The sequence below is a fragment of the Antechinus flavipes genome, chromosome 2, assembly GCF_016432865.1.
Source record: "Antechinus flavipes isolate AdamAnt ecotype Samford, QLD, Australia chromosome 2, AdamAnt_v2, whole genome shotgun sequence".
NCBI classification, from domain to species: Eukaryota; Metazoa; Chordata; class Mammalia; order Dasyuromorphia; family Dasyuridae; genus Antechinus; species Antechinus flavipes.
Genome location: NC_067399.1, coordinates 682908078 through 683052256, shown reverse-complemented (window position 1 = coordinate 683052256; position 144179 = coordinate 682908078).

The following is a 144179-nucleotide window of genomic DNA, read 5'->3' as shown; positions in this document are numbered from 1 at the left end:
TATTAAAAAATAAAGATCATGTTTGTGTTAGATTTACTCTAAATCTGTGGAGGGCTCAGCATCATGGCTGTGCAATCTTGGCTAAGTCACTTAGCTTCTAAGTGCTCAGGGCACCTATTAAAGACTGTAAATTGTAGAATAATTACTGATTTGCTTTGCTAGAGGGAATATTTTCATTAGGTGTTATCTCTACTTTCGAAATCACAGGGTCAGAAAAAAAAATACTCATCACCCTAGGTTTTCACAAGGTTGTTGTGAGGCTTCAATGAGATCATAAATATAAAATCTTTGCAGATGTTAAATTGTCTTAGAAATGGTAATAATTATTTCTCTTATAAAGTCAATCAACAGACTTATTTAATGATTACAATGTGACAGAGTGGGCTTTTACTGAACACCGGCTGGAGTTATGTCCAGAAGCAGCTGTGGGGAAAGAACTGCCCAGTGCAGTTGAGGAGTTGCATTCAGTTGTGTTGTCTGTCTGATCACCTAAAAGCTATGTCTCAGCCTTTCTCAGCAGAATCTGAAGGCAGAGGTGGAGGAAATAAACAGGTTGGGTGAGCTTCAGAAGGAGCGATAATCCTCTGGGTTATGACTTCATAAAAGCCCAAATGCAGAGCAATTGAAAATTTCTTGTTACTAGATGTGAAATTTTTGGGAAAAAAAGGTCATGGTTGAAACAGAGAAAGAAGAGGAAAAAAACGATAGAAATAGAGACAGAGATGGGACAAAGAGAAATGGAGAAAGAGGCAGAAAAGAAAGACAAAGAAAAAGATGGGCAGAGAGCAGAGACACACAGAGACAAACACAGAGAGGCACAAGACCAGTGCCAAAACCATGAATGTTGTCTGGAATATCAAGGAGACTATGTCTTTGGCAGCCCTCCACAACGACTTTGGGCAGAGGTAGAGAACATGGACAATGGAGGAAAGAAAGGAAAATATTTCATGGGGATCTCTAAAGGTGTGCATGTTAATAATATATGAAAGCCCCAAATCCCCCAGTAATTGTCCTTTGTAGTCTATGAACTTCGAGGCAGCAGAGGATATTTCTTGAGAAATGAAAGGTTTTGGGTCAGCCTTGAACATCCCATGAAGGATCTGAGGGGCACAGGATTCTGTCCTACTTGAGGGGAGGCAAAGAAGAGACCAGAGAATGGGTGTTATTTTAAGGAAAGAAGACCCTTTCTTTTTTCACTAACCTCAGGCGAATGCCATTTTTGCGATTTTGCTCAGAGCTTTATGTGACTTCCAAGCAATTTCCCCACCAATATTTTGTCACAGAGAGAGGAAGTCTCTTTCACAAGAAACCGCAGAGTCACCTGGGAGAAATCCCACCTTCTCTTCTGTTTTTAGCACATCTCCTCTTTCAACAGATTTTTAGTTCAGGTGACCTTTGCGGCTTGACAAAATAGCTGTTAGTTCCAGAATGCTTATTTTGTGACTAGTCCTGTAGTCACAGACAGTAGAAAAAGTTGTGCCTGAGGGTTCTGCCCAGGCTCTACCATTTACCAGCTGGGAGACTTTGGGCAACAAGTCACAGCCACACAATATTTTGAGGTTTTGCAGAATCTGGGAGGTGGGTAGACCTCAGTGTTCATGCTCCCCCTGGAGCATCCCAACCTACCTCACAAGCCTTTGATGGAGCAGGTAGTCATTATCTCCCGAGGCATTTCATGGCAGTTTTCAGAATTGCTTTAGGAATCAAGACAATATTTGCTTCTTTGAAACTTTTGCCCATTGATTCAGCCTTTTGGGTCAAATGGGCAAATTTAAACCTTTCCATGGGGTGGCCCTTAAAATACTTGAATATCACATCCACCCTAAGTCTTCTCTTCAGTAGACTTCAGAATGTGAACTCAGAGGTTCATAGGACTAGAGCGAAAAGGCCCATCTGAGGCCATCCAGTTCATAGCTTCTCTTTAAAGATGGGGAAAATGAATTTAGGCCAAATATCAGGGGAGACACCCAGGCTGTCTCCATTCTATGTCTTCTGATCTTACATCATTATCTCTTCTCCCTTCTTACCAAAACTTCTGGATTCTGTCCTGATAGGTGAGCTAAGGCAAGTGGAAAGAAAAAGGATAGAAGAAGAAAGGAGAAAGATGAAGAAGTAGAGAGGAGAGAAGAGAAGAAAAGGGGAAAGGAGAGGAGGAGGGAGAAGAAGGAAGAGGAACAAAGGGGAAAGAGGGGAGAGGAGGGAAGAAAGAAAGAGGAGGAAAAGAGAGAGGTCAGGGCAGGGGAGGGAAAGGCAGAGGAGGAGAGAAAAAGAGAGAAAAGAGGAAGGAAGAGAAAGAGAAAGGAGAAGACTGAAGGCAGGAGGCAGCTGAGAACAGATTTTGAGAAATATGCAATTAAGAGGCTGGGAAGAGGGGTCACTGAGGGAGAGTGGGAAAGAACGTTTGGAGAGAGATGAGAAAAATGGGCAGAAGGCTGTTCCAGAGGAAGGGCCATCCACTTCTTTAATTTTTTTTTTTTTTTTTTTTTTTTTTTTTGCTGAGGCAATTGGAGTTAAGAGACTGAGACAAAGCTCAGGGTTATATAACTAGGAAGTATTAAGTATCTGAGGTCACATTTGAACTCAGGTCCTCCTGACTTCAGGGCTGGTGCTCTATCTACCGCACCACCTAGGTGCCTCATCCACTTTTTTAATTTTATGAGTTACTACAAGAAAACAAAAATTGTGGGTGAACCAAAGGGCAAAGGAGAGATGAAAGGTAGACATATGGAGACTGCAGCAGATGGTGATGATATCTTAAAAGCGTCAGAGTTGTAGGATCATCATGGAAAAAACAAATGAATCAGTGCTAGTATAATGTTCTCTATGCAGGACTCCAGTTATCCCTCTAGGAGAGCACAGACCCCGCTGCTGCTGAGGGGCTTCTGACCACTGGCTCCCCAGGCTCTGTTCTTTCTGATTTGGCTGCTTTTCCTGATCTGCCATTTTGGGTGATTTGGAGCTAGATGTGCCTCCGTTCAAACTCGCCCTGAGACAAAGCTTGAACTCCGAGCTCCTTCTCTAAGATGAGCACATGCGGGTTTCTTTAGAAAAGCCTTGTTCTATCTTCTGTCTCCTTCCTCCCGACTTCTTGATTATTTATCTTTGCTCGGGAGCTTTTGTTCTGAGGAACAATGAAGGTAAAGCTTGATGGTGCTGAGTAACCTTGTGGAAGGAGGATGGTTATTCACTTCAGGCTGGAACAAAGGAGCCTTATGTAATATGATGTTTATACTCGCTGAAGAATCAGGCACCCTTCTAATTATTGGATACAATAGGATGCATAATGAAATGCAAAGAACAAAGCACATTCTCAGGCTGCCAGAGTCGGAGGGGCTGCCGGGATGCTGACTTTGATCTCCAAGAGTTAAGGGCTGCATCCAGCCCAGGAATATCAGGTGGAACCAGAAGCAGCTGAGCTGAAACAATCCCCCATACCTCAGATCCATCTCTTCACAATTTTAGACTGAAAATGGAGTTAACACAAAGTATTTCATTTTTTTCAGCCCTCAAATGAGGAGATCACTCTCAGAGAGCCACCTGTCATGAGAAACATCCCTTTGGGCTGTGCTAAAGTTTTACTGCTTTTCCCATCCTGGAGCCACCAGGAAATCAATCGATCCAGGAAACAATAATGCCTATGGTCAAATAAGCAAGCCCAAGGTAACTCATGGAGTTCAATTTCAGTTTCCTATTAAAATATAGAGAGTTAGTTAGCAAACCTTTGTTGCTTGAGGTCTGGAAAACTGGAGATTAATCAGAGCTAAAGAAATTAGGTTCTCCCCACAGAAAGTCTCTCAGCGTACTAAGCTTACCTTTCGGCTGAAGGACATCAGTCCAGAACTGATTTTAAGCTTTCCAAACTGGTGAATTCTTGCTGTAATGATAACAGCAGCAATAACGATAACTGAGGATGATAAACGTGTCTATGGTTCTCTCAGGTTGGCCAAGAATTTAATTTATATTATTTTCTTTGAGGGTCACACCAACTTTGTAAGGTAAATAAATACTCTTCTTATCCCTCCTTTATGGTTGAGGAAACTAAGGCTGAGATGGGTTGAGTGACTTTTGTAGGGTCACACAGCTAATAAATAGCTGAGCAGGATTTGAACTCAGTTATTCCTGACTCCAAGACTAGTCCTCTACTTACTGTACCACTTAGTTGATTTGCTGGACCTTATATTAAATAGAGACCTTCATGGTGTTGAAATGATCATTTATGGACATTAGAATCAAGGTTACCTGAAAATGTATTTATGGAGGAAGAGTCTCTGTGACCCCATTTGGGGTTTTCTTGGCAGAGATCCTGGAGGGACTTGCCATGAGCTTCTCCAGTTCATTTTACAGATGAGGAAAACGAGGCAAACAAGGTGAAGTGACTTGCCTGGAGTCACACTGCTGGTACCTGTCTGAAGCCATATTTGGACTCAGATTCCCCCAATACCTGGTTGGATGCTCTGTGCACTGTGGGGCTCCCTAGCTGCCCCTTGGAAGGAAGACTGTCTCATTGATAACAATAGCAATGATGATTGCTAATAACAATAATAGGAAGAACAATGACTTCCTCACTTTGTCTCTGCTTGTGCCTTCCCAGACTTGAACACCCTCTCAGCTGCAATCTCTCCCTGGAATCTCCCAGTGCCTGCAGCATCCTCTCCAGTTCTCACCTGAGATTTCTCCCTTGTCCTCCCTGGGCGTTTCCAGGATTTTTCCCTCTTAGATTACCGAAGAGAAGGGGAAAGTGATTGTGGGGTGCAATAGAGGTAGGACTCTAAGTCAGAAGAACTTGCCTGTGAATCTGGACTTGGATGCTCACCAGCATATGCAAGTGATTTATTCTCTGAGACTGGGTTTTCTCAAGTGTAAGGGGACTGTACCTATATCCATCTCATAGTGTTCTTATGAGAATCAAATGGGATCATGTATGAAATGCCCTCTACTGCCTTTAAAAATGAAGAAAAATAGTCTGTGAGCGCCTCCTGAAGCACAAGGCAACTCCCACCAGGGATCACCTTGAGGGAGGCGATATTTTTGTTGCCTTCTGGGCTATGGTCCTGATTCTTCTCCCCGATTTTTCTATAGAAAATCTATAGAAAATGCTGCAGAAACATCTTCACCTTGAAAGATCTTTCCCATCCTGTCTTTTCCTCCTTGGAAACATGGGCTGCCCCTCATTTACTGGCTGCTCCCAGAACCTCCATAACAATTCTGGAGTTGAGGCTGAGAGGTTAGGCGAGTCCCTTGGTTTGGTCCAGGACCTTCCCTGCCAACTGTTTCACTCCGGACTTCTTCATGGCGTGTTGCTGCCTCAATACCCTTTCCATACCCCCTCCCATTTCCCCCTCTAGCTCTGGGAACAGTAAGCAGATCCACATTACATTCCAGGAAAGGACATAGCAATCAATGGCCTACAGCCCCGATCACTAACCCCTAACCCGGGGTCTTTCCTGTCTGAAACCCACTTCCCCAACCACAACTGGGTCGTCTTCCTTTGTTAGAATGCTAGTCCTTGAGGACTGGGATTTTCTTTCTTTGTGCATTTTTATTCCCAGGGCTTAGCACAAGATCTGACACTTTGTAAGTGTTTAATGAATGCTTTTTTTCACTTAGCAACTCATTTATTCCTTCCCTCCTATGCCTAGTCCATAAGTACATAAATCTTAGAAAGAAACAGAGGACTAATAGTGAGCTGGGCTTCGAATTTGCCAGGAGGAAGAAAGTAACTTTTGTTGCCTTTGGGGAACTGTGGATCTCCTCAAAGGACTAGAACGTCTGCCTGAATCCCAGTGCCATCTTTTTACCTCCCCCATTCGTGCCATGATGCTTTGTGGCTCTGAATCATAGTGCCACGGAACTGAAGCTGCTGGTTATGTGAATGACCACGGACAGGATGGAATGGACGCCATCAGGCAGCAACACTGTGCCAGGGAAAGAGCACCGAGGAGGCGTGGACAAAAAGCTGGCTTGCCCAGGTGCAGGATGGAGGGGTGACCAACGCGCAGCTCATGTGCCCCCTGGGATTCCCTCTGTGTCAGTAACATTTTTTAATAGCTTTTTATTTGCAAGTTATATGTATGGGTAATTTTTCAGCATTGACAATTGCCAAACCTTTTGTTTCAATTTTTCCCTCCTTCCCCCCACTCCCTCCCCCAGATGGCAGGATGACCAACACATGTTAAATATATTAAAATATAAATTAAATACAAAATCAGTCTACATGAGTGTCAGTAATATTCGATGCAGACTCTCAGCACTTGGGTGGCCGGCCTGGGGAGAACCTACAGGAAGCCGTGGCCAGGAGGTGACCAGATTGTTCTGACAAGGATGAGTTCCAGCCCGCGTTTTGGGAGGGAGTTCCCACATTGACATATTAAAGTTCATGCATAGAGACTATGCCATGTCCAATTTAGGTCATTGTTCAAAAAATTGATCCTTCCCACAGCAGGAAATCCTTAATTGACTGAGCTGTCATTACACCTCTCCTGGTCTTGCCACGGGAGGTCTCGGCATAGTAGGAAGGAGCTGGAAGCGGTGGGAGAGGTCACCCAGGTGAGGGGCCCGGGGGCTCAGCCGAGGTCATGCCCAGAGAAAGCCCCGTGTGTCCCTTGTTGGGTTGGGCCCTTCGTTTCTCTCTTACAGAGCAGGAGACTTTAAGGTCCCCTTCCCTCTATTTCTATAAAAAGGCATCTCTGGGAAGATCAGGGGGTGATTTTGTGTCTTTGACATTGTGCTCAGCCCTTGATAAATAAGATCTCATTTGTTGATGGCAAAACCCCAGCAGGGAGGTGCTGTCCTGTCTATTTTACAGTGGAGGAAGCTAAACACCTTTTCTGGTAGCAATTCCCCAAGGCTGGACAGGGCCTTAAGGCTTCTGGTGGCCAGGCCAGCCCACCCTGCATTGCATCACCTGGTGCCTCAGCGTGGTGAAGGGTTATCCAAATGAGACCAAGAGATCTGCGTGAGAAGCAAGGTGGTACAATGCAGAGACCGTCAGAGGACCTGGGTTCAAATCTTGCCCCGCTCACCTCCTAGCTGTGTGTTCTTGGACAAGTGATCGAATTTCCCTGATTCTCACTATCTCTACAGTGAGCATCTCCAAGCTGTAAGTCTGTGACTGCATATCCCAAACTATTGAGGCTCGAATTAGCTAGCGAAGAACACAGTTTGACAAAAGAAATGAGAATCTTTTGCCTGAGAAGGAGAAGCTTTGTCCCCTTCCAGGTTTCTTCCTCAATAAAACCAGTAAGATTAAATATTTATTCACTCACTGCTTTACTCTTCTCCCCAGAAGGCAAGTTAGAAAATTCCTCTTGCCTATCAGATGGCAAGCGAGCAATTTTGTTATTTATCAGAATGAAGAAAACATCCCAGTAATTTAAAAGGATGAGGGATGTGCAGAAGGGAAGGAGGCCGATTTCCCCACTCTCACGGGGGAGCCGAGACCTCCGCCGGGCATCGGACTTCAGCACCTCCCCCCCCGGAAGGACTCAGTTCTCCTTCACTTAGTGCTCCTCTGAGTCTGCTTCCATGCTGCAGAAGAAAATCAGCATTATCTTCTACCCCAGGCTCATGTTCGAACCTCCCCCTCAATGGCACGATCAATAGGAGCTGTCACTTTACTCCCTTGCCTGCATTGGATCATAGACTGTGAACTTGAAGCAACCTTACAGGCATTTAGGTAGATTGGAAATTTCTTTCCCAATCATCCAGAACCTGCTCAGACACCCGGAATGACGGGCAGCCTTTCCCCTTTGAGACAGCTCTCATTGGCAGCTCTCATTTTGTTTTTCTCTCTGACATTGGATTTGAATCTACAGCTTTGCAGCACCCATTTATTGTTGCTTTTTGTCCTACGTTTTGGGCCCAGTAGGAGCCCTCCTAGTCCCTTTCCCACATCCCAGCTCCTCACCTTGGAAGAAAGTAACTGTTTCCCCCTCTGTGTCCTTTTTTCCTAGGCTGAACATCCTTATGTTCCTTCACCCATACTAAAATGGATGGCTCCTTGAGTAGTGGGGGATATATTTGGGTCTCAAGGTAACATAAATTGAGCAATAATGATAAAATTAAAAATAATCACTTTTGGAAGATCTACTAAAGCAGAAATTAAGTATCTCACCAACGAGAGGGGCAGAGTCATCCCTTCATCTTAAAAAACAGAAGAAAAATAGCAAAGGAGAGATGTAAATGGAAACATGAATCTCTCCAAATTCCCTCTTTGGAACGATCTTTGGGAATAGTGGAATTCTAGGGAGTTCTGGATCCCTGATGCCACAGTGTGTGTGTGTAGAGGGGCCAGGAGAAGCTAGACACCAAAGGGACTGGACCTGGGTCAGATTAGAGTCTGCTGGTGGAAGCCCTGGGTCATAATAGAGGTTAATTGATTGTTGATTTTCTGGTCTTTTTTTCTCCTTAGCAGCTTTCCCAGATTTGGTGCTTTTAAGGGCATATTACTCTGCTGGCTGATTAGTTAATTAACTGACCTACGGCAAATCCCTTCCCTTTTTTGACCCTCTTTGTCATTTGTAAAATGAGCTGGCTAGACTGGGTGATCACCGAGACCTCTTCCAACTCTGATATTTTATGCTCTTAGCCCACTTAGATGGGAGAAATATGGTCCATCCAAGGATATGCAGTTGCTTGGCATCCAGGGATAGGAACAAGATGAAAACTCCCAGCCCTTTGGAAGTGTCCCAGCAAGTCCATTCCATGTCGCCCAGCTTCGATCAGTTCCATGGCTCTCCGGCAAGGGAGATGAAATCCTTCAGTTCCATTGGGGGTTTATTCTTTCTGGGAGGCATTTAAGGTATATTTCTTTAAGTGGATGGGTTCTCCCCCTACTTCTTTTGAGCCAGTTTCCTATTTCACCTTCCCTCTTCCAGGATAGGTCTCCCCAAGGGCTGATTATAGATGATGTTAACATTATCAAAAAGACAAAAATCATAAATGCCACTTTGAGCAAAGCCATGATTTGGGTTTTACGGGCAGAAATCCTTCATTTTAGCAAATCGACATATCCATAAATAAGAGGTAGGCCGGCAGCTTGGCAGGTATTGATCCAAGCTGATTTAGCAAATGGTCTCAGAAACTAATGGCTGGTCAGTTGCAATAGATTTTTGGAGAGCAGGGTGAGCCATTACAGCAAAAAAAAAAAAAAAAAAGATGAGACCCTCGCCTGGGGCAGCTTAGTCTACATACCCTAAAAAGTCAATGAGCCTTTTGCAAAGTCTGAAGTTGAAGTCAATTTTTAATCACCAGGTTCATAGTTGTGTCCTGCAGATGGTGCAGTCAGGGGTTGGTTCACATAAAAACACTCTCCCCACTTTTTTTTTCTTTTCTTTTTCTGTTGGATGGTAAAATACACTGATAATAAAAAAAAGCTACAGTGTGCAGTAATGGTCTTAACTGGACCTTGACTATCTGTCCAGAGAAGGATGCAGCCATTTCCACATCGCTTCGTGGAAAGCTGGAGAGCATGGCCGATAATGACTCGGGAACCAGTGTTATCCTTTCCAATCATGTCTCAGTCATCGCAAGGAAGATGCCAGGATCCATTTGGTTTAAAGCAGTGGGATGGGTGGGATAGACTCGGAGGCATTCGATGGCAATAAACAATCTCATAAAAATTGTCCACCACCTCTCCAAGTATTTTGCAGTCTTGATACACAGACTATCTTTAAAGCCAAATAGGAATTTTAGCGAGTGTGATTTTTTATTTTTTAAAAAGAATATGCAATAAGGTATGGATATTATGGTGTAGAGGTTGTGGAAGATTTATATTGAGAAGACTGAACACATTTCATCTGAAGCAGCCATCTGTGGTGCAAGAACTCATTTGCATATGCATCACGTAACTATAACTCAGCCCCAGACAGTTGTTAGGATAGTATATTAAAGAGCAGGAAGCAAGAATATGCTATCGATGGGCCCACAGAACAAGGTTACCTTGCCAACTGGTGCCCACATTCCAAGGTTACTTCTGTGTCTCTCCCACGGCAAATGGCAGAAGGGTTCAGTATTCTGATTTAACAATCGTCCTTGCAACAGAACAGGAGCTCCAGGAGGACAAGATCCCGAACGGGCCAGATGTGGTCATGGTTTTAGTCCATTAGAGAAAATGGGGAGCAGGCATGGATGAGGTGAAAGACTAATTTTTTTGTGATTGCTGAAATGGCACCTCCGCTCCAGACTTTGCATCCCTAATGCATCATGGTAGCGCCAATGGAGACCAGTCGTATTCCAAAATGAATGCTGATGTGAGAGCATGGTAGAGAAGCCTAGAAGTCCCAGAGGAGTGCAGCCAGGGGGGAATGAGATGCCTTCCATGGCCTTTTCCCACCAGCCTCCAGTAAACTAATCACTGGGAATTCTCATCATCTTGTAAGATCTGCCCTTCTGATTAGAGGGTAAACTATGATGAGCTCCACCATTTAGGGAGGGGGGCAGGACTAACATTTCAGATATCTCTTCATCTGCCATCTGCTGCACTCACAACTCTTTGTCTTCTCTACTGTTCCCCATTTTTGTTGCTTCTTTCTATTTTCTTTCCCCATTAGATTGTAAGTTCCTTCAGGGAAGGGGAAGTCTTTCTTTTTCTTATTTGTATCTCTAATACTTAGCTGATATATAATAAATGATTAATAAATGCTTTTTTTTTTGCTTTCTTTCTATTGGTAATAATCAAAAGATGTCCAAGAAGAAACAGGCAATATTGGGGGCAAAAAGGGCATATTCCCTTTCTGTTGAGTCTAAATAGGAAAGCATTCCAATTTAAAATCTTCCTTTTAAAAAGAGACTTGAAGAAAGCAGACCCAGCAGGAGCATCCATGCCTTCTGTTCCTGGCCCTGTAGATAGTAAATATCTGAAACCTGATGCTTTCTCATATAGGAATTTACTCAGTAGTTCAATTGTGTCTGAGTTTTGGGGACCCAATTTGTTGTTGTTGTTGTTGCTTTTTTGGCATAGATACTGAAGTGTTTTGCCATTTGCCATTTCCTTCTCTAGCTCATTTTATCGATGAGGAAGCTGAAGAAAATTGAATTTTGTAACTTACCCAAGGTCACATAGTACATGTTGGAGGCCAGATCAGAACTCATGAAGATGAGACTTCCTAAATCAAGATCTGGCCCCATTTAGACTATAGTGGCACCTTTCCATAGTCAAAGCCTTCCAACTTTACTTCATTTTACAAAGTAGGAAACCAAGGAAGAGAGGTGGAAAGTGACTTGCCTAAGATTACACAGACCATAAGGTATAATATGGACTAAGATGTGCTGTCCATGGTCAAAACTCTTCAGTACCACAGCACTTTCACAAGTCACAGATGGGAGAGCTGGCCTTTCTTAGAAGAAAACCAAGATTCTGGAAAGATTCGTTATAGCTTAAATTACAATCTTTGTTAAGAATTTACGAGTCAGAGTTTTCATCGCCATGAGATAATCAGGAGTTCTGGCTCTTAGTAATTATCGTTCCTCCATTCCCTCTAAATGTATTTATTATGAATGTGTCACCAGAGAGGAGACACTTCATGTACTCTACGTATTGTTGAACAGTTAAACTCATTAGGAACCTGAAAGCACCAAAGGGCTTCATTGAGACCAAAATGCACATTTACTTCTAATAACTGTTCTTGTTGTCAGATCAAACACAATTTTAAAACTGATTGTTTCAAGGTAGATCCAGGATAGGTGCTCACTTCCATCCTGGCACATCATTGATCACTTCGTTCCATTTGCTGTATAATGAAGTGGTCCATTTATTCCTTAAGGTTTTTTTTAAGTTTCATATGATGTATATAATTCATTAAATGATTAGAGAGTTTTCATCTCATTGCCATTCTTACTCATATGCATTGGGTTTGATAGTGACCAATCTAAGGATTCAAGTCCTTGAATTCCAAACTTTTTGAGCTTTCACTGTCTAGGTGTAAAAAATTAAGATAATAATATATTTATGTTTATTTAGTTGTAAACACTAGTGTACTAAAAGGTGGAATGTTTTGGTGCTGGACTACGAATCAGGATACAATTCATTTTCTGCCTTATATACCTACTAGCTGTGTGACACTGGCCAAATCACTTATTTCCTACTTGCCTCATTTGTAAAATTAAAGAGTTGGACTCAATGGCCTTCTGAGATCCTTACCAGAATTTGTGCTATTATGTATATAACACAAAATGGCTATAAAAAGGACAATGGAAGAATAAATGAAACACTATTTCCAAGTGAATTTTTAAAAATTGTGAACAACAAAAAAGGTTTTGCTTTCAGTAAAACAAATAAGTGAGAAGAGTACAACTGGATACAGTTCACGAGTTTCAAAAATCTTAGTTGACCTCTTTGTGATATAGCAATTTGAAGGTCTGCTTCTAAAACTGTCATTGAGAATTCTGCTCCTGAGGAAGACAGATTCTGTCTCTCTCTGTTTCTCTCTCTCTCTTTCTCTCTCTCTCTCTCGCTCTCGCTCTCACTCTCTCCCCCTTTCTCTCTCTCCCTTTCTTCTTTTCTCCCTCTTTTTTTCTTTCTCTCCCTCTCTCTTTCTCTCTCTCTCCCACTCTCTTTCTCCTTTTCTTATATTTCTCTCTCTCCTATTCCTCCATTTCTCTCTTCTCCCTTCCCCCCTTTCCTACTACCCTCTTTCCCTCTGTCTTTCTCTCCTTCTTTTCTGCCATCCCTTTTCTCTCTTCCATCCTATCCCCTTCTATTTAGTTGTTCTGGACTAGTGTGTATAAGTGCATGCACATACATATACACACTCATGATTTTTAAATTTCTCTGAGATGCCTCATTGGGTCACGACTGAGATAATTGTCAAACATGACAGGTTCCTGCAGGCATTTTCTTATATTGATCAGTTCTGTAGCAAGTATTCTCCATTCTCACTTTCCAAGAGCAAGGTTATTTAAACCTTGCTTTTAGGGTTTTTAGCAGTGTCCCTCACCCTCAGGGGGATGATTTATCTTCTTTCTAAAACCCCCCCATCAAACCCTATTCTGGGAGTCTGTGTTCCTCCCACTGTGAGTTGTAAGTGTGACTGGTACTTAGTTCCATTTAACCCATTAATTTCATTTCACTTTCAAAGAAAGTTATTTACTTTGGAGGTGGAGGTGGAGCAAAAGTTCAAAATTTCAACCCCATAACTGGGAAGCATACACTCCTATACACCACCCTGGTTTCTGGGCCATATCTAACATTATTTTTTCATATAAATACCCATTAATTTTATGTCCAAATGTAATATTGCTGCCAAATAATTCAGAGCTCAAAGATGTCCCATCTGGCTACAAACTGCAGCCCAGATTTCACTCCTGGACCACCTAGCGACTCACTCTCTTGACCTTTTGAAATTCATAGGGACACGATTCTATCCAATCTCCTTCACCTAAGAAGAGACAACAACTGTCGGGGCAGAGAACTCAGACTGGTAGGAAAAGGTCACCCATTGGCCTTAGATGAGAAGGGCCCCAAACCTCTCTGTTTTTAGGATTGTCTTTTGCCCAAGTGCTGCCAGACTGTAGGAAATCAAAGCCAAGAGAAGCGAAGAGGCTAATGAGTGCCTTTTGAATGCAAACCCAGTTATAGCTGTACAAGTATAGCTAATCAAAGATCCTCTGTCATATGATTAGCAGACTGAACCAGATATAGCCAGTCTATGCGTGTTCCAAAGCTCTCCAAGACACTCCCATTACTTATCACCTTAGCCTTTTCCACTTGGGGAATTTTCATCAGTTGGCTCATTATGCCGGCTCCTGTTACATCTCCAAAAATGTATTGGCAGTGGGTGGGTGGCGTTCCTTATCTCCTGATTCTGGGAGAGGATGATATGGCAGGCTGGACTTCTCTCCCTCTCAGCTTCCTTGCTGGATATCCTCTGTCTCCACAATATGGTTGTCTGATCCATAACTGATAGTCCAGGATGAGAAATGACAGCTGGTACCAAGGAGGAAGAGTATGGGTATGAGTGGGAATGATACCAGACAAGGGCCATATACCGATATTTTCTTGCTGACCACATCCAGTCCTGACGTCTCTAAGAAATGGGACTAACTCAGCCTTTGATTAAGACCTACTATGTGTGTGGGTGACTTTTTGGTACTGCACAAGGGAAATGGACCAGATATTGACTCCTTCAGGTGTTTCTAGAGGAGGGGGGAGGGAGGAAGAAGCTCTGATGACCTGGGCACCACAAGCAGCCAAACAGATGTCTATAAAATGATTCCCTGTCACTCTCTGCCCAACATCACATGCATATCCTGATACCTCTCTCCACTCTGGTTTACCCCATCTGGCATCGCTTATGAATGGGGTAACGGGATTGTGTTTGATTATATGACTATAGGGCCTGTCATTCTGAGAAGCCCTATAAGATTATTGTGGACCTTTTCATGCATTTCCTGGGGTTTGTATTTCTTATTTTGAAGGTAACAAAAGCTTATACAGCCTTTCTTAAATATCTCCAATGACAAAAAGCGCACTCCCTCCCTCCTTCCTTCCATCCCTCTAACCATCCATCCATTCATCCATCCATTCATTCACCCATCCATCTATCTATCCATTCATCCATCCATCCATCCATCTATGCATCTATCCATCTATCCATCCATCCATCCATCTATGCATCTATCCATCTATCCATCCATCCATCCATCCACCCATCCATTCCATCCATCCATAACTTTTGTAGAGAGTTTGGATCTATAGTTCTGCTCATTTGGCATTCTTGCAGCTTCTATTCAATGATGCTATTTTTGACTTCTCTATTTTCATGGCATACCCCTTTAGTAGAATGTAGTTCCTTGAGTGCGGCCTTTATTTGGGGAATGATGGAAAGATTTGGCCGAGGTCTGTCTGTCCACAGTGGCTCTCCCATTTCTAAAGTGATTCTAAAGTAAAGAAATCTAAAGTGATTTCTAAAGTGAAATCAGCCTGAGGCCTGTGAATCATGGCCTGGAGAAGAGAAAGTAACACTGAGAAAAGCAAGTGGTATACCCGTGTGCATCTCTTTGTTGTAACTACACTGAAAACATGACTTTTGCTGTCAGAGTTTTTCCTCTTTCCTGCCACAAATAGAAAGAAACATTGTTGGTCCTATGGAAATCATCATTGGTGTTGAGCCAGTAAAGATGCCCATTGGATATGAGCCTTCTGCTGAAGGCAGCCCTCAGGCGCTTACCAAATGTGGCTTAGAGACATCTCCAAGTAGCAAAGCTAAAGGGATCTTGAAACTACAGGTTTGAGTTTGTCACTAAATTTAGAGTCTTGACTTGAAAGTTCAAGTCTAAAACTGTCAGATTAATTCTCTCATCAAACACGACACCTCAATCAGCTCCTTTTGGACTGGGGGGAGCCAAAGCTCACCTGTGGGCACCAAGATTGCCAAGAGTTCTGATGACAATCCCCTTGTGGGCTTTGGCGCTTGAGCCAAGGGATGCTTCCACCTGGGTTTGTTCCCATCAGCTGGGTCTCCTGTCTAAATATACCCCCTCCCAAGGGTCCTCTCATCAGCATCCATAAGCATGTGCTATCTATAAAAACTGAGAATTTATAGTGAGGAATAAAAAATAGAACTGCGCTTTTAGGCAGAAGCAAAGACAAATGAATGATTTGGGAAATAGAGGAACAGGATTCAAATCCTACCACTATTGCTGCTTAATGCTGACACTATCCAAGCACAGAATTCACTGAGGCAGCCAAGGAAAGCCAGATGACTTTGGTTTTGCTTCTGTTTGGAATGACAGTCCTTAAAAAAGGAGGAGCCAAGGACCAAGCGCTCTTCTAAGGGCATATACCCAATGACAATGGGTTCTTGAGATGTGACAAAGCAGCTCACCTTAAATTTTGCTTCTCTTTTCTAGAAACTGGATCTTTGAGGACTGAACGGGAAAATATGAAATTGGTGAAGAGCAAAGTGATGACCAAAGTTATTATGGAAATAGAGAAACGAGAGGTCATGGATGAAGGCAACAGAGAAAGGCTTTCCCGGGATCTTTAGGAAGGTGATTGCTCTCGGAGAAGATGAGAAGCTCCCAAGACTGGGGGTGGGGGGAACAGAAAGAAGTGCTCAATTTTCAAAAAGGGTTTTTGTATAAGGGTTGCCAATTCTAGTCCACTAAGTGCCTTTTTTTGATTTCCAAAACATTCTAAAAGGCCTTATTAAAAGGATAATAAGTAAATATCTCAAAAAAGGAATTAGATCCCCAGCTTTCAGCTTGTTCTAACTTCAATCCATCATCTACTCACTTTCCAAAATGGTTTTCCTTAAATAATTCAGGCCATGTCACTCTTTTTCTCAAGACTCTTCAGTGACTCCCTATTACCTCTAGAAGTAGATAAATTAAAAAAAAAATTCACCTTCACATTTAAAGCTTTTCATTATCGAGTCTCAGATTGGTTTCCTATTTCTCCACTTGGTCCACAATCACACTGACCCCTCTGCTGGTCTTAGCTTGGGATTCTCTTTTTTGTCCTCATGACTTTGCACACAGGCTGCCTCTTCATGCCTAGAATGTGCTCCTTTGTCATCTCTTCCTTTATTTTCTTCAAGTGTGAGTTCAAGTATCACCTTTTAAAGGAAGCTTTTACTAATTGATAGAATCCCCTTCACTTTAAGCTGACATTTAAAAGTGCATAACTCCTACCTTTTGATTCTACTCTGGGGGAAAACAAGTCAAATCTGAGCTCCCTTACATATGGCAGCCTTCAGATACCTGGCAGACAGCGCCCATTCCCCCAACTCCTAGAGCAAGTCTTTGCTTCTCTAGAACATCCTCAGTTCTTTCAAAGTCCTTTCATGTGAAATGGCCTTTTGAAAAGGAGCAGAGCAGATCAAAGTGGGGAGGGTGGGGTTATTTTAGAGAGATGATTCTGTTTCTCTGGGGAAAAGTCCTACACCTACATTAATATGGAAGCTTGTTGAAGGCAGGGCTGGCTCATTTTTCACTTGCAGTCCCAGCACTTGCCTCAATATCTCAATGATAGCAAAGACTTAAGCATTTGATTGATAGATGCAAAAAAGATCTAGGAAACAAATATAGGGAATCATGATGGAAAGAACATGTGAATAAAGATCACCAAAGGGATAAAATGGGTAAAGTGTCCTTATGGTATATTCTCCAGTCATAACTAGGGAAAAAGGAGGAATAGATGAGAAGCTCATGACATATCACAAGCCTAACAAGGAAATAAGAGAGAGCTGATCTTCTGGGTCTTGTCTCATTTGATGAGAAGGAACTAGTTATTTAAAAAGGACCGACTGAATGTGTCAGAAGGGATCAATTCCTTTTCCTTAGAACTGGTAAAAGAGGAGGAGGAGAAGAAATCTTGACATACTCCTGAGAGATGGGTGACATATCAACTATTTCAGAGAAAAGCAGACTTGAATAATTGAACTCAGTAACTCAGTGCTTGAAAGGCCTGTGAATATGAATCACTTTGGGGGGAGTTCCCTATTTGAAAAGAACTAGGAAAAACTGCAGTCATTTGGCAAAAGTTAGACTAACACCTTTGTGATGATGTACCACTCTGAGATAAATGGCCTCAATAGAAGAGGTCACGTCATTAAACCATTTTAAAATAATGAGATCTGATACTTTTCACAAATAAGACTGAGGGAAGAAAACTTAATCAGAGGATGGACATCTATATCACATGCTATAGAGGGGTAATTTTGAGTAAATAAAATTAACATGATTTTTTGGTACAAAGTCAGTGTAGCTTAGAATAAGCAGGGAGAATACTGGTTGGAAAAATCTCTGCATCAAATATTTTTGATAATAGTCTGACATTCAGGATGTATAGTAATTAACACAAATTTATGACCATGAGCTATTTTTAATGGACAAAGGTTTATTGGATATGAACCACCAGTTTTCAAAATTTGCAAATATTAATAGCTGCATAAAAATTACTCCAAATTATGCATAATGGGAGAAATGTATATTAGAATAACTTTGAGACTTCAACTTATATCAAGCAAATTATAGAAGGTGACAAGAAATAGAAATAATCAATACTGGATAGAAATTGAAAAGATCGGAATACTGGTATATTTTCTCCAGAGCTATGAATTTGTCTAGCCATTCTGGAAAGCAATTTGTAATTATGAGAAAAAAATGACTAAAATGTCTCAACCCTTTTACTGAGATCCAATTGCTCACCATATGTGACTTAGCAAAATAAATGATGGAAAGAAAGGTTCTCTCTGCACCAAAATATTGACAGCGGTAGCACTTTTTGTAGAAGCAAAGTGCTAGAAACAAAGTTGATATCCATCCATTACAGATTGGTTAAACAAATTGGAGTTCATGATTATAATGGGATATCGCTGTTCTGAGAGAAATGATGAACATGAGGGTAGCACAAGGAAGACTTAATGTGAACTGATAAGATAAACAGAACCAGGAAGGAATATACACAATGACTACACCAGTATAAACAGATAGAAACATCCCCTCCTCTCCAAAAAATAAAAAAAAATTCATTTCTATGTAATTGAAGTGACTAAGCATGGCCCTAGAGAAAAGGTGAGAAAATTCATCTCTTTCTTTCTTCTCTCTTTTTCCAAAGGAGTGGATTATTGGTATGGAATATCACATATTCAATTCAATATTGTTAATACATTGATTAGTTTTTAAAAACTTGTTTTGTCTTCTTTCTGTTTAAATATTTGTTCCAAGAGATGTCTTGGTGGCTAGGAAATAGAGAAAGGGTATTTTTCAGAATCAGAGTTGTTCTAAGAATAACAGTTAACAATGAAAATAAGATTAAAATCAACACAGATTCACCAACACAACAACAATGTATGAGACGTGAGTTTGCATTTGTTGGACTATGAAGAGAATGGATAAAAAAATTGTGCTAGCTATAGAAGGGATTGACTCCTCTGGGACACATTTCCAGCTGCCTCTGGGTTCTGGAAGGAACTACAATGAAATTCAACAAAGCATCATGTCAACACATCCCTCTTTTATTCAGTTCCCAGTAGCGAGAGTGTGAGCATATGTCCATTTGAGTGTCTACATGCAGGCAATTTAATTAGGCGAGTCCCAAGGAATTCACTGTGTGATGTGAAATGTTTTGTTGATGATCTCCTTGGTCCTCATTATGTCATGGGGCCATGCAGAGGCAGCTTGGCTAAATAAAGGCAGATCTCATTCTTCTAATAAAGAGTTAGGTGATTTCAGTGAGCTCCTTCCCTGCTCTTCTACTCAGTTTCCTACCATGTGAATGGAGAAGGTGGTACCGGGTGCTTTGTGAAGTTCCTTGGAGTTCTAACATCCCATGACTCTGTGGTAGAAGTCAGCCAATCAAAATGGGAAGAACTCATCTTTGGACTGGTGCCCCTGCATCCTGCTTCCTCTGGGACACTCAGTTACTTTTGTCCTTCACGCTTGGAGAAAACCAAAATGATATCACCATGTCAAAGTGCTCAGCTACAGATATGTGAGAGGGCAGAAGTTTAGTTCAGAAAATGGTTTAGAAAGTGTTTTCCCCATCCTTTATTTAAATGTGTCTGACAACTCAGGCTTTTGATTTCTATAAGCAGAGGGGAAACTTTGACAATTGTTTGAGAGGAAAGCAAACTAATTGTACAAAAGCCTGTCTTAAATGGAACTCCATATGCCAGGCGAGTGCAATTCTGGTGGTCACCATACGCTATATGTTCTGGGCACAAAGTCTCTTTAGAAGAGGAAAAAAACATGTCTCGTTCCTGTCCTCCACCTTCTGGTTGGACATGTATAAGTACAACAAAGACAGAAGCACTGGGATGGTGTGCTATGAAATGCTTGTGGTCACTTGGGTGAAAAAGAAACTTAAAGATTCAGAGAAAGAGAAAAGGAAATGTGCTAATGAAAAGAAATGGTCCTAAGAAAGAAAGGAGTTTTCTAGAGGAATTGGCCATGGGATTCATTTTCAAAATCACAAAGGAACTGAGGAGTTTTTGGCTCAAAAATATAATGGTTCAGTGATCCTCTATTGAGTGAAAATAATAACAGCCAACAGGAGTGTATAATATACATGTACTTTTCTAAGTAAGACGCTTAGGTTTGTGGAATTGTGTTTGATCTTTATTTGATTCAGATGAAAGTGAAGTGCATGGGATACTCTGCCCTTACTCCCTGCCTACATATTCTTCACATTTTGTATCTAATATACAGTAGAGTTTTTTCCTCCCCTTCTTTTCTTTTCCAGCAAAGTCCCTCATTCAAGCTATTTCCTTCTAAGACCATTAAAACACACAAATTTGTATATATTTTTGCATTTTGCTTTATTTTTGTTCTTTGATACCAGCATTCTCTTTTCTAAATATTTATTCATTTATAATCCTTTTAAAAATTATTAATTCCTGGACACCCTCTTGTTGAAATCTTTACAAACTCTTAAGTCATTAGAGTTGATAGAGATAATAATTATCTAATTTAGCATGGTTCAGTAGGATTGATCTAATCCTACAAGGAGATGTTATGGGCCAGAAGAAATAAGGTACTAAGTAGAACTAATTGATACAATACTTGTGTTCACACCTTTACTCATTGGAGTTCACACATTTGGGAGATTTCAGGGTTTAGTATGAGATATCCAAATTCACACCCCCCCCTTGAAGCTCTTAGGGCCAGAGAGCACTATGGAAGAAAACCCATAATCCCACTCTCTGATATAGAAGAAGAAAGCAGAGGCCCAGTTAAGAGAATTCAGCTGAATTACATGAAGAGGGAAGCGTCAAGTCGGAAGAAGCCACGAGTCGGAGTTGAGCTAGAGCCAGGGGAGAATTACTTCGGAAGGCAAGAGAGATAGATTCATCTTTGTGCTGGCTGAAGGCTGAAGGGGGAGCAGAGGCAAAGGACAAAGCTGCAGGAGCTCTCAGAACCGAGCAGAAAGATAGGCCTCTAAGAATCTAGCTATCCGGGCCCAAGGAAAGAGACAAGACCTGGAAGGAGAAATAAACATTTGCATTTTTACTTGCAACTGGCTGTATTTGGGGTAATTATTGATCTGAACTGATACTAAGGCTGCCTCCAGAAAACCTCTCCCGAGAAACCCGCTTACTCCCAGAGAGAACTATTATATTTTAAAGAAGAAAAACACCAGCATTTGAAGTTCATTTCCCCAAGAAAATTATGATTAGCTTTGATGGGTAGATCATGTTTTTGGACAGTTAAACTTTTATGTCACATTTCATTGTTGTTGTTGTAATAGTTATTGTTGTCCTTTTTCTTGTTGTTTTTGTTGTTACTGTTGTTCTTCTTGTTCTTTTTCTTTTTGTGGACTAGAATTGTGGTTTTACAGGTTCCGGGAACATCGAGAAAAAATACAAATATTCCCTGTAAATATGCTGCTCAACTGCTGCTTTACTTAGAGCACTGAGAGCTTAAGAAATTTGCCTAGAGTTATAGAGCCAGTATGTCTTCTTGACTCTCAGATTGTTCTCTTCCCATGAAGTCACAGTCTCTTTGATACCCAGTTATTGAAAGTGATTTCTGTTGGACAGAGCACTACTTTCTGGAGGTGGAGGGGGATCTTCAAAGGTCTCATTGAAGGAAGTGGCAAAGGTGAGGAAAAAGGAGTATATTCCATGCACGGAACACAGCTTGTGCAAAGGTCCAGAAGATGGATGGGACAATTTAGCATAAGGAATAGTGAATCAGACAACTGGAATCATCAGCAGACTCTTAGAGAGTGCTCTAACTATCTTAGATCATTTGCCATGTTATCAATTGACAAGTATCCATTCATTGGGATTTTGTGTCTTCAGTTGCTCCAGGTGACACATATGAGACAGGAGTGAGACAATCCTGACCCAGAGGAGATTATCTTTTATGGGGAAACTGAATGGGATACTGGGAAGGGCTCCTGGTTGAGGGAGTCACAGGACACTGAGTGGAGTCCAAAGGCAGGAGGTGACCAGGACTTTTCTTTTTTAAAAATTAATTTATTTTTATTTTGAACTGAGTAAAAAATAAATAAAAACTTAGTAAAAGAAGCATTTTCACATATGTGATGTAGAACACTTGGAAAGGATATTATACAAATCTGGGTATCTTCCTATTTACTTGCCATTTTAGAAAGTAGATGATATGTTCAGTGAATTTTTTCCAAACTATCCTGCTGGTCTTAATTTTTTTCTGAACTTATTTCTAGTCTCCTCTGTGTTCATTTGCAAAGGTTCGATAACTCACTTCTTTTTCCTTTGCTTCATTTTTTTCTTTTCCTTTTTACCTTTTCTTTTGTTTTAAGTCAGCTTCATCACCCATCTCTAACTCCACCCTGCACTGATGAAGAAACAGGAACACGAAGGCTTGCAACAAGTAGCATTTTCGAGCAAACAAGTACCCACCAAAATGTGGCTGCTATCATCTTTCTTCTATCACCTGGGTGCCCTGAGCCTGAGCACGGGGTGGGTCTCACTATCGCCAGTTAGCTTCTAGATGATGTTTTATGGAGTTTGTGGGTCACCTCCTCTAGCTGCCCACTGCATTTTTTGTGATAATCACATCTAGTGGCATTTTCTGGTTTTTGCCCGAGTTGGTATAGGGGGGGGCAGGCTCCCAACTCATTAGGCAGCCACCTTGCTGCAAGATTCTCCCATGTTCTGTCCAGTGACAATAGTTAAATTGATATAATTGTTGAGGTTGACCAGTAGGGATGGCCAACATGGTCTGGAGTAGGCTAGATACAGCTATTTGTGGCAGGAACACCCAAGCACATATAGTGAGTTTGCCCCATCTCACCCCCAACCCCAACAAGGAGTTCATTGTCTCAATATCAGATATCCACAACTTGGAACTTAGACTACTTTCTTTACCCACTAAATGTGCATCTTTCCTCCATCACCCATTTTCATCTTGTCTAGGTTCCACAGCCTTCACTGCCATTGAGTGGTTCCCAGTCCATTCAGAGTCCAATAAAAGCCAAAAGTCTACAGTAAAAATGATTGGGTCATCTCAATAGGTAATGCGTTCTCCATTGCTGAAGTCCTTTAAATCTAACTTGGATGACCTTATATCAGGGCCACTATGGTATGGATTCATTTCAGGGTTTAGAACGTACCTGAGAGCCTTTGAGATTCCTTCTAGCAATTTGAGCTGATCCATCACCAGACTAGGCGTAAGTCTACTGATGAGTTCCCTTTCAACCTCAAGAAAGTTATTACAGATCTCAAGGCCACAGTGTCCTCAGCTGTAAAATGTCCCATCTTGATTTATCATTTGGTGACTTTCAAAGTTGATGATCTTGGAGATGGATATTGACTCTAAAGACAAGGATGACCTTTCTTTCTGGTCACTGGCAGGTTTCTAGGAACTTCAGAAGCAAACAGAAGCATTTCCCCCTGTGTTCTTTTCTTGGACAGTCTCAGTTTCCCCAGATTGTCTCTACAATGTGTTTTGACTCTTCTAACTCTGCTGTTCAGTTCTTCCATGGGAACTCCAATTTCTGCTCTTGAGGAGTGTACTCTGTGATGGCTACATGGCTGCATTCATTACCCATCTCCCTGGTAACCCCCTCACTCCTAGGCTGATTGTATGGAAAAGGTTTCCCTTTTTCCTTCCATCTCCTTTTCCAGGAGGAAGGATTTACTCTCAGTGGCAAGTGACCTCAGTAATATCTTGACTCTTCTCACCCTGGTTCATCAGCAGCGTGACTCTGGTTTCAATCTCTTTTGCAAATGGAACGCTCTGCCTCTCCATTAACTGTTTTGTGTGCTCTATAAATAATAGAAGAACTCAAACTCTGGGCTGGCTGGCCCACTTAACCCTCTTCCAAACTCCACAGACTGTCTTGTTCTCCAATCAGTTTGTTTTGTTCCAATTCAGAGATCCTTTAATTGGAATGTTAATCTTTGATGTGGAATTGTGTCAATGAGTTTTTAAATGCAAAGACTAACATTAGAGTTCCTGATCTTTCCCCTAGCCAACTGTTACCTCTTATTACCGGTGATACCTCCTTAAAAATAAGGATATAGGAGATCTGAACAGGGGGCAGTGAGAAGGTGCTGGAATTTGAAGTTCAAGCACCTAAGGTCAAATTTCTCTCTTGTACCAGCTGGGTCTTTTTTGTTTGATCAATATTTATTAAGTTCTGCCTGCGCTCAAAAGTCTGTTCTGGAAGCTGGGGATACAAAGACAAAGGATAAAAAAAGATTCTTTAGGTCTCATCTGTATATAAAAAAGAGGCTTTAGCCTCATGATCTCTAAAAGCCCTTTCAGTTATAATGCTCTATGCTTGTAGTACTAGAAAGTAACCTAATTCCTTCATTATATTAATAAGGATCCTGACCTTGCCACTCAATCAGTCACCATGCATCTATTAAGCATCTATTATGTGCTCGGCAGTAGGTCTTGGGGCAATGAAGCAAATCCATTTAAACATCTCCACTGAGCTTTAAATATAAAAATTATTCTTGTCTTTAAAGACAAATGTGAAGGTTTTCCCTACAATTTTAAGATATTCGGGATCTCTCTCAAAGAGAATGTCTTTGTCCCTCACCAAGCCCGAGGAATCGGGTCCACATCATAGTACAAGACATTTTGAGAGGATGTGCTTGATACCCAAAGAACACCAGGGCTCCAAAGCCCTTCCCACCCATTAATGCATTTGATTCTCACCATAGCCCAGTGAGAGGTACTAAGGGTGTTATTAATAATAACTGAAGCTTTGCAAGGAATTTTACATACACTTTCTCACTGCTGTCTTGCAGCAGCCCCGAGAGGTAAGAACTTCAGGGGGATTATTAGTTTCACTTTATGAGGGAGAAAGTGAGCTCAGAGACATGAAGCCATTTGTGCATCGACATACATGGTGCTGAGGGCGGGATTGGAATCGGGTTGCTTTTTGGCTTTTGGCTCAGATTTCTTTGCATTCTACCAAGCTTCCTTTAAAACCCTAGAAAGGTGGAAGCCGCTCTTTATTTTATTTGTTTGCACCTGGAATAGATCATCCACTACTGCGCTTTCAGAAAAGATAACAGATTTAGACACAAATGGTGATTCTCCAGAGTCCCGGTCCTTGCTATCTGTCTCTACCCAAGAGGGAAACGATACTCTTTCCCCAAACTGTCGGAAGTATCGCTTGGTTGATTCCTCTCATTCCTGTCTGAACATCAATCTGCTGAACTCCTTTCAGATTCTTTGAAAATGGACTCGATAAAGCCCCCGAATTCCCCGTCGCTGCTCTCCTTCCTCAGGCCTTCTCAGCATTTCATGAGTGACACGATGCACAATGGATTCAAGAAGAGGTGCATCCTCAGTGTGAGTTATTGTTCCTGGCCCCAGGCCAGTCCCAGAGCCTAGGAGCCGCCTCCAACATGGTCTGCTGTTCTCATCGCCGGTTCGACAAAAGCTATGATGGGGAGCTGGGACACGGACTTTTCCCTATTGTTTTCTCCAACATTAGCTGCACTGTTGGTACTCCCAGGACATGCATTCCTGCCTTTTAATAGCTCTCCTTTATGGGAACTCTGGGGAACCACAATTACACCGGTTTTAAAACACTCCCCAAACCAGGCTGGTCTCACATGAATAAAGTTAGCTGGGAAAACAACCAAAACAAAAAACCAAATGAAGGAACACTAACAGCAATATTTCTGGTAATGTGAGATTTATAAGGGACCTTTATAAGCCATTGTTATCAGTCTGATAATAAGAATTCATTGTCTGTTTTTTTTCCTTCTGTGTTTAATAAATTCAATCCTTTCCCATAAGCCCACCCAGCCCCGATCTTCCATAGCCCATTTTAGCCCAGGAAGGTGTCTGATTCCTCCTCCCATTCTAAGGCTGCCTGCAGGGAAACCAATTATGGGATATCCAAGACTTCTGAGCAAAGGATCACGGGAAGAAACAGCTAGCAAGGTCTTTGGAAGACATCAAGCACACGCCCTTCATTTTATGGAGGAGAAGGGAACTGTCTCGGCCAAAGCTCACAGCTAACAAAGGAGCAAAGGCAAGGTTTCATCTATTTCTTCGGACTCCAAATCTCAGGCCCTTTCCCCTAGGCTTTACTGCCTGCCTCCCATTCAGCTTCGCACCCAGCCATGCATGGTCCTTGCTGGCAACCCCTGCCTTTCCCCACCTCTGGAGAGTGGCAGGTGCAGACAGAGACGCTCAGTCATTCACAGGAGACGAACCCAGGGAAGGAGCAGCCAGAGCATCCATGGCCATCAAGGACTATGCACAAAGGGGTGACTTGTGGGTCCAAAGGAGATGAGATGGTGGCAGCCGGCACCACAGACCCAGATTCCACTTAAATCCATTACTGAGACACAGCCGGCCTTGGGCCAACCCACAAGCTCTTACTAGAAGACTCTATTTTATTCCAAAGGAATAAAAGAGATTGGGACGACTCATAAAGCAGCATTGAATACATCCAAGCACCTACTATGTGTCAGGCACCGGGTTAGGAGCTTGGGATGCAACTATTCCAAAAGGCTGTCCCCGACCTATGGAAGCTCGCAGTCTTTGGGGGGGGGATGTAGATTTGCCGATAAATGAACACAGGATACATTGGAAGGAAGCACAGTGGGTAGCACGACACTCTGGAGTTAGGACGACCTGAGTTTGGATCCAGTTTCAGATGCGTACTAGTTGTATGTCATTTAACATCTGTCTCCCTCAATCTATCCCACCATAAAACAGGTATTATCACCGCACTTACCTCCTGGGGTTCCAATGAGGAAGAAGAACAGGAGGGACAGAGTTCAAGGGCATGGAGGCAGTGAATGGTCTATTGTTTATGAGGAGCAGCAAGTAGCCCGGCTCAGCCGGTGCGGGGAGGGGGTGAGGGAGGGGAGTGCCACGTAATTGCCTTAAAAAGCTGGGCTGGAGCCTGATTATGAAGGGGTTTAAATGTCAGGGATGCTGATGTTTCATGCTAGAGGCAACAGCTGGAGACAAGGAAGGGAAGCGAGCGTGGGACTGACGCAGGTGGCAGCTACGTGTGGGTGGCTGGGGAGAAAGAGACTGGATGTGGAGACAAAGCGAGAAGGCGCTTCCAGTGGTTCTGTCCGGAGGTAATCGAGGCCTGAGCCAGACCATTTGTGAGGAGACAGAAGGCAGACTCTGAGGGGCTGCGGTGATAGGAGGTGATGAGGAACTGGACAGGACACGTAAGCAAGAGGGAAGAGCAGGGGATGATGTCAGAGCTGTGAACTGGGACTGGGGGATGTGCGTGTCCTTGATGGAAACTGAGAAATTCGGGGAAGTCCTTTTTTGAGGAGATAGAGCCCCCTTTTCGACAGCTTAACTCTGCAATGCCTGGGGGACACCCAGGGCAGCCATCCCTAGGCATGGAGCTGCTGAATGGGCACAGGGGCGCAAGCACACCTGGCTCTCACTTTGGAGCTACCTATACCAAGATGGCAGGTGATCCAATGGAAACAGAAAGGTTTAGAGGAAAGAAGTGTCTCGGGTCCTGCCTTTGACGAGTCCACACTCGGCTAGCAGAGGAGTCGGCTGATTAGGAAAGCCAGCTGAGCTGGAGAGATCGGGGAGCGATCAAAGGGGCAGGGAGAAGCCAGTGGTCGGGAGGAGGTGCTGAGGGAAGGTGGCAAAGGCTGCTGGGAAGAGCAGTGAGAACTGGAGGTGAGAACAGAGTGAGCATTCGGGAAGAGAAAACGGCTGAGAAAGTTCTTACCATTGGGCAGGGGATGCAGCTCAAAGAGCAAAGAGACATCAGTACATGGGGGTGGGGGGTAGTTATGGTATTTTGGGTGGGAAGTTCAAGGGAATGTGAATGTAGCCAGAGAGGAGGCCCCCATCCCAGGACAAATGACAGCACTGATTCCACTGGGATGGCAGGGCTCAGGTGGGGGAAGGCTGGGGTACAGCGGAAGGGGAGCAGAAGTGGTGGCGGCCTGGCTGCCAGTGAGAACACGCCCAAGGACTGATGTAAGACATGGCTGTGTCTGGGCCTGGATGTAGTGGTCAGGATGGGAGGGGCCCAAGGACAGGAAGTCCGGGATTGAAGAGCTAAGGGTTCTAGGACCTGGCCAGGAGGCTGGGCATTGGGAAGGGGGGGCCCAGAAAAGGACATAGTCAGGATCTAGATCGTTTCTCTGCTGAGAAGCTTCCATGACTCCGTTTGGCCTTCAGGATCAATTACAGAGTGCTTTTGGCTGTTGTTAAAGCCCTTTCCAATCTGGCTTCAGCCACAATACTCAGGCTGTTCACACATTACCTTCCCTCCCTCCTTCCTTTCTTTCCTCCCTCCCTCCTTCCTTTCTTTCCTCCTTCCCTCCCTTCCTTCCTTCCTTCCTTCCTTCCTTCCTTCCTTCCTTCCTTCCTTCCTTCCTTCCTTCCTTCCTTCCTTCCTTCCTTCCTTCCTTCCTTCTTTCTTTCTCTCTCTCCTCTCTCTCTCTCTCTCTTTCTCTCTCTCTCTCTCTCTCTCTCTCTCTCTCCCTCCCTCCCTCCCTCCCTCCTTCCCTCCCTTCTTTCCTTCATTTCTTCCTTCCTCCCTCCCTCCCTCCCTTTCTTTTCTTCATTCCTTCCTTCCTTCCCTTCCTTTCTCCACCCCACCCAGTAATCTGATGAAAATTTTTCCCTGTCATTTTGACAGACAGAAACTTAATGTGGTTCTCTTCCCTGCAGTATTTTTGTTTAGAAAAGATGCCTAGAAATGGATCACAGCGTTTTCCAATGTAGTAACTGCCTATTGAGAGGCTTCCAGACCCTGTGGTCAGAGCATGATGGGAGTCACGAAAGCCCTCCTAATTGCATTTTCTCATTCCACCTAAAGCACATGAGCATAAACTTTTCTTCTTCTAGTTCAACTCAGTTCAGTATCCTGTTATTTCATGGCTACTCTGGGTCCTGCTAGGAGCCTGGTGGTGCAGTGGTTGAGTGGGTAGATACAGAGTTCCAATCTGACTTCAGACATTTACTAACTGTGGGACTCGGGAAAGTCATTTTAACCTGTTTGCCTCAATTTCCTCACCTGTAAATGAACTGGAGAAGGAAATGGCAAGATGCTCCAGCATCCCTGCCAATAAAGTTCCAAATGAGGCTTACAAAGAGTAACTGAAAAATGACTGAACACCGACACTCCGAGTCTCCCTGATTTTATTCCATGATGCATGGGAAGAGCCATGGCCTTTGAGTGGAAGGCTTAAGCTGAACTCTGCTGCCGTCCTCAGGCTGTGTCACTGTGGAAATGGTTTTTATTTCACAATGTGCATTTAAGGTTTATTTCAAACCTTGTCAAACCTTCTTCAGGTCCTGGGATACAGGGCATCCTCCCTTTGTTCTCTCTCTCTCTCTCTCTCTCTCTCTCTCTCTCTCTCTCTCTCTCTCTCTCTCTCTCTCTCTCTCTCTCTCTCTCTTTCTCTCTCTTTCTCTCTCTCCTCTATTTCTGTCTCTCTGTCTCTCCATTGCCATTCCGCTGCCCATTCTTGAAGGCTTTTCATGGGCATCCTGTTGCAGACAGTTCTGCCCTTCTCATATGAATTACAAAGGTTCCTTCCCCCAAATTAGCCTTTGTCTCCTGTGTCTGGATGAAAGATGATGACATTAAGCAGAGATGTTTCTCTAAGTTGTTGAGTAGTTCGTTTTCAAGGAACTTAGAAAGCCAAGTATTATGTAAAGGAAAAACTGCCACGAGGATCAGGTCTTTTTTTCTTTGCCCTGATTATTATTAAAATCCAGACCTGGTCCTTCCCCAAGGAGAACACCAAAGTCTTAATAAACAGGAAACTGAAGTACACTCCCCCAGGAAATAATTTGCGGAATCCGCAGTCTCCCACCAAACCAACGTATCGATGACCACTCTCATATAAACCCTTTTGGGAGGATACATGTCAGAGCAGAGGCTTTCAAGAGAAAAGAAACCATTTTTTCATTTTTACTAATAAATCAGGGGAATTTTCTTTTTGAGAGCCAAGGACATTTCCTGAGAGGCCCTGAGGACTAATCCTCCATAGCTATAAAAGCATAGCTATAGGGAGAGCACTGCACCCAGCCATGTCAGTTACTCTTTTGAGGGAAACTGAGGGAAGCTTTCTATATCCTTCCTCCCTGGGCTGGGCTGGGGTCTGGTTTCTATGGAAACAGGTTCATTAGCTTGACAGACAGGCTCAGGGAAGTTTTCCAACAGTCATGATTTTAAAGCCTTTTCTTCCCCATCTTTCCTTTCAGATCTCTGTTTCCATAGAAACAAGAGGACCCTCTCCATAAGAGTTTCCAAGGCTGTGGAAAGGGGGCACATGTGTTCAGAGCCCTTAGGACCAAGTGACTCCTCCATGAGGGGGTCCAGTGTAGACAAGATGAGCGTGAGATGGAATCTGCAGCCAGTTCAGTGCCAATGACCAATTCAGTGACTACAGAGATCTTTCTGTTTTTGACTGTGATAACTTAAGCCTTTGGCAATAAAGCCAAAGAGGAAGAATGAGATGTTTGGAGAAATTTTTCCCTCCTCTGGTACACGAAGCCGTCCCGATCCCCAAACCCTTGCTAAAGGGACACTTAGAAATAGCCGTTGCCTTTGGTTTCCTGCAAACCTCTGCTCCCCATTCTTTAACAGCCCCTTGTGAAAGAACATGCTCTAAGATTCTCTTCACATCCACAAATCCCTCCTGCCATTTTTACAAAATATGCGCTCTATGTCATGGATATAATTTTAAAAAGGAAGCTGAATATTAAATTCAAAGATTTAATGTTCCTAAGGGGCTCAACAATGTGCAAATCCCAGGCCAGCCCTGTGTCTAGGTAGAACATGCAGCTATCCATAAGGCAGGATTTGAGGGGCCCCAAGGCAGCTCTTGCCAAAAGTCATCCTCTTCACTAGTCTGAAATTCAGTTCTTCGAAAATTATTCCTTTGGACTCAGATTGCGTTTCCAGTCATCCTCGGCAAAAATGCAAAGATTTCTGGGAGTGCTGACATACTGAGTGGTAATCAGTAAGTAACTAATGGCTGTTCTAGAGCTGGTTCCCTGAATGCCTGATGTTCCCTTCGATTCCATGACCCTGAGACATGCTTATGGACAGACAGATGTTGCAGAGATGTCTGGTGGCCTGGTGGGGTGGGGATGGGGAGCACGGAAGGGGGAAAGGTGTTGCAGGGGAATGTGCGATCTAAACAACCTGGGGGCAGACCCAAAGACTTCCAGCGTTCAAAGTGATCTAGGAAGGGTCAACATCTGCCCAACTGGCTAGGTTTCCTTCCACTCCACATGCCTCAGTTTTCTAGACTGGCAGTTGGGTGAGATGAAAGCCATAGAAAGCAAAAGAAGGTGGTCAGTGTGAGGCTGTGTGCACCAATGGAAAGAACCCAAGACCTCAAGTTGGAACACTTGTCTCTGAATTCATCCTGTGATGGGGCTCAGTGATTTTGGGCCTCAGTTTCCTTATGTGGTTGAGTTGAAGGACCTGAGGTTTCCTCTCCCATCTGTGGCTCTGGAGGTGACAAAGATGTCTGACTTGGTGACCAAAGGCCCAACACACACCTTCTCTTTGAAACTTCCTATGTGTGATTTCATGAAGATACTCCAGAGAGCCTCAATGGACCCTTCCATTGAATAGGGCTCATACTTGCTTTACTTTTTGGCTGCTAAGAGAGATGTGATGAATGCTTTCAAAACCCTAAATGCACATTAGAAATACAAGTTGTAATATTTATGATTTTTCAGTTGTTTTAGGCTGAGCAGGTCAAAGAATTTATCAACTGGTTAATCAAATTTGAGTCACCTCGGTTCTATTCAAAATTTCTCCAAGTGCCTCCATGGCTTCTATTTGTAGTTTGATATTCATGTTTCAAGGCAGTTAGGTGGTGTAATGGAGTACTGGACTTGGAACCAACAAGTGTTCCCATTCTGCCTCAGACTCACTTAACTGTTTGACTATGGATACATCTCTTACCCTCTCCCAGGCTCAATTGTCTCATCTGTAAAATAGAGAAAACCTACTTCTCTTCCTCACAAGGTCACTGAGATGACCAACTGAAATGATGTAAAGTGCTTTCAAACCTCCAAGCCCTCTAGACATGTTTAAATGTTGTTGTATTCTGTATTATTTTGTATATGTTCCTCTTCCAAAAATACACGAATCCAAGAAAAGGCAAAAGAATCAACATTCGCACCCAAAATTCCTCAATTTTAAAAGAACTGGTGTGTACATCCTAGCAATTATGGGATTTTAAAAACTAGCAGAGGGGTGACCGGACTCAGTCATGTGATATTTCAAACCTGATCGTGACAAAGCCTTATTTTGTCATCTCTGATGTGACGTTCAAGCTCTGATGTGCTTTTTCATGATCAATTGGTAAAATCTGAGCCCAGAATTTATTTGTAGGGTTCGATGTTCTTTAGTTACCTGATGGGACTTGTCCTGCTGTGCTAGGAGTTTCAGGGTTTTGAATAGAAGTCTCTCAAATCTCAGAAGTCTGAGAAGAGCATTAAATTATACAATTTCAACCAATCAACTGCTAAACAATTAAGTGCCTGTTATTTTTTAGGAACTGTTCTAAAAACAGGTAAAAATCGGTTGCCATCTCAAGGAGGTTACAATCTAGGAGGGAGGCAACATGTAAATAAATATATACAAATGTTATATTCAGGAAATAATTAACAGAGGGAAAGTACTGGAGTTAAGAAGGGTTGGGGAAGGTTTTCTGTGAAATGTGAGATGTTATTTGGGACTTGAAAGGGATGTAGGGAGGTCAATAGTCAGAGAGGAGGAGGGAGAGCACTCCAGGAATAAACAGCCAGAGAAAATGCCCAGAGTTGAGCGATGGAGCTTCTTGTTGATGAAACAGCTAGGAGGTCAGTGTCATTGAATTGAAAAGTATGTGTCAGGGAATAAAGTCTAAGAAGATTGGAAAGATAAAAAGGTGCAAGGTTATAAAGGGCTTTGAATGCCAAACGAGCATTTTGGGTTTGATCCAGAAGACGACAGGGAGTCGCTGGATTTCGCTGAGTCGGGGCACATATGGGACGGGTGATTTAGGAAAATCACTGTAGTGGTCCAATGGGGAATAGACTGTCCTGTGGAGACACTTGAGGTGGGCAGACCAACTATGGAAATAATCCAGGTATGAAGTGATGAGAGTCTGCACTGGAGTGGGGGGCAAGTATCAGAGGAGAGAATGAGGGGCAATTTCTAGCATATCGTGAAGGTAAAATCGGCAGGCTCCATTCATTTCAATACTACTCTTTTTCTGGGCATGATCTTGCAGGAGTTCAAACTGCCCTCTGCCTGCCTAGGTTTCCCCTTCCCTCTCACCAGCCCCAAGATGGTGATTTCCATTCCCTTCCAATCCAGATTCCATTTTGACACCTGCCTCTCAATTCAGCATTTACACATTAAGCACCTGCTACTTGCCAGGTACTGGTGCTGGGACAGAATGACTAAAGTCCAACTTTTTTTTTTTTTTTTTTGGAGTAAGGGATAGAGATAGGAAGCTACAACAAGGGCAGATATAAGTGAATCCAAGAAGGACAAAGGAAAAACTGAGCAACAAGCTCAAGAAAAGTTTTATCAGATGGCTACTTACTAATCTTTGTCTAACACCTCCTTCAACTTGTCCCAAGAGGGAGAAGTAAAAAAACTCTTGAGTTTTAATCTTCTTGAGTCACAGACCCCTCTAGGAGGCTGGTAAAGCCTCTTCTCTGAACTGATAGCAATTTATATTATACTATTATATTTATATTATTCTAATGATTACTTATGAGCCACCTTTCACTTTCTATTTCTCTTCAAACCCAAAGCCTGGTAAGATCACTCATCTCTGAAGGGCATGGCTGACTGATGAGATTGCTCCTAGCCCTCAAGGTACATCCTCATCAATTTTGGGCTGGATCTCACCCAACTAGGAAATCTAATTTCTGTTTAAAGTATCAACAGAATCTAGTTTGGGTAAGCTCTTACCTGGGCAAAGGAGCCCCTGTCCTTGTATTACTCTGTTTGAGTTTAGGGTAGCAGAGCTCATGAAGGAGAAAATCAATCTGAGTGGTCCAAGTGCAAATGGATGTCCCCTATCCAGAGCCTCATGTTCAAGTCCCCTCACCAAGAGGAGCTGAATCTTCTCTACCATGTCCTCATTAAATAGCCACCAATCAGAGCTGATTCTCACTTGTTAGGGGAATTCTGGTTCAGAAGAAATTTCAAACATTTTAGACTTTCTCTTTGCTTGTTTGGTTACCGAGCAAAATCATTGATGATCAATTTATTGGTTGCCAGCTAGACATATTAATAAATTGATTATTAATTGCCCAGAAACTCTCTCTCTTGGAATTTTTATTTGTTTCAGAACGTTTTCTTAAATTTATAGAATAAAATATATGGGATTAAAAAGGAAAACAGGATAAAATGGTTTTCAAAATGTTACAAATAACAACAATCAATCAGAGCCAAGGTTCAGAATCCTAATTTCTGTAGCAGGCAACAGAATTGTTATTTCTCTCCTTTCCCATCTTGAGCTCTTATGGCAGAGTGATAAAGTAGAAGGATTGATTCATTTGGAATTTTGAGGGCCTGGTTCAAATTCCACCCCAATTGCTTAATATCGGAATCATTTTGATAAATCTTTTAAACTTCCTGGGCCTCAGTTTACTTACATGCAAAAATTTCAAGTCTAAATCCGTGTTCCCTTGACTGTCAAAGACTGGATATCTGGCAGCTTCAATGACAATGAAGCGCCCAAAAGCAGTTGACTTGCTGACATAGATAGACTCTTTGGGATTCTTCATCAATTCAATGATTAACTCCGTCATGATTAATGGATTAAAAGCTATCATTCCCTGGTCCAAAAAGGGCCCAGAAAGCCTCGTGAGGATCAATTAAATGAGAAGCCCACAAAATAAGAAATTATGTTTTGAACAAGGCTTATGGTGTCATAGAATATTAATAACAATAATAATAGGTTACATTTATATCTCAGTTAGGATGTGTCAAGCATTGTGCTAAGTGCTTAACAATGATATCAGGAGATAAATGCAGTTATTATCCTGATTTTATAGATGAGCAAACTGAGGCAGACAAAGGTTAAGTGCTTTTCCCAGAATCACACAGCTCATAAGTAAGTATCTGGGGCCAGATTTTAACTTGGGTCTATCCCAGCTCCAGTTCTGGGCAAATCATTAGAGGGGACCACAGAAATCATATAGGCTCATCCTTGGTTTCGTAGTTAAGGAAATTTAGGGCTGAGGGGGAGAGGAGTTAGCTGAGGTTACAGAGAGTTAGTGACAGTCGCAGATCTGGGTCTCTCCACTCCCACTTCAGGTCCATTTGTCTTGCTCCATAGTCAACCGCTATTTTACTTCTCTTCCATCAGAAAGAATAAATATAAGGTGGCGGTTATGTCTTGCTAAGGCAATGACAAGAAGATTTGACTTTTCTCCACACTTCGGCTGATTTGTGTAGGAGAAGAGGAAATGTCTGAACCAATGTAATGGCATTCAATGATGTCTTTTTAAAGGACCTTGTCTTTTGATCTAGATTTTCTTTCCTCTCCACTTGCTGAAATTTGCTGAAAAACATTGTTTCTCTTCCAATGTTCTAATTTTTAAGAGGAGATTTCTGGCCAAAATGTTAGGCGGGATGACATCAGTCATCCTCCAGTCAGCCAGTCATCAGTAGCTATTAATTGTTGGGTGAATGTGGAAGTCCAGTGGGCACAATAGGAACCAATGCCAGGGTGTCGGCTCCATGAAAACAAGACAAGGCAAGGTTATGAGCATTTATTGGGCCACTGCTATATGTCAGGCTACCAAAGATCCATGTACAGTGCCTGCCCTCCCAAGGTTTGCACTCTAATAGGGAAGACAGCACAGAAAAGAGATATGGAAAAGGGGAGGAAAGGGATGGCCAGTCTTTACCATTCTCCAAAATGAAGGCCTATGGAGGAAGTCACCACTGGGCAAAGGCATGGAGGAGAGATGTTGAATCCAATAGGAGAAACAGCAGGGGAAGATTGATGTTCCAGGGTCCAGAGACTCCAGGTGCTGAGAGAGCTTTCAGGGTGAGACTACAGCTAAGACAGGAGCTTTAAGTCTGAAAAATCAGAAACAGTCAAGAGGGGTATGTCAGATAGTAATGCACCCGGTTCTTTCTACCTCAATTATACCCAGAAATTCTGGCTCTTGTTTGATAGCCATTTCAATTTTACATAGGGCTCTAGTTCTCCATTTCCTGTATGCATACAGGGTAGGACAATATTTTAATCTTCTTTTTTACAGCAATGGAAACTGAGGAAAAATTGAATCAAGAGGTTTTAGAAGTGGAAGGGAACTTAGATATTTTTAAAGTCCACGTCCCTTGCCCTTTTTTGCTAGAGGGGGAAATGGAGAACTAGAGATGTGATTTAAACTTTGGTCTTTAAATGCCAAATTTGCTCCCCCCTTCTCCCTTTTTCATTTACCATGCAAAGATACTAAAGTCAGCCTACAGATTCCACAGATGAATGAACCAAATGCACATTAATTTCTTCCTTGACACTAAGATCAATAGTGGATATATTCATCAAGTAAACTTAGCAAACCCTTAGATTTGCCTTGCAAGTGGTTTTCGGCATTCACATCTGTTTCAGCCTTGCACAGTTTGCAGGGATCCTTCCCACATTTACCAAAACAATGCTTTGCTTTTCCCCATGGATCCATCCCTTACCAATTCCCATTCCATAAGTATAAAAGAATATTTATTCATGAAATATTTAACATTCACTCATATTCTCTCCCTCCCTCCCTCCTTCTCTCCCTTCCCCCCCTCTCTGTCTGTCTTTGTCTCTTTTCTTTCTGTATCTCTCTTTATCCTTACCTTTGATTTCCTTTCCTTTCTCTACCTAAAGAATGGTGTGGAGGATAGATAAGATTATTTAATTGCTGTGAACCTCAGTTTTTTCCTCTGTAAAATGGCTAGACTCTGTGAATCACAGGGATACGATGGGTCAACTGCTTGGTAAATCACATAGCTCTGTGATCAATCACACAGCACTCTTGTAATTATCATCACTAAATGGCCCATGAAAGGTATACATGGAAAAGCAGAGTGTTACGGTGTACACTGAATGCAAAAGTACATGGATTTATTTCGGTGATTTCAATGATTCAGTTTTGGCAGTTGCCCTCCCTGGAATCACACTGATGTGTTTTGAGCCCTAGGCCGTGAGACCAATGTACATGTGCAACTATATTATATTTCAGCTGGACAGTCTCTTTCCATGGAAAATGGCCTTATTTACTCACATCTTTGAGACGCCTCAAGGGGCAGGTTCATTTTCTTGCACGTTGTCCCCACAAATTCTATTGCTCTGAATTCTTTGTAGACGAGTCCTCTGGGAATTGCAGCGCCTTCCACCACAGGCCTCCTTATTTTCTTTTCAGAGTCTGACAGCTTCTTTCCCTTCTCCTCAGGTATTCTTTGGCTCTCCTTAACCCGTCAAATGGCTGTCAGGAATTAGCACCAGGCAAAAGAGCCACAGAGAGAATCCAATGGTTTTTCAAGTTTTACATGCTCCAGGATGAATTACTTTTCACACATTGTAACCCAGGATGTGGGATTTTAAAATATTGTTCAAAAGGACATTTCAAAATGCATTAGTCACTGAAACCACCTTGGGTTTTCCTGCCATTCCTAAGAGCGTTTGAACCCTCTACTTCTATCCCACTTAATTTAAGTGGATTTTGGAAAAAGAAGGAAAAGTCTGTCTTAAAGGCTTAGCTTCCAAGATTGATTGTGAGCCCCTCCCTTCACAGATTTAGAGGGTCTGCCTCTCCAAACCCTCCTCCCACTTCCTCCCTCCTCCCCCCAAAATCCTTGGTTTTCACACTTCAGTTAGTACTTTGTTTTATTTTCATTTCCTGGGTAATATTTAAATATAAAAATAATATTACTTGGAGTGATAGTGATAGATGAGATGTTTCTTGAGGGCAGGGATAATTTCTTTTTTTAAATCATCATTATATCCTCAGCACCCAGCTCCGTGACTAGTACGGAGCAGATGCTTAATACATGCTTGTTCATTGATTGATTTCATCTCCACAGCGCTCCACTGATTCAATTTGTGTGATTAGTGATGATCCAGAATCCTTTTTCTTGCTCTCCAAACACAACCTTTTCCCTGGTTTGTTATCCTTTATAGAGAGATTTCAATAGTCTTATTGAGCTATTATTTCATCAATGTGTCCATTCCCTCTCCTGGTTCAGGTTGCATCCCCTCATGGCCTGTGCATCTTGGGTGACTCTTGTGCATGTATTCCTATGCATCCTCATGGAAGATCTGACAAATATTCCGGTTCTCTCAACAATCTCCCCCTCTGTTTTCTCCCTCTGGCTACATGGCTCATGCACTTTATCTAACAAAATATTATTATTGTTGTTAATAGTAATAATAATGATAATAATAGCTAACACACATATATCACTTTCAGGTTTACAGAATACTTTGCTTATTTGATCCTCACCTGGAGGTATTATTGTTATTCTCATTTTACAGATGAAGAGAATAAGCAGAGAAAGATTAGTGCCTTGCCCCAGGTTACACAGCTAGTAAACATCTAAGCTAGGATTCTAATTAATGCTGCCCTAATTCCAATGAATATAAAGTGCTCTACAAAATGTAAATACTATATTTACATGAGATACAATTATTATTATGTCCATTTATACTAAATCATCATTTGTGTGTTGGTATTAATAATAATTTCACTTTTTCTCTCTCAGCAACATGCTCACACACATGTTCATGTATGTATACACGCACAACTCACATGCTCACACACAAGAAACATTATGTTTACATGAGATACTATTATTATGTCCATTTATGCTAAATCAGTGCTCTACAAAATGTAAATACTATATTTACATGAGATACAATTATTATTATGTCCATTTATACTAAATCATCATTTGTGTATTGCTATCAATAATAATTTCACTTTTTCTCTCTCCGCAACCTGCTCACACACATATTCATGTATGCATACATGCACAATTCACATGCTCACATACATAAGAAACATTATGTTTACATGAGATACTCTTATTATGTCCATTTATACTAAATTATCACTTGTGCATTGTTATTAATAATAATTTCACTTTTGCTCACTACACAATATGCTCATATATACAAATATGTTCATCTATGTATACATGCACACACTCACATACTCACATAAATAAGAAATCTGGAAAGCCAGTGTGGGAAAAGAGCTGACTTTGCAGCCAGGAACAGCTGGGTCTAAATTTTATCTCTGACACTTGCTGGCTAGAGGATCCTTATTACCCTTTACTGCTAGAGGAAATATTCTCCCTTAGAGTTCTCCAGGAATGATCCCCTTCCCTGCCCTCCTCATTCTTCTTCCTAAGGAAAGCCTAAAGATCTATTTTCCTTCTTAGAGAATCCCTTTAGATAAACATTTCATGGTTTACTACAATGACTTCTTGCCTGCCTGAACACTAGGAGATGGGGATTCCAGTCTTGTTTCAGACCAGTCTCCAGCTCTTTTTTTTTTTTTTTTTTTGGTTAGGTCCCAGTTTCTATATTTGTGAAATAAAGGAGCTGGATAAAATCATTTTTTTGTGTTTCCTTCTAGCTTAACAACTATATTTCCTGAAGCGATATCCACATTTCCTGAGAGGCAAATGTTGCCATCTTCAAACAGCCTCGCGTTCACGTTTTTGAGGGTCTTTAGAATCTGAAAATCAGATTCCAAATGAATATGTTTGCTCCCCAAACCTGTATATGCTAAAATGAATTCATCTTTTAAACCTTAAAAAGGGTTGAGGCATAGTCTGCTTGTCATATTATCCTCGGCTTAAGGAACTATAGAAACTAGAATTAAGTTCTCTAACAACCTAGTCAATATATTATTCTCCAGTTGGCTTGCATTTATTTCCTTTTGTCACTTCTGAAGTCATATTGAATAAAATATTATAAAGTGCTTCCATTGGGCCAGTTACTATTCTAAGAGCTGGTGGTACAAAGGAAAAATAAAACAGCCCTTACCCTTGAGGACTTTATATGCTATTGGAGAAGGGTAGCTATGATGATACAAAGATATTAGAAGTGATGGAAGCAAAAGAGAAAAAAAAAGTTCTGTAAATATATATAAAGAGGGAGAAATCACTTTGTTAATCAAGGGCCTGCAAAGCGGGATTCATGGAGGTTTTAGGGTCCTGAATTCTCCAACCAAGGGAACTCTGAATCTCCTTTCTTTACTCCTAACCAAAGGGCAGGGTAATTGGACCAAAAAAGGAGGCAGAAAATTTCTTGTGATTATTTAAGTGGTTTAGTAATCATAATAGATTACTTACATAGGGGCTGTTTAGGGCCACCTGACAGACAATTCATTGGATCTCAGATTCCCCCCCCCCATACAATCTGGGGTGGCAGCCAGACTATTTAGTGGATCTTCACAAAGACCCCCCAAAATCCCATGGTAATAATAGAGATCAACCAAAAAGAGGAGGAGTTGCAAAGTGTCATTACATATGTCATTGGGCATTTACATTGTATTTAGCAATTTTGGCAGAATGCCAACACCCTCTGGTGAGTGTTTAGAAACCAAAGTTATGTTGTGGATATAGTAAAGGTTGTATTTTGGTTATATCTTGCTATATTCCGTACTTAAGTATTATAGCTTTATTATGGTTTTCAATCTAATGGGCACCTCCAAAAGCCATGTGCTGGTCAGTTTGACTAAGTTTTCAGATACACACACAGTTATTTGCTAGGCACAGTGTCCTGGGAACAGCTTTCTCTTCCCCACTTTGGAATGGCTTTCACGCCAATACGAAGGCTTTCACCACTCAGGACCCCACAGAGATAGAGGTACCTGAATGAATCTTGGACAAAGGAAAGGATTCTGAAATTGGGAGATGATGAAGGCTTGTGCTCCAAGAATAAGGGAAAACTTATGAAAATGCAATGGAATTTGGGGTAAACACAGACTATCAGAAGAGCAATGATGCAAAAGTTATTTCATAAGACTTTAAATTCCAGGCTGAGAAGTTTGTCTTTTTGTTTTCTAAAAGGAACAGTAAGAGAATGGTTTTGAACAAGGGAGTGACATGAGAGAATTTGTGTTTCAGAAAAATGATTTTGGCAGCTGTTTGAGGGATTAGAGAGAGAGGAGAAATTAGAGGCAAAGAGACTTATTAGGAGCTATTGAAATAATACAGGAGTGAGGAGATGAATTTGAACTTAGGTGATGAATTGTGAAGAGAGAAAAGGGAAGAAATAAGAGGAATGGTGTGGACATTAGTTACTGATTTGATAGTAGGGTGTAGTGAGGTAGAAGAGGCAAAAGTGTCTTCAATGTTTTGAATGTGTATGACTAGGAGCTGAGTAGTGATCACAACAGGAAGACAGAACATTAGAGGAGGAGCACTTTTCCTAGGTATACGCAGAAGATGAATTCCATTTGGAACTGGGTTTGGGATTTAGCTGAAAATATCAAATTGGCAGTTGGATATGGGTCTGGGGCTCAAGAAAGAGACGAACATATAGATACAGGGAACAGGCAGCATGGAAAAACTAATCGAATCCATGGGAAATGATAAGATCATCAAGGTGAGAATAGAAAGAACAAAGAGAAGTTCAAGCCCATCATTTAATGGTTTATTTATACAGCTTATTACAATTGAGTTATTAGCAAAGGAAAAATATTCAGAACAAATGTAGTACACTAATAACCCAGAAGACAAAGGAGGAAACAATATCTGGATGAAAGAATTTCAAGATATCCAGAAATCAAATAGAGTGATGGATGAAAAGAACCATTTGATGAAACAATTAGTAAATCTGTGCAAAAATTAGAGCACTTTCCCTGGAGTAGTAGGGACAGAAGTCTAATCCAGGGTGAGTGATAGTAAGTGGTGGTCAAGCAGCTGAGACATTGAGCACAGTCAATTCTTTTTAGGAATCAGGAGAATTCAGTCATTTTCCTCATTATATTTTCATGCCAGTTGCCTCCTTTAATAACCCCTTTTAATGGGTTTTTGCATTAAAAAGACATACTCAGAGCGAGCATATGTTCAAAATGCATTCCACTGATATGGTTTCCCCAAGAAGACTTGTAAAAGTCAGCCTGAGGGGGAAAAATATTTGTAGGGAAATTTGGAAAATGATACAGTTATGATCCAGGGAAATGCAAACCTATTGGATCCACTTACATATTCCATAGACAGCTCCCAGTGCTGAAAAAGAATATTTAATTCTGAACAGCATATGAAGATGAACAGATCCTCCTCTTCAGGCATTCCTTTTTGACTTTGAAATGGATTGTATGAAAGGTCTTTTCTTATCCACTCCATCCACCTTTGTAGTCCCTCTCCCCTTGTAGAATGTTAATTCTTTGTAGGAAGGAACTTTTTTTCTTTCTTTCTTTTTTTTTTTTTTTTTGGCTGTGTATACTCAATGTTTAGCACAGTGCCTTGCACATAATAGGGACTTAATCAATGTTTGTTGTGGAGTGTGCCTTCCAAGTTCCTTTCATTCCCTATTCTTGCCTAGAAGCAGTTCAGAATATGCCAGAAAAGTAAGAAGAGGAAAGAGAAGTGATCTAGGGTGAAAAGTTTATCCTAAGTATTTCTACCATTAGCTAATCCATATTTTGATTATTAAGATCTGGTTAAGTTTGATAAAGTAGAGTGAACAAGGTTGTACAGTGGGAACCTGGGGGGGGGTCTCGATTAAAGTTCTGCTGGAAAATCTGGGTCAAATCTTTTGATTTCTCAGAAGTCTAGTTTCTGTCATATAAAATAGGGTAATAGTACTTGTCTGCTTGGGTTTATAGAATTATTCTTGTAACTCTGTCACTAATTGGCCAGTTGGCCCTTGTTTCCTCTTCATAATCTTTGGTTTCCTCATTTAGAAAATGAATGTGGGAATCGGAAACTGAAATCCAAGATCCAAGTTTTTTCCCTATCATATTTTCCAGATTATTATATGAAGGGCTTAGAGCTTTTGGAAAACAATCTGCTCCTATAGCTCTCATTTCTATGACATTCTAAGATTGACCAAAAACTGTTTTCATAATAGCCTCTGACATAAGTGTGGTGATTCCCACTTTATAGATAAAGGAATTAAAACTGTAAAAGGTGGAATTGATTTGGTCAGTGTCATCTTATTATCTGAGGCAAGTTTTGTATTCAAGTTTCTTGAGCCCAGATCCAGTGCTCTAACCTCTACCTCATGCTGCTTCTTATCTCAAAACTAGAGTAATCTAGATACTGCCAGCCAAGTTGCCTTAACAGTGGAGTGAGGAGAGGGAAACACTAATCAAATTTTACTCTTGCATATGCATTTGCATGTTTATAAGCCAGAGTTAATTGTCATAACTGAATTTCTAAGTGAAACCATAAAACATTCATATATGTATATAGACCATGGAAGATAAATTAGACCAAAAATATCAAATACTTCAGAGATGAGCTTAATTTTTTTTTATTTATAAGATTACTGTGTTTTTGAGAAGAGTCAAAATGTAACAAATGATTCATTTGTTGTATCTGCTTTTTAAATTTAGCCAACAAAACAATCTTACTTCCTCTCATTGTGATTCTTATTCTTTTTATATGCTAAGTATAAGTGGGGGCAGTGAAACAGAACTCAGCTTCTCCAAAGGGAAAGAATCCCTCAGAAAATTCATTCCTTCAGTCTTAGTCGAGGTGTCTGAGTCAACAGAAAGCAAGGCTGAGGATGATAATGCTCAGGACCACACAGAGTATTCTCGCCAGCTGCTGGTGGAGGAATCCAACTCTTTGAACCTAAATCTTTTTCTTTAATTTTTAGTAATTTTTTTAAATTTTCAAAATACATGCAAAGATGCTTTCAATATTCATCCTTGCAAAAGCTTGTCTTCCAAAATTTTCTCCCTCTCTCCTCCCCACCCCCTCCCTTAAATAGCAAGTAATCCAATATACTTTAAACATGTACAACTCTTCTAAACATATTTCCACACTTATCGTGCTGCACAAGAAAAATCAGATCAACCATTCTGATGGATATGGCTGTTCTCAACAATGAGCTGATTCAAGTCAGTTCCAATGATCTTGTGATGATCTGAGCCATCTACACCCAGAGAGAAGACTATGGGAACTGAATGTGGATCACAACATAACATTTTCACTGCTTTTATTGTTGTTTGCTTGAATTTTATTTTCCTTTTATTGTGCAACATGATAATTGTATAAATATATATGCCTATATTGGATTTACATATATTTTGCAATGTTTAACATATATTGCATCATTTGCCATCTAGCATAGAGGGCAAGGGTATGGGGAGAAATTGGAATCTAAGGTTTTGCAAGGGTCAGTGGTGAAAACTTATCCTGGCATATGTTTTGAAAATAAAAAGCTTCAATAAAATAACAATAAAACATAAAAAATCAGATGAAAAGGAAAAATGAGAAAGAAAAAAAGCAAGCAAACAACAACAAAAAAGGTGAAAATATTATGTTGTGATCTACATTCAGTCTCCACAGTACTCTTTTTGGATACATCTGGCTCTCTCCATTACAGATATATTAGAACTGGCCTGAATTTCTTCAGTGTTGAAAAGAGCCAAGTCCTAAACGTGAACTTAAAGATACATCTTCCATTCCTGTACATTGTTGATTTTCTGAATTCCCGATTCTCTAATCCAGCAATCCTCAGAATGTAGTCCAAAGAATTGTTGGGGTCTCTGAAACCCTTTCAGAGGGTCTACAAGTTCAAAATCATTTTTTATTTCTAATATAGTAAATAGCAATAAATATAACCCATGTGAACAAAACTTTTGAACAGATCCTCGATAGTTTTTTTTTTAAACAACATGAAGATAATTGAGAACAAAAGTTTGAGAACCACTATGTCTAATCCATGAGATTCTTACAATCGGATTTTATCAGCAACTGGCCCATTGTCACGTTGCTTCATTTTTTATTGGTGCCTCACAGTTTCTCTGCTTGTGTATAGAACTTGGACCTTATCACTTTTGTATTTCCTCTAGTCTCATTCTATTTTTCATGCAAATGTCAAGTATTTAGGTTCTGAAGATCCGCATGCTTTTCAAAATCCTCCCCTTCTTCTTGTTGGTCTCTCGGCTAGATTCCATTAACTTCAGAGGAGGTGTTGATGCACTGTTTTCCTCAAAGCCAAGCATGATGGCACTCACACAACGTTTTCTTACTATGGTAGGGAAGTCTATCTAAAAGCATTTCTCAATCTCCTTGAGACTATATTACTAATTACCTTTGACGTCTTTGTCTTGGCGGTGTGCCACTCTATAGGAACAGGGTAGAGTTGGCTAATGATGCTTGAAACATATTAGGCGAAGGGGGCTGAACAACATCTGATCACAAGCAATCTTTTAGACTGGAATTCTGCCTTGCCTTCTCTCAACTCAAGGTGACTTTCCCAAGAATACTGATTTCCTTCCATAAGCCTATAGATGACACAAAGCTTGGTAGAACCCACGGAATGGGAGGCCCAGCTATGAACTATAACCAGTCATCTGTTCCTGGGCAAAACTTTGCCCAGGTCTTATATCCCAAAGAGATCTTAAAGGAGGGAAAGGATCCACATGGGCAGAAATGTTTGTGGCTGCCCTCTTTGTAGTGGCAAGAATCTGAAACTGAGTGGATGCCCATCAGTTGGGGAATGGCTGAGTAAGTTATGGTATATGGATGTTAGGGAATATTATTGTTCTGTAAGAAACGATCAGCAGGATGGTTTCAGAAAGGCCTGGAGAGACTTATATGAGCTGATGCTGAGTGGAATGACAGAATCCAGGATATCATTATACATGGCAACAACAAGATTATAAGATGATCAATTCTGAGACATAATTCTTTTCAATAGTGAGATGATTCAGACCAGTTCCATTGGTTTAGTGAAGAAGAGGGCCATCTGTATCCCGAGAGAAGACTGTGGGAACTGTGTGGATCACAACATAGCATTTTCACTTTTTTTGTTGCTGTTTGCTTGCATTTTATTTCTTTCTCATTTTTTTCCTCATTTGATTTGATTTTTCTTGCGCAGCAAGATAATTGTGTAAATATGTATACATATATTGGATTTAACACATATTTCTACCATGTTTGACATATATTGGATTACTGACATCTGGAAGAGGGGGTGGGGGGAAAGGAGGGAAAATGGAATATAAGGTTTTGCAAGGGTCAATGTTGAAAAATTATCCTTGCTCATGTTTTGAAAATTAAAAAAAAATTCAATTAAAAAAAAGATTTTGCCCATATACTTTTGAGATGGCAGATGCCTCAGAGATGACCTAGCTAGTTTAGACAGTCAGCATGGCATAGGAGAACCAAATAGAGCTCATTTCTAAACTTCTCTCAGACACACACTTACTGTCTGATACAAGGCCAAATGAACGCTGGAGACAAGTTACTGAAAAAAAGTTTAAAATACTCTCAGAGAATGAACTTTTGTCAGAACGAACTAATCCTAAAATACTATACTGAAATGACATTGCATCAAGGTAAACTCATTAGAAGAGATGTACCAGGGCCAGAACAACATGTGACAGTGCAAAGAACACTGGGCCTCAAACACATAGAGCTATTCCATCCTCCATCTCATACCTAATACCTATCTGACTTCGGGTTGATCACCAATCTATTTAGATTCTTCAATTGTAGAATAAGTAGAGCAGACTAGAATGCAAGAAGAATGCAATTAAAAAAATCCCTTTTAAAATTTTAGCTGTGAAATTTATGACATTAATTATCTCTCATCCTATAATACTACAACATGTCTATAGCTCCTTCTTTGGGGTTCTTATCCATATTGCCTCGTTAGTCCTCCATAGTGAGCCATATGATCTCCTTGGGGTTATTCCATAGCTATCTGGACATTAAATTTGTCTCAATGCAGTACGCTTATAGTATTTTTATCACATTGTGCTCTTGCTACCTGACCTCCTGGTTGGTCATGCATCCTGGACGTGATCTTCTGTACTACTTCTTGTCCACAAATCATCTTTAAGCTTGTTATTCACTCTATTATATGTCATTATAAGTCATTCTATTGTCTTTAGGATTATTTGATAATTCTAATTTCATCTAATATAATCTACCTATGAATTATAACCATTCAATGTGATCAGAATCGACATTGGATATTATATTGAATAGTATTCCAATATAATTAGGTAGAGATGGGCCACTGGAAATATTATGAAATTCAATAAAAATGATCTGCTCTGAACTCGTGTGATTTCTTACAGTATTTACTTTTGGGAATAAATCATTGTCAATGTGCAATGTCCTTCTAAGACTACTTCAGTGGGCTGCTCAACTAACAGTATGTCATAGTCTGTGAAAGGCCTTTATCCATTTTCTCTCACCTGTATAGCATTAGTCTGTTGGATTTGAAGTGGCTGAGGATGTCATCAAAGAGACCTTGAAACATCACAAGAATCATTATAATAATACAAGAGGATCTCTAGAATCTCATTATCCACAAGAAAATCTTTCTTTGATTTTGACCTTGAGCAAGACATCATCCATGACACCATTATGACTCAAGAATAAACATTCTACTGAAGATAATACCATATACATATATAACTATATAGAAAGTGTGTTCAAAACAAACACAAAATTGTATAATCTTAAATTACATCTGGGTGATGCTTTGCTATGGGATTTTTGAAATTGTATTATCCTCTGATGAGTTTTTTCCTTCTCTTTGATAACCAACTAACATTAAACACAGAAATTTAACCTTTTCTACCTCTTTAAGTAAACTACATGATTTATAAAACACTTCTGTTATATAAAATGAATCCCCAAAGTCTCTTCTTGGGTGGTCAATAATATCCTCCCCATGTGTTATCAATAATATTCTCTTGCATAAATTAATTTTACAGGGATTAGAAAGAAGATAGAGCATATGGCAGTTGTTGGTGTCTTCATTTTTACCTTTTTTATTTATATTGATAATAGTAAGGTCAGCATTTCCATTCTTTGGATGTTTTCCCATGAAAATTATCTGAAAAATCAACACCAGCTCTTTCTTCTTGCTTAGTATAAAATCAATCTTATCCTCTTTCCTTCACTCTTCTACTCTTTCTCTCCCTTAATCCCCCCTCTTTATCTTTTTTCCCTCTTCTCTTCCTCTTTTCCTTGCTCACATTTTTTATTTCCTTCTGCTAATGACCTTCTGGAATAGAATAGTCACAATGTACTAACATATGGTTTCTGAGCAACATATCACAAATACTTTGAAGTGATTAGTCATAGCATTTCTCTACTTCATCCTTTGCAATATATGTTGATAAAAACTTCAATTTTAAGAATGGCCTATTTTATTGTGCTTAGCACATTACCTAGCATATAGTAGGTGCTTAATAAATGTTTATGGATTGTGCTTTATGACAATACTTTGGTAAGATATTTGAGTATAGGGATGTACCTTTGAGTTTCTAAAGAGATTCTAGTTGAATCTCTGAAGAGAAAATGTGAGCTGCTCTCCTTTTTTAGGGCAGTTACATTATGTTTTGTTGTCGTTGTTGTGTAAGTGCCATTGGGGACAATGCCATTCCTCCAATAGTATATCAAGTTATTGATAAATGGACGATACTCTCATATAGTCAAAACTTTTGCAGTTCTTAAGAACTTTTACTCCCTTTTGTACCGCTAATTCTCAGCTACAGTTCTTATAGAAGCTAAAGTTCCTATAGTAGCCTAAAGATGGACAATCATTTTCCATTTTTGTCTGCTTCATGAGTTGTTATGTCCTTCAGTATTCATCATTTAAGAGGGAAGGAATGGTGAGAAAGAATTAGAGACACAGAGAAGTAAGAAGAGGAGGAGGAGAAGGAAAAGATTAGAAGAAAAAAGACAAAGATGAAGATGAAGATGAAAAGAAGAAGAAGAAGAGGAGGAAGAGGAGGGAGAAAGGAAAAGAAGGAGAAGAAGGAGGGAAATGAAGAAGAGGAAGAAAAGGAAGAAAAGGAGGAGAAAGAAAGGAATGAAAGGGAAAGAAAAAAGAAAGACAAATGATTTTTAATCATCAATTTAAATTGCCTCTTTTTCCATACTGAAATTTCTTGGCTTTTTCCCCCAACTCCCTGACACCCATTATTAGTTTTCCAAAAAATTATTTTTACTCTGCATATATTTTGAGCTAAGATTGAGTGTGTATTGTTTTCTCTTAGGATATAAGGGGTGAATTATCAGGTCTTATCCCAAAAAGATTTTTATAGCAGCCTTCTCTGTGGCAGCAAAAAAAAAATGGAAATTGAAGGGATGACCATCAATTGGGGAATGATTGAATAAGTTGCAGAACATGATTGTGATAGGATATTATTGTGCTATAAAGAAGTGAAAAGTAGGATAATTTCACAAAAATTTGGAAAGACTTACATGAACTGATACTGAGTGAAGAGAACAGAATCAGTAAAGCATTGTCCACAGTCACAGCTGTGGTGCAATGAAGAACTATGAATCACTTGACTGTTTTCAGCAACACAATGATCCCAAACAATTTCAAATGTATTATAAGGAAAATTGCTATTCACATCCAAGGAAAGACCTGATAGAGTCTGAATGCAAATCAAAGTATACTATTTTCACTTTCTTGATTTTTGTGTTTTTTTCCTTGTGGTCGGTTTCCTGTTTCCACACCATGATTATTATGGAAATATGTTTTTTATGATTGTGCATATAAAACAATCTATATCAAATTGCATATCACCTCAGCGAAGGGGAAGGTGAGGAGGGAAAAATCTGAATCTCAAAAATTTCAAATGAATGTTAAAATATGTCTATAGACTATAAAGGATGATGATATCTTCTTCTTGAGAATAAGAATTTTTTCCCTCCACATTTAGAGTTCTTAGACAAGCACCTGACATATGTCAAATGCTTAATAAAGGTCTGTCAAGTTAATAATGAAGATTTAGGAAAGGGAATAGGACAGCTACTTTAAAGTGTTGAAAGAGTGTCATATGAAAGCAGAATTCAATTTATTCTGCTTGGTCCCAGAGGGTGTGGAAGAAAACGGGCTCAATCTTAGGAAAGTAAATTCAAATCAATAAACATTTATTATGCTCCTGCTATGTTCCAACAACTATGTCAAACATTGAATATCTAAAGCAGGGGGTAGTCCATGCTCTCTAGGACTTACAGTCTAATGAGAGACAGCAAGCAGAGAATTATGTACAAAAAAAGACATAGACAAGGTAAATTGAACATTATCTGAGAGAAAGCAACCAAGCAACCAACTAACCAAAAAAGAAGCAAACAGAAGTGAACAAATAAAAAAATTTCTCAAGATCTAGCCAATCTAGTAGGGAGGGAGTAGAACTCCTCTTCTTGCAAGTGTCTGAGCAGAGGCTAAATAGCTATTTTATATCAGGTATATTATCCTCAGCTATATTTTATCAGCTGTACTTTAAGACAGTCTCAAATAGAGGAAGGTTGGAAGGAAGAGGTCTGCAGTGAATCTTCCTTTCCCAGAGTACTTTAATGACATCTTCTGTGCCTACCAAGGTGGTGGAATTAAAGTGCAAACCTGGGCCTTGATTTAAGTGTGAATTTAGGGCTTCACCCAATCGACTGTTTTCACTACTACTTGATCCCTGAAGCAGTCACTACAGAAGTTTTTTTCACTTTGTCAAGTTTTTCAGTTACTATTGATCCCTTCTTTATTGCCCTAATATAGTTATATCACTGACTACACCCAAAGTAGGAAGTTTTCTTCTAGGTTTTATCTTTAATTTTAATAGAAACAGAAATAGACTCATTGATTTGGGCTGAGCACTAAAGTAAATATAGTGAAGTTTATGGAATTAACCTGGCTTTTAAATGCAGAATTTTGGGCTCATATCTCGAGCCTATTGATTACATATTTAAGTGATTTTGAGTAAATCATTTTGAGAAATCAGTTTCTTCATCTGTAAAATGAGCATTTAGAATAGGTCATCTCTAAGGTTCCTAAGGTTTAATTTTTTGCTCCTGTATTGAATTAAAGGTGTTTTTTAAACATAGTAAAATACATTTTATCCAAAACTATATATTTCCTCCCATTAATTAAAATAGAATAATAATATATTTTAACTAGAGTGCATTATCACATAGTAGAATGTTCAGCCTGGGAATCGGGACTCTGGACTTGCCTCCTGGTTTCATCCCATCTCAGCTGTGGGATATTGAACCATTGGGCCATTCTTTACTTTCATAAGCCTTGATATCTTCAACTGTAAAACCGAAGCAATAAAGCTAAAAGCCTTGCCGGCTTCACAGGAAAGTTATGAGGACTAAGGATGAAAGTAGAAGTGCAAGGGCTTTGTACGCTGTGATGCGAATGTAAGGTACCATTATGAATAGTCTCCTACAAAGACAAAGAATTGGAGAGGTCCCGGTGCGAAATCTAATCTGACCTAGCCTCTCTGCCTTAGTCTAGCTCCATGCTGAAAGATGAAAGGTATAGATATGATTGTATTAGCCGTAACTCCTATTGATATTTTTATTTATGAATCCAACCTTTGCTGAAGGTCTCCTCTGATGTTCATTTTGGAGTAGAGGGGACCCTGGATTTGTGGAGTCTTTGCTTGTGGAGGGGGAGCTAGAAAGGTTTCAAAGTCAGACCTGGGGCTTCTATCTACATCTCTGATGAGCAGACCAGTTTGCCTAAAGATAAAGAAGCTCATTTCCCAGAGCTGCTCATGAGGGGAGGAATTTAATTTAGTCGCCTCCATTCATGGAGATCATTGCTGCCAGGAAGATGGATGCATTTGGAGTAAGGGAACCCGGGTTCAAATGCTAATGCTATCATGTGAGAGCTGCATGGCTTTGTACAGATTAGGTAACTTGTATGGAGCTCAGCCTCCTCATGGTTAAGATGAAGAAGTTGGATGATAACAGCAGTGAGCAGCAGGGGCAAAAACACTGATTTTAGAGTCAGAAACTTGACTTGAAATCCTGCCTTTTCTCTTTACTACTTATTTGACTTTGGGCAAGTCTCTGGCCCCAATTCCCTCATCTGTAAAATGAGAGACTTGGGTCAGATGACTGGTGAGCTTTCTTCAGTCATAAATCCGTGTTCCTGTGGTCTCCTAAGATGGGACTTGTGGTCTACAGCCGGTGAGAATGTCCTCACTGTGGAAACAAACCAGAGAACTTGTGGACTACTGAAACACAGAGAGAGGGACCGTTTTCTTATTCCATGACATCATCATGATAGTCACACATGGTAAATAATGTCCTGATTCTTTTCAAATTTTACTGATCACAGGTTCATCAGGTCATTGAAAAGCAGAGGAAGCCCTAGATGCCATTCAGTCCAGGTCCCTCATTTTAGAGATGAGGAAATTGGCTTAGAGAGGTCCAAGGATTCATCTAATGGTTGGAAGCTGGCTTTCTAGTTCTTAAATGTAAAGTTCTTTAACATGGATTTTCTTAAACTCAGTTTTTATTCTGAGACATGAAATGGAAGGTAAAATGTATGTGTGTGTGTGTGTGTGTGTGTGTGTGTGTGTTTGTGTGTATCTGAGAACTATTAAAAACCACAGAATTTTTGGGGCCCTGAGGTTGGTCAAGCATGTTCCCCCATAAAAGTATATGTCTACCATCAAAAGGGGCGAATTTTCTATGAGAGTAGAAGGATTTATTTTACCTTTAGGAAATGTAAGGAATCACTATAAAAGGGACAAATTTCTCTCTCTCTCTCTCTCTCTCTCTCTCTCTCTCTCTCCATCTGTATAGACTATTCTTTATATGAAGAATGGGGTGTACAGTAGAAACTAATAACTTCAGGAATGGTGATGATTGACAATCAAAATCAATAAAAATGTTATCGAATGACTAATATGTATCAATCACTGGGCTAACCCCTGAAAAAGTAGAACCTTTACTCAATAATTTACAATTTAACAAGGAAAGTAAGATATACTTCTATGGGTAGTGATAAAATAGTCATACATATACATTTTACATACATGCAAAGCTACATGCTGCAGAGGAAAAGGGAACCTTGAAAGGTAAGGCACTAGCAAATGAGAAAACTGGAAAAATCCTCCTGCAGAAAATAGTATTTGAACTGAGTCTTGAAAATAAAAAGCCAGAAATACTAAGAGCTGTAGATAAGGGAAGACTGATTATTCCAAGAATGGAGACAACCAATACAAATATGTCATTATGGGATATGGAATGTTCTGTGCAGGGAACAGTAAATAGGTGAATGTAACTGGACTGTAGAGTATGTGGAATGAGGTGATAGCTGAGACTGGAGACATAAAAGAGTTCCAGATTATCAGAAGCTTTAAGGGACAAACACAAATGCATTTTTAATAAATGCATTCAAGCACTGAGTGAATTTTGAGTGAAAGTGATGAAGTTGAGAAGGGTAGACCCAGATTTTAAGAAAGTGTGGAAACTGTGCAGATAGATTAAAGCTAAGGCAAGACTTGTAGTAGGGAAATCAATTAGTGGGTTCTTACAACTCCCCAGAGATTTTAGTTATGAAGGTCTGAGCGAGGATGAGGCTGTGTGAAACGAATGATGGAATGTAAGATAGAAATAAAATAATTTTTGTAGCAGACAGGATTCTCCTCCTCTTCCCTCCTTTTTCATCCTCCTCTTTTCTCCTTCTTCAGTCTCCGGTTTTTCCATTTCAGTTTAATTCAACAAATTGCAATTTATTCAAACAAAGAAGAATTAAATTCTCCTGCATAGTGAACTGTCCTAGGTTTTGAATCCACCTAATTCTTTCCTCAAGAACCTGGCCATGATTGGGGTAATATTACCTTGTATCTGCAACATGTCTGATACTGATTAGAAGCTGCTAGATGGCATGGTGTATAGAGTACCATGCTTAGTGTGAGGAAAATATGGTCAAATCCAGCCTCAGACACCAGCTGTGATCCCGAGCCAGTCACTTAAACTTTGCTTGTTTCAGTTTTCTCATCTGTAAAATGAGAACAGTATCTCAAGAGAAATAGCATGTATCAAGGGTTTTGTAGACTTTAAAGTTCTATGTAAATGTTCACTATTATTGCTAGTCCTATTGAAAGTTTTCTCAGGGGACAAACCCCGGAGAACTCAACGGCAGATTCACAAGTAAAACCACTCAATTATCTTGATTTTGCCGAGCTCATTCATGACCAGCTCTTAGCTTTCTTATTCTACTGCCTGGCACTCGACTCACCTCTCTGGCTGTCACTTAGGATCGTTTCAGACTCCAGGTCCCTCCCTACTTTGGTACGCTGTTTAAAAGTGGCTTTAGAGGAAGAGAGTCTGGTGCCCTTCTTAAGGCTTTGGTGCACCTGCTTCCTTTCTGTCCTCTCAGCAGCCCCCCCGACAGTGTCAGCATCACCATGCTTCAGTTTGACTGTCATGAGGCACCTTTCCCACAGGACAAGGGAGTTTCCTCAGTTTCCTTGGAGCCTTTCCCGTGTACACAGGTGTTCTGAGCTCTTTAGTTTTCTATTTGTCATAAAGACTCAGAAGTACCATGTCAGTGGAATATTTAAGCTCCTTTTGCTTTTCCCTTAAACCCCATTTGAAAAATCCCCTTCCTGACCAGGCTGACTTTCAATCATCTCCCTTTAGCTCAGTAAGGCTTTTGGTCCCAGACTTCCCCCATGATATCTCCTTGCCATCCCGTTTTCCATGTAGCAAATTCAATTCGCTGAGCAAAAGGCAAAACTGCCAAACGTCAGGCCTGGCCTAGGGATGGTGCCATATTTCAGCAGTATAGGACTGACCCGGAAGCTGTGTGCTTTCTCTGCACAGGACTCTGCAGCTTGGATGGCCTCAGGCCACTGGATTTTAGTGGCTAACCTACAGGCAAGAAACATGGGTAGGGACTCAATTCTCTCTCTTTTTTTTTCTAGTTAGATTAGAAAACAACAACCTAGTCTTATGTTTGTGGTAGGATCCCTTTGTTCTTCCTTTTAAATATTAATGCTCTTTCTGTGGGCTGCTCCAGGAGGTTTTGGCACAGAGGGTTCCCTACTTTTCTTTAAATCTTATTTTGTCTTTCTGAAGATCTGAGGCTATCCATCAAGGATCTACCTTTCATTTATCAAAGTGCTGAAAATCCCAGAGTCAGGAGGGGCCTTGGAGAAGGTCAATCCCAAGACTTTCCTGATAGAAAAGAAAAGGGCAGCCTTGGGGGATAAGTGATTCACTTTTAGTCACAACATTGGCAGAGCAGAGAAAGGACACAAATTTTAATGATTCCTTCTCCAATGAAGGGTCATTCAATTCAACAACCAGGGGTCAGATAGATAACATAGGATAGAGCACCAAGTCTAGAGCCAGGGAGACCTGAGTTAAATCCGGTCTCAAATACTTCCTAGTTATGTCAGCTTGGACAAGTCATTTAACCTCTGCATCTCTCTAAGCCTCAGCATTGTAGAGCAGGCACCCTTCTGCATCAGTAGAAAAAGATTTCTTAATAGGAATTACAAACAACAAAAAAAGTATGTTATCTATTTTTCTTATTATAGCTTTTTATTGACAGAACATATGCATGGGTAATTTTTCAACATTGTCCCTAGCCATCACTTCTGTTCCAACTTTTCCCTTTCCTCCTTCAACCCACTTCCCTAGATGGCAGGCAGTCTCATACATGTTAAAGCATATGTTAAATACAATATATGTGTACACATCTGTACAATTCTCTGGTTGCACAAGAGAAATAGTAAAAGAAAGGGAAAAATAACTTGGGAAGAAAAAAATGCAAGTAGTCCACATTCATTTCCCAGTCACTTTTTTTTTTTTAAAGCCCAAAGCGTACTCAGTGGGGCATGTTCGGAGTTACCCCATGAAGAAACTCAGTATTTGTGTGCTCTAGGATGGCGAAACCCCTGGGTGCTTCTGGTTGGACTCGTGGTGCTTTAGTCTCTGGGGGTGGGGTGGATAATGAATGAGTTTCCTGATGGGCTGCCGGAAGGATCATGGACTCAGTGCACTTTTAAAATTAGTGATCCCATATATAACCTATAGCAGATTTCTTGCTGTCTTGGGGAGAGGGAGGTAAGGGAGGGAGGGAGAACAAAATGTGACTTTAAAGTTCTAGGTAAATGTTCACTATTATTGCTAGTCCTTACAAAACTATCTTTACATGTAACTGGAAAAATAAATACTATTGAAATAAAATAAACCAGAAAACTCCAATCTAAAATACAATGATTAACCCCAGCGAATCTCTCTTCTTCCTGTCTGCAGACTGGGCCAGAGCCATTTGAATGTATTCCTGGGCACATTCAGGGAAGGGGAGATGCTACCCTGATGCCAGAAGAAATGGTGAGCTGTGAGCACAAGGCAGTCCTCTCCTTCATACTTATTGCTTTGTCCCAAGGAAGATTTTTCATCGCTTCAGCTCTGCTATGTTCTGTTCCCAGCTTCTTGCAGCCTTTCAGACTTTTCCTTCATAATCTAGAAATCTCTTCATGTTGCAAGATCACTTCAGCCCCATGAGAGCACACCTCCTCAGGAGCTTCCGTCTCCGGGGCTCCTTCCTTCGATGAAAAAGCATATGGCTCTTTTCGGAGATCTTTTTAGATCTACAGTCAAGGGCATCACCTAGGCTGGCTATTTTTTATACTCTATTCTCTATACTTTTCCATCGCTCTCCCTTTCTCTCCTCTCTGTGGGTTCTTCCCCATTAAAATGTAAATTCCTTGAGAACAGGGACTGTTTTTCTTTTCCTTGCATTTATATTCCTAGCACAGCACAATACTTGGCACATTGTAAGTATTTAATAAATGCTATTAAATTGTCTTTTAATATAACCCTTCTCTCCAACTCCTGACCCTCCCCGCAAAAAATCCTCCAAAACAAAAACAAAACAACCTCCCTGCCCAATCAATGTATCCACTGACTAGTTCATTGTCTCTGAGAACCAGATTTTATAGCATGTTGGGTCTTCTGAAAAGGAGTGTGGATGAAATCTCTATTCTCCCAGACTGGTCTCTTCTTCTTTCAGGAGAAAAAGACACCATTCTTTCCTACTGCCTTTCCTGATCTCCTATTTAGATCTGCAGAGACAGAAGAAAAACACTATTACACTGAGTCCCCCAAAATGTTTCTTTCACTTGAACTGCCTAATACCCTGAGAAGATTTCAACTTGAAGCTGAACCTCAAGTTACATTAATCGATAACCTGAATTCATTTGTAAATGATCCACAAACTTATACCCCCATGTCCTCCCCATCAAATTCTGAATCCCCAGGTGCCATTTTCCAAACTTGATTCTCTATTCATCACTGCCACCTCCCTTCTTCCTATCCCCCATCTTCTCTCCAAGTCACACTGAAGCTAACTGTCCCTTACCTTTGTGCTCTTTGGAATACATGCTTCAGAGGTAATAAACTTGCTTTTATAGTCAATCTTCTTTTCCTACTCATTTCACCTTTTGCCTCTCACAGAGACCTGGTTCTCTCTTGCTGACAAAATGCTCCCATTCCAGCACTGGTTACACTCTGATAATTCCTTATGACTTAGTGGTCAAGATGAAGAAATTGAAATGCCCCCCAGTTCCTCAACCTGCTCATTCCCCATGATCTATTTATTTCCCCCCTCCTCTTAGCCACCCTCATACCCCTTAATTTTCATCTCCCACAAATGTACGTCTATGTTTCTGGGCTCTGACATTACCATACTGTTCACAAATCTGTTGTTATTACACTTTTTTTCTGTCTTCCAAGTATAAGCTCTGTTTTTTTTTTTTAATCAATACCATGTCCTCCAATCCCTCACCAGGTTTAGTTCTCTTCCATATCATAACATAGTGCACTGGCTACACTTTCCTTCCTTCCTTATCTTCAGTTCATATATACATTGTATTCTTCTCTTAAATCCCTTGGTCCCATTTCCTACTCTTTCTCTTGTCCTGCTAAATTGCACCCTTGGATTACAGTCACCATCCTTCTGCCTCCACTCCTATTTGTGTGCTGCCAAATGAATCTGGAGAAAAACGTGAAGATATGCTGGCTGAATCCACTAAAAATGTGTCACACAATCTCAAATGGGCCCTCACTGCAATGAGGCAATCTTTTTAATACTTGCTCACCTTATTCCACTCACCACAGTTTCTTTTCCAAATTAAAAAAAAATCTCTTTTCAATGTTTCCATAATCCTTCTTCCCTCACAAACTCATGTGAATATTTCACCAAAAAATTGAAAGCTTACTTCTCCTCCTTCCTCCTTTCGCATCCTTCTGCCATTATCTTTATTTTAAATTGTATCTTGTATGAAGAGGTGGTTTTCCCTGGATGACAAATCCCTCTACAGGCATCAAGCAATTCTTTTGCATTTTGTATTTTCCAGCATAATGCCCATCTGTAAGTTATCTTTAAGTTTTCCCAGTCTTCTGGCTACTTCCCTCCCAATGTGTCCATGTCCTTCCCATCCTAAAAACTAAAAGAATCTTGATCCCTTATTTGATCCATTTATCCCCTCTAGTGATCACCCCACATTTATCTTCTCTTTTATGACTAAACTCCTTTATGCCAAACAAAAGGCACTTCCACTTTTCCCCTCTACCCCTTTTCTTAGGTCATTCCATCCCAGCTTCTGACTTTATCAAATAAAACTACTTTCTCCAAAGCTACTGATGATCATTTAATTCCCATTTTAATGGACTTTTCTCAGTCCTTGTGCTTTTTCACCTTTCCGAAGCCTGTTGAAATTATTTGCCAATCACTTCTTCCTTGATATTCTCTTCTCTTTAGATTTCAATTCTCTTTTCCTTCTTGTTCCCCATTTAGTTCTCTTCCCATTCCTGATTTCCTGGATCTTTGGCCAGCTCAAGATCACTGCCATGTCCTGTAGGGCTCTTTCTGGATCTTCTCTGTATTCTCTTTTATATCATTCAGTACTCTCAACAGCTCACATATATTCCATTTTTATATCTATGCTGATGAATCCCAAATATGATTATTAACACCCTCATCTTTCTGCTGATCTCTAGCCTTGCATCTCTAATCACCTATTGCATATCTTGAACTGGACTTTTTGTAGACATCTAAATATAACACTTTCAAAATTGAATTCCCTCAAAATCCTCCCCTCTTTCTAACCAAAACTAACTTAATCTGACTTGTGAGTATACTACCATTTTTTCTTTTCAGGCCTAAACCCTATATACCATCCTCAATTCATCCTTCTTCCCAATCCCCAAATGTATTCTTTTGTTAAATCTGGTCAGCTTGACCTCTGTAACATCTCTTGAATACAGCCCATTCTCTCCTCTGACACTGATGCAGGTCCTTGTCACTACTACACAGTCTGCTCTCCCCATTATAGTCCATCTTCCACACAGCCATCAAAGTGTTTTCCCCTAAAGTTAACCTGACCATTTCAACCTGCTTCCCAACTCAGTAAAATCCCTTCCACTGTTGGGATCAAATGCAAATTACTCTGTTAGAATTTCAATCCCTTCTTTTTCTGGGGAAAAGGGATTTTTCAATCCCTTTCCTAAATTCCCAGTAGTCTTACAGTTCACACCCCTTATTATTATTATTATTATTATTTTTGGTAATCTAGTGATGTTGACTTCCTTGCTATTTCTTGCACAAGACATCTCTTAATATTGTTCACTTTTATGTGTTTTCCCTAGTGTCTGGAATTCTCTCCCTCCTGGCTTCCTCGGATTCCCTCAAGTGTCAGCTGAAACCTCACTTTCTGAGGAAGACTTCCTGGATCTTCATTAATTTTATTTATGAAATACTATTGAAGACTAAAAAGAAACCCCTATATTCACATATTACTGTACTGTGTTATATTATTAAAATACAAAAAAAAAGACATTAAAAAAGAATAACATTGGAATAATTTTAAAATATTTAATCTTTAATGGTCCAAAAACTCTCACTAAAACATTAATTTAAGTGCAAGTGTCATGATTAAATAAATATGCTTTATTATTTAAAAAGAACATAAGTTGGAAATAATCAACAGAGGAAAAGCATTAAATTTAATAATATTCTTTTTAATGTCTTTTTTGTATTTTAATAATATAACCCAGTACAGTAATATGTGAATATTACATGTAAATACATGTAACAATAGTTATCAATATTCATTTTTGTAAAACTTTGTGTTCTAAATTTTTCTCCCTCCTTCCTTTATCTCCTGCTCCCCAAGATGGCAAGCCATCTGAAATAGATTAAGTAAGTGCAATCCTTTTAAATATGTTTCCATAATTGTCATTCTGTACAAGAAAAATCAAACCAAAAGAAAAAATAAAACTTTGAGAAAAAATAAATAAAGTGAAAATAGTAAGCTTCAATCCACAATCAGTCTCTCTCTGCTTTTCCATCGCATCTATTGGAATTGCCTTGAATTACCGAATTTACAACTTATCTTGTATATGTTCTTTCACATATTAGATTGTGAGCTCCTTGAAAACAGAGACCTTCTTTTGCTTTTCTTTACATCCCCAGGGCACACACAGTCCCTGAAACATTGTAAAGATTGAACACATTTTGAACTTCAGAGGTCTGAAGACTTCTGACATTCCCACTGGCCTCAGAGGAACTTTCCTGTAACAGTGTCCGGCAGTATCTCCTCAAGGAACCAAGGACAGACTCGACGCAGATTCACAACTCCACCTTGAGAATCCCTGCTGATCACTAAGTTTTACATAAGGGAAGCATCTTGAAGTTTCAAGCTAAGAGACATTTAGGAGTTACAGGTTATGCTTTCATCACTTATGCTCTCTAATATTTGGACCACTTTCCCCTGGATTCTGTATGTATTTGTGGGAAAATCCATCAGAGACTTTGGAGAGGTGAGGATGTTTTGCACTAACTGTTTTTACTATACTAATTTATTTCTGGATTCAATTAAGTCTAGCTGACTTAATTTAACACTTAATCATGGAATTGGGAAGACACAGGCATGAGATAAAGCCTTAGATAAGTGTTACCAAGCCATTAGGTAGAACCTTAGAATCCTGATAGAGTATCATGTGGTTCCATGATTTAGAGATCTGCCTCATTAGTGCATGTGGGAGTTGGGATAGTTACTATAGATGTTTTATCTCAGAGATAACAGAGATCCAGTGGGATTAGGTATAATGTGCTCAGAAATGAATTCCAGAAAAATCACTTTACTAGATAAGAGGAGGATGGGTTGGAGTGGAGAGAGACGAGATAGGGAGACAAATTAGAAGGTCATTGCAATAGTCCAATGTTAAGGGACAGGTCAATTATCTGAGAGCCTCCATAGCTGTGGATCATAGCATCTGAAGGAATTGCAGGGCAGCCTTTGCTGACACAGGTGTTGTGGACTGGGAATGAAATAAATTGGAGGCAGGGGGAAGAGGAAAGAAGTCGGACAACACAACGACCTCTCAGTGGGGAGGTCAGAGAACAGTAACTGCCTCTCATTCTCCTTATATCATCCTCTCACATGAGGAGAGCAATTCTGCAGGTTGGAGTTGAATCACCAGCAGCCATTATCAGGTGGCTCCCATATATTCCGACAGCGCCTGTGTATTCCAACAGTCCAAGTAAAAAGCGAGGAGAATCTGTCAAAAGGTATGTCAATATGTCAACAGAGAGCACGATTAACCAAGAAATGTTTTGGACATACAAACCAATGGATCTTGACCACAGATTCTATGTAGGGGATGATTGTGAATACTTTTCACCATCAGGATAGAAGGAATCTCCTTGTTTTTTGCTTTAGTACCATCAGTTTTTAGCACAGTTTCTGGTACATAGTAGGTGCTTAACAAATACGTGATAGATTTCGTTGGGTTGGACTAGCATATGGAAGAGAATTTAAACTTGCCTTTTACTAGAGGACAGAATTAGAATTAGAACTAATCTAGAGTACAATATGTAAAAGGGGACAGATTTTTGGAATTTTGTAAAAACCAGTATTCTAAAAAACAGTTTTTTTCAAAATTAAAAGCCTTTCTTATGAATTAGTGTTTTTTTTCTCACTAGGGATAGTTAACTCAGTCAATAAGCATCTATTAATAAGCACCTATCATGTAACCAGGCACATGGTGAGAATGCAAAGAAGGGCAAAAAGACATTCCTTGTCTTTGAAGAACTCAAAAACTAATGGGGGACACAATAAACAAATATGTACAAATGAATTATATAGATGATAAATAGGAAGTAATCCACATAATTAGAATTTAGTACACTGAAATTAAGGGAAGATGGAAAAGGCTTTTTGTAGAAGTAATGATATAAGCTGGGGTTTGAAGGAACCCAGGGATGTCAGGAGATGGAGGTAAGAAGGGAAAATCCAGGGAAAATGCCTGGAGTTTAGAGATAGAGTGAATTGTTTTTGGAACAGTAAGTAGTCCAGTGTCACTGTATTGAAGAAGACAGAAAAGGTAGGTAAAGATGTAAAAAGACTGGAAAGGTAGGTGGAGAGCTATGTTGTAAAGAATTTTGTCAAACAGAATATTTTCTATTTTATCCAGAAGTGTAGAGAATCACTGGAGTTTGAGTAAGGGGAAAACATGGTTGAACCTGCAGTCTAGGAAAATCACTTTTCAGCTGAATGAATGATGGGCTAAAGTGAGGAGAAATTTGTGGCAAGCAGACCAATGATCAAGCTCTTTCATTAATCCAAATTTGAGGTGATGAGAATCTGCACGAGGGTGGTGGTATATTACAGGAGAGAAAGGAATATATTTCAGATATATTGCAATAGTAAAAGTGAAAAACCTCACAAACAGATTAAATATGGGATTTCCAAGAGATAATAAGACATTGAAGATGACAGCAAAGGTTGGATAGGTAAACCTGAGAATCATCAGCTTAGAGATGATAATTGAATCCATGGGAAATGATGAAATTTCCAAGTAAAGTGGTATGGAAAGAGAAGAGAAGATGGTTTGTGACAGTGTCTTGTGAAAGTGCCCAGAGTTAATGGGCATGGGTCTGAATGAGAATTCAGCAAAAGTGACCGAGTGGTTCAGTGGGGTAAAATAGGTAGGAAGATTCCCAAGAGAGAATAGTTTTCTGAAAACTTAGAGAGAAGAGAGAGAATCAACAATGTGAAAGGTTGCAGATAGGTCAAGAAGAGTATTGGGGAAAGGTCTTTGGATTTTTGTAATGAAAGGACCACTGGTAACTTCAGAGAGAACAATTTTGGTCGAATAATGAGGACAGAAGAGAACGAGAAGAGATAAGGTGGAGGCACTGATTTTACATGACGTGATCAAAGAATTATCCACAAAGAGAAGAAGACATATGATGATATCAAAAGATGAAAGCAGGAGGACCAAGCGAGCATGTCTCAAGAATGGGGAGAAATTAGCATGTGTGTAGGCAGGAGGGAAGATGCCAGTAAATAAGCAGAATTTGAAGATAAGTGAGAGAGTAAGGATGACAGAAGGGGAAATGTCTTGGAGAAAATGGGATAGAATGAGATTAATTGAGTAGGCAGAAGGATTTGCCTTGGCAAGGAATCAAAGTCCAGTGGTTCCCTACCCTTGTGAGACAGATGTGAAGGAGGAAATAGAGACAAAAACATTCAGGGAATATAAGATGAGAAAAAGGGGAAAAGAGGAAGGTCACAGCAAATGGTCTCAACATTTTCCGTAAAATATAAAATCAGGTTCTCAGTTGAAAGTGTGGGGAGAGGAAGAGCCAGGGGAAGTTGGATGAACATGTTTGGAAGAGCAACCTCAGAGAGAGAGAGAGTGAATTGATGAAGAACATTTAGAAGAATTGCCTAGCCATTGTCAGGGTTCAATTCAGGTTATATTCTATGTATTTTGGTCAGAATGGTAGTTGACTTTCCCTCCATGTGATTTTTCCCTCCACGTCAGTTTAGTAAAATGTCAGCCAGTAGCAGTAAAAGATGAGAATAATCCAAGGCTAAAGCTTGGCAGGGAATAATTATTGTCATATAAAGGGAACTGGGGACTCAAGAGAAGAGAATAGTATAGAATTGAATTGTTTAACCAAGGGATCAGAAGGGGAAATAGAGGAGAGAGTTGCTAATGCTTGGACTGATGGCCTGGGAGATAACTGACGGGTTGAAGAACTGGACCATAATGTGGACAGGCAGTAGGGCTTATTGTGGAAAGGAAGAGAGAGAGAGAGAAGTGGACAGTCAATAGATTATAGCAAGGGAAGTTTAGAGTTCTTGAGCATGGAGGCAATGCAAAGTGATGGCAAATGTGATGGCAGTGTGAGTGACAGCAAGATCAATGTATGAAAATTGAATGTCTAGTTGCTAAGGATCTTATAGGTGAAACTTTGGTTCATATTGGGCTCATTGCTCATTGGATGCTAGTATTCTATGTTACCAATCTTCACTTTGACTCAGCCATTCTCTGTAGGCTATGAACTAACCTTCAGGATTTATTACGAGTCTACCTTCTTCTGGTATTCATCTTTGAAAACATCACTTAGAAATCCAATGTCATTGAATGGATCTGGTGACCCATTAAGTCATGTTTGAAAGTAATTAAGTTTCATTTCAACAAATATAAAGATAGTGTTTAAATCGATTTTGTTTTATAAGGGTTGAAGAGAGCTCCTGTGCTAATATCTGGTTGACTGATGGGCTTCATAGAGGCTTCCATCCCATCATCTAGAATGTAATCTTGACATTCCTATTTATCAGCTACATCAGTGCAGAATGAGGTAGCAAAGACAGTTATGCTAAGATAAAATTTCCCAGCTACTGGCGACATGAGACATTCAGAAATGTGTCACATAGACTGGGGGCTCCGTCAAGTTTTGAAGAGCTTGATTTACTAAGCTAGGTAGCTTTTATTAATCATTTAAATATTGATTTAATCAGGATTGCCTTGTCTACGTGCATATGGCCAATGATGAATAGAGCCAAGGAGGGTGACAGCTCACTGTCAAGATGGGCTTGTTCTAACAGAATGTTGCACAGTGTTATGAAGGTTGTGTCAGGAAATGAGCTAGCTCGGTTGTATCATGGTCGTTCTGAGTGTCTTTAGGACCCACCAATCGTTAATAGTTTTCATTTTATCACACGCTATGGGATGGGAAAAAAGCATTCAGGAGTTGGGTTTAGTCTGGCGTAGTAGAAAAGGCTTCTTTCTGAAGAGCCGGTCTGGCGGTACATTGATCATCCACCTGAGAATAGCTGGCTCGGACAAGGGAAGGTGCGAGGGAACGAGCCAAGAGTTCAGAGAACTTGAACAGCCATGCTGTTAGGGGCCAGGGATTCTATATGACCATCTCAGCTGCTCTGACAGGAGAAGGAAATGGGAATTACCCAATACATTATCACGCACATGCACTTGCACAGTACATAGACATTGAAGCCTTGGTCCCATAGTAGTCATGGAGGAGACTAGTGTCCAACTGAATTGGTGAAGAAATAGTGAATGATTAAGCATGAATTAGAAAAAAGAGAGCTTTAGTAGGAAGAGGCCTCTGCTGAGAATACGGCCACACAGGTATTGAGAGCCAGCAACTCCCTAGCATCTCGATCAAGATCTTTTTTCCCCTATTACTTATGATTAAAAAGTAGCATCATGAGGCTTTATATTGGTGGATGACACTTTCCCCCCAAAGGAAATATTTAAAAATTCGAGTCTAATCAATCTTAGCTCTAAACACCCTCCATCTTTTATCTCTCTCAAGATCTTACTCATTCTCTGAGCTCTAGGTCTCCAGTAGTTTTTCCACTCTAGATTGTGGTGACGGATGATTTCATCAGGATTCAAAGTGCTTTTTGTCTCATAAAACACACACACACACATAAACACACACACACACACACACACACACACTTTTTGTGTGCTTCTTAAAGGTAAGGTCGCTGCCTTATTTTCTTTGTATATACCAGTGCCTAGTATAGGGTATTGTGCATGGGGAATAAACATTTGCAGAGAATTGAATGATTTTTTTTTCAAAGAAAGGCATAGAGAGCAGGAGAAAATCCCCAAATACTTCATGCTTTATTTTAGGCAATAATTTCAATCACTTTTCCAAAGAAACAATAAAGAATGTAAATCAATTAGTGTCCCTAACAGGGATTCATTCAAATATTTACATCATGAAAGACAGCACCAGGTACTGGTGAAATATAAACATGTAGATAAGTCATCCCAAGGCAGCTAGGTGGCACAGTGGATAATGCATCAGCCCTGAAGTCAGGAGAACCTGAGTTCAAATCTGATTTCAGACACTTAATACTTCCTGGCTGTGTGACTTGGGCAAGTCATTTAAATGCCTCAGCAAAAAAAAAAAGAAAAAAAAAAGCATCCCTATCCTCATTGAGGTCATTTCTGTTGTGAACATGTGTACTTTCTCAAAGATGTTGCCCATAGGTTTCTCCTTGCACCATGAGCCAGATGATTTTTCTTTGGGGAATCAATCAATCAATCAGCCAATCAATGAACTAAACAAACATTTCCTCATCCTCTTGCACTGGGTACAGGAGGCATTTACAACACTATTTCCTCAGGTTGCCAACATTCTCGAGCTCTTTCTTTTGAACTGTGAACAGTTAGACATAAGCACTGTTAGTGATCATCGTAAACATCAGATGGAAGAGATAATTCAATTAGGGAAATATCACATTTTTTTGTTAATCACTGACAGCCTTGCATGGCTGGGCTAACCTTTGTTGTGTCTGAGCCAGCCGGGGGAACAATGTGTCTCCACGATAACTGACGTGGCCTCCATCTATTGAACCCGAGTTTCATATTCTGATGAATATAATGAGTATATAATCAGATTTTAATGTTTTATTTTATAACTTTAGTTTTCTTTGTTTGTGAAGTTCTAGTTTTCACAGTATCTTGCCTGACTCCAGAGTCTTTCTGAGAATTGGAAAAATAGCCCAGTAAAGTCACAGGGCCTGAATTCAAGTCTCATCTCTCATATTTCCCATGTCTATGATGTTGCACAAGTCCCTTCCTCTCTTCAAAATGAACAATATTGTCTTCATGTGCTTTAAGCATTGTGTTAGATACACTCTGAGATCTGTTCCAATTCTGAGATGATAATCTTTTAAAAACATTTTGGTGTATTCATCCTGTGCTCTGCATTGCCTGGTACATGGCAGGCACTTAGCGCATGCTTGTGGACCTACTGATTTATACAAAGACAATATTGTTGACGTATCTCTGGCCTTCTGGAGTGGAATGGCAAAGAGGAAGGAAAAAGGATTAAACAGTGTCTAACCCTGAGAGGTAAGTGTCAGTATTATCCCCATTTTATAGATGAGGAAACTGAGGAAACAGTATAAATGATTTATTTGTCCAAGATCACAAAACTAGTATCTGATTTGTTGGATTTGAACTTGGGTTTTCCTGGTTCTTGACCCAGTGCTTTCACCACTGTTCCACCTTGGAGTCAAGAGACTTAGATTCTGATTCATCCCTTGATCTTCTGGCTCTTAGTGTATGCTTTCCTGGCCCATCTGTGAGTAAAACAGGGGCAGGAGGCAAGCTGAGCCACAGAGCTAGGAAGGGAACAGCTAGGCTTTTGCCCTGGTAATTGCTGTAATATTGCTGAGGGCATATGAGGTGAATGATGAATTTAAGTGAGTAAAATTCAATCACTGCTGGCTACGTTACACTGTGTGCTCTCTTGGATAAAACATTGACTTAGAAGTCAAGATCCATGAGCTCAATCCTTGCTCTGTCATAGACTAGCTGTGGGCTCCTGCAAGAATCCTTTCATTCTTCTCACCTTCTGATTCCTTATCCTAGAGATGGGAGACTTAAATTGAGTGACCATCAAGGTCTCATATTGCCAAGTCAATGAACTCATGATTCTAGACTTGCCCCCCAATGTAGAGTGCCCCATTGGGAGGATAAAAGAAGGGCCAGGCAACATCTACCCACAGAGAGACTGGACTTGCACCAGGACTGAGTGTCTGTGCTGGTTTCTGCCTGGATTTTGGCTCTCTATTTATTCACTCCATTCATTCAACTAAGTGGATGCATTGGATGCATAGGTACATATGCAGATGGGAATGCTGTGATATTAGGTTAGAGAGATCTGTTGGAACCCCATTGTACAAGACCTGATCTTCAATGCTGGGCAAAGGAGACTCTCTTCTATTCTCTAGGTATTTCTCTTCCCTGACTGCACCTTATACAGATCTGAGTCCAATCTATGGGCTGTTGTTGCTCAACAAGGACTTTGAGAAATTGGAAAGCAGCCAATGAATGGCAAAGAGTGGCAAAGAACCTCAAGTTCATGTCATAGAGTGATCAGATGAAGGCACTGGGCATTTTAGCCTGGCAAAGAAAGGACTAAGGGGCAAGAGGAGCAATAGCTTTCTTCCATTACTTGAAAGACTCTCATAGGAAAAGGGCATCTAACCTCTCCTGCTTAGTCACAAAATCCATGCCATTAAGAGATTAGTATGTCACAGGCACTGGTTACAGAGAAAGGTCAAAGACTACTCCTGCTGTCAACTCTAAGGCTAGTGGGGGAGACAATGTGCAAACTATGTACAAATTGCACAAACATGCATATGTAAGAATGTATATAGTCATGTATATAATATATGTATATAAAACCATGCCATTCAAATTCAATGTTATCATTGTTAATTGTGTTTACCTTCATCCTATTCTTTCCTACATTCTTCCTTTCTTTGCTCTCTCCACTCTCTTTATTACAGGTTATCTCTTTCTTTTCTTTTTAACTCTTCACGATCGTAACTCCAAGTTCAGTGTTTATTTTGTTTATGACTTTCCTCTCTGAATCTCATCTCCTTATTCCTCTTTCTTTCTCTTATTGGTCTCTCCTGTTTTCCAGTTGAGTTGAATGTATTTTATACCAAACTCTCAGTATGTATGTGAAATGTCAACTGGGTGAGCAGAGGAATCAAAGCTGGGTTGAAAGTAGAAAAATTTATTAGCAGGGAAATCAGACACTAGTTCCAAGGCCCCAAAAACAAGACACAAAGGAGCTCACAGCCTAGAAGAAGCAGGGAAGCCTGAAAACTACAAAGGAGTGGTTTAGGGAGGGCTTAGGAGAAAGAATGGATGGTTTTTCCTAGAAACAAGTAGGACACAGAAGCAGGACGTTTTACGGGAACATTGACCACAAGATTATTTGGGCCAATTTTGTGAGGAGGCACAGCTCATAAGGTCAGCCAATGAACACCAGTGTTAAGGGGCAGGTCAATTCTCCGAGAGCCTCGACAGCTGTGGATCATAACATCTTAAGCAGTTTCGGGACAGTCTTTACTGACACAGGTGTTGCGAACTGGGAATGAGATAAATTGGAGGCAGAAGGAAGAGGAGAGAGGTCAGCAATGGCTTCTCAGTCAGAGAGCAGCAACTGCTTCTCATTCTCCTTGTATCATCATCACCCTCTCACATGAGGAGATCCATTCTGGGTTGGATTTCCAGCAGCCACTGTCACGGGGCTCCCATGTATTCCAACACCAGCAAAGGCATCTGGGAGTGAGCAAGACTTCGGTTCCCTACAGATTTCTGATTGACTCTTTTTTGGCAAATGGGCATATTCTGTGTCCAATGCACTTGCCTGGCAAGGTAACTCATAAAAAACAGACACACTAATCTCAGGGGTACTTCCATGCTATGTCTCCCCATTTTCGGAAAGTTCAGATATGTTTTAAGTTCCCAAGATGCCCATGACACTTGCCCCTTTCCTGTTGGGATAGCTGTGCTAGGAGTATTACACTCTCAATGATTCATTTCCACAAAAGAGTCAGAAAACATGACTGAGATTGACCAGAGACAATGGATTTACTGTTGGCTTTGCATAGCCTTTTTGCTCTTTACCCCCTCCTACTCAGTTACATGAATGAATGGAAGAGCTCAGCAATTTTTAAATAGGGGAACCAACCCTGGAGGAGATATTTAAGGAAAGGACATTTGGAGCTGGGGCACTGCCAGGGAGAGGACCATCTTCAGAGTCAAGACTCTCAAGCACCCTTGGAGGGTCTCCTCCTGATCTTATGGTAAGAATTGTTGTTCTTTCTGGAAAAAAAGGACTAGTGGGAATATAGGCAAGGATCTTAGATTGTCTATAGAAGCCAAAAATACTATGGCCATTTGGAGGGACTGATAAGTGATCTTGGCAAGTTGGCTTTCTCTGAGAGAAGTGTAAGTTGACTGAGGACACATGAGAGGCCATCACAGGCTCTGGATGGAAATGGAAAAGCTGTGAACTGCCCAGTCATGGGTTTTTCTCATTCTGTGGGCCTCATACAAGATTTCTCCACTTTCTCACTTTCCTCTTTGATGATATGTATTCTTCAAAAATATAAATGATGCATTTATGGAAGGAGGTGAGGGCATTCTTTGTAAATTGTATCACTCTGCCATTCTAGTAAATATTTCTCATATGAGCCAGTTGTGTCCTCTGATACATTATTAAAAATTAAATATATAAGTGGAGACTCATGAAATACAGTTTTAAGAGTGGTCATCCAAAAGGTATCCTGAATCTGGAGTATGGTGATCTTGAACCTGATCTATGGCGGAACCTCTCTTTGACTTTTTCCCCCAGGGGCAGGATGCTAGTCCAAAGGGGACACTATACTAACAAATTAGAAATAAGAAGGGTTCCAAAGAATCATTAGACCCTCCTTTCTCTTGCCCAAGGGGGAAAAAGAAAATCCACTTATCTGAACTATGTGGGGCTTTTGCTTGAATCATCCCCGAATGATCTTAGTCCCCTACATTCTGGCTGTGGAAAACAGATTTCTGTGTGGGGATTCCCACATAGAATGAAAATGTGTGATGGATTTTGACTCCATGAATGTTGACATCTGTAGTGATGTCACCTTCGCCACCTCTTCCAGGGAAGCCCCTTCTGAAATAAGCTGTCTGTGTGAATTTGAGGGATGATGGTGATATTGGGTCTCCTGACCACATGCATGTCAAAGACACTTTGGCTCGGCTGATTTGCTGCTTGCATGCAGGTGAGCAAAGATGAAAGATGCATTGGACAGCTGCCAAAGGAGCCTTGATTGGCGAACATGACAATAAACAGCACCTTGGGACACAAGACAGTGATTACTAATCTACAAAGCAGCTACTCATAGAGAAAGGGAAAAACAAACTCTGCTAAATATAAAGCACAACGAGCTTTCTTCAAATGAAGAGGCAAAGGAAGGCTCTGGGGAAGAGCTGATTTTGTTCAATAAGTTTCTCTTAAGCACCTACTAAGTCTAGGGCAATGATGATGCAAAGAAAAGACAAGTAAAATGCCCTTGACAAACTTAAGCTCTACTGGGGAGGGGAGGCAGTGATACTATGCAGATGAGAGAATAAAAAGTATTTGTAAAATAATAGAAATTAATTTCAAGGAGGAGAAAGTAATAATAATTGAGGGGTGGGGGAAGAGACAAGATAGACTTCTAGTAAGGGGTAGGGTCCGCAAACTAAGCTTTGAAGGAAGCTAAGGGTTATAAAGCATTCTATTATTTAGAAGCAACTAGGTGATACAGTGAATAGCGCATTGAGCCTGGAGTCATAAAGATAATCTGTGCAATCCTGGCTAGTTCAGTTAGCCTCTTTTTGTCTTAGTCCAGTGGAGAAGGAAATGGCAAACCACATCTTTGTCAAGAAAACTCCATGGATAGTGTGGTCCACAGGGTCACAAAGATTTGGATTCAACTGAAGAACTGCAAGGATTACAAGTGGCAGAGGAGGAATATGTTCCATTAAAAGTGATGATTTTTTTTGTTTTTTATTTTTAGACATCAGACATTCCCACCTCTACCAACCCTCTAAAAACCTTCTCCCCTGCCTCTCTCTCACTCTCTCTCTCTCTCTCTCACTCTCTCTCTCTCTCTCTCTCTCTCTCTCTCACTCTCTCACTCACTCTCTCACTCACTCTCTCACTCTCTCTCTCACTCTCTCTCTCACTCTCTCTCTCACTCTCTCTCACTCTCTCTCACTCTCTCTCACTCTCTCTCACTCTCTCTCACTCTCTCACTCTCTCTCACTCTCTCTCTCACTCTCTCACTCTCTCTCTCACTCTCTCTCTCACTCTCTTTCTCTCTCTCTCTCTCACTCTCTCTCATTCTCTCTCTCTCTCTCTCTTTCTCTCTCTCTCTCTCTCTCTCTCTCTCTCTCTCTCTCTCTCTCTCTCTCTCTCTCTCTCATACACACATGCACACATACAATGTTAGATCATCAGCTGATAATCTGTTAATGATTTTCCTGAAGTACAGGTCTAACATTCCCCTCCTCTCTACCTCTAGTGGCTCCTTGTTTCCTTTGGAATACAACCTTCCATTTGCAGCCCACCTGAACTCTTTTTATCTTTTTATTCTTCTTATACCCGACCCACTCCTGCCTACACTTCAATCCAGTGATACTGGCCTCTTTGCTGTTTTTCCCACAATCCCTCTGTTGGTGATTTCTTAATTACACTGTAAATAACATTCGGAAATGCTGGAATGTTTTCTCTCTCATTTGATTATGAGATTTTCCAGGGCAGGGGCTGTCTTTTGCCTTTCTTTGTATCCTCAGTGCCTAGTACGGTACCTGGCACAAAGCTGATGCTTAATAAATGCTATTGACCATTACCCAGATGATAGTCAAAAGAAATGAACAAGTAGTTTTCAAATGAAATAATCAAAGTTATATATAGTCATAAGAAAAAAATGCTTTAAATCACTATTGATTAGATAAATGCAAACGCAAACAACTCTAAGTTACCACTCACACCTGTCAGAAAGACTAATATGGCAGAAGAGAAAAAGGACAAATGTTGGAGGGATGTGGGGAAATTCAGACACTAATGTATTACTAGCACATGGAATTGTGAACTGAGCCATCTTTTATGTTTTTTTGCAAAAATACTGGAATATTTTGTTATTTCCTTCACTAACTCATTTTGCGGATGAGGAAACTGAAGCAAATTGTGTTAATAACTTGCTTAGGGACACACAACTAACCAATAAGTTGTTGGAGGCTAGATTTGAACTCATGAAAATGGGTCTTCCTGATTGCAAGCCTAATCCTCTATCCAGTGTGCTACCTACCTTCCCTCTTGTAAACAATATTGATACAAATAATTTACCCAATTTATTTTTCTTCAAATTCTGATTTCATTGATCCATATACTAGTTTTCTAATTTCATGTAATTAAAATGGTTTATTATCATGTTTATCCCTTGTTTGGTTGTGGATTCTCTTTTTAGAAAAAGTTGAGAAAGCTGTCTCTGGACTATTTTTTAAAAATGTATATCTTTTATTTAAAACAAATGTAAAATTTAAAAAAAGGAAACACAAAAAGAAAAAAAAATATGTGTTTAGCAGAGCATAAAGGATTCAAAATATATAATAAATTTCCATTTCAAGAAAGCATATATATTAATAATAAAAGACATATTTGTAACTTTCCATATTTGTGCTTTCTTGTAAGTTTTCTTTTGTTCTTTGCTGTGCACTTTTTACTTCTTTATTTGCCCTTTCCTCCCCTTCCATCTCCCTCAAGCAGACTACAGTCAAGCATAGATATATTTGTGAATGCACACATACATATACATATATATAAACCTACCTATATACATATACACCCACATATATCTGTATAGATAAAAATATATACACATTCATACACATACATCTAAAATAATATTAATATGATTGCTATTTAACACAAATTTCTCTTTTGATTGAATCTTATAAAGTTTGACTTTGTCTAAATCAATGATTATTACCACTACTTTTTTTTTCCTGTACTATTTTTTTTTTAAATGACAAAACCTATATTTAAATAGAAACACCTTTTGGAACTGATTGTGACATATTATGAGATAATGGTTTAGTACTATGTTTATCAAAGTGCATTCTACATTTTCCAGTAGGTTTTTTTTTTTTAATAAAACTGGAAGTCCTCCCCCAAATTGTCTATATTCCTGAACATCTTGAATCCTGGAACACCAAGTATTATTACTTCTAATTTTGACCTATCCACATTCTTTCAGCTCTTTACTTTTTCCTGAGGTACTATGAAATCATTTGGACTTTTACTGCTTTTGAGGCTCCAAAGTGTTGCTTTTATTTTAGAGCTAATTTATCCCTGTATTTGTCTTGAAATCCTAAACTTTTTGATCTCTAAGGTGTATTTTGTTTCTTATCTACTTCTATAAAGAAACTCTTTGATAATTAGGTATATTACTATATCTCTAAATTTAATTTTTATTGTTATTACATCATATTGTTATTGTTAACCATAAGAAATGAATATGCCTTTAATTAGTTTTCCCTCAATATTTCTACAATCTATTTTTTTCATGGTAAATTTATTTACTTTTTAATACACATTACTTTATGAATCAAGTTGGGAAAGATTTACATTCAGACTCTTCAACTCTTTTTCTGGATGCAGATGACATTTTCTGTCCAAAGTCTATTGGGATTGCTTTGGCTCACTGAACCTCTGAGAAGAAACTTTCATCTTTCATAGATGATCATCACACATTCTTGCTGCTATTGTGTACAATGTATTCTTGGTTCTGGCTGTTTCACTCAGCATCACTTCATGTCAATTTTTCGAGGCCTTTCTAAAATCAGCTTGTTCATTATTTTTTGTAGAACTATAATATTCCATTACCTTCATATATCACAACTTGTCCAGTCATTCCCTAATTGATGGGCATCTACTTATTTTCCTATCATTTGACCACAAAGAGCTGCTACAAATATTTTTGCACAGGTGGGTCCTTTTCCCTCCTTTATTATTTTCTTAGGATACAGACCCAGTAATGGCACTGCTGAGTCAAAGAGTAGGTAGAGGTTTATAGCCCTTTGGGCATAGTTCCAGATTGCTCTCTAGAATGGGTAGATTATTTCACAACTCCACTAGCAATGCATTAGTGTCCCAGTTTTCCCATATTCCTTCCAACATTTATCATTATCTTTTCCTGCAATTTTAGCCAATTTGAGAGGTGTGAGATGATACCTCAGAGTTGTTTTCATTTGCATTTCTCTAATCAATAGTGATCCAAAATATCCTTTCTTGTAATTGTAGATGATGTTGCAATTTGTATTTGCACTTCTATATCTTGCATGTACCTTGGTGTATGAACTCCGAGGTATCTTATGAGTTTTTTATAGCTATGTTAAATGAGATTTCTCCTAATTTTTTTAGGATTTTAACTTACTTTTTATCACTATGCAAAAATGCTAGCATTTTTTTGTAGACTTATTTTATAGTCTAATATTTAGGGTTAGGATTTTTGTGGGAGCTATTTTTCAAGGCAGTGAGGTAAAACAATGGATAGAGTATGAGATCTGAAGTCAGGAAGACCTGAGTTCAAATCTCACCTTATACTTTTGTTATGTGTGTGACCTTGGGTAAGGCATTTAATCCAGCTTGCTTCTGTTTCATCATCTGAAGAAGGAAATGGCAATTTACTTTCTCTTTGCCAGGAAAACTCCAAATATGAAGAGTCAGACATACTTGAAAAATGATTGAACAACAAATACCTATAGTCTAGTAGTTTCTTTGCTTATTCTATGATGTTTTCTAAATAAATGATTATTGTCATAAAAAAAGATATTTCTACCTCTTTGTAGTGTTTGTTTCTTTAATTTTTACTGTTAACTATAATTTCTAGACTTTCTTATGTCAAATAAAAATGGAACAACATTGTTTTCCCCTCATATTTATTGTGAACACATTGACTATTTCTTCATTGCAAACAATTGTAGCTTTGAGTTTTAAATATATGATTCATCACATTAAGGTCTCTTTAGGGCTTACATGTTAAATGATTTTTTTAAACATCAAAATGCTTCTATTTTGTATATAACATAAACTATTCTGGTCCCCCATTGCTTGAAAGGCAAGTTGGATTTTCCTCCTCTCCAAGAGTTTTCGGTTATCCTTGAGAGAATTTCAAGTATATATCTAGTTTCTCTGTAAATGACTCCAGGTAACAGCAATTTTGTTCCCTCAATTGTAGGGAGGATGCCCCTGAACCCCATTTATATTAATCAAATGAGCTTTTACACAGAAATATTTATTTTAGAAAGTTTAATTCCAGATAGAAACATTTACTCCCCAACCATGTGAGGCACAATCATACTCCCTTTATACCTCAATCCCTGGAAAAGGGAAGAGGTTTAATTTCATAGCTTCATTCAGTTTTTCCATAGCCATAGTCCCAGTTCCAAATCCATATGCTTGATTCATGAGCATCATAAGTTCCCCTTGTTTCTCTCTTGGGCAGCCTGGCTGCACCATCTCCCAGTACCATAAAGTCATCAATGCTTGACCTTCCAAGTGTTGTGAAGATTACCTACAGCCCCTGAAACTGAGGGAGACACAAACCCAGAACCTAATATCCCCCCCAGGACCATTTCTTGGTGCCAGCCTATAAGAGAGAGAAAACAGAGAAACAAGGTCCTTCTTCTCTCATTATTTCAAATCACAGTACCTATGCTGTGGGTAAATTATGATCTTCACCCTCTGGATGCAGTAGGAAAGAGATACCAGAAAAAGGCAGCAGCAGAAAGAGAATGGTGACTCATGTCCGTTTTAAAGATGCAAACACCCAATCAAAGAAGGATATTCCCATTCACCTGGTAGAGGACACAGTGGCCTCCATGTTGAAAAATTTGCACATAAAGTTGCCTCCATATTGGTGAATGAGGGCATACTAATCTAATTGGAGTTACATGTGAAAAAAGAGTTTTTTTCTGTATCAGCTGACATAATCATGTAATTTCTCTTAATTGCATTCCTAATTTAGAGACATATATGGTTAAGATTCAGCTTGGTCAAGAGAATCCATTCCCAGAATGGAGGAGTACCTCTAAAAAGGCAGAGATGTAGGAGCTGGAACTTTAGTCCTCAAGTTTTAATGGATCAGAGATTCATGAAAGGAAAGACTATAAAGTCAGAATGGATAGAGAAGTGGGAGGTATTGAGGAAATTTTTCAATTTCAGGCTGAAGTTGTTAGATCTTAGCTTAAAAGTAATAAAAAGCAACTGAAAGTGTTTTAGTTTTTTGGAGCAACACATATTCAGATCTATTTTAGGGATGCTTTCTAGCAGTGTGGAGGATGTGTTGGAGAGAAGGAGATACTAAGATCAGTTGGTCTCTAAGAAGCTATTGGAAAAAATCCATGGAGAGTTTCTGAGGTTCTCAACTAGAGTAGAGACTGTGTGAATGGAAGGAAAGGAATGGATGGGGAAGATATTGCAGAGATAGCATCAGTGAAACATATGACCTGATAGCAAAAGGGACATGAAAAAAAGGGTAGAGTCAAGAATACTTTCAAACTTATAAAATTGGCTGAGTGGAAATATGATGGCAGAAGTAATGCAAAAAGAGATGTGTGAAGATGGAATTAATGTTTGGGGTGGGATATCTACATCAGGTATGAGCTTTGTTCATTCCTTTGACAATATTCCTTAAGCAGTTTCTCTCTCTCTCTCTCTCTCTCTCTCTCTCTCTCTGTGTGTGTGTGTGTGTGTGTATTATCCATATCTATATTTCTCTATATAGATCTCTGTCTTTGGGGCCAAAGAAGATAAAAAAAAATAAGACCTAATCATAGATCTCACGGAGCTTCTGTTCTTCTAGGAGAAAGGTCTTTTTTTTTTTCTTCACCCATTTAGAATCTCAAATTCCATTGATTTGGGACATGACTGCTCTGAAAGTACCCAAACATTCACATTGGGAGGGCACTATATTTAGCTATAGGAAGGCATTGATAGATTGGGGTTCATCCTGATGAAAAAGTTAAGCAGGAGACAAGGGAAATAGAAACAATGCCATATGAGGTGGCCAGATCTGGGGAGTTTTTAAATTATCAAACAAGTTTTGTAGGGGGAAGGCAAGATTTTTTTTTCTCTCTGGGTGCAAAAAGCTTTATTTGGAAGAGAAAGTAAAAATGTCTGTGCTTTTTTCCATAGGAAAGAATGAGGGGCAGTGGAAAAATGACACTTGGAAGGAGATTTGGCTTCATGATTTATTATAGAAAGTAGTAATTTTTCCAATAATTAGAGGTCTTCAAGCAAAGGTTGATCATTTGCCAGGAGTGTTGGAGGGGGAATTTTTCTTCATATGAAAATTGGGATTGATGACTCCTGGGGACTTTTTCAATTCTGTCATTCTGTGAGTGCTAGACCCCAAGAGGACAGTGGTCTAGGGCAGAGCACCAAAATATGACTCAATCTAGATTGTGACAAATTGATTAACACATAATTTGCTCAAGGAACTCTTGACAATTTCTCTTCTAAGTGAAGAGAATTTTTCTGGTAGCCTCCCCTGAGCTCCATAAGAGCTCTGCTGAGCAGGGAACATGGATATGAAGGATGGAAGGCAACCATTTCTGGGGAGGAGATGATTTGCTTGGAACAATATTGAAGGTGGTAGAGAGTATCTTTTCATTGATTTGTAAAGGTCATTGTGCCCTCAGATATGAAAGGTAGAATCATACCTCAAAAATTGACTTTCTTATCATTATCAGCAGATGGTTGCCATTTTAATGCACAGAAGAATGAACTTTTCCAGTTTCATAATATAAATCGGTCTTTGAAGAAATGCTCCCATAATTTACACTGTCAGCCAAACCTTTTGAGTAGACTGCTGCCTATTAGTCACCATGGCCCCATCCATTATTCTGCTTAATACTGTCACTCAGTGAGTTGAAACACATTTGATTAAACTCAAATGGAAGAGCAAACATTTCACTAGTCAAAAACCTCAGTTTGGAGAATGATAATATTCAGGGCACCAAAGAAAATAACCTTATATTTGTACAAATCTCTGTAGAGAAACCCCTTTGACCACAAGTCTGAATTGTTGATTGAATTATTAAATGAACTTCCGTGGATTACATATACAACTTTCTAGTCTCATTCCCGTGATGATCCCCTGCCAACAGTGCTCTTCTCAGGCCAGCCAAGCCTTCTTTCAGAGTCTGCTTTTCTCTTAAAACTTTAAGCGTTCCAGCCCACCTCTCTTTCCCAGCAATGCAAATATGAGTCAAAGAGTGAGAATAGTTTAACAAAGTTTCTTACATAATTCCAAATCATTATTTAAGATGGCTGAATCAATTCACAGCTCTAGTGGCAGTGAATTAGTATCTTTGTCTTACCCTAGTACCTTCAAAATGGAATTTTCCCTTCTTTCTAATATTGGGGCTCTGAGACAATATCTCGAAGTCATCTTAATTGACATTTATTTAATGATTACTAGTTTTTAACTTTTTTTTTCATATGACTTATGTTGATTGATGTCTCTTCTTAAAACCATTTGCTTATTTCATTAATTACTTCTTGAAGAATGGCTCTTCATAGTTTTTCATCAATTCCCTCCTTTTAAATTTTATCATATGGCACAAATTTTATCAGAGGCTTGAAAAAAGTATTTCTCTTAGTACATACTTTTGTTATGATTCTATTTTCCTTGATTTTGCTCCTGGAAAAGCTTTTAAATTTTATATATTTAAAGTTATCTCTTTTTCTTTTTATTGCCTTTGCTATTCTTCAGCTGGCTATGAATTCCTACCTAATCCATTTAGCAGTTATGAAAAATATATACTTTCCCATTCTTTTCTACTTATTTTACAACAATACCTTTTATAGTTATCAAATATCCATTTGGAATTTATAGGGGGTGCATGGTAGAAGAAGAGACAATAGAGTATAGTGAATAATGAACTGGTCTTGGAAATAGGAAGTCAAGTTCAAATCCAGATTCTGATAAATAATTGCTAGGTGATCCTTGGCAATTCTTCTAATATTTGAGTATAACAATACCTGCATCACTATGCTTTAGTGAGTCTGAGACAGTAAGTAGTATCATATCTGCCATTATGTGTCAGAGACACATCTTGAAATTATCTTCTTCTGACTCTGAGGCTTGTTTTTTAATCTGTTCATACTATATACTACATTATATGTATATCTATAGATTGATATTTATTTATATGCCTCTCATTTTTTCTCTTTATCTCTTGGTCACTCTCCTTGTCTCTTATTAAGCCCTGTGTGCCAACTGTGTTAAAGCCTTCGGGATATAAAGAAAGGGAAAAAAAACCCACCTAGCTCTTTACTCATTCCAAACAACTGCAAAAGGCATAAAATATCTGGGGACTGATCTGCCAAGATGTAGAGAAGACTCATAATTTAATTACAAAGTGTTTCTTAAACAAATAAAGAACAAGCCTAAATATTCAGTGCTCATGGCTGGGCCATGCCAATATGATAAAAATCCAATACCCCCCAAAGATAATTTACTCTTTTAATGCTATATCAATCAATTTATCAAAGCAATGCCTTATATATCTTGATATAATAATCACAAAAATCATCAGAACAACAAAATACCTAGACTATCAAGGAAATTATGGAATGAGATAGGGACAGAAGGGAAATAGCACTTTTATACATGGTTCCTGGAGAAGCATTATAAAACAGCAGTCATCAAAGCTATCTGGTTTTGCTCAAAGACCATAGCTTTTGGGATAAGAATTCATTATTTGACAAAAACTGTTGGGAAAATTAGAAATTGGTATGGCAGAAACTAGGCATGGACCAATACCTAATGCGCTATACCAAGAAACGATTGAACGATTGAAATGCATTCATGATTTAGATATAAAGAGTGATATTATTAGCAAATTAGAACAAAGGATAGTTTATATCTCAGATCTGTAAAGAAGGAAAGAATTTGTGGACAAAGAAGAACTTGAGTACATTATTGAATGTAAATTAGATGATTTTGATTATATTAAGTTAAAAAGGTTTTGTACAAAGAAAACCAATGCAGACAAAATTAAAAGACAAGGAATAAATTGGGATTTTTTTTTACATTCAAACGTTCTGATAAAGGCCTCATTTCTAAAATATATAGAGAATTGACTCAAATTTATACGAATCCAAGACATTCTCCAATTGATAAATGGTCAAAGGTACAAACAGGCAATTTTCAGATAAGAAATTAAAACCAGTCTAGTCATATGAAAAGGTGCTCTAAATCACTATTGACCAGAGAAATGCAAATTAAGACAACTCTGAAGTATCATTATATATCTTTCAGATTGGTTAAGATGATAGAAAAAGATAATGATGCATGTTGGAGGGGATGTGGGGAACCTGGGATACTAATCGATTGTTAGTGAATTATGAACTGATTCAACCATTCTGGAGAGCAGTTTTGAATTATGCCCAAAGGGCTATGAAACTGTGCATAACCCTTGATCCAGCAGTGGGTTTGTAGCCCAAAGAGATCATAAAGGAGGGAAAGAGACCCATGTGTGTAAAAATGTTTGTAGCAACCCTTTTTTGTGATGGCAAGAAACTGGAAATGGAGAGGATGCCTATCAGTTGGAGAATGGATGAATAAGTTGTGGTATATGGATGTTATGGAATATTATTGTTCAGCAGGATAATTTCAAAGTGGGCTGGAGAGACTTACGTGCTAAGTGAAATAAGCAGAATCAGGAGATCATCAAATATTTTAGCAGCAAGATTATACGATGATCAATTCTGATGGACATGGATCTTGTTAACAATGAGATGATTCAGGCAATTTTCAATGGTCTTGTGATGAAGAAAGTCATCTGTACTCAGAAAGAGGACAGTGGAAACTGAATGTGAACCACAAAACAGTATTTTCACACTTTTTCTTGTTGTTTGCTTGCATTTTGTTTTCTTTCTTGTTTTTTTTTTCTTTTTGATCTGATGTTTCTTATGCAACATGATATTTGTTGGAAATTGATGTAAAAGAATTGTGCATATTTTGCACAACATATATTGAATCACTTGTTGTGTAGGGGAGAAGATGTGGAGAAGGGAGGGAAAAAATAGAACACAAAGTTTTGTAAGGGTGAATGTTGAAAAAATTATCTATGTGTATATTTTGAAAAGAAAATTCTTTAATTAAAAAAAGCAAAGCAACAAACAAAGCAAAAACAATCTGGCTTTGGTTGAAAAAACAGAGATAGATGAATAGATTAACCTATGTAGTGGATATAAAAAAATCAGTGTTTGATGAAATGGAAAATAAATTTATTAGAAAATAGAAAAAATCCTTATTTGATAAAACTACTGGGAAAATTGGAAGAACTCTTGCAGAATTTAGGTTTAGTTGAATACTTTATACCATAATCTATAACAAATTCTAAATAGATATGAATTTTATAATTAAAGATAATGCTATCAAAAATATTGATAGAAAAACAGATTATATATCTATCCTATGTCCAGGTAGAAGATGTATTCTTAACCAAACGAGATAGAGGCAATTACAAAAGACAAAGTAAATAAGTGATTACTTGAAAGTGATTACTTCAGACAAAATTAATGTACCTAGAATAAGAAAAGAAGTGGTTGAATGGGGAAAACATTTATTTCAAATTTCCCTTATAAGAATTTGGGATCCAAGTTCTATAAATAATTTATATATTTGGTGATACAAGAGAAAAAAAATAGTCTTTGTCCTAAAGTCCCTAATGTGAGAGATAATAACCAAAGAAATATGAACAAAGCTACCAGTTATAACACAAATATGAGATAATTAACAGAACAAAAGCAATAGAATCAAGAGGGATTATGGAAAGCTTTTTGCAGAAGAATTTCAGTTGGGACTTAAAAAAGCCAGGGAGGTCAGTAATTAGAATTAAGGAGGGAGAATGCTTCTAGCATGGAGGACAGACAAAGAAAATTTCTAGAGGTGAGAGAAGAAGGGCCTTGTTTATGGGACACCAAGAGGCTTGTGACAAAAAGTGCATGGGCACATGGGAGAGTAAAATATAAGAAAACATATAAGATAGGAAGAGATGAGGTTACAAGGAATTTGAATGCAAAATAGGATATTTTGTATTTGATTCTGGAGTTTCTTGAGTGGGATGTGAAGTGCCTCGGCCAGATCTATCTTTTAATAAAATTATTTTGGTGACTGAATGGGACAGAAGGACTCCCCAGAAGCTACTGTGATAGTTTCTGGTGTGAGTTGAAGAGGGCCTGCACCACAGAGACTACAGAGTTAGAGGAAAGAAGCGGGGCATATTTGAGAAATGCTGCAAATGTGAAATCCACTATGCAATGATTTAGAGATGGAGAGATGAGGAGGGAATCTGGGATGATATCTATGTCATAAGTCTGGGGGACTGGAAGAAAAGTAGTGTCTTTTGAAGTAAGAAGGAAAATAGGAATGGGGGGGTGCCTTAGAAGAAAAGATAATGAGTTCTATTTTGAGCCTTGAGTTTAAGATGTTTATTGGAAATTTGATTTGAGATGTGTTAAAGGCACTTTGAGATACAAGACGGGGGATCAACAGAGAGGTTAGAGTATTGAAACACAGATTTGTGGATCATCAGCATTGAGATGGTAATTACACTCATGGGAGCTGACAGATCACCAAATGAAGTTTTATATAGAGAAAAGAGACTAGAATCCAGGCCAGGAGTCAGTGGGCTATATCTACTTAAAGAGCATGATCTGATTGAGAATCTAGCAAAAGAGATTGACAAAAGGCAGTCTGGTAGAAACAGAAGTAGTATCCCCCAAACCGAGAGATGGCAGAGTTGAAGAAATAGAGGATGCTCTAAGAAGTTGAGCTCAGTGCAGTGAGAAGAATGAGGATTGAGAAAAGGTCAATATATTTGGCAGTTAAGAGATCATGGGTAGCTGGAGAGAGGAATGATGATGTTGGAAGTAGGATTATAAGGAGTTACAAAGGGAGTGAGAGGAGAGAAAGTGGTAACCTTCTCAAGGAGTTTAATCACCAAAGACAGAAGTTATCCTTTGCCAGGACTAAAGGATCAAGGGACCGTTTTTCAGGACAAGCTGTGTAGTCAGCAGGAAAGGAGCCAGTAGAGAGAAAAAGATTGAAAGCAATTGAAAGAAGGGGAATAATTCTCAAGTACTTTTTTTCCTCCACAAAAAAGCATTTGGAGAAAAAACAAAGAGAAAGAAAAGTGACGAAACCCCCAGCTTGGTCGTGTGTTTTCCTTGCAAGCAAAGTGAAGATCTGATTAGCATCAGTTTGAAACAAGTAATTCTGCATGGGAGGGTTTGTTGTATTCTTTTGTGGATGACCAAGCAAAGGAGACTCGGTACTTGCTAGATTATTAGACTAGATGAAATAGATTGAACATTCTGGTAGAAACAGAAGTAGTATCCCCCAAACCGAGAGATGGCAGAGTTGAAGAAATAGAGGATGCTCTAAGAAGTTGAGCTCAGTGCAGTGAGAAGAATGAGGATTGAGAAAAGGTCAATATATTTGGCAGTTAAGAGATCATGGGTAGCTGGAGAGAGGAATGATGATGTTGGAAGTAGGATTATAAGGAGTTACAAAGGGAGTGAGAGGAGAGAAAGTGGTAACCTTCTCAAGGAGTTTAATCACCAAAGACAGAAGTTATCCTTTGCCAGGACTAAAGGATCAAGGGACCGTTTTTCAGGACAAGCTGTGTAGTCAGCAGGAAAGGAGCCAGTAGAGAGAAAAAGATTGAAAGCAATTGAAAGAAGGGGAATAATTCTCAAGTACTTTTTTTCCTCCACAAAAAAGCATTTGGAGAAAAAACAAAGAGAAAGAAAAGTGACGAAACCCCCAGCTTGGTCGTGTGTTTTCCTTGCAAGCAAAGTGAAGATCTGATTAGCATCAGTTTGAAACAAGTAATTCTGCAGGGGAGGGTTTGTTGTATTCTTTTGTGGATGACCAAGCAAAGGAGACTTGGTACTTGCTAGACTATTAGACTAGATGAAATAGATTGAACATTCAATCAAAGTCCACAAATCATCTTAAAATATCACATTTCTGTTCATCTCAACCCAAGTTGAGATGGGAATAAAATCCCTGGGAAGAATTTTCAGTATCAGTTGAGCTATAGATGGGTACCAGTTTTGCCCTTGGGTGCCTGCCCCATCTGAAACCAGTCCCATTTTTTGGGGTTTGTTTGTATAGGACCATATGGTCGCTGATCGGTCTTGCCAATCAGATGCTCTCCTTCTGGAAAACTCTTCAGTCAGACCAAGATCTTTGTTGTCCAAGTAGAAGCTGGCCATTCTCCCTTTCCAGTGGGACACTTGCACCACAATCCCTAACTTTCTGGGGAGTCGAGTAAATTCTTTGTAGCACGGCTCTCCAGAACACATCAATATCTCAGTCATGCTCATCACGGTTATTTGAAATTCAAGAGAAGCAAATTCTACTGTAAAATTTTAAAAGCATTCAATAATAAATGATACATGCTGAGCTTTTTTCTTACTTTTTAAAAGTCACATTTGAAAATCCCCAGCCAGCTAATCATTGGTGACTAGATGGAATGTAGATCTTCACTATTCCAAATGATTAATGTTGTGGGATAAATGCTTGAAGGTGGGAAACATAATGATCCCCTTGATTTAAAAATACTCATGAATTTCAGGCATGGAGTGAAAAGCACGGGTATAACTTAAGACACTAAGCCCAGAAAGAACAAGACCCATGACTCTTGTTCTTTGGAGTCGTGTCACTAGAAGGCTGTGAATCAGCTTGTTGGACGGGAGCGGGATTTCCTGGGTGCCACACTGTTGTTCTTGGCCGTGCTTTTCTACATGTCCTGCAGTTTTGTGAATGATGCAAAGTGAGACTGAGGACAAGGAGACCAATGAGAAGGCTGCTGAATGGGAGAGGCTGAACTGGGCAGTAGCTGTATGACTCGAGAGATGGAGTCCGATATGAGAGACTCCAGGGAGGGAGAAGGGACAACACCTGCCAATTGGTGAGACGTATGCCGTGTGTGAGAATGAAGATTTAAGGAGGAAGATTGTGGTACCCTTGACATCACAGGGAAATTTAGATAAGAAGTGATCTTTACACAGAAAGATCATGGTTTCGGGCTCGGGCTCCTAGAAGTCTCTGGGGTGCCCAGTTTCAAGCAACCACTTGGCTAATGGTGATGTTGGAAGAGCCCAGGAGTGAGATGGTCATTGGATATAGAAACCTACAATCATGGGAATTTTTTTCATGTGCTCCAACAGATGAACCAGGGAGACCAACGTGTCTACAAGGAGATGGTGGAAATGCAGAGTCACCCCAAGTGACCATTAAAGGAGCCCACAAGGGGATTTGATTAATGTCATAGTCTCATCTTCTATCTCCTGTCTCAGTTTGGGATCTTCTCCAAGTGAAAAGTCAGCCTCCCAGAGAGAACAGGACTCACAAAGTGTGTCCCCACAAAGGGCTTTGGGATCTGACGGCATTTCTAGAAGAGGCACCATGGCCAGAATATATAGCATCACCTTCCCCTCCCCCCAGACACACCCCTACACAAATGCACAGACAATGCAACATTTATGTGTGTGTGTGTGTGTGTGTGTGTATTTATAAAAAAAAATTCAGTCCCATTTCTGCAGAGTCAGCCAAAAGAGACTTGGCTACATAGCCAGGACAAATGTTATCGATTGCTTTAGGAAGAGCTGCTACCTGTTCATTCATTTCTGGACGATATCTGTGCATTCTGTCTTCCCAATTACTCAAGAAGTGAGCTAATCCAGCCCTCTTTGGAGGTCGCCTTTCTGTCAGGAATGGGAATGTTTTAGGTAAGAGCGATTCTTGGTCTGATTTGTTTGCTTGGCTTGATGTGTCTGAGGATACAGTGTTAAGCAGGACTCGCATTTCTGAGAGAACGTGTATGCACGTGGACACATCGGTGGGTGGTGGTGCAATGAGATAAAGATTTCCCCATTCGTGGGGCAGGGAGTGCTGCTTAATGATTTCAACATTATTAATGAAGGAGAATTAACAAGCCAGAATAATAAGAGAAATGTCATTGAAAACTACTCTGAGGTTTTAATTTCCATCTAGCGAACTGGCAAAGATGCCAAAATAGGGGAATAGTCAATGTTCTAGGGACGATGGGAGGCCAGGCACACTAATGAATTGTTGATGGAGTTGTGAATTGATCTAATGATTCTGGAAAGCAATCTGTACAGGAAAAGTCACTAAATTGTCCAGATAGTGTGACCCGGAGACTTCACTACTGGGCCTATGAGAACATCAAGCACAGAAAGAAAGGCTCCGTATTCACCGAAACATTCACAGCAGCCCTTTGTGTGGTATCAAAAATGGCAAGCAAAGGAGACAAGCACTGATTGGAAAGTAGCTAAATCCATTGTGGTACATGGATGTGATAGAAGAGAAAACGTTTGATAAGCTTCTACTTGGTACCAGACCCTGTGCTGGGCTGGAGGGTTATAAACAGGGTCATTTCTGCACTGGCAGACTGGGTCTAGAAGAGGGTGCCTGATGAGAGGCAAGGAGATAGAAGTCCTCCTTCTCTCCCTCCCTTTCTTCCTTCCTCCCTTTCTTCTTCCCTCCATCTTTTCATCCTTCCCTCCCTCTTTCACTTCCTTCTCTCCTTTCTTCCCTCCCTTCCTCTCTTCTTCCCTGTCTTCCTCTCCTTCCTTCTTTTCTTCCTTCCTGCCTTCCCCTCTCCTTGTCTGAATTGCCTCTGAATGCAAAAAGCAATTGTTGCTGATTTGATCCAGAAACCCTGAGGCTCCTTCTCTCCCAGGATGATTTGTTAGGTAATAAAGACCATTTTCTGGTTTCATTTCTTTTTTCTTATTTGTTCCTAATCATTGAATGGGTATTGCTTCTGTCAAACTGAGACCCATTAAAGACTTAGCTTATTTATTTTTTGTTTTGTTTTTGTTTAGGTCACTGGGGTTAAGTGACTTGCCCAGGATCACACAGCTAGTAAGTATGAAGTGTCTGAGGTCAGATTTGAACTCAGCTCCTCCTGACTCCATGGCTAGTGCTCTATCCATTGTGCCATCTGCCATCCCAAAGCCTTAGTGTAGAAAGGCCCAGGTTTCCCACTGCATCCAAGGCCATCTCCGGTTGTCCTGATCTGTGTGTGGCCACTGCTACCAGATGGGTCAGCATCTGACTGGTGGCCTTGCACAGTCCTCCCTGGTTTAAGCCCATCTCACATGCATGTCATGGCTTTACCCCGTTGAGGTCATGGCCATTTCAAGAATTAAGGACAAACAGCAACAATAAATGAACGAATCCAGCTGGTGAGCCGTAAGTGCAGCCTTCCAGCAGGACATCTCCCTTGTCTGTGATGAGCAGCGAGCGATCATTCCGACTATGCCGACCTGGTCAATCGATCACCAAGCATTTGTTACGTACTGAACCCGTGTCAGTCACGGTGCGATGCTCTGGAGGTTTAGAGATAAAAAACAAAATGGAATCGCCTTCAAGAAACTTATGTCCTGTCGGGGGAAGCCAACAGAAAGGCAAAGACAATCTTCTTTGTCCTTTGTATCTGAAGTGGACCAGAGACATCGTAGGACGACCTCTGGGCTTGAGTAGGAATCATAAGTGGGGCAGGGCTGCAGAAAGCCAGCAGCTTCACCTTCTCCTCCATCACCTTCAGAGTCAGGAGCACCCAACGATGGTCCTGGCAGCCGTGGGTGACCCCGGCATCTTGGACATTGGACAGAGCTGGAGAAGTTCTGCTTCGGCCACCTCTGTCGCTCCTGGAATAAGTTGTTCTCATCTATTCCATTGCTCTGGGGAGTCTTCATGTGCTTACAACAGACAGACATCATTAATTCACCAACAGGTTTAAGGTCTGTTGGTCACCTTCAGCCTGGCTTAACTTACCTGCCAAGTCTGTGTTAGTGAGTGAGGCTGTTACACAGGCATAGTTTCTTAAAGTCACAGGTAAGAGGTTTCCACCCAAGCGACACATAGTAGGTGATATATAAATGCTTTTCCCCTTCCATTCTCTCTGTTTCTCTCTGTGTCTCTGTTTCTCTCTGTGTGTCTCTGTTTCTCTCTCTGTCTCTCTCTCTCTCTCTTTCTCTCTCTCTCTCCTTCTCTGTCTGTCTGTCTCTCTCTCTCCCCTTCTCTGTCTCTCTCTCTCTCTCTCTTTGTCTCTTTAAATATTTTTGGATCTATGAGATACTGGAGGAAACTTAGGTGATATAAAAAATTAAAATATACCAATAAAATAACTTTAAAAGAAATTACTTCCCCCTCATGCGATTGAGGGCAGCTAAAAGCCATTTCCAGGGTCCAGGCCCAAACCCACCTTCCAAATGCAGATTTTGTGTCTTTATTGTGGCAGAGAGCTTTATGGAATAGATGTTTTGCCCATTTGGTGGGGGGTGAGAAGGACTGCTCACACTCGAAGTACATAGGCTCCCTTTTCTGCTTAAGAGCTGCATTTGTCAGCTTTTGGAAAGATTAGAGTGGAATGGATGGAATGATATATTTGGGAAATATCTTTTCTGGTCATCTGTAGCACAAAACACCTCAGCCTCCGTGCCCAAGAGCAGCCAAGGACATTCACGCCCAACTAACAACTAACAGACACATTTGGGGAATCAAGGCCTGGCAAGGCGGCCTGTGAGGATGCTCTGCGTCTGGCCAGTGGATTCTGCATCCCTGGGGGAAGTCCAGCTAAACTTAGAAACTTCTTCTCTCCTCCTTTCTTTCTGCACAAGGAAGCTTAGAGATAGATGCAGAGGGAACTGCCAGACTTTGTTCCCAGAGTCCAGCCTAGCCTGGTCTGAGATGGAAAGATAGATATCAAGCGCCTACTGTGTGCAGGGCACTATCCCATCGGGGTTAAGATCCAAAAACACTGGGGCTTGTGGATGTTTCCTTTCTGATGACCTTATAGAGTTATACATTTAAAACTTTAAAATGAATTAATTAGCTCAGATGCTCCTTTTCCAGTTGGGAAATCTGGGGTGAAGAGAGAAATTTACCTTGTTTTTACCGTGTGAAAGCCAGGCCATTTGGTTCCATGTCTGTAGCTACAAGGCCAGATTGAGTAGAAAATGGGGGTCTAACGATCCGCTCGTTACCGGACTTTTCCTTTTGATCCCCATTCTCTCTGTTTGCCTGCCAACTGCTAATTCCCCATTCCTCCTGCCTTTTCTTCCTTCTGCTGAAAGTCACCCTGGTACATCCCTGCCTTTCAAATCAAGGTCACAACTACTCAAATGTTAGAGAGAACATCGGGTGTCTAATGTCCGCCTGCCAGAGATCCTTGTATCTCCTTGGACTGTCGTTAATCCGGACTAGTGTAAGGCCTCAGGTCTCCCTTTAACTTCGGATTTTTCTGACTCGGCAGGGAGCAGCTTGTGGCTGGCTGGGCCGGTCCATTGTCCTGGGGCAAAGGCAGGGGGGAGGCTGCTGGGGTCCGGGCTGGAGAAGCCCCTCCTTCTGTCCTCTCCTGAATTTGCTTTCCTTTCTGGACGTTCCTTGATTTTGAGGATGACGTGCAGGCAGCAATTTCCATGTGACGTTTTTTGTTCCGGAATATAGCACTTGGTGAACTTGAAGATGCTAAATAAAGGCGAGTTGTAGTTTATCGAGACAGAGAGGGGCAGCATGGCGCGGGGGAGAGTCCGTAGCCTGCCTCTCCCAGTTATCGGCTAGCTGCAGTCCCGGGCTTGTCACTTAGACTCAGTGCTCTGTCCTCGATTGTCTGCTTCGCCATAGATCAGTTGTGATCTGTGTCCCGTGGGCCGGGATCCCTCGAGCTGAATTGATCATTGATGTCTCTGTTATTATTAAACCTCAACTGGCGTCTACTGAGCTGAACGCAAAGGAGAGAGAGATTTTGGCTTATCATAAGAATAGGTGGACGTGGACGTATGTGTCTTTGTATGGGAATAAGTGTATTATGCATATGTGAGTGTGTATGTGTGTGTATGTGTGTGTATGTGTACGTGTGTGTGTATGTGTGTGTGTGTGTATGTGTGTGTGTACGTGTGTGTGTATGTGTGTGTGTATGTGTACATGTGTGTGTGTATGTGTACGTGTACGTGTGTGTGTATGTGTGTGTGTGTGTATGTGTGTGTATGTGTACATGTGTGTGTGTGTGTGTGTGTTCCCAAATCCAGTGAGCAATCTCACTCTGGTGGGAGACTTTCTGGTGTTGAGGAGAATCCAACAAGGGTCAGCTGACCCCTGCCGGGGCACTTTGTGGAGGGGGAACGGTCGCACTGGTCACTTGGACCCCCAGTCCAGCTCCCCTTTCTTCTCTTCTTAGATCCTGGGCTCTTTTCACTCTTACTTCGTGGCTATCCCTGCTAAGGCATCCTCCCTCCTACTCACTCCCATGCCTGAAATGCATTTCTCCCGCCCAGTGCCCTCTGAAGCCCTGGTGCCCATCACTGGGTGGCTCAGGCCCGACCTGGGGCCTGGCCTTTCCTTCTATGTGCTTTCTCCCTCTTGAAATCTCTTTGCTGCTCTTTGGACTTGCTAGCACGTCACATCATTCCAGTAGGATGGAAGCTCCTCAAGGGCCAGAACTGTGTCATTTTTGTCTTTGGGTCCTCGGCACCTGCAGAGAGTACCCTTGGCATGGGGCCGGGCACGTAGCCTCACAGATAGCGCCTTGGCGTGGGCTCAGTTCTGGTGTGCCCATAAGTGCAAAGGAGCCCAGATCGAAGCAAGGAAGAAAACTAACGCACCATACGCTGAATATCTGCCTATGAGGCAGCAGGCTACAGAAGGCAGACGATTCTCTTTGGGTATCTGTAGTATAAATGACACTCTCATCTCTTGGTGACAAAGAAAATTTAGATATAATTTGGGCCAGACTGGTTTCTAACCTATGGATGGCTGGAGCTCAACAAAGGAGGTAGAGACAGATGAATTGGAAATCAAACAGAAGCTTAATCTTCGAGAGAAGAAAATGGCCTGCAAGGGATGCACACTTCCAAGGAAGGGGGTTTGTCTGCTTATGTCAGGGGTAGGGTTTGAAACATGGAACCCACAAAAAGCTAGACCCCAGCACAGACATGTTGGGTCTCGTATGAACAGTCTCCAAGGAGGGAGCATCACTGAGCCTTGGGATTGTTCAGCGAGGTGCAGAATCAAAGTTAGCATGGCGGGAACAGGAGTGAGATCCTGGTTACATGATGGTTACAGGTGCGGGGACTGTTAGCGTGCCAGGGAATCTAACGGATCCCTCTTGGTGCAGAATGTTGGCGGCCATCTCGACTCCCAGGTTGGGTCCTCGGGAAAGTAGGGAAGCGCCACCAGATTTAAATAACTATATAATCCTTACACGCATCACGTCGATTGCTAGGGAAATTATAAATCTCATGATAACGGTTGGTGAGCAACCACTTCACCTTCCTATTGTGTTGTCTCAGCATTTCTGCCCGACCAGCCGTGGAGTGTCAGTCGAGCAGCGTACTTGCCTGGGACTGTGCAGGGTGAGACAAAGTTCGGCCACTAAGTTTTTATGGGAATTTTGGACCTTCAGCTCCACAAAGAAGGGGATTGGTTGAGATATTGTCCAAGGTCACTGTCAGTTGTGTGAGTGTGGGTTATCCGGGTCCAACAGCTTCCTTGACAGTTCACAGACAGAAGTGCAGCAGGAACATCCGGCAATCCTGGGATGTTCTTGCCTTGCCATTTGTTGTCCCACCATTACTGTGCTCTGACACTTAGTGGAAACCTTAGGGGAGAGGTCAGTCTGGTCTCTGAGAGGGAGAGGACAGAACACAGCAAAAGAGCGGTGCCTCCTTGTTGCTGCCTCCCCTCCCTCCTCCTTCAGAAGGATGGCTCTGGCTCAGGGAGAAGCCTCCGGCAGCTGCCTTCTTTCCCAAGCCAGTGAGACTCTGGGCCTGAGAACCCCCTCCCCTTTCCTCCCCCAGCCATGCAGGGCTCATTCCCTCTCATTGGTTCAGTGGACCCCAAATGGCTCCAGTGAAAAATGAATATGACTGCAGGCAGGAATATTTCAGAGGAGGTTCTTTTTTTAACTTCTTGTGCTTACTGCATTTTCAATTTGCTATGAGAGGGGAAAACAGAAGCAGGTTTTATGGCTGTCACCCCTCTTCGATCACTCGTGAGCGTGTCGATGGCACTTTAGGGAACAGCGACCCGTATTTATGAGGGCGGAAATTCTGAACTTTTCGTTTCCAGTCCTTGATTTCACTAATCGCCTCCCCACCAAGGGCAACCTGGACTCGGGGTCGAAGGGCCGCCTATGCTCCTCGAAGAGCTCCATTAAAATGGACAAAGTGCCAGGGACCACAAAGACAGGCCAGAGTCTGAAGCTGAGAATGTTCTTTAAAAGAGCCTTTATCCCTCTGGAGACACATTCTGCCTCTGCCCAGGGCACAGGGGGGCGTTCCTGTTGGTTGAATGGGAATGAAGTGAATTGGTCACAACACACCATTGGATCAAAATCCCTTCTCTCGAGGATCTCCCAATCTAATCAGGAGATAACACGCAAATAGCTAGCTACAAACAAGCTATATGTAAGAGAAATCAGGGAAAAATCAATGGGGAGAAGGCACGAGAATTATGGGAGATAGGGAAGATTTTTTATAGAAGGTAAGATTATAACTGAGACTAGAAGAAAGCCAGGAAGCAGAGATGAGGAAGGAGAGGATTTCAGGTAAGGGGGACCATCTGTGACAGTGACCAGAGATGGGAAATATCTTATTGGAGGAACAGTAAGAAGGTTGGTATCACTGAAAATCCCAATCTCTCTTCCTCCTTCTCTCTCTCTCTCTCTCTCTCTCTCTCTCTCTCTCTCTCTCTCTCTCTGACTGTGTATGTGTAAGAAGACAAAGATAAGTGGAGGGGGCATTAATTAATTAATTTTTTAAAAATTAAATTTAATTAATTTAATTTTTTAAACTCTGAATGCCAAACAGCATTTTTAAAAATTTGAATTTGCCTAGAGATGCTAGGGAGCCAATGAAGTTAATTGAGTAAGAGAGGGTGATACCATCAAATCTTCCTAACTATACTTATTATCTGGTCTTTATCTCTCACCCATAATCCATAAAATCACATACTATCCCTTGAAAATATTTTTTCCCTAAATCTGGTGGTGATGAAGCTAGCAGATATCTCAACTTTGAAGCAGAAAACATTTGGGTTCAAATTCTATCTCATACCCAAGCTGGACAACTCTGGACAAGTCATGACTGTTTCATGGAGGGAATGATGACGTTTGTAACCTCTGCCTTACATGGTGCTTGAGTCTCCAATAAATTAGTGAATTCAAGGTGACTTACAACACTTTGTAAACACCAGACATTATGACTGAATTCTTTTTCTTTTTCTAATGTTTACAAGTCTTTTTTCTAATAATTTGTTCTTAAATTTAGCCAGAAACTAAAGTGAATCCTGGCCATTGATATTAATTTGCAGATTCCATCCCTTTCACTTTTAACAAAACAGAACATGTGTCTTTCTCTCTCCATGGTATCCATCCATTGGATGAATTTATTTCGCAAAGTAAAAGCCAGGCTTGCCATTACGCCCTGCCAAGAGAGAAGCCATTGAATTGATTCAAGGAAGTTTTGCCTAAATGTCTCAAAATTGAATAGTAAATCTTAATTCTCTGAAGTTCTGTACAAATGGAAAACTAATTAGAAAGTCAAATAATGGCCCAGATGAAAATCTGAGCCAGGAATCCAACGACCTCCAGAGTGCCAAGCTGGTTTCAGAGAGAAGTTCATTTTTAAAAGTAATTACTTTGATTATTTTTCCACTTCATATTTATTGGCAAACTGTGTGGATTATGGTCTCACTGAAACAAATTGCCTTATACGTATCCTGTGTTTTTCTACAACTGCTTGATAAAAGTTCTGAGTAGCTCCAACTGTCTTAAAATGGGGGTACACTACCAACACAAAATGGAGGTCTATTTGGCTCAAGACCTCACGGTGGGAAGTGATGATGTTCTGTGTCATGATTTGGTTCACCGGTAATTGATAGGTCATGCGCTTCTGCCTTTTTTTTCCCCTGAGAACCAAATAGTCCAGATCTGAAAAGAAATTTATGTGAACACGAGCTGTCTGAGGGCAGGGATTGCTTCATTTTGGCTTTTGTGTCCCCGGCCCAACAAAGTACCTCAACTCTCAAAGATGCTCAATACACACTTGTTGCTTAATTCAGAAGAAAGGACAGATGGGTTGTGTTCTGTTCCAATGGACAATGCATTAATGCAATCTTTAGGGGCTAGAATCTGCATTAGTGGGATCCCAGATCTATCAAGGTATGGATTCAGGGGAGTCATCCTACTGACGCGCCACAGTCACATGGAAGAATACTCCTGTGGCAGTCAGTCATCACCCTTTGTAGACATAAGGAAAACAACCATATCATTCATATATGTGTGTATACACACACACACACACACACACACACACACACACACACACACACACACACATGTTGCTAGTTGATGTGGAAAGAATAGAGGAGTTGGAAAAGGCAGCCATATGTGTCAGAAAAGGGATGAAGCTGCTATGCTGGGGGCACTGACTCAACCTGGAAGATAGCTGGATAGAATGGGGAACACGGTCCGGGGTGGATGACATCCCATGGCCTCTGTGAGTAAGCAGACAGGAAACTAAAGCTCAGTTGCCCCCTTTTCCTGGGGTTCTGGGGTTCCTGGTTCCTAGAATAACAATTCATCCTCTCAAATGCATTCATTGCTTTGAATGGATTTGTACTGGGGCAGCTAGGTGGCTCTGTGGATAGGACACTGCTTTTGGAGTCGGAAAACCTGAGTTCAAATCCAGTTTCAGACACTTACCACCTATGTGACCCCGTGTGCCTTGGTTTTCCTATCTGTAAAATAAGCTGGAGAAGGAAATGGCAAAACATCCCAGTATCATTGCCAAGAAAACCTTAAATGAGATCCTGGAGAGTTGGACTCGAATGAACTGATTCAACAGCAAGAGTTGTATCAATAAATTGCATATTTATGTTCTATGCAGGCATATATATATATACACACCCCCTAATTTGAGCAGGAGTTCTTGAAAGGACGTGTTTATCTGGACTCATTTTCCCATCACCGAACATAGGACCTGGTACAATGAAAAGCCTGGACAACTATTTGTTGATGCTCTTTAATGTTGAGGGCAACAACAACAATATTTGTAGTCATTGTACCTCATTCTCACCCACTTTGATCTCCCCAGTAGCACTGTGAGACATACAGATGGGATAATAGCCATTTTACAGATGAGGAGACGAAGACTGATAGAGACTTAATGCCTTGCACCCAGCCACACGATTAGTGAGGGCATTCACAGTAACCTTCCTGTCATGTAAGCAAGCTCAAGCCCCTCCTCTTCTCTGAGGCCATTGTTGGTTTCCTATTGACCAGGGCAGTGGTCTTGAAAGTGGAGTTTGATGAGCAGGGCCAGGAAATCATTGTACTTCAACAACAATACTATATGACGACCAATTCTGATGGACGTGGCCAACCTCAGCAATGAGATGAACCAAATCAGTTCCAATGAACTGAACCAGCTACGCCCAGCGACACAACTCTGGGAGATGACTAAGAACCATTACATTGACTTCCCAATCCCTATATTTTTGCCCACCCGCATTTTGGATTTCCTCCACAGGCTAATTGTATAATATTTCAGAGTCCGACTCTTTTTGTACAGCAAAATAATGGTTTGGTCATGTAGACTTATTGTGTATCTAATTTATATTTTAATATATTTAATCTACTGATCATCCTGCCATCTGGGGGAGAGGGTGGGGGGAAGGAGGGGAAAAATTGGAACAAGAGGTTTGGCAATTGTCAATGCTGTAAAGTTACTCATACAAATAACCTGTAAATAAAAGGCTATTAAAATAAAAATAAAATGGAGTTTGAGATTTAACTCCTTGGAGACCATGGTCTTCCCCCAAAGTATACGAGATTGACCAGCTGGAAAGTGCAGGGGGTTGGCAACTGGGCAGAAACCATGGAAACAACAGCCACCCTCGACCTCATGCTGTTCCCCAGCCCTGCTATCTTTCTGTAGCTGGCAACATTCTCCTAGAGAAGGGGTTCTGGGCTTCAGGGCACTGGTTGGGGTAGCAGAGAGCGGGTCACCCTAAGTGCACTGGCTTGGAAGGGCCCATTGGAGATCTTATCACGTGATCTTTTCTCAAGCGGCCCCATCCTCCCATCCCCAGGTTGCCAGCCGTGGACGCCCCCATATCTAAGCAGTTGGTAAACATTATTCCAACCATCATGGTATTGTCTACATCAGCCCAAAGGGCCTATGTCAGTCCAGGTTTCTTCTAATTGGCCGATTGTCTCCAGGCTCATCCCTTGCTGATTCATCCACAACCATGGGATTGTTCTGAAGTTTTGTCATCTGCTCGTGGGCAGCTCGAAATGATGCTGCGGATTATAGCGCAGTGACACCGTCCGTGGAGTTTTCTTGGTGAGATCAATGGAGCCGTTTGCCATTTCTTTCTTTAGTGGATTGAGATAAGTCAACTTGCCCGGGGTCACATAGCTAGTAAGTGACTTGGGCACAACTTGAACGCAGGTCTTCCTGGCTCCCAGCCTAGTGCTCTATCCACTGAGCAACCCAGCAGCCTTTTCCCTGAAGTTCAGTTCTGACCTTGACCTTCTCTACTTCAGGTCCACTGATTTTCTACTGAATTTCTGATCAAATAATTTTACAAATCTTTACCTGATCCTCTTTCAACATCACTTTTTTGTAGATGTAAACAATCTATTCATACATAAATATACACATTTTGTTTATGAATTCTCAATATTTTTGTGTAGGGGGCGTATGATGAAAGAAGTCCGCAGGGCACAGGCTTCAAGGATGAAATAAACTCTTTTTTCCTAGAATTCAAAACTTGGCTCTGCTGCACTTATCTAATGGTCTGCGGTTCTATTCTTACCATCATTCTATATTCTGAGCAAACTGGACTGGTCGGTGTTCCCATGATTCTGTCCCATGTGACCGAGAACCGTGCAGTCAGAACAACAGAGTCCTGTCAAGTGATATTCCCTCTCATAATGAAACCTGAAATCCAAGCAATGTTGGGGTTCAATGTGAGGATGGCTTTGGGGGTGATTCTTAGAGTAAAGGAGAACTGGCTTTACTGTGTGTTGAAAGATCATAAGAAACGCCATTTCCCATTCCACTGGGTCTATTGTAGTCTCCCAAGGACACTGGCAGTCCCCAAAGGACAACTTTTTAAAGGGTAGGGACTGTCTTAGCTTTATTTATTTCTGAAATTAATGTAAAGTTGGCATTGGAGGGGGCAGAGGGCACCGGAATTTTCCCATTGAATCAATCGGAGAGAGATATGAACCAGGTATGAACAAAGTCGAGACATTTCTAGGGCATCAATCATCCCAATCCACCGTATACCCCTCTAAGGAATCAATCAATGAATCAACCAAGAACTAATGTTTGAGTCTAATGACTAGGTTCAGAAAGTCTTTGAAAGACCTTGGATGAAATAGAGAATCTGTGCACCCAAGATGTATTTGGAGTAGGTCTTCCCTGTGACTTCCCTGTGAAATAGTAAGCCAGGTCATATTCCAGGACTGCAGCGGGTGTCCCACATGGATCCCTGAAAGAAAATTGTTTTCCTCCCTCCCTCCCCCGTGTACTTCTGTGCTCTGAGGATGGGGAGGAGAGCCTCTGTGTCCTCCTCCTTTATTCAATCAGGACATGCTCCTGTGAACTTAGCCGGAATACTGAACTGCTCCTTGCCATGCTAGCCACATGTGGCTGTGGGCCCGGCATCCGGAGCGGAGGAACCCCATCCACTTTGAAGAATGGCAGCTTCAGGACTCTCCCAGAGCTAAGCAAACATCTGGAGGTCTCCAGCTAGGGGAAAGCTCGCCCGCCCGCTCCTCAGAGATTTATCTAGGAGCTCCCCGGGCTCCTGCTTTGGCTATCAATCAAGTTTTTGCTAAAGGACATGTGAACCCTTTTATGACAATATTGCTGCTTCTTGAATGTGACCCCCTCATCCCACAGGACCAGCTCTTTCCTTTGACCTTGAGGTCTACCTCCGGCTCCCCTCGGCTGGCAGCAAGTCACCCCATGTGCTACAGATGAAGCAGGGGGCTCTCTGAACTCAACATATTCAATGGGAATGGCCAGCGGAGGGTCTCTCAAGTCCGGGCCTGATTAACCAAATGCTATCAGATTTTAAATGGCAGTTTTAGCCTAATTGTATCCATTAATAATTCAGCGCTGCCTCCCACAGTAATTCAAGGAGGCTTTCTAGCTTCTTTGAACACTGCTGGCATGGGAAAATGAAGTTTTAAAGGGATGAAAATGACTTAGAATCTCTCTATCCTGATATATAATCATCTCAATTAGCTATTCCTAGATCATAAAAATTCATCCCTCAAAAACACTGCTGTTTTTTCAAATATGTATTCCATTTGTAATGTCCCAGCCCGGCCGGATCCCCAAATCCATTCTCTTCTGCGAGGTTCTCAGAGAAGATGAATCCTGTCACACGGTTCCCTCGTGCCCAGGCTCGTGCCTTCGTGCGGTGTTGGCCCAAGTCCAGCGTTTCTGCTTCAAGTCACATTGTTGCTAATGGGCCTTGAAAACAACCAAGGCAATCAAATAGCAAGCCCCCCGTGCTCCCCGTGAATGCCTTCCCCTCGCCTCGTGCAATGCTTGTTACTGAGCAGAAATTGCCACACGTGAGATCCTCATATTTTCATGTTCCTGAGAATGTTTGCAGGGCACATTTCCTCCAGCCCGATTTTTCATCTACAATTCTTGGGGGAATTGGAACCCTTTTCAGGTCTGATTATAATCAATCAAGAATTTTAGAACCTGATAGATTCCAGATAATATCGGGCACTGGGGTGCTAAAGACAATGAGAGAGATCCTGATCCACTAGGGAGGGGCCTACGCCACCCTTCCCTACATACTCTCCCTCACACGGGTACAAAATAAGCAAATGAATGCAAGGTAATTTTGGAGGGGACAGCACCCCTTGATGACTGTGAAGACTTCATCTAGAAGGGGCTTGTGATGGAACTGAAGTTTGAAGAACCGGGGATTCTGGGAGCAGAGAGGGCAAAGGATGATGCTTTGGGGGGTTGGGGGTGGCCAGTGGAAGAGCATGAAGATGGCTGATGGAAGCAGCACAATATACAAAGCATGTAAAAGCCAGTCTGGCTGCACTGCAAAGAGAGGGGAGGAAAGTGCTTTCTAAAGTCAGGAAAGGGAGGTTGAGGTAAGATTTTGAAGGGCCTTAAACCAAGTAAAAGTGTTTATATTTAATCTTAGGTGCAATAAGGAGCCAACGATGTTTACCACCAAGAATGGGGCACAGAGACAGATGAGATTACTAAAACATCTAACCTATGATGGGAAGGGGTATCAAGATAATGCTGGAAATGTCAGCTGGTATCATGGTGAGGGTGGCGTTGAATGTGAGGGAAGGGCAAACTTTTACATTTAAATCCATAACAGTAACAATAAAAATAACAGACCACATACATTTGGTAATCGCAATTTTGTGAGTCTTATTCTTTCCCTCTTTACACTTGTCCTGCCACTATTATCGTCTCTATTTCACATATAAGGAAACCGGGATTTAAAGATATTAAATGACTGGCCTAGAGACACATAACTTGTAAGCATCTAGGGAGTAGGATACGCTAAGTCTGACTCTACTGCCAGAGCTCCAGCCACTGGGCTATAGAGCTCTTCAATCTGGAATCAAGGCAGAGTTTTGAGCCCAAGAATATCGCCGTCAGAGAACTTGTCCTAGTACTCTTTCCAAAGACGTTCGCTTAGTTGGGATTTTTGTTCGGTTGAGCATTCTGCCTTCAGACTAAACGTTGTATTTAAAAGCAGGAAGCCAAGGAAGTGTCAAATAGATTTTCAGTCAAGTCAATTTTTTGAAGTGTCAAGACAAGTTGTGTGCTGTGAGCTGGATCCTGAAACAGTCACAAAGAAGGGAAGCTTCCCTAAGACTCAGAGATCTTTCTTCCTATTCCAACAAGTTGAAAGATTCTTTGAAATCTCGAGCTTTCCAACTCAGGCACAGTGAACAGGAGAACAAATGATTCCCCCCTTAAAATCGGGATGAATAGCAATTATACTTTTCTTATATTGAAGAGCCGGAGAAAGAGAGATTCTCTAACATTGCCGACACCCCAGAAACAGGCGAGGAAGAGCACCTGCCCTTCCTGAATGACAAGCTGGACTCTGGAAATCGCTGAGGGTATTTTCTCAATAATGCTCCCCAGTTCAGTATTGGGAGAGGGGAATAGCAGTGCCAACTGAAAGTCAGATTTCTATTCCTCCTGAAAGCATCTCTATGGGAACGGTATCGTGCTAGCATCCACAGAGCAGAGATCATGGGGAGCACCAACCAGTTGGATAATTTTAGCTGCAAGATGGCTCCTGCCCATAGGAGATGGCTCCTCATTGGTCTGTGGAGTCAAAAGCCTTATCAGGTTGGGAATTTCGGTTCTTCGGTACATTGTTTTTTTCTTTGGACATCCTCTAGCTTATTGATTAATTAACCCATCGATAAACATTAATTAAACTTTTACTATAAACCAGGCTCGAATTTAGGGCTACAAAGAAAGGCCAAAGTCATCCTTGCCCTCAGGATGGGGGAGAGTCTGCAACAGGCAAAAACATGGGGACATACCCAATACAGAGGGAGCAAATTGTCTACCCAGAACAGAATGCATTTACTATGGGAACTCTGGGGTGGGCTTATTGAAGAACTAGCAAGATGGCGTCTGATCAAAAGTCCTAGGATTGGATGACAAAAGATGGATCTATTGTAGGCTTACATGACCGTCTTCAAAAATGATCAGCAATTCTCTTCTGGCTCTCTTTGTTTCCAGTCCTCCAGACATGATGACCATTTACTTAATCGTGGAGGTGATCTGACCTTTTAGATCACTCCTTTAGGAACAGAATCATCATCCCCGCTTAGACTAATTATAATCAGAGAAGTGATGATGATGATATTCTGGTGTTACTAACAGAGAAATAGTAGCAATAAAGGGAAAGTCAGACGTTAGAGAGGCAGGGAAATAGAAAAACATGACATTTCACATTAAATATCAATATTTGATTTATAATATAGCATGAATATCAGATTAACCAATGCAGGGACCTAATTTTGGAACTTCCCAGAAGTCCTGGAAAAGGAACGCTATCTTTGACAACTCTTAATATTGCTTGTTGGAAATTTCCATATCTGGAGACTTAGATCTGGTTTCCTCCTAGGAAAAGGTTTGGAGCTTAGATAAAATGTTCTCCAATCAGGCATGTGGCATCTTGCCTCTGGGTAATCTGCTGAATTATTTTTTCTCTTTGGTTCACATAAGAGCTTGATATCATTGCAGAAATGAAATGATTTCTTTGGCTCTCCATGTGTCATAAATTAGAATTTTTTTAAAAAGTGTACATGTGGAGAGGTACCTTTACTGAGCTGCTGGGAAAAAAAAATGGAACAGCTTACATTTCTTGAACTCAACAGTTTGTAAAGTAGTTTAGCATCAGTTATTACACTTGCAGCTACACTTACCTACAGTCTGTTAAACTGGTTGTTTTAAATTCTTGGGCAAAAGTTCCATTTCTTTCCAGAAGGTAAAACTGAAAAAAGAGGAAGGGAGTTGAAGTGGGAAGCTCAGGTTTCAGGTTTGGGGGCTCCTGCCCAGGCGGAATCGGTACTTTGGAAAACAACAGTAACTTAGACGCCCCCAAACCATTCTTTGTCAAGATGTGCGGGGAAGTCTGAGCTCCCCAAGGCTGGATTTATGCTCATCATGACAATTGTGATCCACTTTTCAGGAGAAAAAAAAAGAGTCCTTACTTAAGAAATGCATATGTATGATCTTTGCCCCTCTAGACCAAGGCTTGCCAGGAGGAGCATCGGGCAGAAATGGCCCACTTTGGGGGGCCGCGTCTTCATGAACTTGCCAAACCCCGGAGCGAGAAGTGATGGTTGGATTCTGGGATGCTTGCTGAGTGGGTCTGTGTACAAGCCTCTCCCTCTCCCAGCTCCCCATCCAGGCTAAGTAGAGGCAGTCTAGTTTTCCTTCCTACAGCCCTTTGGGTGCTAGAAGCCAGTTCTCGTGTCTCCCTGAGGCTCCAGGCTGGACTTTCCCAGTGCCTTCCAAGTGGCACAGATGCTCTGTGGTGGACTCCTCTGGCTGTCGCCCTCCATCTCCCATGGAGATTGCACATCTGCAATGTGGTCAGAATTTTGGCTCTGAGTCAGGAAAAAAAAGTGAATTCATATCCAGCCTTGGAGAGTTATTAGCTGTTTCACCTGTTTCTTCATCTGTAAAATGGGAATAATAAGAACCCTTACCTCGCAGAGTTGTTGTGAAGCTGAAATGAGATGAAACTAGCACGGTGCCCAAAATACAACAAACGGATGTCAGCTCTTCTGATCTGAGAGACACGTGAGAGGAGCAGGGATTTGCCCACGGTCCTGTGATTTGTCTGGGACAAGGTTAGAAGGGAACACTGGGGGTCTTCCCCCAAATCCAGGGCTCTGTCCCCCATCCCCGTCTTTTCCTCAATTCTGATTTGTCAGAATTGAAGTCACAAATTAGGGAATATTTAGGGAATAAAGTGTCTGAGGAGGGGAGCCTGTGCTAGCCACGCAAGAGCGGAACACGTTTGCTGGATCGTTTCACGAGACGGCTCCTTTGTCATTGTTGGTATCAGCTCATAGGGCTAAATTTGTCTTTTTAGTTTTACTTTTTGCTAGATTCAGTTGAGTTTAAGTGTTGGTTCTAAAATACCTCCTTGGCTTTTGTGTAGTTGAAGGCAGCTCTGTTTTCTACGGCTGCCTGAGTCTGTGGGGAGTAATCTATACCTTGGTCAAGCATTGCTAGATACTTGGAGGGTCTTGAGTTCTTTGGTGGGCTAGGAATTCTCCCAGAGTGTGTGACTGTGCCAAAGGCTCCCCTCCATATTCGAGGATCTGCTCTCCCCTCCCCTCCCAAAGCACAATCCAGCTGTAACTGTGCTCTGGGTTAGAAAGTTCTCCTCCTTGGCAGACACTGCTCTAAAAGGGGAGAAGGTGTCGGTCATTAGTGGTGCTCCCTGGAGGGGCCTCAAGCCCAGATTCACTTGCAACTGGAAGTTTTTTAAAAGGAGGCCGGGCTCAATTGAATTAATTTGACAAATGTTTATTAAGAATCTACTATGCCCTGGCACTGGGAACATAAAGACATAAAGTCTGATTTCAGAGAGCTCTCCTCTAAGGGAATACAACTCTTAGAAACCTAAGTAGGAGCAAAAAAATGAAACAAGCATTTATTAAGCACCAGCTGTGTGCCCGGGACAAGTTCAGTTGACTATAAAGCAGGATACTCTTTGGGTACAGGAGAAGGGATGGCCAGGCCTGGAGATGCCAGTGATGGGCTCTGAAGGAGTCTGACCCTGTTTCTTTAGGAGAAACAGGGTTTTTTAGTGTTTGCATGTGTGTGTGTATATGTGTGTGTATGAGTGTGTGTAAACAGATTCTTGGGGGCTGCCCTGGCTGGGCACGAGGCCAGCAGAAGATGCCCCCGTGGCCACAGCAGTGAGTGCTCTCTATGGCCATTGGCCCTCTGGCCCCCAGGGCCGCCTGACGCTGCTCTGCCCAGCGAGGGAATCAGAGCCAGCGAGCTCATCCTAGGCACCAGCACGGTTTTGTAGGGGATGATCACACAAAGGACCTTCTGGACTCAGTGTCCCCATTGCCATCAGAAGGTAAAAAGTCCCTCCTTCCCGCATCCCATCTTGTCCCTCTCTGGAGCTTCCTGGAACTTTGTGCAGATGGGAAAACAGAACCCCGTTCTGAGCTCGCCCCCCTCGAGGGCCTGCAGATTTTCCTTTTGTTCTTGGCTGTAATCTCCTTGGATACAGCATGTATGTAATGAAAACATTATTTTAAATAAAAGTGTGACATGTTTAATAAAATCTGGGTTCTGTGACACCAAAAAACGGTGATGGAAGGACCATCAGGGGAGCGAAATCAGATTAGAACTGCGACTCCTGCTTCTTGTGCACTTTCAAAAGCATTTACGCAGAACTTGGCTGCCAGCAAGTGCAAGGGGGAGGGAGGGCGAGAGTCAGGAGTCCTGTTTGACAGATGAGAGAGAGGCTCAAAGGAGACCCAGGACACACTTGGCCGGGGGGAGGGAAGAGCAAGCTTCTTATCTCTGTTCTGTCCCACTCTTTGGCTTCTCTCGGGGGACGTCAGAGCAGATGAGAGATGAAAGGTGGATGACCAGCTAGATCTTGGCTGGAGGGATGGAGGGATGGATGGATGGACAGATGGATGGCTACATAAGGAGACAGAACATTTATTAAGTGCTTCCTATGTGCCAGGCAATGTGCCAAGTGCTAGGGATAAGAACAAAAGCAAGACAATTTTTGCCCTCAGATAGCTTACAATGTAATAGAGTAAAAAAAAAACACCATATGAAGGGGAGCTGGAAAATAAAGATGTGTGTGTGTGTGTGTGTGTGTGTGTGTGTGTGAGAGAGAGAGAGAGAGAGAGAGAGAGAGAGAGAGAGAGAGAGAGAGAGAGAGAGAAACAGAGACAGTGACAGAGAGACAGAGACAGAGAGAGAGAGACAGACAGACAGACACACAAAGAAACAGAGGTGATAGAGAGGCAGAGACAGAAAGAGAGATGGAGAGAAAGACAGATGGAGACAGAGACAGACAGAGACAAAGGATTCAAATGAGAATGAGGTAAAGTGTAAATTCCTGTCTATGAAAGGTAAATTGAGCTTCCCTGCACCGTGCCAGGGGAAGGAAAGGGAAGGAAAGGGCAGGATAATTTGGATACATTTAAGATAAAATCAATATTTCCAACATTGCCCAGCGGCCTGGGATCTTAAAAAGAACAATATTAGATTTACTTGCAAGAAAACCTTTCCAATTTGCCTGAGAAAGCCTCTCCTTCAGGTGCTGAATTGAGCCCATTGCAGTTTCTGAAGTTCATTATGCCCACTCAAATGGGTTCTGATTCCTGCCTTGCCCAGTCAAGCAGAGGCAGGGTTTGGTGGCAGTGGGAGATGCAGCCTGCCCAGGGAAGAGGGCTGAGCAAGGCTCTGGGGCAGGGCAGGCCGCTGGGCAAGATCCAGGGCTGTTGCAGAGCAGTACGGACCAGCTGGTGGCACTACCAGCCAGAGGCAGTGGGCATCCAGATGAGCCTGGCATAGGGGTACCACCTAAAAAGGGGATGGGCGGCCTTCCCCCTGTTAGTACCTGCCCCAAAGCATTGTTGTTCAAGTGCAGGTTGGACTAGGTGGTCGTAGGAATCTCTCCCACGTTGGAGGTCCCCAGATTCTGCAACCCTTGCCATCCCCCAGTTATCAGCTTTTTCACAGGGATGGTCAGAGAAAGACAGAAGCTCCCTTTTTCAGGGCTCCTGCAGCAGAGCCAAGAGCTCCATGGGTGGCTCCATGGAGAAAAGGGTTAGGAAAAAGCAAAGCTTTGTAGGTTTCTTCCATAGCCCATTACCGCTCCACATCTCTGGCTTGTTCTTCACTTCCAGGTTTACGCAAGTTCCAGGGCTGGCCACACATTGTGACCAGGGCACACTGCCCATCCCCATCCCTTCATCACTGAAGTTCTGATTCAACCGAGGGTCCCAGCACCCCTGTCCTGAGGGATGGAGGTTCCTTCAGAGGAGATGCCATTATGTGCTAGCCCCTCAGTCTGTCTGCCCCCTTGGCATCCCAACAGGATGCCCCAGGGCCATCTTAAACTCCATGTGTCCAAGACTGAATTCATGCCGTCTCCTCCACAAGCTCCTCCTCCTCACTGCCTTCCCAATGGCTGTCAAGGAAACCAGCATCCTCCAGCGACCCCATCTCCAGTGGTCATCCTTACCTCTCTTCCCTGCTAAATCCACCTCCTGTGGATTTTACTTTTGGACAGCTCTCAAGCATTTCCTTCTTTCTCCTCTGCCCTGGTTCAGGCCCTTACCACATGATGACCTGATGGTTGCAAGAGTCCACTGGTGATCTCTTCGCTGTGTTCCCCCTGACCCTCTCACCCAAGTCTACACACAGCCTCGTTGTGAAATTGTTCTTCCTTCGGCACAGGTCTGACCATGTCACCTTCCTCACTCCCGACTCGATACATTCTGGGGGTTCCCATTCGGCTTTTAAAGCCTTTCATAATGTGACCCATCTCAGCACTTCCAGGCTTTGTATCCCTCCTACTTGTACCTTTGGTCCATTGATGCCGACCTCCCTTTTGTTCCCCAAACAAGATGCCTTGTTTTCACTGGCTGCTCCCCGAGTCTGGTCTCTCACTCCCCATTTCTGTCATCTGGCTCACCTGACGTCCTTAAAGTCCAGCTAAAGTTCTGCCTCTCAAAGCCTTTCCTTGCCCACCACATCTCCACACCTCAGCGCCTTCCCTCTAAATGTATCTTCAGCTTACCCTGATCACATCTTGTGGGAAAAGGCAAGTTACCCAGATCAGGGACTGGTTTTTACAAGCCTTTTTGTTGCCAATTCTTAGCAGAATGCCTAGTATATAATAGGGGCTTAATAAATGCTTTTGAGTCAACATGGCTGGTTAGACTCCTTATGTGAACTAAGGTACAAAGTATATGAAGAGGAAGTCCTAGATCAATACTTCAAGGTAGAAATGTAAGATTTGGGCTTGAAATGACTTTTGGGGGAATCTCTCTTCTTTCCTTAATAGTTTACATAACTGCGTGAGTCAGAGAAAGATGTCATGGAACCAGACAAGGAGAAGGGTGAGGAAAAGGGGGAGGAGTAGCTGAGTCCATATACTCCAGTAATATAGAGGCAATCTCTAGAGACCCAGAGGGAGACCCAAAGAGGATCCATGAGAAGATGAGAAAAAATGGCCTCTGGGACGAGCAGGTGTGGATTTCTCCCAAGAAGCATCAAACACAGAGACACTGACCCCAGCTAATTGGCCAAGTTAATCACCTCTTCACAAAGCAGAAAATAGAACACTGACTCTGTGCTCCTTCAACCACATGAGAAAGTCTGCTGGCTAGTCCAAACTGTGTCTCTGTCCTCACCCCTACTCTTGTCCACCCGGCCTAAGAGCTCCCAAACTCCGCCCCCAAGTCCCACCAAGGTGAGAGAGGATGTTACCTTTTTCTCTAAAGGAAGTCAAGTCCTTCTAGGAGATGTTTAAATTGCTTATTCTTGGGCAAACTTCTAGCCTTTGGGCACCTTTTCCTCCTGAATCCCGGTCTTTTTGTCTTTTGCCATTTTCCTATCGTGGGCCTGATTAATGATGCTTTTTCCAGAGGTAAACCCTTGGGGATGAGAGTGGTTCAGTGCCGATGTAAAGGCTTGGACAGGTATGTGTATATGGCTTCGTCCTCTCATCCTTTCAGTTAAATCTCAAGTCTCAAATCCCCCTTTTGATATACTGTTTTTTCAATGAACAAGCATTTATTTTCTCTTTCCTAACTTGCCCATTCTTATTGAGAAAGGAAAAAAGAGAAAATTGGAATCTTTACACAAAAAGGCAAACTCTTTTTGACTGTCCAAAGATGCATGTCTCATTGTCCCTTGAATCCATCCCCCCCTAGTCAGGTGGCCCTTGAAGGGTGGGCAGAGAGCTCCAGTTGTGGTATCAGAGCAGCCGAGCTGGACCACAGCCTCTCTTACTGGTGCTCGGGCTGTGACTTTGGGCACCGGGACATCTTCCCTTGTCCTCCCGGGGCCTCAGTTTCCTTCTTCATGAAATAAAAGGCTTGTGGAGCTGACGGTGGGATTCACAGCCCTCGACAACTGCTTTGAGCATAATGATCCCCTCTCTTCCCACCAGGCTCCTCTAAGTTCTTCTGCTATCAGCAGCTAGCCCGGCAGCTTCCTCGCTATTTGGAACAGCTCATCTTGACCCGGGTGAGATATCCAACTGCTTGGTTGAGAGCCTTCTCCATAGATCCCATAGGTCTTAAACAGGGAAACTTCACTGAATAAAAGAGTGCTCTTTGCCTCAGAGCTCAGAGAATCTAAAAGCCAAGAGCAAATGCATGTCTTTGGTCCATCCCAGTTGATCGGCATTCTGTGTTTGAAGACTCCCCCCTTCCCATGCCCTGGCAAGAGCCCAGGCAGATCACACTATTAGGAAGACTTTTATTAACCAACCTCTTCAGCTGATCCTGAGCTGACCACTCGGATGCACAAATCATCTCTTAGGAAAGCCCTTCAAACTCCTGATGGAGCTGTCATGTCTCCCCTAAATCTTCTCTAGATAAACATCCCAATTTCCAGCCACTCATCCTGGGAGGATGCCATTCGGAGGTCTTTCACTAAAATGGCTGCTTTTTCGGTCACTTTCCAGGGAATCAGTGTCTCCCCTGAAATGGGAACATCTGAGCCTGAAACAAGAACAAGGTGCAGCTCAACTTAGGTGGACCACCGAGCAACTGGTCCTCTGCTTCCCATGTTCTTTCTCTCTTAATGAGGTCCAGTGTCCCAGTCACTGACTCTATAAAGTGGAGAGGGCTGATGGCTCTAAGTGAGGGCCCTGGATAAAGAGTACAAGGATGGGGAAGAAGGAAAAGGCTGGGAAAGTGTTTGCTTTTCTCTCTTTCTGCTTTGCCTTTTGTATTTGAGGGTATACCTTTGACTTTTAGGAAAATAAATGACAGTGCATCCAAATCAGCCTATATATCGATTTCATAGGTCTCTGATTACTTGTTCAACTTATAGGGGAGAATTCATTAACATAACATTAGCATAATAATGTGTGTTCGCTTTCCAATCTCCATTTCATTAATACATTTCAGGCCTGAGCTCCCCCAAGTCTCATGATGCTATCTAACCTGGCGCATTGGTAGGAGGGCTGGAATGAGATTGCCATCCCAGTGCCAGCTGGAGGACCTGGGCTAAGCCACATTCCCTCTGAGTCTCAGCCTTCTCACTGCCATTCTCAGTAGGGACCATGTGAGAAGAGGTTGCTCAACAATGAGACTGCAAACATGGAGGTGGAAAGGAAGGTTACCAGTCACTGAAGGATGAACAAGTACCTGCTCTGTGTTAGGCACTGGCCTGGGCACTCTGGAGGTAAGTGCAAAATATCAAGTAACCCTTCCTCTTAAGAAGCTCACAAACTAGCATGGAAGCCAGCAAGCACAGTTCATTTCACTCAGTATCAGTTCATGTAAGTCTCTCCAGGCCTTTCTGAAATCATCCTGCTGGTCATTTCTTATAGAACAATAATATTTCATAATATTCATAGACCATAACTTATTTAGCCATTCTCCAATTAATGGGCATCTACTCAGTTTCCAGTTTCTGGCCACTACAAAGAGGGCTGCCACAAACATTTTTGTATCTGTGTGTCCTTTTCCCTTTTTGATGATTTCTTTGGGATCTAAGCCCAGGAGAGACACTGCTGGATCAAAGGGTATGCACAGTTTGATAGCCCTTTGGCAATAGTTTCAAATTGTTCTGCAAAATGATTGGCTTCGTGCAGAACTCCACTAACAAAATATTAGTGTCCCAGTTTTCCCACATCCCCTCCAACATTTATCATTATCTTTTCCTGTCATGTTAGCCGATCTGAGAGGTGTGTAGTGGTACCTCAGAGTTGTCTTAATTTGCATTTCTCTGATCAATAGTGATTTAGAGCATTTTTTTTCATATGACTAGAAATGGTTTTAATTTCTTGATCAAAATTGTGTTCATATCTTTTGACTATTTATCAGTTAGAGAATGGCTTATGTGCTTATAAATTTGAGTCAGTTCTCTATGTGTTTTAGAAATGAGGTCTTTATCAGAACCCTTGGATATACAAACCCTCCTTCTTCTCCCCCCCCTCCCAGTTTTCTACTTTCCTTCTAATCTTGTCTGCATTGGTTTTGTTTGTACAAAACCTTTTTAACTTAATACAATCAAAATTATCCAGTTTACATTCCATAATGTACTCTAATTCTTTGGTTACAAATTCTTTCCTTCTTCACAGATCTGAGAAATAGAGTATCCTTCGTTTTTTGAATTTGTTTATAGTACCACTCTTTATGTCTAAATCATGGACCTATTTCAAACTTATTTTGATATAGGATGTTAGGTGTTGTTCAATGGCTGACTTCTGCCATACTACTCTATTTCTTAGCCAGTATCAAATGGTTTTGATGACCACTGATTTATAATACAGTTTTAGATCTGGTACAGCTAGGCCACTTCTTTTGCATTTTTTCATTAATTCCCTTGAAATTCTTGACCTTTTGTTCTTTCAGATGAACTTTGCTATTATTTTTTCTGGATTTATAAAGTAATTTCTTGTCAGTTTTATTAGTATGACCCTGAATAAGTAGATTAATTTAGGTAAAATTGTCATTTTTATTATATTAGCTGCCTACGCATGAGTCCTTGATATTTTTCCAATTGTTTAGAGCTGATTTTATTTGTGTGGGTAGTGTTTTATAATTGTTTTCATATAGTTCTTGATTATGTCTTGGCAGGTAGACTCTCAAATATATTATATTATCTACAGTTAAATTTTAAATTTAAATCTTTTTGTATCTCTTGCTGTTGGATGGTAGCATATAGAAATGCTGATGATTTATGTGAATTTGTTTTGTATCCTGAAGCTTTGCTAAAGTTATTGATCGTTTATAGTAGCTTTTTAGATGATTCTCTAGGATTCTCTAAGTATACCATCATATCATTTGCAAAGAGTGATACTTTTGGTTCATTATCAATCTAATTTCTTTAATTTCTCTTTCTTCTCTTATTGCTAAGCCTAACATTTCTAATACAATGTTGAATAATAATGGTGATAATGAGGAGCTATGTTTCACCTCTGATTTTATTGGGAAGGGTTCTAGTTTATTATCATTATATATGATACTTGCTAATGATTTTAGATAGATGCTACTGATAATTTGAAGGAAACCTCCATTTATTTCTAAGGTCTCTAGTGTTTTAAATAGGAATGGGTGTTGGAGTTTGTCAAATGCTTTTTCTGTATCTATTAGGCTAATGATATGATTTCTGTTAATTTGGTTATTGATATAGTAAATTATGCTAATAGTTTTTTTTAATATTGAACCAATTCTGCGTTCCTGTTATAAATTCTACTTGATCATGGTGTATTATTCTGGTGATAACTTGCTGTAATTTCTTTGCTGATATTTTATTTAAGATTTTTGCATCAATATTCATGAGGGAAATTGATCTATAATTTGCTTTCTCTGTTTTGATCCTACCTGGTTTAGGTATCAGCTCCATATCTGTGTCATAAAAAGAAATTAGTATGACTCTTCCTTTCCCTAATTTTTTTCAAATAGTTTGCATAGTATTAGAATTAAGTGTTCTTTAAATGTTTGGTAGAATTCACTTCTAAATCTATCTGGTCCTGGAGATTTTTTCTTAAGGAGTTGATTAATAACTTGTTCCATTTCTTTTTTTTTTCTAAAATGGGACAATTTAAGTAATTTATTTCTTCCTCTGTTAATCTGAGTAATCTATATTTTTCTAAGTATTCATGCATTTCATTCAGAGTATAATATTTATTGGCATATAGTTGGGCAAAATTGCTTCTAATTATCACTCTAATTTCCTCTTCATTGGTGGAAAGTTTACCCTTTTCATTTTTGATATGAGCAATTTGATTTTATCGTTCCCTTTTCTAAACAAATTAACTAAAGGTTTATTTATTTATTTATTTTTTTGCAAAAAACCAACTGTTAGTTTTGCTTATTAGTTTAATTGTTTTCTTATTTTCAATTTTATTATTCTTCCCCTTTATTCTCAGAATTTCAAATTTGGTAGTTAAATGGGGCTTTTAAATTTGTTCTTTTTCTAGTTTTTAAAGGTGCTTTTAAAGATCAATTCATTGATCTTCTCTTTCTCTATTTTTATTCAAGTAATCATCAAGACATATAAAAGTTAACTTAAGAACTTCTTTGGCTGCATCCCATAAATTTTGGGATGTTGTTTCATTATTGTCATTCTCTTGGATAAAATGATCAATTGTGTCTGTGATTTATTGTTTCACCCACTCATTCTTTAGGATTAGTTTATTTAGTTTCCAATTAATTTTGGTCTCTTTTAACCTAGCTCTTTGTTACATGTAATTTTTATTGCACCATGATCTGAAAAAGATGCATTTACTATTTCTGCATTTTTGTATTTGATTTTGAGGTTTTTATGCCCTAACACATGGTTAATTTTTGTGTAGGTTCCATGTACTTCCTTTTTGTCCCCATTCAATTTTCTCCAAAGGTCTATCATACCTAACTTTTCTAAAATTCTATTTACCTCCTTAACTTCTTTCTTATTTATTTTGTGGTTTGATTAATATAGTTCAGATAGAGCAAGATTGATATCCTCTACTAGTATAGTTTTGCTATCTATTCCTTTTTGCAGCTCTCTTAACTCTAGGAATCTGAGTACTGGCATGAGTACCAGATGTTATATCACTTGACCATATATATTTAGTAATGATCTTACTTTGTTATCTTTGATACCTTTCAGCAAAATGTAGTTTCCTACCATATCTTTTAAAATTTGATCTATTTTTGCTTTTTCTCGATCTCAGATCAGGATCACTACTCCTGCTTTCTTTTTCTTTTTTTCTTTTTACTTCAGCTGAAGCATAATAGATTCTGTTCCAGCCTTTTACTTTTACTCTGTATGTATCACTCTGCTTTAAATGTGTTTCTTTTAAACAACATATTGTAGAACTCTGACTTTTAATCCAGCCTGCTATCTGCTTCCATTTTATGAGAGAGTTCGTCCCATTTACATTCACAGTTAAAATTACTAACTCTGTATTTCCCACTCTCTTATTTCCCCACATTACACTTTTCTATTTCCTTTCCCCCTTTCCCTTTTCCCCAGTGTTTTGTTTTTGACCACCACTTCCCTCAATCTGCCCTCCCCTTTTACAACCTTTCCCCTTTTTATCCTTTTCCCCTTCTACTTCTGTTCTCTCTTCTATTAGCCTCCTGCTTTCCTTTCCCCTTTTCCCTCCTATTTTTCCACAGGGTAAGACAAGTTTCTCCGTCAAACTAAATATGTCTGATATTCTCTCTTTGAGCCAAATCTGATGAGATTAAGACTCATATCTTCCTTCTTTGCCTCAATTGTAATAGTCTCTTTTTTTTGCCTCTTTGTGTAATATAATTTATCCCATTTTATCTCCCAAAAGAAGGTTTTTCTAATTTGGAGATCTTCACTTCCTACAAAGAGCTCATCTCTCTTCCTTCTTTCCCTCAATTGTAATAGGTCTTTTTTTTTTTTTTGCCTCTTCATGTGATGTAATCTACCCCAATTTTATCTCCTAAAAGAAGGTTTTTCTAACTTGGAGTCCTCCTTCACTTCCTACAAAGAGCTAAACTAAGATCAAACAGTAGGATCATTGACTTTAAGAGTTGGAAGATATCTTTTTGTAAGCCTTGACATAGTACATAGGGAGAGCTTTTAATGTCATTGCAGGGTCTCCACTGATGTCTCCTACCATGGACAAGCCCCTCCTTACGTTGGCTGAGCTGAAAGCTTGGGTGGTTAGGGCCATAATAAAACTTCCCATAGCCCAGCATAGGATGGGCCATCAGCTGAGAACCAAATGAACACAGACTGATGATCTTCCTTAGTGACTAAAGGCTTGTGACTCCCAGCTCTATTGTGGAGTTTGCACAGCTATCTATTCTGGTCTCAAGGGGCTCTCAGAGCTTTGTGATGGACTGTTGATGGCAGGTCTAGCATGCAAGATTCTTGATTCTAAGGCTGAAACTCTTTCCTAGGAGAAGAAAGTGCTTGTTTCTAGAGTCATTCTCAGATCCCTAAACATTCTACATCCCATTCACTCTCTCTGCCCACATTTATTAAGCACCTGTTGAATGCCCGTATCTGAAAAAGCTGCTAAGGAATTTTTCAAAGGAAAGTTGTATATAAACATATATTGTCTATACATGTTCCAGTCTGAAAATGGAAAATAGGTCAATTCAAGCAAATAACCAAAAGCGAAAGAGTAAAATCAAATGCATACATGATGGACATTTTCATGGCAGGATTTCTGAAATATATTTTATCTTAGATTTCCTACAATGAAATTTAATAGTTGTATGGAAATACAAGGAAGGTTCACAATGCATTTTTGTTACAAAATTATTTTCTTTTCAGCCATTGTGGCTAGAAAAAATGCTTATAAGCTGAAGATTACTGCCCACTAAAACCCACTGGTCATCTTAAAAGGAAGTGACTATATTATGACTCTCTCATCCTTTATTGTGAAATTAATTTTTCAAAATCTATTATAAAATGTTATATTAATCCCCATTGAATTTCATCTCATCCAGTTTGGTTCATTGCCCTAGTTTGCTGATAACTTCTTATATCCAGATTCTCATCTAGTATATTAACTGTATTGTCCAACTTTGGCATTTGTAAATTAGGAAACTATGCCTTTGGTGCTTTCATCCAAGTCACTGTGGAAAATAGTGTCCAGCCCAGGGCTAACAATCATGCCTTCAATGGTTCAATAGAGACTTCTCTTCAAGCTGGCACTGATGAGTTTCTCCCATTTATTTGATAAGTCTTAAATCTCTAACCAATTAATCTGCCCACCCTATTGTCACGTCTGCTGGCATTTCCTCCAGAAAGGAAGAATAGTTTTACATCCTGAAGATATCTTATTTACAAGAATTGCCTGAAAGAGCTTGTAAACCACTTTGCTAAGATCTAGTGAAATCACTTCTTTAGTATTTGGAGCTACCAGACTTCAACAAAGAATGGGGGGCATTTGGCATGATGCCATCTTGATGAGCCTGTTCAGGCTCTTTGTGGCTACTACCAGAGAAACATATTCTCTTCCTTTAGTTCTTCATTTACCCTTCTCCCCCATCTGACCATTTTTAGGTCATTTATTTTGAAAATTACCTCAGTGCAATTTTGTTCCCGCTTTAGCTGTAGGCTCATATAAAGCAGAATAATCAAACATGCTGCCTGCCCAGCAAATCTCTTGAGTGTGGCCCAAACAAGCCTAAAATATAATGAGGAAATATTTATAAAATAAATATGAATAAAAATACAACAGAATACAGATGATGTTTGTATATAGTTTTCTAAGCTAATATGTAATCTATAGTGATCCTTATGTATACTTTAATGTCCCTATTTCCATTTGGAGTCGGGGTGGCATAGAGGATAGAGGGCTATCCCAAAGTCAGGGAGACTCATCTTCCCAAATGAAAGGAACAATAACATATCACTAGTGTCAATCTCAACTCTGTAACCTCATTTAGAGTTTCTTCACAGAAAGGCTGTAGTACTTTGCCATTTCCTTCTCTGGTTCATTTTCTAGATGAGAAACTGAGACAAACAGGGTAAAGTCACTTGGACTTGAATTTGGGAAGATGAGTGACTCATCTTGAGCTCATGATATGAAACTAATTCTTTCCTCCTTACTATCAGAGAGGCCATCAGAAATCCTCATGTCATTTTCTCACAGTGTCCAAATTGACATTTGTTTGACAATTCATCAATATAATATTTAAGAATCTTTGAGAGACAGAGACAGCAACAGAGACAAAAAGAAAGAGACAGAAAGACATGGGGCGGGGCAGAAGCAGACAGAGACAGAGAGATAGAAAGAGATATAAAAGAACTGATAGACCACAGAGATCTGAAACTTTCATTGCCATTTGTTGCTCTTCCTTTCAAACAGGTTCTCTCAGAACTTTTATATGTATGAGTTATCAAACCGGTTCTAAGCATAATTTGTCCTGCAAGTGATTTATCTGAGAAGTTGTATTTCTTTTCAAATTATTTTTATCATTTTTCCTTGCACAAATCTTTTTTTCTTTTTTACCAATTAAAATGACATGAGGATTTCTGATGGCCTCTGATAGTAGGAGGAAAGAATTAGTTTCATATCATGAGGATGAGACGAGTCACTGCTTATGAGGAGGCATTAAGGACTATGGAACGCTTGAGATGAAACTTTAGGAAGAGACAGATGGAGGGAGAAACAGGAGGATTCTCAGTTAACCGGTGCAGAAGACAGTGGCTAGAAGAGCAGTTATTTCCGATGAAGAAAGCACTTGCTGATGGTAAGGGAACCATGACTTTGGCGATTGGCTGGATCAGCCCAGACTGCTCCATGACTACTGGGCTGATCAGAGGACAGAAATCTTGCTTCTGTGTACAGAGATGCCAGAATCTGTAGCTTTGCTTCCATCCATACCTTGACATGAGGGGACGCCTCTTGGTTGCACTTGACTACTTTGCATGGACCATATTTATATTTGTTTGGCAGCGAGCTGTGCTTGCTTGAGAATAGCTTTGGTTTTGCCAAGTCTGAAGAAACAAAGGACTCTAAAAAGTCCTGTTGGATGAAAAACTGGATGGCCTTGGTTTGATTCCCCAATCTAAAAAGCTTTTGGATCCTTTGGCTTTAAGAAACCGCTCATCACTAAACATGTTAACATATTTTTCGCTCCTCAAAAAAGTTTGTCTATCTCAAAGTTCTGTTAAAATGGCCACGAGCCACAGAAATCATTGCTTTGCGAGCAGAACATGAAAACTATGTTTAACAATATCACGGTAAAGACCAAAAGAGGACTAGCTAACAGAGAAGTGGTTCGGCATGATACAGAGCTCCTTGAAGGGGCCAAGCTCAGTGAGAACTCCCCAGTTGTGAGTTGCTCTGCATACATGTGCCTCCCTCTTTAGTTTCTCCAAATGTGTGCTTGTTCTTCCCCATTGTCTATATGTGCATTGGTGAGGAACTTGGGAGAAAGATGAGAGTTTCAAGTGCCCCATCAGATGCCACATTCATGGATAATCCTGATCATGTGGGTGAATGGCAGTGCCATAGCTGAGCCACACATCCTCCCCCACATACAGTTTGACAGATGAGGTCCTTTTAGTTTTTTTTTTTTTTTTTTTTTTGATAGCAATAGGCATAAAGAGTCATAGCAAATAACCAAAACATTGGGGGGCTGGATGTGTATCATTCTTTTGTTTTGCAGTAAATTATGGGGAAAGTTGGAGTCCAAAAGACTAAGACAATTGTCCAGTTTCCTACTGTACTATTATCAGAGGGCAGTTCAGAAAAGTAGAGTCAGGAGTTACAGAGAAACCAATTTCTGTTGCACAAGTTCTTCCCCATTACAGCTGTTGAAGGGAAGCATGGTCTTTTGAGGTATTCTGTAATTCCTTTCTGGGAGGCATTATAGCTCTGGCTGGAGCTCCCATTTCCAGAGACCACCATGTCCCAGTTGGACTCGTGCCCCACTTGGAACCTTGTCTCACCAATTGCGTACGGCCCTCATGGTGTTGCGATTCTGTGATCCGGTGAATGGTCATTCACAGAGGGCAGATCTACCTCAGAGCAATGAGTCACACGAACTCAAGATGAGGGCTTTGAGTGACTTTGCTTTCTATCTCTCTCTCTCTATAGGAATCTATTTAATGCTGGAGAAAAATATTAAAGCAAGGTCAAGCAAGCAGAAGGCCAAACCTGATTGCCTGGTGAATTCTCAATCCGTGGGGGTGGATGCAGGATGTCTGTGGTTGCATGTACGCTGATAGTCAGGAATCCCAGAGTGCACTAGATGGTGTATGAGAAACATTCAGTCATGGAGTGACATGACCGAGGGGGAAAATATTAAGTCCAAGCACTCCAGCGTGGAGGCAGCCATCCCCTGAGGCATCTGACTGGTGCCTTCTTTCACCAGGGAAATGAAGTTTTAATCACCAAAAAATGGCATGTTGGCAATGAGTGAGTGAGTGATACTTTTGAAGGTGCTTATTAAATATAAAAATAATCTTTAATAACAGCAGAGATCAAGCTTGTGCCCTGGCAGGTGTGGAGAGTTAGAATAATAACAACAACTGACACTGATGAAAGGCTTCAAATGCAGGCCCGGCAATCCCTGAATCAACCATCTCAGGGCCAGCCTCCCTAAACAAGAACAGGGTCCCCATTAGCAGCCCTGGCCAGTAACTGAGTTTTGGGCTAAGAAAAGAAAACTTTGGGATGACATTGGTGCAGAAACCTTTGACTTCTGTACAGGTGAGGGAAGAAAGATAGACTACCAGGGTTAGGGGGAAGTTGAGGCTGATCTGAATTACTCCTAAGAGATATCCTCACATGCATATTACTGTTGGTTATTATTCTGTTGGTTGGTTATTCCTCCTTTGCCCCCCCTTCTTATTGGCTGGCCTCCCTGCAGGCATATCAGTGCAATACTATTCCATCAGCCTGCTCTGGTCCAGTCCCTTCTCTTCCCTTGAATTATCAACAATCTGAGGATGAACTCCATGTGATATTAGTTTACCCTCATGAGCTCATTTGGCAATGATTAACAACCCCTCCCCTTCTGGTTGTAACCTCCCCAAGACAGATCCTGAACCTCTTGCTGTCATTTTACAAGCCGCAGTCTCCATCTCCTACTGTCTGCTTCCTTCAAGCCAAATTCCCAATTTCATATTCCAAAGCTACTCACTCATTCCACTATGATCTCGGTAAAATAGGTTCCATTAGGAATCCATTTAGTTATTTTCATTTGACAACTTTTCCTTTCTTACTACTTTCAACTTCCAGCCTTCCTGAGATCTAGTTCTGTCCTGATGACATCACTTCCTTGACCACTTTTTCTTGAACTGGTTCTCTATTCACTCATGTCACCCTCCCCCCTCACACTCACTGGCTGAGGTGTGAGTTGGAATGCTGCTCATTTACCACCGCTTTTCCACGTTCTCCTACCTCTATTACTCAGCAGTCTCTGGGGAAAGTTGGAGTCCAACTATCATAGACTGACCTCCAAGAAATCCCTTTGCCTCAAAGAGTTCTGTGACTGGCTCATAGTCTTTGGTTTCTCCTAATTCCTTCCCTCAAGCTCTTGGATTCACCAGACACAGCATGCTTGACACTCCCTTAAATATCCTAACTCCCCAGTCCCTGGACTTTCTTGTGGTCCAGCCCCTGCTCCTCTCCCACCTAAGCCACATACACAGATAATCCTTCCACATAGACAGATAATCTTTCCATCACCCACAGATGGTCCCCATTCATGTTCACGAAATTGGAATGCCACCATCTGATCAGATCTTTCTCCACCTTAGTTCTCTTCCAGGCCGTCCCCTTGCATGGTCTTTACTCTCCTGCCTTCCCAATCTCCTTACTTTACTGAATCGGTTCAATTCTACTGTTCTTTTGTCTTGAATCCTTCACCCTCTTATCCTATCACGGCTCTTGCCTTATTAAGTCTCAGCCCTTCTTGAGTCTAATGCTTTCCCTGGGTAGATTATCTCCAATTGATCCTGGATATAGCTTGTTTGAGCAGAGTTGTTTGCAGAGCATTCCCTTCATTAGAATTGGAACTCCTTAAGAGTAGAGACTCTTTTGCCTTTCGTTGTTGACATTCTAAGGTATCAAAATGACAGGAAGTCTCTAGTGAAGGAGCCAAGAAATCTGTGTTTAAATTTTGGTTTAAAATTTTCATTAATGACTTGGATAAATGGATCAATGGCAGTTTTATCAAATATTCAGATGATTCCAAACTGGGCCTCCAAGCTAATGCATTGGACAACAGTCAGGACTGATAGCTTGAGAGCTCAGAAAACTAACAACTGAGTTTAAGGACCAACTTCTCATATAGCCAAAGGGAAACAGAGATAGATGATAGTATGTTTAAGAAACGATTTGGGGGCTACCTCAATGGAGTGAGATGGTGACCTCAAGGTTAACATGATGATGGCCTGCTTGAGGAGATTGCTGATGATAGTTCCTCTGTCCTGTGCCCCAGTTGGCCCTAAGTTCAGTTCTGGGCCCCACAATTAAGGAAGGACATCGATGAACATGAGTATCCACAGAAGAGTACTTAGAGTGGTGAAAAACTTGGAGTCCAGGGCATATGAGCTTTGGTGGCAGACACCGGATCTGTTTATCATGGAAGAGAAGACCCAGGAAGAGCAGGGCTGATGGCATCCTAAACTTCAGAGGCTGTTTATTTATACAAAGGTCTTCTCTTTGGCTCCATAAGGTAGAACCAGGAAACCTGGACAATGGCTTGCAAGAAACATGGAGGCTTAAAGTGAGGAGAACATTCATTCCTCAGGGGGTTGAGCTGCCTCCCTCCCCTCTTCACCTCTGGGGTCCAGAAGAGAAAAGGCCACAATTTGTCAGGCTTGTCATATGCAGGGAGCTACAGATGGCAGGCTAGCTCTTGGGGTCCCCTCCCAATTTTGAAATTCGGTGACTTTGTGAATAAAGTTTTTTTAAAATGCATTTTTAAAAGCCCAAGTGAGTGATTTCGTAGGAGGAGTGAATTCCCCAGTGAGGAAAAGAAAGTAACCAAATTGAGGCTGTGTTTTATAGGCTGCACTTGGTATCTGACAATCCTGGCTTGGATTATGGATTTAAAAAGGCAGAAATGGGGACTGTGTCAACCTCAAAGGACAGCCCTTAATTCCTGCCCTTGTTCCTGCCCCTTCTCAAATGGAATTAGCACTTCCAGTTAAAAAAAAAAAACAGAACAGAAGTGTAGTCACTTCTTTTTCCTTTCCTGCTGGAAATTAGAACAAGATTTTTTGGTAGACTTTGGTTTTCGAGGTTTGTCTTTGTCTCCCTGGAACAGAGCCTCTGTGTAAGGCACTTAAATCCTTGTGCTGACTTCCAGGCCCGTGTGATTTCAGGAAAGGCCTTTACATCTCAGCTCCTTCCTGGGATGGAACTGCCTTCTCTCTGAGGTCACCTCACTCTCTCGGATTCTGGGCTTCTCTCTTCCTTGGGATGTGTGTGCACTATCCCGGTCTCCAATGATTGGTCTCAGCGTGGATGCTTCCATCAGACCATTCCAGGTGTGAGACTGAAACTGGCCATGTTTTCATTTTGCAGACAAAGGCAAAAAGGCCGGGTCAGAGATCCAGCTTGATCCCTAGAGTGATCAAGGAAAGGTAAGATTCCTTTGCTCACTCATATGTTATTTTAAACCACACAGATAAAATAGTAACTATCTGATCTCAGCTTAATTTCAGATGATAAACTTTGTAAGAACTGACTTCACCTTCTTTCCATCCTTTGGTGTCAGAGTTTTATTTTTTTGATGACCGAGATGTTGCCGAATGCTGATAACAAACTATGGTTTTGACCTGACCAGGTCTCAGGGCAATGAAGCATGTTCTAATTTTGTTCCTGACCCCCTAGAATCAAAAAATTTCAGAGAAAGGAGGGCCCTAGTGAACAGGGAGTGGGGATTATCAAATGTTTAGCAACTACCTCAGACCTAGAGGAACCCCACCCTGTCTCCTCTCCCCCCACTCCCACCATCCCATCCCATTTTGGGTAACAGTGTGCTCTCTCCTAACCTTGAGTTAGGATATTTTTATTTGAACTTGATGTGTAATTCTAAAAGGCTGTTGCTCTCATAAAATACAAGTCACTCAGACAAGTCATACATCCTTCATATTATATAAGCGAGCTTGAGGCTGAAAGTGATTGAGTTGGGTAGGGTAAAGGGTGTTAATCTGTAGATTCTCTTCCAAGCTGATCTTATTTTGTTGCATCCATGCTTGGGAGACACTCTCCCTGGGCTTCCACCACAGCATCCTTCATTTTGGCATTTTCCCCATTCCTTATATCAAGAGCTCCCCACTAAAATAATCATTTTCTAGATTCTGGGTTTGCTTTCCATATGAACATGTTACCCTCCTTAGAGGATAGACTTGAACTGAAAAAAAGAAAAGAATAGAAAAGAAAGAACTGACTTCAGAACTATTTTCACTGGTGTCCAGTATAGGACCAAAGGATGACCATTCCAAGAAGGCATTAGGTGATCAGCACCTGGTCAGTAAGAACCACCATAGAACCGTGGGTCAGTTACCTGTCTCCCGAACTCTCCTGGGTCTTCACAGATACATAATGGTTTAGAAGTTTTTAAAAATTCTTTTTACAAAAAAATCTATTTTTTTTTTTTTTTACAAAATTTCAATCCTCTTCTTAAAGTGTCTATGACACATGGGGGAGATGAAGAGGAAATCTAGTCTGCTTATAAATGCATTGGCAATCATGCCGAGTAAGTGCTGAGCTCTTATTGACACTTGTATAAATTGGTCTCACAAAACTGGAGGCCTCAGCAGGGATGTTTTCTGGTAATGACTGGCCTGTCTAATCTACATAGAAACAGAGAAAGGATACTTGGGAGTTTTTTCCTCCCTTTGTGGGGAAACACTGGCCTAGTCCCAAGCAAAGTGCCCTGAACAAATTCAGTGCTCAATTATTGGGTATTTTTGGGGAATAAAGTTGCATTTACTATAGACTTTTGCTTACAATTAATAAGTTCCTACTGTGTGCCTGGCACACAAAACCAAAATATTCCTTGCTTTCATGGAATTTCCATTCCATTGGGAGGAGGAGAGGGATTTTGTGTATGTGGAAAGGAAGGGCAAGACCCATCAAGCGCCCATTCCTGAAAGACCATGAAGATCCTGCTTGAAGGGATTGAGGGTCTGCCTGAGCAGGAATAAGAAGGAGATCCTTCCAGGTATGGGTGATGAAGAATACCCGTGAGTGCAGATGTACCTGGGGAACCTCCAAAGGGAGGTTTGACTGGATTGTGTGCCAGAGTACATGAGTCATCAGTCTGGAGGAAGAAGTTGGAGCCCTTTTGTGAAAGGCTTCAATTGCTCCCTCCAAGAGAATGTCAACGCAGAGAAAAAGTCAGAACTTGAAGAGTGTAGACATTCCTTCCACTTGTGTAGACCGAAACTCATCCTCCTGTAAAACACTTGGCTTTGGTCCTCCTGGCCCTGGCTCAGGCCTGTTACCTTACATCACCTTTCAGAATTCTCCGCTGCCCTAAAAAGGATGAGGATTTTTTTTTAACTTTCATCAACTCAATCTCCCAGTGGTTGGGCCTCCTCTATTTTAGGGGCCCCAGGACCAGAACCCAATTTTATTTAACCACTTAATACCTGCCTTGCTTCTGCAAAGGGATTGTTACATCAAAGATGTGGCAAGAATAAATACAGTAACAAGTACATCAAAGACATAGCAAGAATAAATACAGTAACAAATACATAAAAGATGTGGCAAGAATAAATATAGTAACTGATTCCCCATACCTCAGGGCCTCCCCTCTGGGCCACCTTGGGCTGGAGGGGAAGGAGGGGCTTTGGCTCCCAGCTTAGTTTAACTCTTTCTGATCCCAGCCCAGCACTTTCCCATGGGTCCTGGTTTTACTTATGAAAATACAGAGGCAGCAAGAGATGAATATTAACTAGCATTTATACGATCCTTTAAGGTTTGCAAAGCACTTTGCATCTGTTGTTGCATTTAATCCTTCCAACAGCTCTGCAGAAGTATGGTTATGATTCACTTTTTACAGATGAAGAGAACTTAGTTGAGAAAGGAAAATAGTTTAGGTCTTTTGGTCACTGAGAGAGCTGGATTTGACTTTGGGATCCCCGCCTTCCAGCCTTGTCTAAGTTCTACTCCCCCTCCTGGCAATTTGCCCCCTTATACTCACCAGAATTGTTTAGAATGGCCCACAGTTGTGGGCTGCAAGGCTGTTGACTTTCAATGCAGCCTTTCTTTCAGCATGAAGGTCATTCGTGGTCTAGGGTCCAGGGTGAGCTGAAAAGAGGGTTCCCCATCTTAAGGAATGATTTGATGAGTGTAGCAATATACGAGAAGCATATTCAAAGCAAGCGACCCCCTCCCTTCTCTGAGTAAGGCATTTCAGTCAATCAATCATCCAATAAGCATTTATTAAGTACTTATTATTTGTCAGATACTTAGCCAAGCCCTAGGGATACAAAAGGACAGTCTATACCCTTAAGGAAAGGCTTGTTTAACAAACAAAAATATGTACAAAGAAGCTCTCTGCAGGATAAAGGGAATTAACAAAGGAATAGCACTACAATTAGAAGGGTTTGGGGATGACTTCCCATATTGGGGGGGGGGAGGGTTAACTGAGACTTTCATCTACTTAGATGACTGAAACCAAAAAAGAATACTTTTTAGAAATGATATCTACTATTTCCTTGTTAGGTTTAATGTCCAAAGTCAGAATTACTTGCTTCCAAAAGCCCTCCCTTCCTGAGAATCTTCTGATTTGGCAGCCAAGGTTCTCTGGTGAGTCTCCAGACATAATTTTTTCTGGTGTCTGGCTCACGGCCTGTTCTTGGTTTGGCACTTATGGTCCTTTGAGCTTAGGAGAGGTACTGGACCCTGGTTTCTGTGGCCATGAACTTGGAGGAGAGGATCACCTCTGAACCACCTTGGAACGCTGAAGAGGGAGCAGGGCAGGTAGAAGGAGGGAGAAGATTATAAATTGAGACCTTTTTGATGAGTAGCTTACTTCCATTTAATTACTATTGATGGAGAAATCCATACTTTTTTCTTTGCTTCTGTTCATAGTCATGAATCAGGGTCGAAAGTGTTGATCTTTTTATTTCTTCACTCGTGATGGACCTGGGTGGGGGAAGGTTTGAATTTAGAAACTGCCGTCTTTCATTCCCTAGAAGCTGCAGGTGTTAGAACCCAGTTAGCAAGAATAGCTAGCTAAAGTAAGAATCGAGCAATCACTACACAATTGTGTCAGTGTGCCAGACACTGTGATCAGCCCCAGGAAAGAGATTCAAAATGAAGCAGTCTCTGCCTTCTAGGAACCTTCATTCTATTAAAGTAGATGGCTCCGACGTATTATAGGGACATGTAGGACACAAAGCCTGAGTTTTAGTGGCTTGAAAGTGCACAAAGACTTGAAGGATAGTTCATCTATGTACAAGGAATGCCGGGGGTGAGAGGGGAATCAGGAAAACCCTTCTGCTCTCTTACTGCCTTTTCAACTTGAAACGTTTCTTTTGGTCTCCACTCTTGCCAAAGTGGCTTGGAATTGGGTTCAATGAGAATGGGATCTTAGAAGCAGTCAAATGATTCAGCAGATCAAGCACTAAGCCCCGAGTCAGGACAGACCCAATTCAAATCCCACCGCAGACATGTGCTACCCTGAGCACTCTTTCATTCATTCTGTCATTTGTTCTGAAAATGAGTCCTTTCCCCCTCCGATCTGCTTTAGATAAAATCTTGTCGGCCTACCATCAGTATTGCTTTTCAGTGAGCACATGCATTTATTTATACACATGCAGGTTGCATATGTGCATATATGTGTGGGTGTGGAACTGCTTCAAGAACTTACCCTGGCATGAGACAGAGGTAGAACCAAGGAAAGATAACCAATTGTGTAAAGGAAGATTTTTGTAGCTAAAGAACCTCAAAGTGATGAACACCAGGAAAAAGTTTCCATATACAAGGGAGCTGAGATGGCAAATGGTTCAATAAGGGCCAGACAAATGACAAACAAGAAGTATGGAAAAGAAACTGGGACAACTTCTTTCTCTCAGTGCTAGAGAGCAGATGTATCTGTACCAATATAATCAGTGGGGACCAAAACGTCCTAAGCCATTTACCCTCTCCTCCACCAATGGGCACCTCTCAGTTCTGGATCCACACGAATCTGGACCAGATTCACTGCTGGAGAACCCGTCTCTAAATAGAGAAGCAGCAGGTGATTTCTTGAAAAACTGAGCCCTTCACCCATGTTCAGATTTAGTGAGGGGCCGTTCCCGGTCCTCCTGAATCACATGGCCAGAAGCAGAAGGACAAGTCGGTTGTACACATTCCCGAGCCTCCTTCCGGAAGAAAAAACTGCCTACTGGTTACAGCTGATCAATAGCCTCCCTTTGAAGACTGCAGGTTTCACCTTTCCTCGAGGTCTTCATGTGATGAATAGATAGCTATTTGCTGGGAATATTATAAAGAGAATTCTCCATCATGTATTGTTTGAACTAAATGGCTCTGGGTCCATTTTGCCGATGAAGTCCTGCGATAATTTCATGAATTCAGGCAGAATTTTCACTTCACTTAACAAATGAGGTAGTCCTTAAAGGTCTATCATCATAGTTTGGGCCTTGATGACTCAGAGTGAATTTAGACAGCAACTGCCCCTGAGGATCCTCTCTCCTTTTTATTTCTTCACTCGTGATGGACCTGGGTGGGGGAAGGTTTGAATTTTCTTTTAATCAGGTAAGACGCCATTTTTTTTGGTTTCATTTCTTATCTAGTCTTAATCACTGAATGGGCAAACTCAGTCAAACTGAGGCCTAACAAGCCTTAACTTAACTCGAAAAGCCAAGGTTTCCCACTTGATGCAGGGTCATTTCTAGTCCTGCTGATCTATATCTTGCCACTGGAGTCAGCTGGCTCCAGAGGAGGGAGTGAGGTGGGTGACTTTGTACAGTATTTCCTCACTTAAATCCAAATCACTTGCATGTCTTGCCATTGTTTTTCTGATGTCATGGTCTTCTTTGAGAACAAAGGACAATAATGTGTATTTATGCATATACATGCACATACATACATGTATGTATGGGGATTTTTCCCTTTTCAAGCATCTCTCAGGTGTGTGTCTCCAGAGCAGCATGACATTTCTGCTTGGTAAGGAGGACTGCTGTCTCTTCCAGACCCCATTTAAACCACCTTTCTCACTCCATTGTCACCTTCTTATTTATTTCCTCTTGGTTCTTTCACCTGAACTTGAAGGAAAAAAAAATTCAGAAGTGAAAATCTGACAATAGTAACCTAGGTAGTGAAGCCAAAGGCAAGATGGTTGGTCTTTGAGTCATTCAACAATAGAACTTTTTTTTTTTTTATAAACTTGCTTTCGAATTATTCTTTTTTAAAATTTAAATTTAAATTAAAAACTTAAATTTAATTTAAAATTCTTTTTTAAAATTAAAACTTATTATTTTTCAAAACAATGGACAATTCTTCAACATTAGCCCTAATAAAACCCTGTGTTCCAATTTTCCCTCCCTTCCCCCACATCCTCCCCTAGATGGCAAGTAGTCCAATATATGTTAAATGTTTGCCTTCAAATTATTAAAGCATTAGGAAATAAAGTTCTAAAATGTATTCTTTTCTGTTTATTGCCCGGTTTTAGTGGAGGTAATGGTGGAAGTGGAGTGCCCAGGCAGTAGGACAGAGGTGTGACCAAATGGAATAGAACCAATTTCTCAGCCAGGCAGTGTCAGCAGATACTGTAGATATGAGGAAGCTCCATGCTTCACTAACCAAAAAAATCCAGGAAAATTCATTTTGCCTCCGAGATAAGAGGATTAAAGCAAAGCCACTAAAATATTTGAAAATTCCAAGATTATAGGACTATTGGTCTTTTAAAGATAAAATGGAATCCAAGCAGAAGTTGAAAATATTGGCTGCTATTTGTATTACAGAGAATAAAAAGGGATTTTGACGGCATTGCTGATTTCCTCACCTATAGTTAACTTGAGCATCTGGCATTTAGACTATAGTCAAGGACATGCACTTGGGCCTTCACATTTTTGTAGAAGAAACTACATTACATTGGTTAAGACAGAATAAGGTTTTATTTCAAATGATAGTATTGCGATATTTATGTATAGCCAAAAGGGAGTCCAATAACAGATTTTTAGCAATTCAGCTCTGATGGATGCATGGGGACCTTGCTCTTGGACATGCAAGATGATGCATAATAGAGAACCTTGCCTCTCATTCAAAGTACAAAAGTATAAAGTGGCTGGGTCCCAGTAGCCAGTTCCCAGAGGATGATTTCATTTCTATTTTTGAATGCTTGAAACTGAATGGCTGGGTGACACAAGATGGTGCTAGTGATGGACTTCATGACACTCTTCCTTGGCTCTTCCTATCTGATTTCTCCTTCTAAATTTTCTTTGCTCAGTGATTATCCATGCTTTTCCTCTCCCCATTATACAGATTCTTATTTGGACCCTCTCTTCTCTTTATGTTCTCACTTTAAGTGACTTCAAGAACCAAATTATCTTCTTAATACCTGTTACTAATATAGATAGACAAAAATGCTTACAGATATGGAAGGAAACAGAGATCATACACCTAAAATCAAATCTCTTTAAGAGGGAAATAAATGTGTATGTAAACATATATGTTTTTGTGTGATTTGATATTCACACAAGATTTCAAATAGGAGGTGTCCAAAATATGCTCTTTTTCTACTCCCGTAAAGCCAACCATATCTAAAACTTTCCATCAAGGAAACTGCTGCCCTTCAGGCCATCCAGACTAAGGCTCTTAATTCTTCATTCATTCATCAATAGCCCAGTTTTGTGACATTTGATTTCATCTCTGTCCCCTTGTCTCCATCCGCAAGACCACCACTTGATTCAGGCTTCCTTAACCCCTCTCTGGGATTATTCACTGACCTTCTACCCTCCTCTAACTAATGTTGCCTCCATAGAGCTGTCAACGGCTCCCCCCAAAGCACAGCTGTTTGTGAGGCTCTAAGAGGTCTCTGAATCACCTGCAGGTCATGTGCTCCTTCTGGTCAGCATAGCCAACCTTTTTTTTACCACCTTCCTCTAGGCTTTTTTTTGGTCTTATTGCAAGCCCCTTCCCTTCTCCCCCCACTTTAAATACTCAGTGTAGCCAACACTACTCTGCCTCCTCTCCCTTATTCCCCAGAGTTCTGATTTCTTTCCTAAAATGTTTTCCCTCATCCCCTTTACTTTTGAGAAGCTCTCACTCCCTCCAAAGTTCAACTTAGCCAATTTCTTTTAAACGAGGCCTTTCCCAGTCTTGTCAGTTGCCAGTGCCTCTTCCCCCACTGGTTTTTCCATGGATTTCCTTTTCCATATATTTGTATTTGCATCAATAGTGATTCTCTGGCCTTGTGGTTCCAGGACAAAGCTGGCCACATCATCCCTGCAGACTCCTAGGGCTTAGGGTCCCTTTCCCCAATGCTATGGACCACAATCCCATGTGATTCCCACTATTGACTGTCAGAACTCTCTGGTTCTCTTTAACCAAGTAACATCAATTAGATTTTTTTCCTTACAAAATATTCATTTGCTACCAGTTGCTCTATGTGGTTTCAACTTCCCTCTCATCATAATTGCTGTTCTCTCTCCCTTCAACCGAGATAAGCTCATCAGCAGGAACGTCATCATCATGGAGTTCTATTCAGCTTCAGCAGTTACGTCTCATAAGCACCTTAATGGTTTTTGCCCCTCTCTTGGGAGGCTGGACAGAGAATGAAAGCCCTTGTCCCAAAGCCTCCCTTGACAGAGGTCTCAAGGTCCCAACCACGGGCTGTCCCACCATCCTCATACCTTTGTCCTGGGAGCCTTCTGGCCCGGTTCCTCCTTGGCCCTTTTAAAAATGACTCTCTTGTCTTCCCCTTCTCGAGCAGGGATTGTTTCCTGTTTCTTACTTGTTCCCACCACTCAGCACGTGCTTGCCACATGCTGTCTTGTGGTTGTTCAGTTGTTTCTGTCGTGTCCGACTGACACTTTGTGACCCCATTTGGAGTTTTCTAGGATAAGAGATAGGAGATTTCTAGGCAAAGATGCACATTCTTCCCCAGTGGATCCATTTTGTCAGGCAATAGGAAATCAAGTCTCAAAGCTGGCAAGTGTTCAAAGCCAGGTTGAACTCAGATTTTTCAGACTTCAGGTCTGGTGCTTTACCCACTGAGCCTCCAATTGCCTGGCACATAGAAGGCCCTGAAATGTTTATCATTTAAGACAAATAGATGTTTATGATGAGCTAAAGCAAGCATGGAAGTCCAGATATTTCCCATAAACACCAGGGGATAACAGTCTTCTCTATATCATCTCTATCTAAGACACTGGGGTGACTTGAAGAGGTCAATGACTGTCTTGCACCACATGACTGAGAACTCCCCTGATTCTTACTGTGTCATTGCCTTTCCTACCAAATACTCAATATATCCTCAGCCCTTGGAACAAAAGGTTCAAATTTATTTTTGTTGAAACTAGCTTTTTTCCTTTTTTAGTGAGGATTTTTCAATCGCAAAAACATGTAGATGTAAGTATATTATTCACACACACATACACGTTATGCACATGTGTACACTTAGATATACATTAACATAAATGTACACACATATAAAAACATGTGCGTCATGCACTCATCCATCCTAAAAAAGTTGGAGATTTTGCAAAGGTGGCTTTGCTGTCCATCCACATCAAAAAGCCTCCCATGCTGACCTGCACTGCTCCCTGTATTACCTCTCCAAGGACAATGCAACAAGGAAATGATCTCAAAATATGAGCTAAGGAGACAGAATGTGATTCCAGCTCTTCTTCTTGTCTCTTCTTGCTGCTACAGAAAAAAATCCTCTTCTGTGGTTTTGTATTCTGCCTAAATGTTGCCCATCTTTCTGCTTTACACACACACACTCAGACACACACACACATACACACACACTCCATATCACACATACTTAACTCAAGTGGAACCATGCACAGCAAGTGGCCAGTCCCTCCTGACACTATCTTATCTGCTGAATTTATTGTGTTGAATAAGAGCTTCCAGGTCCCTTTTCAAATGTCAAGGAATGAGAAAAGTCTTGCATATTTCATAAATGTAAGGGGTCTTTTGTCTGAAAATCTTTGGTGTGTGTGTGTGTGTGTGTGTGTGTGTGTGTGTGTGTGATAAGCTGGAAGAGAAGATTTGATTTCCTTGCTGTTTGCTTCTTTAAAAGGAAAATTGGTTAAATGAACCAACCAAGAAATTTACTGTCTCCAGGGAATATGTTTTTTGCATATCACTGATACAATATAATCTATGAGAATATGAAATGTGGGCATTTGTGAAGAAACTTTTAAAAAGGCATAAATAACATCCACTATGATATGGACATAAAGATGACTTAAAGGATTGACAAAGTGGCAAGAAGGAACCGACATATCCGATGATGGATTCAGGCTTTAAAACACCTTGGAAAACTTAAATATTCAATTGACTCTAGAAAGATGAAATTTAATAGGGACAAATGAAAAGTCTTACAGGGGTTAAAAACTGTCTTACCAGCATGAAAGTCAGTTGGAGGATTGAGTAGACACTAGTTGTCTGAAAAAAGAAATGGAAGTTTTAGTAGATTGTGATTTTAGAATGACTGAATATTATGCTATGGCAACCAAGAAAATAAATGAGCCTTCAGAATGCATTAAGAGAGGCATTAGTACCCGGGAACAAGAATAGTCATAGAATTTTGGAGTTGAAAGGATCTTGGTGACCATCTAATGCTCCTAAAAATACCTAAAAAGAATCCCCACTGTGAAATGCATAAGTGGTCATCCTGCGTTCGAGTGGTGATTACCAAGAAAAGGAACATTAGCTCATAAGGCAGCCCCTTCTGCTTTTGTACAACTTGACAGGAAGTTTTTCTGGAGACAAATTTTGGCCTAAGATTTGCTCAAAGATTTCGACTCCCATAGTTGAGATTGGATCTCAGAGTGGACTTGGAAAGTGTTCTCATTCTCTTTTGACTTGGTGCTATTGGAGGGCTATCTCATGACAACCCCCCAAGTACAATTTATACCTAGGTGTCCACACACATGGCAATACGAGACCCCAGTTCCCATATAAATGTTCAAGACAACATACATATATAGGTAAAGATTTTGACTACACCCATAGAACATGAAGAAGACACAAAAACACAATTCAAACTCACTTTCTCCTGATTTCCCCTTGGAAAGTTACTGAATTTGAGGTCATCAGCAGAATAATCCTTCAAGATTCAGAAAAAAATTACGATCTCCCTCAAAAATTCTACAGTTTTTCTGAAGCATGTAGTCCTACTCTGCATTCTAGAGTTACTCCCAGGAAGGCAAATCTACTTGGGAATTGCTAAATAAATAGCACTGTGATTTTCCAGAGCTTGCCTCTTTGTTACCCACTAGAGAGCTCTGCTGATGTTTACCCTTATGGTGCTATAATAAAGCTTGTTCTCTCAGAAGGGGAACATACTTAACAGTTGTTAGGCAGGTACTTTCCCCCCATTGCTTTTGCACAGTGTGGACTATTCACTGTAATTGTAGGTGTTATAGTCCCAACTACTTGGGACCTCTTTTTTCTCTCATCTTATGATTCTTGATGGATGAGATGACTTTAGTTCTTTAAGGTCTCCTGCCTACAAATGTCACATGGTGATCATTCTATAGCTAAAGAAGGCAAATGTCTTCTTTCCATAAGGGCACCTATTCTCTTGAACTTGGAGAATATTATGGGAAGCCCTCAGAACTCATGCTCCCCAAGACATTTTCCATCTATTGATAAAGGGGTTTAATTCTAGGATCATCCTGCCCAGAGATCAAAACCTGTCTTTTCAAAAGAGACAAAGTCCATGGACTCCCCTCCTAGATTCTGAAGGCAAGCCCACAAGCATATGAGGCTGGTTGTCATATCCGAGTGCAGAAGCTGTCCATGGTCTAGCTGCCTTCATCCCCGGGAATAGGAAGGTCTCAAGCTGTAGTCTCAAGGGCCACATTTCAAGAATACCTCTGGAAAACTGGAAGAAGCCAGAGGACCGGAATCTGGATGGCAAAGAGCTGGAGATGGTCACACACGAGTGGGATGGTGCAATGAGTTGGACATGTTTAATCTGACAAAGAGGAAGTTTAGGAGAGAACCTGATTGTTCTGTTCAAGTGCTTAAAGAGCTGGAATCTGGGTGAGGGGCTAGCCTTTCCTTTCCTAGCCCAGTGAGCATTAGGAGCCATGGATGGAATTCCAAAGAGGCAGATGAGGGAAAATTCAGCTTTTAGAGGTGGACCTGCCTCTGGGGGTGGGCAGCAGTGGTCAAGGGGATGGTCAGAGATTTTAGAGTAGGGATGGCTTTTGATACACAGGTGGTAATTGGTGGCTCTGAGGTCACATCAGGTTCTGAGATTCTGCATTTCTGCAAACTCTGTGCAAACATTTGGCCACCTTTGTAACCATAGCAACAGAATGACAAGTATCTTACCCAAAGGTGAATTGTAGATAAGAACACCATTCGTCCAACCCATATTTACTAAATAACAGTGTTTTTCTGGGTGCTGGGATGGGTCCTCGGGAAGAGAGCAAACGTAAAGAAACCAATATCTTTGTGGTCAGCTAGCTGCCGTTCCGGTTCCTCTCTGAAAAGAACTCGTTAGGATGAGCCTGGGTTTTTCCATATGCTGGGCCAAAGGGCTAAAGGATTTATTAACCACTTTCTGTGTGCCAGAGATTGTGTTAAGATCTCAGGATACAAATATCAGTGAAAAAAGAAGTCCCTTCCTTCAAAGTGCTTCTATTCTAAGAGGAAAGATTACACAAAAATGAGCTAGAAAGGAGGGCTCAGGGCAGTGTAAATGATCCATCCATATGGGACCATCCAGAAAGCTGCCATCAGGAGTAGAGCTGGGAAAGGAGTGTGGAGCTTGCTTGGGCCCTTCCTCACAATGGAGGAGCTCGTCAATCAGAAAAAAGAACTTTGGAGCAAAAGGAGGAGACTTTTTTTGGGGGGGAGGGGTAGAGAATTCCAGTGACTCAGGGAAGAGCTGAGAGAGAAATAATTTACTTAGAACCAGAAAAATGTTTTTCCCATCATCTAGAAACCATGCACATTTTGTATACAGTTCAGTATTCAGAAACCTCTCATTACTTCCCTTACTTTGGACATTTGGGAGACAGCTGTCTAGATGTTCCAGATATTTGAGCCTTGAAAGTTGTCCTTCATTTGAAAGGTTCTCAGATGGCTGTAAATATCCATAGAAATGATTGCTGAGGAGGCAGGGACTGTTGAGGTTTCGGCTTCGTATTTTTACATCTATAGCAGGTTAATAGATATTTATGGAGTTTTATTGAATTACTCAATTCCCTTTTAAAATTCAACTACAGAGATTATACCACTCACTGGCACTCTAATTATTCACAATAAATGAGACATGAATTAGAGAACAGAGTTCTTAACAGAGTTATTTGTCAATGTCCAAAGGACATCCTAGGCAGAGGCCAAATTGAAGAAGGCTTGATCCATCTAATAAACCACCTAGAAAAATCCTCAGTGGATTAAAGCCTCAGTTGTCTAGAACAGAAGTGTCAAATAGGCTACAGAATGTAACTGGACCAGATTAAATAAGATTAGGAAATGCTGAACAAAATAAATCAAAATATCATAAAATATAGATTGTTAGGGGACAGATAATTCTCCAAGAGCCTCCACCATTGTGGATCACAGCATCTGAAGGAGCTACAGGGCAGCCTTTGCTGACTCGGGTGTTGCAGACTGGGAATGAGATAAATTGGAGGCAGAGGGAAGAGGAGAGAGGTCAGACAATGCAACGGCCTCTCAGTCAGAGAGGTCAGAGAACAGCAACTGCCTGTCAGTCTCCTTGTAGCATCCTCTCACAAAAGGAGATCCCGTCTGGGTCAGACCTCCAGTAGCCACTGTCAGGTAGCTCCCGTGTATTCCAACAATAGATAATGCCAATGTGTGTTTTTCTAAGGCGATATGAACCCACAGTAATTATTATTTTGCTTTCATGGTCTCACTTCTATTTGAGTTTGACACCACCGGCTTAGAATGAAACAGAAATAAATCAGGAAAGAATAAAAGCGTTTCCATTCAGTAGCAAGAGCCCAGTGAATGGGCCAACAGCTTCATTCTGTATCAGACACATGCAAAGGAGGAGGTTCAAAGAAGGAAGATGGATCCCTGAGAGCAGATCAGAAGAGGGGAAAAGGGTCCTAGGATATGATCAGTTGAGGCCACATTTCTTTCTCCCACTTTCCTCACTGTGGTTTTGAAACCAGGATTGGTTAAAATAGGTACAAAGGACCTCCCTACAATGATCCTCAGGTGTATGAGGAGCACTCTGTGAGAGCAATCAGCCATGTCTGCAAAGGGGTGGGATGGGACAGCGTGAATGTGCTCGATTACTTCAGGCCCTAGGTTGCACTTACTTTTCCTTTCCACATAGTACATGTATTGTACCCTAAATACTAAATCAGTCCTGGCAGATCTCCAGATGAGAGAAAATAGGACCAGGGATGCAGGGGCACAAATGAACCAAACAAGCTGTGCCTTCTGATTGGAAAATCCATCCTCTGAGGGAGAAACTGGGAAAGTACCAAGGTGATGTATGTATGTAGTACTAACGTAACGATGTGGAGACTGGCAAGACTGGGCAATGATTGCTGGCGTTCCTGTGTGCGATGAGTGAATGAGCCGGTGGCTCAGGGCCGGGGAAGCTTTAATGACTTCTCATGTGTCCTGCACAGGCTGCTTGTGACGGGGATGCTGATGGCAAGGTTTCGGTTTGGTCTCAGAGCATCACCTGATCATTTGCCCATATGGAACTCCCTAAGCAACTGTTTCACTCACTTCTCTTCCTGCTGGTTGAAACACTGACTTCTGGAGGGGAGTGCTCACAGAGAAAAAGTGTTTGCCAAAGGGAGGCAACTGAGTATCACATATCATTGGACTTAATCTCTCTCTCTTTCTGTTTTTCTCTGTCTCCCCCCTCTGTCTCTCTCTCTCTTTCCATCTCTGTATCTCTGTCTCTGTTTCTCTCTCTGCCTCTGTCTCTGTCTCTCTCTCTCTGTCTTTCTCTCTCTCTCTCTCTGTCTTTCTCTCTCTTCCTGCCTCTCTCTCTCTCTCTCTCTCTCTCTCTCTCTCTCTCTCTCTCTCACACACACACACACACACACACACACACACACACACACACCTCACTTGAATGACTGGCCTACCCTAGGCTATATATTTCAGTATTAAAGCCATTTGTTCTCTTTGGTAAAATTCATAAAGGGAGCCCAGAAACAGACCAGCGGGGAGAGAGAGGGAAAGCTAATGAGACAGATGGTTACACTGGGAGAATGGGACTGAAGGTAGCTACGAGGCAGAGAAACAGTGGAAAAGAGGGGAGACGAGAGAGCAATCAGTCGCCTGGAGAGGGTGAGTGATAATAAGCGTGCTCATTCGCAGAGATGGAGTTTCTGCTGTAAACCAACCCAGGCTCCATTTTGTAGAATATCCAGCTCCTTTCTGAGGAGGGTAGTGGGCAGGTCTTATTTTTATTTGGGGTGTTAGCACCAGGACACGCTAGCTGAAGGAGGCTGGATTGGTAACAGTTATCAAATTTCATGCTTGTTTGAGAATTTAAATCAATTTCCTGCACCTGAAGAGTTCTCTTTCAACAATGGCCCGGTCTCTCGGGGTCTTTATGTGGACAGTGATCTTCCCCAAAGACAATGGCAGCTCACCCTGCATCATGGCCCTGACCTGTGAGAACCCCGCCCCGCAGCTCACTGGGCCAAATGACGGGGAACCCTCAGAAGCACTTTCACAACGATGAGCAATTTGGAAGGCAGTGATGGTGAAGGCACAGGGTTCAGACGTGACATCCAGCTGTCAGTGGAGAAAAATAGATGTTCCTGGAAGGAGTCAGGATTCCCGAAAGGCATTTCAAGGAAGAAGACAAGTTGCAAAGCTTTAAATGTGAAACTATTGAAAACGTCGTTCAGAGTGCTACCAGGCTTGGAGGAAACGGCATCTGCCACCCTGTCATGAGGCTGGAGGTATCAGCTTCCTAACTTCTGGCCGAGGCTGATTGGAAGCTGACTATGGCCTGGAAGCCTGTTCTGTTTCTTCTGTGGTGATGGGGTCTCCCATCCCAAAGTATCTCCCCCACAGTCCACTTTTCCCCTATAATCAACCCACCAATAAACAAGCATTTATGAAGCATCACCTAGACATTGGAATACAAAGACAAATATTAAGTGGTTTCTATTCTGGAAGAACTTATGTTCTATTATGAGAGTGAGGGCTGTACTTTTAGAAGCTTTCTCTCTGTGTCTCTCTCTTTCTGTCTCTCTCTCTCACAGAACTCCCTTGAATCCTTTTGGTAGCATTGCCCGTACTACTGGACTGTGGCCTATGCCCCGAGTGACCCTGGCTGAATTGAGGGTCCCTCTGGCCCGTTACTTCTGGTGGGGTTGAGGACCTTTTCTTTCCCACACAAGAAGGCCCAAGGACAAAGAGTAAGGAAGAAATAAAGCCTTTGTGGCAAGAACAGCTTTGGGAAGCATCAGAGAATCTCCAAGATCTGAGGTATTTCCTAGGTCGAACATTCGATCTTCTCACTGTAGGTGAATGAAGGCTGAGAAAGGTGAGACAGCTGGACCCAAGTCCCTCGGGGATTATGCAGGGGCAGACCCCCAGTTCTTCTGGCCCCACAGGTAGGATCCTGCTGATGACCAAGCCTGCCAGTCATCCCATTCATCTCTTTCCTCACTCTCAGAACTCGGGCACCTGGGGAGCTCTTAGTCAATCAAGACACTTCTCTTAGTACAATGCACAGACTCCCTTGGATGCTCCCGGACCAAGGTGCAGAGGAGAGGTCTAATATTTTCTTCAAAAACATTCTCTGGCCGTGGAGGAGAGGGAGGAATTCAGGTCGCCCAGACTTGCAGAGTGTGTGCTAAAAACAGCAACTACGGCAGCTGCGACAACAACAGCAATCACAACCACAAGCACAACTACCACTAGCGGCACACCAGCCGACAGAGTGCTGCAAGCTCCCTTGCAATGACACTCTGCTATCTTCGCCTGCTGGGATTCTTTGTCCCATGTTATATATGTGGAAATCGTGTTTCAAGAGGTTAAGGGTCAGGATCTTACAGCTTTTTCTTCTCTGCCATTCTTCACTAGTCCCCCCTTAGGCCTTTTCATTTTCTCAGGGTTTGCCAAGTCAAGCAGTGAAAAAGTTTTGTTTCTCTATCTTTTCCGTTGACCACCCAGAGGATTATGCTGATGCTCCTCCTATTTGAAGGGGACCACTTTCCGCCTACTCCCTGTGCCCACTGACCCCCTTCTGGATCTGGCTCCCACGGCAACTTTTCCAGGATGCTTTCCCGGACTCTGCACGTCAGTGATGTTTCTGCTCTTCAGGCCCCTTTGCTCACCTTCTCCCATGTGCTGAATGACTTGTTCCTAACCTCAGATTTATCTGTGCCTTAACCCCACCTTACAATGAACTCTGCTGCTTTTTGTGGGCAGAGATGGTGTCCCCTCTTTGCTGATCCCACCATTAAATACGCTGCCCCGTCCACAGCAAGAACTTAGGAAACTCTGGCAAGAGCCGGGATTTGTTTCAATGGCCTGGTGAGAATCCCAGGGCTTGGCCTGGAGGGATTGGCAGAAAATGGTGTTCCAGACACTTCAGAAGGAGAATTCCACGGGAGCTAAACCCCTTCAGCTCCAGATCTTGGGGTGGCATCCAGCATGGCCTTAGGGCACCTGTCAGAAGGGGATTGAAGAGAAGACTAATCTTCAGAGGAAGGAGGCAGAGGGTTAGGAGCAAAGAATGGCCTGCCATTCTTGGAGGGGACTGGAGGGGAAAAGAGGCTGGGTGAACCCAAGCTCTCTCTGCTTTAGAAACCAGGTGCTCAGTCGGGAAGTTTGACGATTCTTATTTCCCACTCCCATGGCCCATCTATTTCAGTCACTGGAGATTTACAGCAGAAAAGTCACAGATCCATGAAACTTGACAAAGATCTGGGGCATAAAGTTGTTATGATTAAGGCATCATTTCCAGAAATGGGGAACGTAGACCCATTGACCCAGGTACAAGTTGGTGGAGAAGGCAAATATGACGGAGAAGGCAAATATGACTGAGAGGCCCCTGCAAGAACGGAAGTTCAACTATCAGCCAGCCCACTCTGACTTAAAGCAAACAAGGGTGGCTAACCCTGCTTCTCTCATCTTATCAAGTGAGAACACCTCTGTTAAGTCACTCAATTAAGCACAGGATTAAGCTAATGTACGCGGCCTTATGTCTTGTAGGTCTGGTGTGAGACCGCTTAGAAATGAGATACTCAGTGTGTCCGGGGAGAGCAGCTGCAGACAAGCCCTGACAGGAGTAGTCTTGAGTGGGGCTCGAGGAATCGGCAGCATCTCCCTTCTCTGCTTCAGCATAGAACGATCTGGTGAATTCTGAAGGTCCGAGAATGGGCCCTTCCCATTGACATCTCATGGCACCCCTGGGATAACCGTGACCGAGTCTCTCTGCAGCCTTGGACACTGCTCTCTCACTTTCTCTTCCTTGGCACTCTTTTCTCTGTAGGTCTCCAGAACACCGGTCCCTCTGGTTCTCTTACCTATGAGACCACCCCTGCTCTGCTTCCTTAGATGGAAATCTGTCCCTCTAACCGTGGCTGAACCTTGGGGCTCCGTCCCACATCTTCTTCACCTTCTATACCGCTTCACGTGATGATTTCACTGGCTCTCACAAACTTCATTACCAACTTCATGGCTCATCTCAAACCTGTCTTTCCTGCCTTAACTTCTCTGCTGAGTTCCAACTTCCCATCAACACCTGCCTTTCAGATATCTGGAACTAGACTGGTTGTGATCTTTTTGAAACATCAACTCTACATGTCTCCAACTGAACTAATTTCTTCTCCCCATTCCCAAACCTTCCCCCAACTCCTTCCTTCCCTAATTTTGTTGAGGATGGCCTGATTCTCTCTGTCCCTCAGGCCTGCAATGTGGGAGTCACCCGGGACTCCTCACTCCCCCCTACCCTGCCCAAATCCAATCTTTTGCCTTGGCATCTTGACATTCACCATAGCCCCACCCCAGAGCAAGCCCTCAGCACTTCAGACCTGAACTACAGCCACAGTTCCTATTGCCGCAGTTTCAAGTCTCTTCCTCTCCAATTCATCTCCATTCATCCATCAAAGTGATTTCCCTAAAGTGTAGTTCCCATAAACTGAAGTGTAGTTGAAGTGTAGTTCAACCCCGCTCCCCCAATTCTACAGTAAACTTCAGTGGCTCCCTATCACATCTCTGATGAAACAAGAATTCTGTTGTGTATTCAAAGCCTTTGATACCCTGTTCCTTCCTGTGTAATCGGGTCTCTTACGCTTTACCCTCTCCAGCCACACTGGCCCTTGGGATGTTGTACAAGGAAGACACCGCATCTCTTACCTCCAGACAGTTTCTCCGGCTGTTCCCCATGCCTGGAATGGTGTCTCCTCATCCTCTCCACTCTTCTTCCTGGCTTCCTTTCAATTCCAAATAAATCCCATATTATACACTGTCTTTTCCAACCTCTCTTACTTCTAATGTATTCTTTCTGTTAATTCTTCCAATCTGTCCTATTATAGGTTGTTTGCTCATGGTCTCCCACAGTGGACTGTAAAGTTCTTGAGGGCAGGGACCATATTGCCTCTTTTTGTTTCTCTAGTGTTTAGCACAGTTCTTGGCACATAGTAGACATTTTATAAATGTTTACTGACTGATTGACTGAGCCAAGGACAACCTAGACATACTGAGCTATGGAAGCTTCAGGGAGGTCAATAGAAATCTAGATGATAAGGAAGAGCCCAGAAAAATGCTTCTAGGACTATGAACTTCCTCCCTTGCCACATGCACTCTCTCAACTTGGGCTTATTAGCCCCCGAGCACTATGGGTGAGGATGTTCAATACATATGTTTTGAGAGGGGCATGTTTTATTCCTACTGGTATGACATGAGCTTAACAAATATCTATTTCGAAAAACTGATGAAATATGGCTGACTAATTGATGTGAATTGATACTCATTGGTGAAATTTGCTGACAGGGGATACTAAGTATATGAAAGAGTCCGCCCAGTTTCTCAGGGTTCCCAAGAAGTTGGAGAGGACTTGTAGCTACTGCCTTCTGGGGATACAATCTGCCCAGGTGAAGGTTGGAACAGGAGATCCAGTGTCATGAATAGAAAGTACATGTATTTAATAATGAAGGACCTGGACCATAGCGGAGGAAGGTCACCCATCCAGTATGTTCTACTCCACTATGGGGTCCTGATCTTCAAAATGCCCTCTGCTCCAGGGTGCTCAGAAGCTGCGGATAAGGGTCTTGTTCCAAAAGATTTCCAAATTGGAGATACTGGCTTTTCCTTGCATTATAGCAAGTAGGCCAGAGTGGCTTGACATGGTGAAACTTCTCGGGATATTATTGAAATATGGAAATGAATACACGAGACAGACACTGCCAGGTATCATTAGGGCAGAAGAGTGAGAGCTGGTGTCGGAATCCATCTGGGATGGCATCTTCCTGGGAGCAAGGCGAGATCAGCCTCCAAGTATACCACGGCAATTCTGGATAAGTGCACTAATTATGTTTCAAAATAAACTTGAGAAGCTATCTGGGGACAAAATCAGGCTTGTTTTCGCTGAACTTTTTGCAACTAAAATTGCACCTAAATCTCTCCACAGACAGAAATAGTTAAGTTATTCTCCCTCCAACAGCTTTATGGCACCCCAAACTTTCTCAGTGTGCTTGTGAGGAATCAAATAAGGCTGAAATCCTGGCCTAGACTTACCTTCTTTCTTAAATAAGTAGAAACTGACTGGAATCAATCAGAGTAAAACCTTGAGAATTGGGAGGCCTCAAACCTTTGGTTCAGATCAAAGCGTATATAGAAACCCAGCTCTGATCATACCTTCCCTAAAGTTAACCAAAAGCACTAAAATGGATGCTAAGGAATTGATGATTTTCAAAAGTTAACTATCTATTCAGATCCCATGAAAAAGAGATGAGGAAATTGAATGAATCTGGAGAATTTGGCCCAAAGGACCCAGCTTTTCTTCTCAACTCCATTTTTATTTTATTTCATTTTTGCCTAATCTGTTTGTACAACTTTCTGTTACAGTAGAAGTAAGTGAGCAGACGCCAAGATTTGGAGTCAGAGATTCCAAGTCCTAGATCTGCAATTTCTTTCTCCTTTGGCCTTGGGCACTGTCAGCCTGTTTCACAGGGCCTCAGTTTATTTACTTACAAAAGGAGAGAGTTGTAGCAAGTTAATTATTCCATAAGAATTCATTTGTTGCCTACTATGTACCAGGTACTGTGTCTTTTGCAAAAGACAGTCCCCATTTTTCTGGGGCTAATGGTGGACACAACTCATAAACAACTATATACAAAAAAACTAAATAAGAAAAATGGGAAATAATTATGATGGAAAGGTCCTAGAAACAAGAGATAGGGAAAGATTTCTGTAGGAGGTGGGCTTTTAGTTGGGACTTGAATCAAGCCTGGGAATCCAAGAGGTGGGAAGATGGAGGAAGGGGATATCCAAACTATCTGTAGCCAAGAGCTGGAGTGTCACTGCAAGAAGGCCGGGGTCACCATCAAAGAGTAAATGATGGGGTGTGGGATGTAAAAACAAGGGAAAGCTAGGGGGAGTGAGGAGTCACGAGGGACTCTGAATGCCAAACAAAGGCTTCTGACCGTCATCTAAGAGGTGATAAGATGCAATGGAGTTTAAGGAGGGAGGTGTTGCCTCTGTCACTTTTTTATCTATTGTTGTATGAATCCACACGGGTGGGTAAAAATATTTTGGCTCCTTTGGCCCAAATTCTAAAAGTGAGTTCTTGGAGAAGAGATTAGATTCACCTGGATAATGGAAAGGACATCTTGGAAAGAGCTGGCTAACCTCATTGAAAAGCCATTAAATTAAGTTCAATGGGGACTTAAATTAGGTTCAGTCTAGTGACCTCAAAATGGAAAATATATAGAGACTGTCTGAGTTCCCACTATATCTGTCTCTGTGGCTGTCTGGATTTATGCTGCTTTTTGCATGAAGAGAATTGGCAGTGGAAGATTGGGATGGTGAACTCTGAACTGCAGCTACATTGGATGGAAGGGAACAGCTCTGCATGGCCCTTAAATGACTGGGTGATGAACGGTTTAAGGCAACCCATGATTTTTGTCCAGAGAAGGCCAGCCCCTCATTCTGAGATCCAAGTCAGTGCAGGGGACCAAGTTGCCAAAGGAAGCGCACAGGCGCATACGGGAGGGTTCTAAGTGGTATTAGAGGGGGCAGAGACAGTCCAGAACATGGGATGCTCCTTATTCCCTAGGTAGGTCCCAGTAAAATGTGAGAAATAGCCAAACCACTTTAAATGATACCTCTAAAGATGGAATGACTGAGTCCTGATGACATAGACAGTATCCTGAGAATTCTGAGAAACCTGGGATTCTCATCAGAACAAGAGCACAGAAAAAGAGGACAGGAAAATAAGAGATACTACTTTGTTGGGGTCATCCAGCTGCTCAAAGATAGTCAGAGAACACTGGCAAGCCATCTCTTTTGACAGAATCCTACAATGTCAAAGTTCCAGGGTACCTTGCAGATCTTTTTGTACAACCCCTGATTTTGGAAGATGTTCTTTCCCCATGATTTTCTCTTTTGTCCCCTTTGTACATGAAGAGGTGACTTTTCTTACTGAGGCAACTCCTTCTATCACAACAAAATTGTTGCTGGTATTCATGTGACATGTTAAGCTTTGCCAAGTACTTTACAGATGTTATTTCATTTTATTCTCTCAAACACCTTGGGAGGCAGGTGCTATTACTATTCCCATTCTAAAGATGAGGGACCTGAAGAAAACAGAGGGGAGACCACCTCACTACAGTAAAGCACTGTCTGAACTCAAGGTTTCTCGATGCCAGGTCAAACACCCCATCCTTTCTGCCATCTCTACCTGAGTGAGTGATCCCCTTCTGTCCTGTCTTCTCCAACAGACCATCTCCTTTATACTTTCTGTTTTGTCTCTACATTTTGATCTTCTTCAGTCAATTGATGATAATCCTCAATTCTGGGAGACATTCTGGCGTGGTGACCTGCATGTGAATTGGATTTAAAGGAGGTGGAGTTGCATAAGGTCATCAGTCTCAATATCTCTTCCAAAGTCAAACTAGTCCAGTGCAGAGCAGGACAAAATTCAGCATGACGGGTGATGGTCAGGTTTGAAGTGGATGACCTTGGAGTCTTCAGTGCCT